This window comes from Trichomycterus rosablanca, chromosome 7 (assembly GCF_030014385.1).
Source record: "Trichomycterus rosablanca isolate fTriRos1 chromosome 7, fTriRos1.hap1, whole genome shotgun sequence".
Lineage (NCBI taxonomy): Eukaryota > Metazoa > Chordata > Actinopteri > Siluriformes > Trichomycteridae > Trichomycterus > Trichomycterus rosablanca.
The window spans coordinates 31483646-31605100 of NC_085994.1; the positions used below are offsets into that span (position 1 = coordinate 31483646).

The 121455-nt window shown below is 40.5% G+C and overlaps 2 protein-coding genes across 2 annotated transcripts; both read left to right on the forward strand.

Moving 5' to 3' along the window:
* The first annotated feature begins 2745 nt into the window (after positions 1-2745).
* otud5a (OTU deubiquitinase 5a) lies at positions 2746-105885 on the forward strand. The gene is made up of 9 exons (XM_062998585.1): positions 2746-3567; positions 16633-16726; positions 71459-71523; positions 72573-72729; positions 74950-75098; positions 89609-89794; positions 97297-97504; positions 101431-101535; positions 105345-105885. Exons 1-9 carry the CDS (start codon positions 2983-2985, stop codon positions 105464-105466), a joined length of 1671 nt encoding a protein of 556 aa, XP_062854655.1. The 5' UTR covers positions 2746-2982; the 3' UTR covers positions 105467-105885.
* A 9194-nt stretch (positions 105886-115079) lies between these two features.
* Positions 115080-119918, forward strand: pim2 (Pim-2 proto-oncogene, serine/threonine kinase). Its single transcript, XM_062998586.1, has 7 exons — positions 115080-115397; positions 115631-115731; positions 116406-116456; positions 116931-117136; positions 117233-117402; positions 117514-117690; positions 118614-119918. The coding sequence occupies exons 1-7, from the start codon at positions 115334-115336 to the stop codon at positions 118760-118762; spliced, it is 918 nt and encodes a 305-aa protein (XP_062854656.1). The 5' UTR covers positions 115080-115333; the 3' UTR covers positions 118763-119918.
* Positions 119919-121455: the final 1537 nt, after the last annotated feature.

Here is a 121455-nt window from a genome sequence, read left to right on the forward strand (position 1 = left end):
GACCATAAGCTTGTTGAATATATGATATGTGGAGTCCTCATTCAGTGTACCAGTGAGGTCAGACACTAATATTAGGATGATGTCTACCACTTCACATTTTACTTCAAATGTGTTTAATGGAGTTGTGGACAGGGCTCTGTGCCAGCTATTGGAGATTTCTAAACCATGTCTTTATGGACACTTTTAGACTAGTGGCAAAATAACACTGGAAAATGTATTTATTAATTTATTTATTTATTAGGATTTTAACATTGTGTTTTTACACACTTTGGTTACATTTATAACAGGAGAGGTAGCTACTCGTTACACAAGGTTCTTCAGTTCACAAGTTCAATGTCAAACACAGTCATGGACAATTTTGTATCTCCAGATCACCTCACGTGCATGTCTTTGGACTGTGGGAGGAAACCGTTGCTCCCGGAGGAAACCCACGCAGACACGGTGAGTACATGCAAACTCCACACAGAAAGGACCCGGACTACCCCACCTGGGAATTGAACCCAGGACCTTCTTGCTGTGAGGCAACAGTGCTAAAAGTACACTGGAAAAAGCAAGGCATTTCTCAAACTGTTGTCACATAGTTCCAGTTTTGTTATCTGTGTGCCTTGTATTAACAAGTCTAGCAATGATATATGGTGGTGTATGATGTTTTGGAATGGGGATTTGGAAATTTCAAACACTGTTTAAACTTTATATCTTTAATAGGAAACCAATGCCCAGTTAGAACTTATTAGTAGGTGTTTTCTGTTAACAATGAGTGTTAATCTAGCATTGAAAGTGCGATGGGTAAAAATCCCAACAACACTGCTGCACTTAATACACTTACACAACACCTACTACCATATCATTACCAGTATTAGTGTCATTCAAGTGCTTTGAAACGACCTTGACCGAAACAACATCTGATCAATTGGGGGACTATGAAGGTCCCTTTTGACTGATAAACAGGGTACAGAAGAGAGTACAGAGCAATAGTTGGGCTGCAGTCAGTACCTGTATACTCTGTATAATCCTTATATTGTAGTCTGCTTCCAGTACACTACAGAATGCACTATAAAATGGCTTTGGTGGTTTTTAACACATTGAATAGACATGTCTCTACATATGTTGTGGGCATTCTTAGTATATACACTGATCAGTTATAACATTAAAACCACCTCCTTGTTTCTACACTCACTGTCCATTTTATCAGCTCCAATTACCATATAGAAGCACTTTGAAGTTCTACAATTACTGACTGTAGTCCATATGTTTCTCTACATACTTTTTAGCCTGCTTTTACCCTGTTCTTCAATAGTCAGGACCCCCACAGAGCAGGTATTATTTAGGTGGTGGATCATTCTCAGCACTGCAGTGACAATGACATGGTGGTGGTGTGCTAGTGTGTGTTGTGCTAGTATTAGTGGATCAGACACAGCAGCGCTGCTGGAGTTTTTAAATACCGTGTCCACTCACTGTCCACTCTATTAGACACTCCTACCTAGTTGGTCCACCTTGTAGATGTAAAGTCAGAGACGATCGCTCATCTATTGCTGTTGTTTGAGTTGGTCATCTTCTAGACCTTCATCAGTGGTCACAGGACGCTGCCCACAGGGCTCGGTTGGCTGGATATATTTCTGGTTGGTGGACTATTCTCAGTCCAGCAGGGACAGTGTGGTGTTTAAAAACGTCATCAGCGCTGCTGTGTCTTATCCACACATACCAGCACCATGTCAGTGTCACTGCAGTGCTGAGAAGGATCCACCACCTAAATAATACCTGCTCTGTAGTGGTCCCAGGGAGAGTTCTGACCATTGAAGAACAGAATGAAAGGGGGCTAACAAAGCATGCAGAGTAACAGATGGACTACAGTCAGTATTTGTAGAACTACAAAGTGCTCCTATATGGTAAGTGAAGCTGATAAAATGGACAATGTGTGTAGAAACAAGGAGGTGGTTATGGCTGATCGGTGTATGTGCCCTCAAGATCCTTAGTGTCTGCGTCCCAGTTACTTTTGACTGTTCCACTGTCTTGTCTTTAATATAAAGCAGATTGTCTTTTTGGTGTTGCTGCACCAAGACCTTTGAATGGTCTTCCAAGTGACCTCGTGACCCAAGCTTAAAACACACTTAAATCAGTTTTCAATAGCCATTTTAACACTGATCTGTGTACTATAGCTTGAGGACTGTGTGTATGTTGATGTGTTTATGCTATAAACTGTGTTTGTGTGTTGTAGTGGTGAATGGAAGGCAAACCTTTTTGCCTTTGGTTTTAAATGTGCTATATAAGTTTACTTTACTTACTCACAAAGTTTCTCTGTATGATTAGATTGAAATGAATGAGTGTTTATGACACGTGTACGTATTAAAGTGCTCGGTGAGTGTAGACACGCCAGTTATTTTACATCGTTATGTTTTTTGTAGTCATAGAGACATATAAGAAAGCGACAAGTGGCGGCGTCCTATTTCAACATAGCTCACTATATAGTGCGCTAGTGTGCAATTTCTAACGTTACCCAGTATTGTGTCCGCATTATTGCACCCTACTTCCTAAACTCTGCTCACTATGAAGTGATTCATAAGTAGTGCATATAGCCTAGTCTAGACCGCTTGGAGAAAACTTGACGTGTATGGACTTGTTTCATGACTGCATTGTGTATTTTATATGAGGTTAAACCTCCCTATGAAGTGCACTTTGCAGGGAGTAGGGTGTAATTAGTGAGAGGAAGTGACGCGACCGCGGCGTCAGTCTTGTGTTGATGTTTAGTGGAAAGTGGAGGAGAAAAGCGGACGGGAAGAGCTGGCTTTGTTTTTTCTTCTCCCAGCGTCTTCTTTTAACTATAAATAACACCAATTTTTCATTCAAATACTTCACAACTGATATTTTGCAAAGAAGGAGGCCACAGCGAATCTTTATTTAACGCAAAACATTTCCTAAAGCTAAGGAATCGTGTCCCCTTCCCCCGACCCCTGTCTGCTTTAAATAGACAGCAGCAGCAGCAGCATGACGATTTTGCCCAAGAAGAAAGCGAGCACTTCGGTTGGAGTGTCCGATCACAGCGATGAAACGGACCGACGGAGCGGCTCTGATACGCACCCTCACCCGCATGCACATACACACGGGGTCCGGTCAGGCGCCAGGCCGCGAGCTTCTCCGCCGCCGTGGTCCTATCAGCCCGCGCCTCCTGCGTCCAGAGAGGACCGGCGGAATGAAGCGAGCTCCCGGCCACAGCAGGCCTCACCACCGCCTGTAGGTTCAGGCTCGCCTGCCGGACCAGTAGACACGACCGGGATTTCCGGCGGCCGAGCCGAGCTGGCGGGCGGCGTCGGTTGTGGAGGCGCCGGAGGTTTGTGTGGAATCGGTGGAATCGGGATCGGTAGCTGCTGTTCTGGGCCCGGACTCAGTAAAAGGCGACGACAGGCGACCTGCACCGGCGGAGTAGCAGGTGGAGGAACCGTACCTGGGGCATCGGGAGGCGGTGGAGTGGGTACGAGCTCGGATCCTGAAGAAGCAGCCGGTAATAACAGCGAGGATGAGTACGAAAACGCTGCCAGACTGCAGTCCGAGGATCCGGCAACAGTGGAACAGGTAAAGAAACATGCTAAGATGCTAACTAGCTGAGTGGCTGTAGATGTGAAATGTCAACAAACGAGTGGCATGCTGTTGTAACCGCGCAAAATATAAACAATTCTACATCCAACCTGGTCAAAAACTCACATTTTAAACTCAACATAAAGAAAATAAGTGAAGCTTTTAATACTGTTAAAATCTGTTAAAGGTTTTTAATGAGAGAAACCATTTGTACTCGAGGAGAATACTTGCTAATCAGGACTAGTTCAAGGTGTTTATTAATATACGACCAAGTTTTTAATGAATAAAACTAAGACTTCTATTGAATGAAAACCTTTATTGATTAGGATAAGGCTAAGACTTTTAATAATGACCAATATCAAGACTTAAAATTACTTTTAATGAATATGATTAAGATTTTGTTAATGAAGACCAAGACTTTAATAACTACCAAGATAAGACCAAGACGTAAATACCAAAATACCATAATGCCATAAATACCAAAACTTTTAATAATGACCAATATCAATACTTAAAAATACATTTAATGAATAAAATTAAGATTTTGTTGATGAAGACCAAGACTTTAATAACTTGTAATAAATAAATAAATAGAGTAATAAATAAACTAAGACTTTTATTAAGACCAATACATTTAAATACCAAAACTTTTAATAATGACCAATATCAAGACTTAAAATTACTTTTAATGAATAAAATTAAGATTTTGTTGATGAAGACCAAGACTTTAATAACTACCAAGATAAGACCAAGACTTGTAATAAATAAATTAATAGAGTAATAAATAAACTAAGACTTTTATTAAGACCAATACATTTAATTACCGAAGCTTTTAATAATGACAGCATTAAAAAAGATTACTAACCAAGACAAGTTAGAGATTTTTTAATGTTGACCGTAAGACCAAAACTTTAAAGAACAGCCCAGACAAAACCAAAACTTTTATGACCAAGACTTTAAATGATTAAGACCAATCTGTTTAATTCCCAAGACATCTAACGACCAAGAATAGTCTTTTAATAATCAGGACGACACAATATATTGGCCAAGTTATTAAATAATAAAACCAATATGTTTAAAAACAAATGAGGGCTTTTAGAAAGAGAACACCAAGAATTTTTTATGTTTTTCAGGTTTTATTCAGTTGTTTTTATTTAAATATCAAGGCCAGAGCCTCATAATAATAAAGGCTTTTTTTAAATCATGAGTATATTTTCAAGACAAGACAATACAATAAATAACCAAAACTAAGATTTGAATGATCAGGACCAAAACTATTCAGTTAACAAGTCAAGACCTTAAATGATTAAGACAAAAAACAAGAGTTTTATTAAACAAGACCAAAACTGGGCAAAGATTGTTAGTGGGTAATGCTAGTAGGGCTGTCGCGGTGACAGAATTTCCCCTTGCGGTATTCAGCCTGTGTCAATATCGCGGTATGCGGTTATATCGCCATTTTTTTGTTGTTTTTGAAAATTACTTAATTGATCTGGATTTTAGAGCTATATAAACAAGCTTTATTGTTAGGCTATGATTCGGTATATTATTGCTTTATAATGACAAAGATGAGACAGCTTTAAGACCAATGAAATGCGTGTTTATTGTTAAATACAGAACAGAGCAGGGATGCGCGTCTTTTCTCTATTAAAAAAAGGTTTAAATTAGCTTCTAGCCTAGGCTAGATATGCACTGTGAAACAAAAAAAAAGTGTTTAGGCTAAATATTTTAAATGCACATCTAATCAAAATATGGTAAAAAAAATAGAATAAAGAATAAAGTCTGTAAGAGTTTAAACCTGCGTTATCATGCGCGCTAGACGAACCAACATGTTCACCTGATGTGTTTTAGAGAGGATCTGAGTGGGGTAGCGATGTTCCCCTCGGTACTAAAACTCTCTCTGATGGTGCTCGTTGCATTAATACACTGTAGATGTACTGAACCTGCATGCGACTTTAGAGATCAGAGAAAGTCTAGCCTGGTTATCGCGCCACTATTAACCATCTATTTAGTAGGTATAATTAACATAACAATATAAACTACATTTCAAGTTATTATTCGTTTCAATACATTTTTATTCAACGAAAAAATACATTTAAATCATTCCAGCAAGCCAGCAAGAGAGAATCTGCAGGCTGCAATGCCATATTAACCGTCATTAAGTGTTTTAGTTCGCCAAGGCTGTTTAAATGTCGTCTAAATTACAAGTATTTATTGAGTGTGAACTCAATTTAATCATTAATAAACTTGCCTATAATTCCTGTTGCGATTGTTTACATTTTAAAACACAAAGCCTGACACTCAGCAGCAACGCATGAGAACAGGTTGCGGGAAAATGTCGCTCCTAGCTCATTTTCATTATAAATTTATTTAACATTTATTACGCACGAATGTAAGCGTATAAAACAAGATGGACCTTCAACAATAAAAAAAAGGAGAAGAAAGAAAAAAAAAACGTGAACATCGCGGTGTTGCGGTTGTCCAGCATGCCCTGCGGTTGGCTGGTCTATACCGCGATATTTCAAAATTGCGGTTAGCGCGACAGCCCTAAATGCTAGTTAACTAACTGGCCATGGTAATTAAATTGTTATTGCTAGTTATTAGTAATTCCTTAATTCTTTTCGGGACTAATAAAGTATCTATCCATCTATCTAATGGTATTAAGCCAGCTGATAAACTTAGCTTGCTAATTTTAGAGAAGTTGGAGAGTGGGTAACATTAGCAAGCTATTGTTATGCTGTGGATAATGACACTTAGCTAGTGGTTCATTTTAGGAAGCTAGTTTTAGTTATTCACTAGCCTTGGTTGATGTATTCCTCTATCACAATATATATGTGTTTTTATGTAGTCAGTAACAAGTCACTTTATTAGGAACACCTATGCATATGTATAGATCTAATCAGCAAGACAAGTGTATTTAAACATGTTTTTTTTTAAACACAACGGCTTTAGCAGAAAAGGAAATTAAAGAAAAAAAAAAACAGAAACGACTGAGGCTTCTGGAATTTGCATTAAAGCTGTTATTTGAGGTTAAACAGCACAGGGAGGTTAACAGTGTCACTGCTGTTCTGCCTTGTTTCGATGACCAAGTATTTAGGCTTCAGCCATAAATTGGCTTGTAACAGATATTACATACTTGCTCAATCTCAATTATTTTAGCTAAATTTGCAAGCACCAGCTTTGTTATTAGTAAACAAACTAAAATGTGCAATAATTTCAGTAAAGCTTTAAAAAATAATGAATGTTTTTAATCAAGTTATTTGTTTAACATGTTTATATTTGCTTAAGGTTCATTTCTTTAATGTTATTTGACCGTTATGTGTAGCATTAACATCTATATTTTAATGTAGCCGTAGCCTAGTAGCTGTAGCCAAGTGGTTAAGGTACTGGATTAGTAATCAGATGGTCACTGGTTCAAACCCCACTACTGCCAGGTTGCTGCTGTTGGGCCCTTGAGCATTAATTAACTCTAATGTAAGTCGCTTTGGATAAAGGCGTCTGCTAAATGCCGAAAATGTAAATGTAATATTTTAATGCTATAAAGAAAAAATATAAGTGGCAATGAGTCCATGGGGAAAAATGACATTTATCATTTATTCATTGTCATAAAAGCAGTTCACTATTTGTAAAACAGTTGATTAACATGTAACATGTTGTAAGCAGGACAGCCCCAGCCTGATTTGGTGATCAGCTTGTCTGTCAGTCATTTTTTTTGCTGCGTTGCTTCTAAGGGTTTGAATTACCTGGTGCTTGATTTCCTTGTTTTCTCTTAAATAAATTACCTGCCATACTATAAAACACAATCCAGGTCACTTGGGTGGCACAGTGGTAAATTACGCTATTCCACCACTGCTCAGATCCAGGGGTCCAGTCCACAGCAGTGCCATCGGTCAGTCGGCCGTCTGGATACAGGCATTAATAGCTGTGTCTTATATGAGTTATAATAGTGCAATAACCAAAAGGCCTATTGGAAGGAGGCAGTTATTCACTAAATCATTGGCTACGTTTACGTGCAAAGATTTTCTCAAATCTGACTGAATTCATTCTGATTATAAATGTAGACTGAGCTTTTTATATACGCACTATACTCAACAATCTGGTGACAGTCTTTGTTTACATGCACGCTACAAGTAATTAAGTTGAGAATCCAAACTGACGCACATGTAGAGTACCACTTGGTATACAAGTTACCAGGACAACAAGTCCCATCAGAATAAAAGGAGTTAATAAAATTGTTTAGTTTAGTAAAGTTTTGTAGTTTGTTTAGTATGGTTTACTCCCGCCATGTTAAATTTTGTAGACTTTCCGATTGAGAACGTAATCAGGTACAGGTGTTTACATGGCTATTATTCTTCTACTTTATTATTTAAAAGATTACCCACCTCGTTCAGTCAGATAGAAATTGAGCTCTTAGATTATTAATCGATTATTAGGCAGCGGGTAAACATGGCTAATCAGATGGAATATAATCATTGTGTAAACACAGAGTAAAACATTTCAATAAATAACTAAATAAATAATCAGATGGAAATTGTTTTCAGAATGGCTTTAGTCTGTATAGTCTGTTCTGACTGAGGTGTATACATGGTCATTTTTTAGTCCGATTGAGCCATCAGCTGGATTACATTTACATTTACATTAGGGGTGGGCGATATGGCCTTTAAATAATATCACGATATTTTGGGATATTTTTGCGATAACGATATTCACTAGCGATATATAAGAACACTTTTTAAAGTTTATTTTAAAAACACCTTTTGTTTTGCAGACAGTCAGGACATCTAAGGTACAAATGTTACTAAATGTACATTAAATTAAGCATCACGTCTAGTAGGGCTGGGCAATATGGCTAAAAAAAAACTCATATCAACTCAAGTCTCTATATGCTTTTGAGAAGTGGCTATATACGATACGATACGATATAATGTAAACTTAAAGTACAATGGCAGACCACTACCCATATTTTACCTTATAATGTTTATAAGTTCTCTTAAAAACACAAAACATTGTAGTTCTGATAAATTCTGGCTAATTACAGTGTTTATATTGTGTATTATTACAGGCTGTATTTGTATACATATTGACAACATTTATATTAAACAAACCAGCAGAATCTCACAAGCACATTTATACTGTCCGTTTTACTTTTAAAAAATCCCGATTAATATTTGATCATGCTTAGCTATCATTTCAAAATGAATATCTGTCAATTATACAGCAACCAATGAAAAGAGAGCTTGAAATTCCACCCAGAATTTGAATTCGAAGCTCTGATTGGTTTATACATCTGAATCTCTTGAACCGGAGTTGTTTTGCCCACAGTCAGCAAAACGAATGAATCTTTACAACTGCCTAGTGGTTATTAAAAGATTATTAATAGATTATTAATAGATTATCAGGCTGCATGTAAACGTGGCTAGTGTTTATAATAGAGATGCAAATTTAGCTGCCCCATTACGATAATTTCAAAATAACTCTTCATGCTTTATTGATCAAAGAACAGTACAACATAGTGAACAAGGCAGTAATGTAAAAAGAAACACTGTGATCAGAACCATTAAGCATCATGAATGTAGATTGTAAACAGTAGTTGGTCGTGAACAGTTCATCAAAATGTTAACCAAACACACTAATCATAATGAGTAAAGATATATATGTATATAAATTATAGCTTATATATTTCTGATAACATTAATGTTGTTATTATAAAATTATAATCTGAGTTTCACCATTTTGCTAGAGCACAATACAAACTATCCACATCATTTTTATATACAAATAGTTACAGATCCACATGTTTAACATGCAGACACTGTTAGTGATTTTAGGGAGAGTGGTAGCTCAGTGCTTAAGGTACTGGACTAGTGATCAAGTAAGGTTGTCGGTTAAAGCCCCACCACCACCAGGTTGCCAGTGTTGGACCCCTGAGAAAGGCCCTTAACCCTCAATTGCTTAAAAATTGTAATCACTCGTAATTGTAAGTCGCTTTGGATAAAAGCATCTGCTAAATGCTGCAAATGTACATTTATTTTTTATTTAATTGTTCTGTTAATGATTAAATGACTTAAATCTGATAGATTCCTCGAACAGTTGTGTTTCTCACAGTTGTCCCTAAAAATAGCGCATGAACACTGAGAATTTAAATTCAGCAATCAATCTCAGCAGTTGAAAATAAAATGAAATTACAACGAATAATGCTTTGGGACTTGAGGGCCTTGTTTAGGAGCCCAAGAACGGCAAATTGGCCATACAAGTCTTGAACCAGGAATCTTGTGTTCACCATTGCATGATTACACATTTAGTGGTTGTTTTTTATTGCCAAGTTACCCGAGTATTGTTTTAGTTGCTTTAGACTTCGACATCTTGGACATTTTGACTAACCGATTGCTAACTGAATTGTCATAGGATTGCTAGTCTAATAGACTTTTCTGTGGTGTAGTGTGCTGACAATGTTTGATGTATGTGTTTGCGTATTGAGTGTATTTTGTCCCTTTGGGGATTCCATAATCAGTGGAAAAGTGTGCTTCTCTACACATGTGATCATCTCTCTGTAGTCTGTGCTGTGTCTCAAAACAACAAGCCAGTAAAGTTTTATGCTCCCGATAATTTGTCTATATACAGTTCATTTCTTACTACATAAACTCAGCAAACTCTAAAGACACTTGATTACACTAGGACCACCTAATAGTGCTAATTAACCAGTATAAAAGAGACACTTGAATGCTATGTGAATTAAAAATGTTAAATCACTAAACACAAACCTTAAATTTTGAATTTTCTCAGCAGACTCGATTTTCACGGCCGTGAATTGGGAAGGACCTTACTTATAACGTCCTATTAAACTATATAACACATCACTGGGCTTCATATCAACACATCTTTCTACTGTATTTAATAAAAAACACTGTAACATAGTGAATTTAGCAGTAATGTAAAACAATAAGATGAACAGAAATAGCATAAACACAACCAGTTCAGCATCATGAATGTAGATTTTCTAACAGAAAACCAGGAACCAACAGTTCATTACAAGCACTGACTAAACATGCTAGTCATGATTAATACAAATGCACTCAGTATATTAAAACTCTCTCTGACATTATTATTGTCGCTTACCAGCAGAGTTGTATCTTCATATTGGAGCATGATGCAAAATATCCATGTTATTTGTATAAATAAAATAATAACATTCCACAAAGATCCTTATGTGCAGTGTTTAACATGCAGTCAGACACCATACTGACACTAAGCAGCTTCTGTTTCATTTTAATGTGTAATAGTTTAAATAATATAAATGCATTAAAATATTTGTTGTTGGGATTACAACGGCAGCACTTTCTCTGAATGTGTTTGAACATTCAACTGTAATAACTTTTAACTGACAGCATTAACCGGATGACTTTTTTGTTAGTTATCGGTTATGCCAAGTTCACACTACACGACTTTCCAAGTCGTCAGGTCGCTGTACAGTTCACACTACACGACTGGATCTCTTGTAATCGGGAGTCTTTCAAGTCGGTGTGGCTTTCACACTACACGACTGATCGGCGATAGGGGGTTTCACACTACATGATCTATCACCGACTGGAATCACAGACGAGCTTCTCTGATCTCCCAAACTACGTTTTGTCCCGAAAACAAACGCGAGAAGTGACGAAAGGTCATGATACCACGTCCAAAAATGCACGTCAACAAGTAGCGAGCAATCAAAGTTTGTGTGCTGATGTGCAGCGTAAAATCAATGAGAAAAAATAAATGAATCTGAGTGGATTTGGTTTGGATTGTTCTGTAGTCAGTCGGAGGTTAATAAATATTTTTGCAATGCAATGTTGGTGTTACATTTTGTAGAGAACGATAAACTTGTGTGTGTGCCGATGTATTCTGATATAAACTATATTATGCCCCTGTCCCAACTTTTTATAACTCCTCACCTGCGTTTCCCCTCACCCCGTATCTTGTGTTCTCATTGGCCGTTCGACATAGCACTCACTGCCAGTCGGGCAACTCGGATCCAGATAGCTGGCAAGCTAGATATCTCTCGTCGGTCTCTCATCGAGTTGATGAGCAGTTCACATCACGAGTTTCGATCGGCAGGCGAACAGCGAGTTGCTCCCGAGCCGGGAAATCTAGCGCCGACCAGTCGCCGAGCGAAAATCAGGGCAAAAATCGTATAGTGTGAAATAGGCATTAACTGACCATTTATTTACACCCCTAGTTTGTTGTTATGCTTTGTGTGTAAAACAACTCGAGATTTATGGTTATGGCTGTGAAGTCACAGAAAAGGGTAAACTGTGAGACTGCATTTGTTGAGGGGTAAGTTTAAGTCAGGGGTGTCCAAACTTTGTCCTGTCGGGGGCCAGGTGTAGAAAAATATACCACTTTTTTTTATCTTCGGAGCCGCCAAGTTCAGATACATTAATGTATAATGTTTTGAAGTATTGGGAAAGGAAATGGGAAGAGTTTGGACTGGTTTATACCGACACCCAGTGTTCAAACTAGGGATTTTTAAACCGGTCTAATAGCGGGTCAACTACTATTTAATTTCTAAAATACCTTACGGGCTGCAAGCTGGTCGTTTGGACCCCCCTGGGTTAAGTAATTATGACATTGACAGATGATTCCATAGAACGTTCTCGTAAAAGTATGCAATGTCAAAACATTAATCTCTTAAAAAATCTTAGACTAATGCATCAGTAATGTCTGGTGAAATGTTACAAGTGAAATCTTATTATTAATATGATGCTATTTATTTTAAAAGTATAGGGACACCTCCAGATTATTCTAAGACTGGAATAGCCAAACATGTTTCTAACAGGGTTATAACTAGAGATGGGAGGATCGATCGGCTATGTATCGGTATCGGCCGATTTTTTATCAAAATATGCAATCGGCGATCGGCCGATATTTCTCAAATTTAGCCGATCCTGAGAGCCGACCGCGGGCGGCTAAAGAATCAGTTTATGGTGTTCAGCTGCATATGCGGACAGGAAACGTTGTCAGTTTGGCAGTTTTTTTACCATATATGACACAGACTCATCCAGGACGTTTTGTAAAATTTTTAAAACCAGCGTGTCTCGCGGGGAACCAAAACAAAGACATTTAACACTACTAATCTGATACGGCACTTAAGAGTACACCATGCACGCAGCTGAATACAGTGAGTATCAGAAAACTGCAATCATTAAATTTAGACCATTAATAAACACAGAAAAACAGCAAATTAAACAGTCAATATTGCAATAATTAAACATAGCCCTTAATGTTTTAAACGAAAAAAACTGAATTAAACAAATACAGTGAAAATACTGCAATCATTAAATTTAGACCATTCATTATTTTAACACGGAAAAACAGTATATTACATAATTAATTAAACTCGGACCCTGGGTTATTTTAAAACGAAAAACTGCAACCATTAAATGTAGATATTGAATTGTTGTAAACGAGAAACAGCTAATTAAACAAATGTTGTCTGCATAGCGTCACTGAAATCGTGCAGTCGTCGTGGGTCTTGAATTAATTCTAGATGAAATATAACAGCAGCTATATAAAATATGGAACGTTTGAAATTAAACAAACCCCGGGCCCGTTTTCATTCTTTTCACAAATAGTAATATTTCAGCTTTCAGCTTTCAGCTTTTCCTCTTTTCAGTCAGTATATTTGAAGCGACGCTAAACAATCTTTCACTATCCACGCTTGTGCAAGGCGCGTATTGCAGTATTGACTGTTTAATTTACTGTTTAAAAACAATTCGAGTTTGTTTTAAAACAATTCAAGATCTACATTTAATGGTTGAAGTTTTTCGTTTAAAATAACCCAGAGTCTGCGCTTAATGACTGCTGTTTTGACTGCATTTATTTATTTACTTTTTTGTTTTAAATTAATTAATGGTCTAAATATAATCATTGCCGTATTGGCTGTATTTGTTTGATTTACTTTGTTTATTTACTGCTAATTTTGTTAAAGATATGCTGTTTCACATGAGTTCGTTAAAATGGTAATAAACCAGTTAGACCATGTTTCATGTCTTGCTTGCACTAAAAATTGCATGTTGCGCTGTCGTGGCATATAGCCCCGCCCTAGATCGGTATTGGCTATCGGCCGATCGCGCTGAAAGGTGCATCGCTGATCGGTCCATCTCTAGTTATAGCTAAACACACCCACAGCCAAACACCCAACAATAATCAAAATACAGAGCACTCTAGAAGAACTCGCAGACAAAAAGTTTTAAAGCAGCACTTGAGACATAATTTATATGTGACGTTTTAAACCAGCCAAGTGGTTAGATCACCCTGGCGTGATGGGCGACTCCAGAGGGGGTAGTAGGGCACAGTGCAATGGCAAATGTGACGAATGAATATCTGTGTGTAGACCAGATAGACTTGGCTTTCAAAATACAGAGCACCATAGAAGAACTCACAGACAAAAAGTCTGATATTAGACTATGCTGGATACTTGGACATTGTGGAATATTGGGAAATGAAAAAGCTGACCAGTTGGCAAGAGGTAAAACTGTACAAAAAATCATTAACCTCAAACTTACACCGACGGACATCAAACCCCTTATAATGAATACATTAAAAATAAATGGCAACTTCAATGGAACAAACAATAAACTACATGACATAAGTAATTCACCGTACAGATTAAGTTATATACACTAGGTGTAGAATAGGACGTTCCAGATTAACACACAAACATTTAACATTAGGAGAAGACCCCAGACTTGTGTAGACTGTCACATACCAATCACTATAAAACACATCCTGATTAAATGCCCAAAATACAACAGTGAAAGACAAAGAATACATATGCCCAATACATTTAAAGAAATATTCACCCAAGATAATACAGAAATAATCCTTAATTTTCTTAATAAAATAAAACATATATAATACAACAGAAATAAAACTATAATAAAACACCGATTCCTGCCACGAATGTCATAGATATGACAACATGGCATTATAAAAAACAAACAAACAGGGTTATAAAAGAAGTAATGTGCTTCCAACTTTGTGGCAATAGTTTGGGCCAGGTGCTTTTTCTTTTTCCAGCATGATTGTGCCCCTGTGCACAAATTAAGGTCCGAAATGACATGGCTTGATGAGTTTGGTCTGGAGGAACTCCAATGACCTGCACAGAATAGCACAGCACAGAGCCCTGATCTCGAACCCCTTTGAGATCAATGTAAACGGTGAATGTGAGCCAGGTCTTTTTGGTCTAACCTCACAAATATTCTTTTGACAGAATTGGCCCACAGACACACTACCTAATCATGTGGAAGGTGAATCAAGTGCAGCAACCCCAAGTATAATTTGGGGCAGTAGTGGGTGCTAGTGATTTTCATGTGTGATCACAGTTCATTCGGGGTTTATTTATTACTGCCACTGACTATAATTAAACACTGAACCGTTGATTGTTTTCTTTAATTGTATTATTGAAGGGACTTTACAGAAGAAAACATTTTGTGCTAGGGTGACGCAGCACCAACACACCACTACGCAATGTTGAAACTCATGAGTTCGAATTTCAGCAAAGCTCATGACCTGGCCGGGTGTCCCCACACACAGTTGGCTGTGTTTGAGAAGTGGAAGGTCTGGGGAGATGGGGTCTCTTCCTACTGCTGCTGTTATGCAATCTCCAGGAGTGGGGCAGATGAGGGGAGTTGCGTGGATCCTAGTGAGGCTCTCCGTATGCGAATTCTGTTTAATTCTGCATGGGAACCCAACACTGACAGATAATAAGAAGCAGCCTCAGATAGGAAATGTCTCATGATCAGACGTGGGTTGTGCAAGCGGCAGCAGATTCACTAATTAGCAATTGGAAATGACTAGATTAGGAGATAAAGGGGTAAAAAACCCACATTTAAAAAAAAATATATTCTATTCAGGAGGCTGTTCAATTGACCTCCTAAAGGTTTACACCCACTTATGCAGAACTGACTGCAACAATACTTTCAAAAAATCTATATTAGTATACACCTAAAACACTGAGTCTTCATTACATTAAAATATAAAGGTGTGTCTTGTTTGTTTGGAGGTGTCAGCAGTTCTTTAGATGTTATTCAGGAAATTACATCATTCCATATTTTAACAGACAGTCCACAGCTGAGTGTATTAAGTTTACACTGTTCAGAGGAAATGAGTCTCACAGTAGTTGGGGAAATCCCAAAGCCTTATAAATAGCTTTCTAATCAATTCCAGGCTTTTTGTGATACCAACAATATGTCATTTGCTAGTAACATTTGAGCGTTTGCTGGCAGTTGTAGCCTAGTGGTTAAGGTACTGGACTAGTAATCAGAAGGTTGCTGGTCAAGCCTCACCACTGCCAGGTTGCTGCTGTTGGGCCCCTGAGCAAGGCCCTTAACCCTCAATTGCTTAGATTGTGTACTGTCACACTACTGTAAGTCGCTTTGGATAAAGGCATCTGCTAAATGTCGAAAATGTAAATGCCGAGCAATACATTAGCAACCACCTTGCAGCCCTTTAGCAACCACCTAGAAAAATCTTGGCAGCCATGTAGCAACACATTAAGCACTTAATTTTAGTCGCTTGCTAGCTAACATCAACACACCAGTTGCATAAACCAGAGAGCTAAAGAGAGGAAATGTAATTTCATAGTTTATGTTTGGCAGTTGTAGCCTAAAGGTTAAGGTACTGGACTAGAAGGCAGAACATTGCTGGTTCAAACTCCACCACTGCCAGGTTGCCTTTGTTGGGCCCTTGAGCAAGTCCCTTAACCCTGAATTGCTTAGACTATATACTGTAAGTCGCTTTGGATAAAAGCGTCAGCTAAATGCCGTAAATGTAATTTTTTTATATTTTCTTAGATTAAGGTATATGGTTGCCATAAAAACTTGATTGTTTTCGATGGTAAGGTGTGCGAGATTTATATTCAACAGAGCTAGCTGAAATCAAGCATGACTGAAGTCATTGGTTTCTTTATATATATATATTTTTTAATATAGATTTGTGTTTAAACATGTTTTACGAAGTGTGTTTTCTTTTACACAGTGATATTTGTTTTGTTGTAAAACATCTTCTTTCTTCTCTGTGTTGCAGCAGGAGCACTGGTTCGAGAAAGCACTTGGTGAGAAGAAAGGATTTGTCATTAAAAAGATGAAGGAAGACGGCGCTTGTCTTTTCAGAGCTGTTGGTAGGTAACACCTTTACAACTTTGACACTGTGTTAGCAGTATTCATCCAGGTGTGCAACAAACCACAAACCCCACAACCTTTTTTTGCACTATGTGGTTTCATATAAGATATAATTTCACAGACTGGTGGGGGCAGGGGGTTTAAAATAATCAATTTAAATGTAACAATATTACTTGCAAATGACGGAAGATCAGTGAGCTTTTTGCGTCGCAATGAAATGCTCCCACCTAGAGGTGATAGGAGACAATAACACCCGAAGTGTGTTGGAAATGGAAGCAGTGTTTTCATTGCTTTTGTAGCGTTCTCAATTATTTATTCTTTCTGTGCGGTGTGTACCGGTCCGTGCCCTGGTGGTTTAGAACCACTGGCATAGATCACACGTCTCGGTGTGATCCATTTATACTTAATCCAGTTAGTTAAATTGGTATTTTTTTCTTCTTCTCGTGGCTGCTTGTGTATTTAGCCATCGCCACGGTGGATCATTCTGGTCCACATACCTGATTTGACTTATTTTTTACGCCGAATGCCCTTTCTGATGCGGATGCCCTTTCTGATCGGTCACAAGCCTAGATAAAATACTTGTGCTAAATTTGGTTACCATTTTTTGACCAGGAATCAAGCAAAATAAAGTGGTCTATTTGGGTGGGGCAGGAAACAAATGGGCACTTTGACTGGTTTGCAACTGTGCAGCCCCAGATACTCAAGAGCAGGGGTGCCCAATACGTTGATCGCACAGTGCACGCTGGTAGATCGCGCCTCATTCTAACATGTCAACATAATTGACATAAATACGTTCGCAGAAATACAAAAATCTTTCGCTGGTGTCTGGTTCTGAACTTTTCTCTTCCTTCCTACCAGTTGATCTTGCTGAAGTTTCACAAATCATCACTAAGTCAAAGTCTACCACATACGCCCGTCTTGACCCTATCCCTACCTTCCTTCTTCAGTCCTCTGTGCCTGCTTTTGCTGCCCCTATCTGTCACATGGTCAATTTATCACTTTCTTCTGGCTATGTTCCTCCATCATGGAAACTCGCTGCAGTCACTCCCATCATCAAGAAGCCTGATCTTGATATCACTGATCTCAGTAACTTCAGACCTATTTCAAACCTTCCGTTTCTTTCCAAGTTTACAGAAAGAGTCGTGGCATCCCAGCTGTTTGATTTCTTAAATTCTAATCACCTGCTCGAAGATTTTCAATCTGGTTTCCGTCCATATCATAGTACAGAGACTGCATTGCTTTGCGTTTTAAATGACCTCCTTTTGTTCGCTGACAAAGGGTTGGTCTCCATGCTTCTACTTCTCGACCTCACTGCTGCATTTGATACTATCAACCACACTATTCTTCTGTCCAGACTGTCCAATATTGGTCTTTCTGGCCTGCCACTTGCATGGTTTAAATCCTACCTCTCTGACAGGCAACATTTTGTGCAGCTAGGGTGCCATGTCTCAAATAATGCACACATACATCAGGGTGTGCCTCAGGGCTCGGTCCTTGGACCACTGCTATTTATTCTATACATCTCTCCCTTGGGTGAAATTTTCCGAAATCACGGGTTAAGATTCCACTGCTACGCGGACGACACACAGATTTACCTTAGCCTCAGGCCCTCTGATCCCTTTCCTCCTACTGCCCTCTCCAGGTGTCTTCAAGATCTCATCCTATGGCTGCGGGAGAATTATCTTCAATTAAATACCGATAAAACTGAGCTTCTGTATATTGGCTCGAAAGCTGCACTTTCCTCTTTCTCTTGCCCTGTTCTTCTCATTGGGAACACCTCTGTTTTTCCTGCTGCTACTGCACGGAACCTTGGTGTGACAGTCGACCCTCTCCTAACTTTTCAGCCCTACATCCGCTCCATCACAAAGTCTGCTTACTTCCACCTATGTAACATTTCTCGTCTTCGCCCCATGATTTCACCTCAGACAGCTGAGCTTTTGGTCCATGCTTTTGTTACTTCTCGGCTGGACTATTGCAACTCACTGCTCTATGGTCTTCCTAACAAGTCGATACGCCCTCTACAGCTTATTCAAAATGCTGCGGCCAGGATCCTCACATCCACTCGAAAACACGACCATATCACCCCGGTTTTGGAGCAATTGCATTGGCTCCCTGTGCATAAACGCCTCCAATTTAAAATACTACTCCTTACTTTTAAAGCCCTTCATGGACTTGCCCCGGTCTACCTCTCCCATCTGCTGACACCTTACATACCCAGTCGCTCACTCAGGTCCTCCGATGCTGGCCTGCTGGCCACACCTAGATTTAGGCTGTCAACCTTGGGTGGCAGATCATTTAGTGTGGCTGCCCCCACTCTGTGGAACGCTCTCCCTTCTTCTCTTCGCTCTGTCTCTTCACTTCCACAATTTAAATCTCTGTTAAAAACCCATCTCTTCAATTAACTATGCTTTCTTTTTGTACCTCACTGAACTGTTTATTGTTTGATGTAAAGCGACCTTGGGTATCTTGAAAGGCGCTATATAAATTGAAAGTATTATTATTATTATTATTATAAAATGTGGCAACTGTTTCTTTAATTTGCGGTTGCCTCCACCTATTGGGCATTTTGAGAAATGCAATGTATTACAGGTTAGAACGAACTGGTGCATGCACTCCCCATATCTGTGTGGCTTTTCTCCAGGCTTAAAAACGTGCCAGTAGATGATGTTGCTGCTCTAAATTGCACCTGTGTGTGTAAGTGAGTGGATAAATGAGTGTGTGATGCTTTGCGATGATTTAATGCACCCTGTCCAGGGTGTATTTTTGTCTTGCGCCTAGGGCTGTCGCGGTGAAACAATTTCCCCTTGCGATATTCAGCCTGTCTCAATATCGCGATATGCGGTAATATTGCCAATTACTTAATTAATCTGGATTTTAGAGCTATATAAACAAGCTTTATTGTTAGGCTATGATTCGGTATATTATTGCTTTATAATGACAAAGATGAGACAGCTTTAAGACCAATGAAATGCGTGTTTAATGTTAAATACAGAACAGAGCAGGGATGCGCGTCTTTTCTCTATTAAAAAAGGTTTAAATTTAGCTTCTAGGCTAGATATACACTGTGAAACGAAAAAAAAAGAGTTTAGGCTAAATATTTTAAATGCACATCTAATCAAAATATGGTAAAAAAAAAAAATAGAATAAAGAATAAAGTCTGTAAGAGTTTAAACCTGCGTTATCATGCGCGCTAGAAGAACCAACACGTTCACCTGATGTGGTTTAGAGAGGATCTGAGTGGGGTAGTGATGTTCCCCTCGGTACTAAAACTCTCTCTGATGGGGCTCGTTACACTAATACACGTGTACTGTACCTGCATGCGACTTTACAATGCGACAAACTCTATTTAGTAGGTATAATTAACATAACAATATATACTACATTTCAAGTTATTATTCGTTTCAATACATTTTTATTCAACGAAAAAATACATTTAAATCATTCCAGCAAGCCAGCAAGAGAATATTTGCAGGCTGCAATGCCATATTAACCGTCATTAAGTGTTTTAGTTCACCAAGGCTGTTTGAATATAGTCTAAATTACAAGTATTTATTGAGTGTGAACTCAATTAAATTATTAATAAACTTGCCTATAATTCCTGTTGCAGTTGTTTACATTTTAAAACACAAAGCCTGACACTCAGCAGCAACGCATGCGAACAGGTTGCGGGAAAATGTCGCTCCTAGCTCATTTTCATTATGAATTTATTTAACATGTATTACGCCCGAATGTAAGCGTATAAAACAAGATGGACCCTGCAACAATAAAAAAAAAAGAGAAGAAAGAAAGAAAAAACGGGAACACTGCGGTGTTGCGGTTGCTTGGCATGCCCTGCGGTTGGCTGGTCTAGACCGCGATATTTCAAAATTGCGGTTAGCGCGACAGCCCTACTTGCGCCCAGTGTTTGTGACGCTGCACCCATGCACACCCTGTAAATGACCTGTCGACTGAAATAGTAGATCTCAAGCCACAAAAGTATGGGCACCCCTGCTCAAGGGTAAGATGCAGTGTGTGTTGTGATGCATTCACCTCATCACCAGTATTAAAATGATCTGTAGTATAAGCCACAGTAGCTTTTCTGTTGGTCCATACCAGACTCCACTATCTTCATGTCCTCTGGCATCAATGAGTCCTGGCTGCTCACCAGCTGCTTATTGCTGTATCCTTCTCAAAACACTATTAGTGGGTACTCAACACGGCTGCCTGTAAGCACCACAGCCTAGTCATGTGGGCATAATGACTTGGCCCTTATTAAGGTCACTCATAATCAGGCTTTTATGCTGGTTATATCTGCTGCATTCAACACAAGAACTACAAGCTGTTATCATCAACCCAATATTTATTTGACCATCACATGCACAGTTGTTATGAATAGTTGTTAGTATGCACATTTCTAATATATATTATGCTCATGAATGTTTTGCTATTAGAAATTATTACATTTCAAATGTAAGTTATCTAACTCATCAACTGACTTGCAATGTGGAACTGGTTAGAATTTTGTTAAAGAAAAGCCCATGACTACAATATATACAGTGTATCACAAAAGTGAGTACACCCCTCACATTTCTGCAGATATTTAAGTATATCTTTTCATGGGACAACACTGACAAAATGACACTTTGACACAATGAAAAGTAGTCTGTGTGCAGCTTATATAACAGTGTAAATTGATTCTTCCCTCAAAATAACTCAATATACAGCCATTAATGTCTAAACCACCAGCAACAAAAGTGAGTACACCCCTAAGAGACTACACCCCTAAATGTCCAAATTGAGCACTGCTTGTCATTTTCCCTCCAAAATGTCATGTGATTTGTTAGTGTTACTAGGTCTCAGGTGTGCATAGGGAGCAGGTGTGTTCAATTTAGTAGTACAGCTCTCACACTCTCTCATACTGGTCACTGAAAGTTCCAACATGGCACCTTATGGCAAAGAATTCTCTGAGGATCTTAAAAGACGAATTGTTGCGCTACATGAAGATGGCCAAGGCTACAAGAAGATTGCCAACACCCTAAAACTGAGCTGCAGCACAGTGGCCAAGATCATCCAGCGTTTTAAAAGAGCAGGGTCCACTCAGAACAGACCTCGCGTTGGTCGTCCAAAGAAGCTGAGTGCACGTGCTCAGCGTCACATCCAACTGCTGTCTTTGAAAGATAGGTGCAGGAGTGCTGTCAGCATTGCTGCAGAGATTGATAAGGTGAGGGGTCAGCCTGTCAGTGCTCAGACCATACGCCGCACACTACATCAAATTGGTCTACATGGCTGTCACCCCAGAAGGAAGCCTCTTCTGAAGTCTCTACACAAGAAAGCCCGCAAACAGTTTGCTGAAGACATGTCAACAAAGGACATGGATTACTGGAACCATGTCCTATGGTCTGATGAGACCAAGATTAATTTGTTTGGTTCAGATGGTCTCAAGCATGTGTGGCGGCAGTCAGGTGAGGAGTACAAAGATAAGTGTGTCATGCCTACAGTCAAGCATGGTGGTGGGAATGCCATGGTCTGGGGCTGCATGAGTGCAGCAGGTGTTGGGGAGTTACATTTCATTGAGGGACACATGAACTCCAATATGTACTGTGAAATACTGAGCAGAGCATGATCCCCTCCCTCCGGAAACTGGGTCGCAGGACAGTGTTCCAGCATGATAATGACCCCAAACACACCTCTAAGACGACCACTGCTTTATTGAAGAGGCTGAGGGTAAAGGTGATGGACTGGCCAAGCATGTCTCCAGACCTAAACCCAATAGAATATCTTTGGGGCATCCTCAAGCGGAAGGTGGAGGAGCGCAAAGTCTCGAATATCCGCCAGCTCCGTGATGTCGTCATGGAGGAGTGGAAAAGCATTCCAGTGGCAACCTGTGAAGCTCTGGTAAACTCCATGCCCAGGAGAGTTAAGGCAGTTCTGGGAAATAATGGTGGCCACACAAAATATTGACACTTCAGGAACTTTCACTAAGGGGTGTACTCACTTTTGTTGCCGGTGGTTTAGACATTAATGGCTGTATATTGAGTTATTTTGAGGGAAGAATAAATTTACACTGTTATATAAGCTGCACACAGACTACTTTTCATTGTGCCAAAGTGTCATTTTGTCAGTGTTGTCCCATGAAAAGATATACTTAAATATCTGCAGAAATGTGAGGGGTGTACTCACTTTTGTGATACACTGTAAATATATACACTATGCATCAGGCAGCAGATATTTTGGTAATGAACCCATATGCATAAAAACAATCTGGACTGAGACCATAAAAGGATGTAAATATGTATGTATGTATGTATGTATGTATGTATGTATGTATGTATGTATGTATGTATGTATGTATGTATGTATGTATGTATGTATGTATGTATGTATGTATGTATGTATGTATGTATGTATGTATGTATGTATGTATGTATGTATGTATGTATGTATGTATGTATGTATGTATGTGGGACAACACTATAGACATGAAACTTGGATATAACTTAGAGTAGTCACAACTGTATCTTGCCTACAGTCAAGCATGGTGGTGGTAGCATCATGGTCTTGGGCTGCATGAGTGTTGCTGGCACTGGGGAGCTGCAGTTCATTGAGGGAAACATGAATTCCAACATGTACTGTGACATTCTGAAACAGAGCATGATCCCCTCCCTTCGAAAACTGGGCCTCATGGCAGTTTTCCAACAGGATAACGACCCCAAACACAACCTCCAAGATGGCAACTGCCTTGCTGAGGAAGCTGAAGGTAAAGGTGATGGACTAAACCCAATTGAGCACCTGTGGCGCATCCTCAAGTGGAAGGTGGAGGAGTTCAAGGTGTCTAACATCCACCAGCTCCGTGATGTCATCATGGAGGAGTGGAAGAGGATTCCAGTAGCAACCTGTGCAGCTCTGGTGAATTCCATGCCCAGGAGGGTTAAGGCAGTGCTGGATAATAATGGTGGTCACACAAAATATTGACACTTTGGGCACAATTTGGACATGTTCACTGTGGGGTGTACTCACTTATGTTGCCAGCCATTTAGACATTAATGGCTGTGTGTTGAGTTATTTTCAGAAGACAGTAAATCTACACTGCTATACAAGTTGTACACTGACTACTCTAAGTTATATCCAAGTTTCATGTCTATAGTGTTGTCCCATGAAAAGATATAATAAAATATTTGCAGAAATGTGAGGGGTGTACTCACTTTTGTGATACACTGTATGTATGTATGTATGTATGTATGTATGTATGTACAGTGTATCACAAAAGTGAGTACACCCCTCACATTTCTGCAGATATTTAAGTATATCTTTTCATGGGACAACACTGACAAAATGACACTTTGACACAATGAAAAGTAGTCTGTGTGCAGCTTATATAACAGTGTAAATTTATTCTTCCCTCAAAATAACTCAATATACAGCCATTAATGTCTAAACCACCGGCAACAAAAGTGAGTACACCCCTTAGTGAAAGTTCCTGAAGTGTCAATATTTTGTGTGGCCACCATTATTTCCCAGAACTGCCTTAACTCTCCTGGGCATGGAGTTTACCAGAGCTTCACAGGTTGCCACTGGAATGCTTTTCCACTCCTCCATGACAACATCACGGAGCTGGCGGATATTCGAGACTTTGCGCTCCTCCACCTTCCGCTTGAGGATGCCCCAAAGATGTTCTATTGGGTTTAGGTCTGGAGACATGCTTGGCCAGTCCATCACCTTTACCCTCAGCCTCTTCAATAAAGCAGTGGTCGTCTTAGAGGTGTGTTTGGGGTCATTATCATGCTGGAACACTGCCCTGCGACCCAGTTTCCGGAGGGAGGGGATCATGCTCTGCTTCAGTATTTCACAGTACATATTGGAGTTCATGTGTCCCTCAATGAAATGTAACTCCCCAACACCTGCTGCACTCATGCAGCCCCAGACCATGGCATTCCCACCACCATGCTTGACTGTAGGCATGACACACTTATCTTTGTACTCCTCACCTGATTGCCGCCACACATGCTTGAGACCATCTGAACCAAACAAATTAATCTTGGTCTCATCAGACCATAGGACATGGTTCCAGTAATCCATGTCTTTTGTTGACATGTCTTCAGCAAACTGTTTGCGGGCTTTCTTGTGTAGAGACTTCAGAAGAGGCTTCCTTCTGGGGTGACAGCCATGCAGACCAATTTGATGTAGTGTGCGGCGTATGGTCTGAGCCCTAACAGGCTGACCCCTCACCTTTTCAATCTCTGCAGCAATGCTGACAGCACTCCTGCGCCTATCTTTCAAAGACAGCAGTTGGATGTGACGCTGAGCACGTGCACTCAGCTTCTTTGGACGACCAACGCGAGGTCTGTTCTGAGTGGACCCTGCTCTTTTAAAACGCTGGATGATCTTGGCCACTGTGCTGCAGCTCAGTTTCAGGGTGTTGGCAATCTTCTTGTAGCCTTGGCCATCTTCATGTAGCGCAACAATTCGTCTTTTAAGATCCTCAGAGAGTTCTTTGCCATGAGGTGCCATATTGGAACTTTCAGTGACCAGTATGAGAGAGTGTGAGAGCTGTACTACTAAATTGAACACACCTGCTCCCTATGCACACCTGAGACCTAGTAACACTAACAAATCACATGACATTTTGGAGGGAAAATGACAAGCAGTGCTCAATTTGGACATTTAGGGGTGTAGTCTCTTAGGGGTGTACTCACTTTTGTTGCCGGTGGTTTAGACATTAATGGCTGTATATTGAGTTATTTTGAGGGAAGAATAAATTTACACTGTTATATAAGCTGCACACAGACTACTTTTCATTGTGTCAAAGTGTCATTTTGTCAGTGTTGTCCCATGAAAAGATATACTTCAATATCTGCAAAAATGTGAGGGGTGTACTCACTTTTGTGATACACTGTATGTATGTATGTATGTATGTATGTATGTATGTATGTATGTATAAATAAATAAATAAATAAATAAATAAATAAATTTCCTGGCATACAGAACCAGAAAACAAAAGAAAAAAAAAGAAATTCATATTAAACAATACTTCACATTTTGCTTAAGTTTTCTGGCTAACTCAGAAATCATGCTTTTCAAAATATTTTGATCTAATATTAGGCATCAATAAAGCATCAAAACACATATGATTAGTTCATAGATCTAATAAGAAAACCTTTTAATACTGTAATGTGCAGAAACAAGACTGGGAAATACTGTTCTACATTACCATTTAAACACCTATAAATACCTGAAACAGTCAAGTTACCAGACATTATTAGTTATTGACTGTAGCTATAAAAAAAATAGTGTTAATTAATACAGTCCATGTAAACGCTTAGTCCATTTAAATATCAGATACAAATGTGTTTTTAAAAAACTACAAACATCACAAATATAAATCATGTTTATAACCATGTGATAGAATAACCTGAATAAACTGTAGAGATGAAACATCACAGAGTTTCACTTCTCACTGGAGGGGGAGGAGGCGGAGCTAAGCAGTTTTGATGGACAGCTCTAGCAGCCAATGGAGATACTCGTTACAGAGATCGCGTGATTTCATTCATCTTTTCCTCAACACGTTAAAAAAAGTGAAAACCGCTACAAGTAGTTTTTCATCGGACATCGACGATAATTTATTACTTTTTCTGTTTGAACAATTTAAGACAAAAGATGCGGGCCGTATAAAACCCGATCGCGGACCTGCCTGCTTTATACAGTATATTGTGATCCATTTAACAGCAGTGTTTGTAAAGTTCCGTGTACAGTTCATGTGCTTTACATCCTAATTCATTTGAAATACAGTTAATTACCACAGAGACACACATGTATGTGGCACAAACAGCCAAATAAAAATAGTTAGATTAAAAAGTTTAATCTCAATTAATTTTTTTAATCGCAATTAAAATTTTAACGCGTTAAATTAACGACATCCCTAATATATATATATATAAATATTCTTACACAATTAAATAGAGTTGTAATGATGCACCACAAGACAGTTGAAAATCGGTGCACGACTGCCACGAGTCAAAACAATTTGAGATGTAAAATGAATCAATGTTTACTTTAAACAGCAGAGGGCATTGGCACTATTCACCTCGCCTGATTGACATCACTACACAGAGTTTCCAGGTTCGGGGTTTCCCAGCCAAATTTATTTATGTGAGGATGCTTTCTTTATTTGTATTATTCATTTATTTATTTAATGTGGGATTTGTTTTAAAATGTAATTTTTCTACACAAAAAGGGAAATGTGCAGCATTGTTTTGCAGTTTGTATTTACCTCAGAAAAAAGGCCATTCATTATTTAGATAAATAAAAGATAAGCACAAATACAGTATTTTTTTTAAGATAAATAATAAAAGGAAACTTTGTCATAATTTGTCTTCAATTACGTTGTTTAAAAAAATCGGGAAAATAGTTTCTTGTACTCAGTATCGTGAATCGTATCGCATCGTGGGTAGAGTGTATCGTTACATCCCTACATTTAAATGAATTATAAATGAGAAATATATCATATGCATTACCATTAGTATACACATGATGGCGCTGCTGGACCACATGTACTGTAAAGCTTTCACACAGTTTTTACCCCACAGCGACTGTCTACTAAATCCTCTCAGGTTGAAGATCATCATTATTATTTTTGAGATTATGACTGTAACACTAATCTTAATCTACACCACTCTCATATTAGTTGTTATAACAGATTTGAAACACTTCTTTACACTGATTGTAATTTCAATATGAACGTAAGGCCTAAGGTCAAGTCTGTGTCAGAAAACCAACACATTTGCTTGAGGTATATAAACAAAATAATCAAGGTCAAACTGAATATATAGAATTCTGATCCAGTCATATTTTTAAGGAAACGCACAATAAAATGTGTGAATGTTTTTTGCTTGTGTGTTTGGTGGTGTTTTGAATCAGCATGTGCTTCAAACTTTCAATCGCAGAAAAATAACAGGTGCATTAGAGTGCCATGGTTTACATTTCTTATAAGTGTATCTAAACTTTTGGTTTCAACTGTGCATAAGAAGCATCATCTGAAAGTTGGCACGTTATATTATTAGCTTGATGGTTTGAAACTTGACTATTATTGCTCAGTTGTTCAGTCATCTCTGACCTGCTCGTTTCTCAGCACTGAAAGTGGACTCTGGGAAACCAAATCTTTTCTCTCTCCTGCGGTTTCACTTTTATTTCTCATCATTTTCACTCTCTTTAACTGTACACAAAAAGTTTTTTTCCCCACTTCTCTATATAAAAGCTCATATTTGTTCCATCATGTGCAGTTTACATTGACCAGAGCTCCTCTGTGAGCGGTAATGGGCCTGACCTACATGCTAGCGCTGTGCTCGTCATCTACATGCCCACATTCCCAGCAGGAACACTGTGCCACATTCCTGGTGCTGCAGGTGTGTAACTGATAAGTCTGTAAACAATTCTCTCAGTTGGGCAGGGCTGTAGTTTCCCAACAGACCTCATTGTATCAGCATTCCATGCTTCTCTATGGGCCTTGTTTTTAAAACAAGGTAGCAAAACTTTAGCACCAGAAACATGAAACTCAGCTTTTTTTTCTCTTGTTTAAAGCCAAGCATTAAAAGTCCCAGGTGCATTCTGAGACCTCGAGTTTATCTCTAAGCTGTGTTGTCAACTGGCTGGTCACCCACCCTGACACGATTGGCTATGTGTGATGGATGGATGGATTGATGGATGGCTGAACTAGTTTCTCATTAGTTAGTGGTTGAGGTGCCTGCAAGAGAGACGGTTGGTTGATGGATAGTAGTGCTTTTCTCTGTGGGACCCAATTTCTGGCAGGTAAAAAGACATGGGTGGTGACACTGCATGTGTCAGATAAGGGTGCAGGATCGGTCACGGAGGGGTGTCTGCAGAGGTGGACAAAGTCACAATTGGACAGTGGGATATAATAGTAATATAATGATGAATATAATAATAATAATAATGAGTTTTAGTTGTATGATTTTTGGTTCTTGACCTAGTTTGAACTTAGGATTGGTGCTTACAGCGTTTTTTTTTTTTGCTGCGATTTGGTTAAGCACAGGCAAGGACCGATCCCAGGGCCCAGGGGCAGTGAAGCACCCTCACTACCAGCTGCTTCATGATGCCACCCCATGGCATTTATTTGCTTAATCTAGTGTTTGAATATTGCGTGTGAAATATGACGGGATGGGTGGAGTAGGCCAAACATTATTCAAATCAAATTCACTGGCATTTAATAAAGTAAAAAGGAGCTGTGGTGAAGAAGTGTTAAACCACTTTATTAGGTACACATCTGGTATGTTTATTCATTATTTTATAAGCTACACCTACCATACTGATAGATTTTGTCAATAAACAACTACTGACCGTTCTCGGGGGGCCTCAGCCATCTATTACGCTAGTGCTATCAGCCGGCTGGGTGTCTATCCAGACATGATAGGTCATGCCCGAGGGGTGGGCGAAGCCTCAAGATGGATCGGCCACCTGTTTGTAGCTCTGTACACTTTGTCACCTCATTGACCAGATGATGTTTGGATTTTTTTAAAAATCCACTGTAACAAGCCCACCTGCTAAGGAGATTGGCGACTGGGCATGGTTGTGGAATCACGTCTTTCTGTTTTGCTGTACATGGTCGGCAGAGGGGGCATGGAGGCACAGATGATTTTTGTGCCAGTAACTGAAGTTATCTGCACCTGGTTGAGCATTAATTTGGCTTTTCTGTTGGAAACCCACCTTTCTCTTAAAACAGTGATACCAAGCTGGATCCAGTCGGGTCTTCTGCCGGTGCAGTATCCGAGCCATTTGTCAAGGCACTTTTTGGCTGTCGTGATAGAACCCTCATGGATAAGCAAGCCGCCTGAGAGGCAACATGACGGCCCTTTTTGTAGTGTACTCCACATTTGAACCCACGCCGGGCACGGGTCGTTGGCGTGAGGTGTTGGTCATGCATTGCCTACAGTGGCTTGTCCTGGGTTTATCCGGGAACTTGTCTTTTAAAGGCGCTCTGAATAGCTTGTCATATTGTGATTAGAGATGCATGAGTACCGATACTGGTATCGGGTATTAGCCCGATACCGCGCTCATTAACTTGTACTCGTACTCGCAAACGAGGCTCCGATACTAAACATCCGATACCGTGCGCCTAGTGCACGTTGCTGCGTTATGCCTGGTTCACACTACACGATTTGTGCCCTGATTTTCGCTCGGCGACTGGTCGGCGCTAGATTTGCCGGCTCGGGAGCAACTCGGCGTTCGCTCGGTGATCAAAACTCGGCTCTCGATCGCTAAGTGTGAACTATCCAACAACTCGATCCGACCGGCTCGCCGAGCGCTCGGCAACCGGATCGAGTTTTCTAGCATGTCAGATATCTGATCTCAGATGTGCAACTGGGAATGAGTGACATGTCGAACAGCCAATGAGAACACGGGATACGGTGTGAGGGAAAACGCAGGAGAGGAGTGTAAACAGGTGGGACGGGGGGGATAATATACAGTAGTTTATATCAGAATACACCGGCACACACACACGTTTTACAGTATTTCTGACCTGATCGTTCTCTACAACACATAACAACAAAACACCAACATTGCAAAAATATTTATTAACCTCCAACTCATTAACTCCATCATTCTAAATAGGTATTGGTATTGGTATCGGTATCGGCAAGTACAAAAATACATGTACTTGTACTCAGTTGGGAAAAAATGGTGTTGATGCATCCCTAATTGTGATAACCAGTTTTTAGGTCTGCACTGTCCCTGTTCTGTCCACTTTCTCTGTTGTGGGATGTGGATGTGAAGTATCCTGCATATTGGGTTCAATTTCAGTTGCTGAGGCATGACCCACACCGTTACACCCACAACCTCATTAGAAAAAGCTTGACCGATATTGCTCAACAAAAGGACATGTAGGCATTTCAGTCGTTGTTACGTCACTGTGACCATTTAATTAATCTCTCAAGTAGACCTGAGAGCTTTATTCGCTCCTTTTTTGGCCGGTTCTTGTTTCTGGATGCGCAGCAGGGTGTAATAAATTGAATTTTGTAGACACGTTGCTGATAACAGAAGTGTAAACCAGACGCAAATTCTAAATAAGGGCTGCACTTACTGGCAGAGTTCACAAAAGACCCTGCGGTTTTATGTGTGGTCAGTTTTTTTAGGCCTCCATAGCGTCGCTCTTCTAAGAATTATAAATATGCTGCATTAGCTGTGTCACCACAGATACACTGTATTCATCAGTAGTGTCACAACAAGGTCAATTGTTTTTACGGTAAAACTGTTACAGTGAAAAAGAAAATGTATTTAAAAGTGCTTTTTTTTTTTCTTTTCTTTTTTTTACTTGTGTCGGAGCAATTTAGAATGTTGTTCAACATTGTAGCTGCACTTAAAAAGATTTGTTATTTAATTAGGAAAGCAGCCAGAATATGTTTTTAATAGTTTTTACTAGATGATTGTGATTTTGTATACATAAGTCTGTTTAATAGTTAATAGTTATTCCTTACCATCCAGTACCATCCATGTTAGAATTAATGTAACCTAAACTATTCTGCTTTTTATGTCTAACATGCAATGTAAACTGTCTTGGCTTCTCTTTCTTGAAACTAACTGGCTCAGAAATTAACATTTTAAACCATGAACAGATAACTGCTTGATTGTACAAGTGGGTGTGAAGCCTTTGTACATTAAGATAATAAAATGTGTAAAGCATAGTGGAAAGTTTGTTAGAGCTAGGTGAAGAAAATGAAGAGTTTGTTTGAAAAGAATTTAAAAAAGCTATAATTGAATAAGGGTAATAGTATTAAAATTAGCTAATTATGTTCAAGTAATAGAGGTATTTTCTTTTTTTTTTCCCCATTTAATGCTTTCACAAATGGTTAATTTCAGTTTCAGTGTTTTTTTCTTTGATGACTGTTAGCTGCACTAAAATAAGTGTATTGTTTTATAATTGTTTTTATTATTTAAAAAGAAAATATAACTGCATAAAAGCCTCTAGATGGATCGGCCCTCTGTCCGGTGGATTCTTGCCTTTTGCCCATCATGATCCAGACCAGGATAAAGTGGTTGATGGAAATAAAAAGAAATCGGCAATGACTGACTGTAGCCCATCTGTTGCTCTGTACACCTTGTCACCTCACTGACCAAATGATTGATGGATTTTTCAAACACCTACTGTGAGAGATTGGCGAGTTGGCATGGTTGTGGAATCACGTCTTTCTGTTCTGCCGATCAAGGCAGAGGGGGCATGGAGGCACAGATGATTTTTTTTGTGTCAGTGACATGTAATGCTTTCACAAATGGTTAATTTTAGTTTCAGTGTTTTTTTCTTTGATGACTGTTAGCTGCTCTAAAATAAGTGTTGTTTTTATAATTGTTTTTTTTTTACCTAACCAGAAAATATAACTGCATAAATTCAGCACTAAAATATTCAGTATATTTAAATGAATTAACATTTATGGCATTTAGCAGACGCCTTTATCCAAAGCAATCACAGTTGTGACTGAATACAATTCAAACGAGTTAAAGGCTTTGTTCAGGGACTCAACAGTGACAACTTGTTGGTGGTTGTCACTAGTTCAGTACCTTAACTTCCAAGCTACCGTTGTTCCAATTAAGTAAATAGTATTTATTTGTATTACGGCCATATCCACATGGCTGTTATATTAATTGAATATTCTTTTCTGCTAGATATTCTGATCATTTTGCTAAAATAAAATCACAATGTCTCTGATCTGATCATTCCATTTTTGATGAAGAAAAATACAACTCTTTTCCATCAATAGATGTAATTATACTAAAAAGTCAACAACAGACTTCAGACAATAACACATTTTTAAGTGCAATTTTGAGTAATTCTATAAATAAATTGAACATTTTACAGCCAACAACAAAATATTAAGGCGATCAATTTGGAACCCAGTAAAAATGAATACACAAGGAAAAGTAATTATGGGAACTAAATATCTTGAAACACACAGAGCTGGTTGGTAGAGAAGTCACTACTGTTCCTCTTGGCTGAAAAACACTATGTAGTCTTCTTTTCTTGTATTGTCTGAAATGCTTTTTGCTCACCACAATAGTGATGAATGGTTATTTAGGTTATGCTCACCTTTCCTTTCATTCAAACCAGTTTTCTCTGACCTCTCATTAACATGGTATTTTTGCCTGCAGACTTAACGCTCATCGGAGGTTTTTTTTTTTTTTTTGTACCATTATTTTAAAACTCTAGAAACCAGTTTGCTGAAAAATGCCACATCAGCAGCAGTTTCTGACATAGTGAAACTGGTTTATCCAGCAGTAACAATAATGAGATGGTCAACATTGCTCAGATCCCTTTTTTTTCTAAGGCTCTTGACCCAACTATGTCTGTATGATTTTTATGAACTGAATTTATGTCTCATGCCTGGCTGATTGCATAATTCCATCACTCCACATTGTGGATCCTGTACAGCAGGGATTTTTTGACTAGGTTATTATACTGTATACAATCTGTGTACACATGTTAGTACTTGTATAGTAATACGAATAAGGTTTCCTCTTTTTTGGACCTAAAAATGCGTCCGGGATTTCTAAATGCCAAAACCAGATGGCGAGGAGTTCAGAATCTCGGTGTTGGTGTGATAGCGGAATATCCCACTGCGCCACCTTTAACAACAATTATTATTGTTTAGAGCTAAACGCTGACTTAAAATATATGATCGTAAATGCATTTGTTAGTTGTCTTGTTAAAAAGTTGCTGTTTATTGGCGCCCAGGTTGCACAGCGGGATATTCCACTAGCGCACCTCGGTTCAAAACTTGGCGTTGCCACCAGTCAGCTGGGCGCCATCTACCGGGTGCCTGCCGCAGACACGGTTCTGCTAGGGCGGGATGACCGGACTATGTGGGTTGGGTCTTCAAATGCTGTGTAAGGACTCTGATTGGCAGATGGAGAGGCGTCTGTGCATAGGTGAAAAACCTCGCCTGCAATCAGGGATCCCCCAGCAGCGGAGACAAATTGACTACGCTACGTTGGAATGAATTGGGGGGAAATGCATAAATAAAATAGGTACAAAAGTAGCTGTTTATTTATTTAAGTTCAATAACATAGTTGCATGGTTATTAATGCATTCATAAAATATTTAAAACACAATTTTATACACATTGCCATGGTGCCACCAATTACATGAAATCCATACCAATCCAACCCATAAACCCACTTACCTCCCCTTGACAGGATGGCAGCATGGGCATGTGTCCTTTTCTTTTTAAAAAACAAAATATAATCACCCTATTTAAGGTGGTGCGGTGGTACAGCTAGTAGTACGAGTGCTAATCAGCAACTCATACTATGGACTGTGATTTAGACCAGTATTCAATTGCAGATGTGTGGTGCATTATGAAATAAAAGTATAGCAACCAAGACCCCGGCCAGTTAAACAGGTGGCTTGTTATTTCAAGCAAAATGGGGAAGAATTCCACAGCTACAAAGCTTGGTCCTGAATCATTAAAGGAATTAATTGCAAAACATCACATAAATTGCAAGACAACACAAATACTCCATATCTAACTTCTTTGGAACGTGGTGCAGCCATTAGATTTAAGTTGTTTAGGTAAAACACTACATTTCTTGACTGTGTCTTTCTTAATGGAATGCAGATCAGAAAGGATTTTTTGGAAATGTTCCTTTTTCAATTAGAAACAAATGTCGCACATGGAGTGTTGAATTTCTGCCGAGTCAGATTTAAGCACGAGTACAGCACATGACATCTCGGTAGCTCTGTTCCAAACTGAATGAACCATCAGCTGTTGGAAATAAAATGGAATGACCCTTGACGGACCTTGCTGGTTGCTGGTTATTGGTTCATAATTGCCATTTGGAATAAATACAGCTTCCAATCTCAACCCACTTTGCACAGCGCCACAAGCTGCACGTCTCCGCCGTGACCTGGCTCTGAGAAGATTGCACAGTTGCACCAAATGAACGTTCATAGAGAAAGATTCAGTTTGACATCAAATCGGATCATTCTCAGTCTGACTGCATGTTTCTCGGCAGTGTTGGAGCGCGATTCATTTTGTTTAACACTCTCTCACTGATACAGCTGGTGTGTGTGTGTGTGCGTGCGTGTGTGTGTGTGTTTTGGGGGTTTCAGTTTTGCTGTTACACGAAAACAGCCACCGAAGTGTTTGCGGTTTCGGAGCTGGGTTGCCCGGTGCAGGCTGAGGTTCAGGTGTGAAATGAATACATTCACTGGCTTTTTAAAAAGAAAAACAAGCCGTCTATAAGAAGCGATATGTGTGTCTTTTACCACATAAAAGTAATTATTATGTACCCCCATCCCACAAGTATATTTACAGCCCCCTAAGTATGACCAGCAGTTTAACGATCATAATGTTTTTGAGGTTAAGTAGCTTAATCTTACACTAACTACACCAATAATGTTTGATAAATCCATTCATTTTTACTAACTGCTTTGGCCTGGTCAGAACAGGGTGCAAGGCAGAATCACACTCAATACTGGACGCCACTCAAACCTCACCTTTAGTTAAAGCAAATTCAAATGAACACAAAATAGAGATCAATAAATAACCTGTGTTGTCGTTATCAAAGCCACAGATCTCACACCTTGAAACATCTCAACAAGTGTGAGTGAAGTTCCTATTTATAGTTCTATTTTGTATTATGTATTTCACCTCGGTGTTTAGAAACGTTTAAATGCCATCTGCGACTTAATGTTCCAATGGGCGATTAATGTGTGGTGAGACTGGTAAAGTCATTAAAAACATGGAAGATCACAGATTAGAAAAAAAAGTATGCTGACCTTTATAGATCAGTTACCAAGTTTACTAATCTGAACATAAATAAAAAAATACTTGCAAAAATAGCATTTATTACCTTTAGCAACAAGCATTCACTTCCAGAGTTTTCTAGATTCTTCTGGAACATTGGGTGTGTTCGAAAAGCTAGGGAGCTCTCTACATAGGCAGCATTTTACGTCATCCTGTGCGCGCTCCCGAGAAGGAGGCTGTTCGAAATCCTAGATGCCTTAATATCCTCACTACTGAGGCATCTTAATATTTCAATGTTATTTTGGCTCAAGAACGAGTGAGCATCCGACGCCGCCTTAGTGATCAAGGCAATCCCAGAATTCATTGCGGGTCGGGTGCTCTTCTCTCACAGAAAAATAAACATGGCTGACGGGGCGGAGAAACGAATGGAGTTATTATCAAACGTAAATAAAATATTACTCATTTTTAACTTGTATAAACTTGTACCGAGTGTTTTTATTTGCAAGTTCGGGCTTGTCAGGAAATGGCAAGATGCTAAATGCTAAACGCGAAATGCGAAACCCGATGGAATCGCTGTCTAAGTAGTGCGTTTGAATAACCTGACTTGTAAGTCATTGACTTATTAGAATCCTCTCTACTAAGGCAGCTGCCTATGTAGACAGTAAGACAGCGAGGCAGCTCCCTAGGTTTTCGAACACACCCATTGACTGGAATCAAATTCTGTGATCAGACAAGAGCTAAAACAGGGATGTTCTCAAGAAATTCGATGGTTTGGTGTAAAGGGGGTGCAACAGAAATGAGACGTTGAGAAATGAGTTTGGTGTGATAGAAATAAGACAAAAGAAATGAGACAAGTGTTACCAAGTCTATTAATTTTTTATTTATTCCTTTTTATGCATTTTTCTTCCCATTTTCCTCCCGATTTAGCGCACTCAATTTGTCTTCCGCTGCTGAGGGATACCCGATTGCATCCGAGGAGAGCACGTCGCTGTTTACGCCTCTTCCGACACGTGCACAGCCCTCCTCTTCTCGCCCCTGCATTCTGCACATGCGTCTCTTCCGCCAATCAGGGTCCTTACACAGTGTATGAAGATCCCACCCCACACATAGTCCGGCCCCCACCCTTCAGATACGGTGGCCGATTAGTATCTGCTGCAGGCACTGCCAATTGTGCCCGGCAGATGACGCCCAGTGGCAACGCTGAGTTTCAAACCGAGGAGTTCAGAATCTCAGCGTTGGTGTGCTAGCGGACTATTCCGCTGCGCCACCTGGGTGCCCAAGTCTATTAATTTGAACTTGAATGCTGTCTTTGCAAGCCACAGGGCAGCTCGGTGGGTAGCACAGTCTCCTCACACCAAGAAGGTCGCGGGTTCAGTTCCCAGGTGGAGCGGTCTGGGTCTCTTCTGTGTGGAGTTTGCATGTTTTCCTCGCGTCTGCGTGGGTTTCCTCCGTGAGCTCCAGTTTCCTCCCACAGTCCAAAGACATGCAGTGAGGTGAATTGGAGATACAAAATTGTCCATGACTTAATGTTTAACATTAAACACTTGAACTGATGAATCCTGTGTAACCAGTAACTACCTGTCCTGTCATGAATGTAACCAAAGTGTAAAACATGACGTTAAAATAAATGAATAAATTACCTTTAGCCACAAGCATACACTCTTGTAGTTCTCTAGATGCTTCTGGAACATTGACTGGAATCAAATTCTGTGATTAAACAAGACCTAAAACAGGGATGTTTATGATTCCGACCATAATCTGATCATCGGGTTTACATGCTCTTTATTAATCTGATTATGGGAAACCTTTTAGAATGCATGAGCTGCTCAGTTGTCTGTTTATCGCATAAACAAATGCTAGGCAACCTAGGCAACAAGGAAGCCGCTTACTAACCTGGCAACGCTGCTGCATTTTAGCATCACATATACAAAGTCAGTATAACTTCAAGTACTTTTAGAACTTTGTTTGCTTTTTACACATAATGCCACCATTTTTCAATTGGTGGAAGTTGCCCAAGGATGATCATGAGCTTTAGTACTTTAGATCAAATCGTCCCTTGTGGATCTGGGATTCTTCTTCCTCCACCTTTAACAAAAAAGTGCGCCTGCTGGATGTGCAGTCAGAAATACTGTCTCTATGAGCCTAGAGGGGGGGTCCAATTGCATTTAATTAAAAAAAAAAAAAAAACGTGATGGGACAGAAAAATCAATAGGGTATTGGCATATGGGAGATTATTTGTGATGTCAACTTTCATGTAGTCTGCATTGGGTCTTTGAGAATGGATTTGTCCACCACACAAGTGCAAAAGTCGATGGATGATGACTACAAAAGATTCCGATTCAGTTGGTGATGCAGATCTCGCTAAAGTAGACCAAGGTGAAGAAGCTCCCACCATCAGTTCACCAGAAGTAAACCCACTACATCAACCAAGGGGGTCCCCGATTTTATTGTATTTTTTTAACACGGGGGTCTAGAAGGAAAAGCAGCGTTTCCCAACCTTTTTTGCACCACGGACCGTCTTATCTTTCATATAAGATATAGTTTCATGGACCGGCGGGAAAGGGAGGATTTAATAATATTGCTCACAAACGGTGTAAAATGACCTTTTTTTTTGCTGCAATGCAAGGAGACGCTGCTTCCACCTAGGGGGTGACTAAGACAATAACACCCGAAATAGAAGCAGTGAAAATAGGGATGTCCCGATCACGTTTTTCTGTTCCCGATCCCGATCATTAATTTTGATCCCGATCCGATACCGAGTCTCAAACCGATACTTGTATTTTCTAGATATTGTCTAGATAAGAACTAGATAATACTGTTCACACAGTGCACACTTCAAGTACATTACAGTTATTCAAATTAATCCAATGTACATGTTTAACAACTGAATAACAACAAAGGAAAAAAATTGCCTGCATCCAAGCTATTGCTTAATGTTCTTTTATTTTTACAAAATAAAAGTAAACAAACTTAGTGCAGCATTGTAGTAGTAACACTAGAACACTTAAAATGAAGCGAAGGTTCTTTTTGAGGAAAATCAGCATCTCTGCCGTGTTAGCGGACAGCCGGTTCCTCTTCTCATCATATAATAATAAACTCGCTGTATTCGGCTGAGTGTTTATTTTGTAGGTGCCGTATCAAATTGGTAGTAATTGTAGACCATTTGGTTAAATGATATCTGGTTTGTTTCTTATGAGCCACCGTACTTGTATGCGTGTTGTAACTGTAACAAACTCTTCTGTGGTTGTATTGTGACAATGGTTTGATGGACGTTTCTACGCGAAGCGAGTGTGTTTTGACCCTTTGGGGCTTCCATAGTGCATGGAATAGCGTGCTTGGCTAACGCGATGACTCTGGCTGTCCGCTATTCGGTACCGTAACAGAAGAAGCTAATAAAGTGTTCTGCTCCCGACAATTTGTGAATATACCGTGTATTTATTTCTTTATTAAACGAGTGCATCATTACGTTGTTTTGTAAACCGGTGTGATCCTTGACTCACACACCATATAAACAGTAAAATTCTACAGTAATGAACGCAGCTCTGCTCCTACCGCCTCGTGAAACGCTCGCAGTGCAGACATTACACTTCGCTGTTGGACTTGTTTCACTTTCCAATTTAAAGTATTTCCACACAGCGGACATGCTGACGTAAAACAAAGGATCGGGCTTCGGATCGGCGTTAGTAAAGCCGATACCGATCAGTTAAAAAATGCCTTGATCTGCCCCGATTCCGATCTTCGAGATCGGATCGGGACATCCCTAAGTGAAAACTGCTTTTCTAGCGATCTCTAATTATTCATTCTTTCTGTGGGGCCCGGTAATAAATGACCCACCCGGTGGTCGGGGACCACTGATCCAAAGGAAAAGGAACTATAGTGTGTAGAAGCCAGCAAGTAAGCATTTCTGATGGAAATGACTTGGTGACATGTTATGGCAGAGACTGCTGCACGTGCCCAATTTGTCATTTTTTACATAGACAAAAAACTTGATGTCGCCAAAACCAAACCATAAAAAAGTGTTTGTTAAAATGGTTTAAACCGCGTTCACACTCATAATATGAACATAGTAGGTACAGTGTTATAAAATCGAGGTCAGTGATTGAATGTGAACCTCTTTTAAAGAAGTGAGAAACTGTTTCGCGTCCCCGTTCAAAGCACTCGTCTTTCAGCTGTGCATGGATGCTTCTGCGTTCTTTCTTTCGGCCTTTCTTTCACCCCTCACCCCCACCCTGCTCGGTTTAGCCTGGCATGGCAGGGGGCTCTGCTGTGTAAGTTAGCACTGATGTTCTGGGCCAGGATTGGGGCGACTTGACCCAAGCTTTTCTTAGGCTTCTGAAAAAAGCATCGAACATGCATGCAGCTGTTCAACAGATCCACGTGAGCCCAGATTAAAGTGGATTACATTTTAGCTCCAGGTGGGTTGTAAACTGAACTTGGAACACATTGGAATCTACAAATATTGCCAAGGGTTTTAATTCACGGATGTATTTATCTCTTTACTTAGTTTGGGATTATTTACACCTGCTGTCTAGGACTAAACACCTGTTCTCGATCAGCTGTTATCAGATAGTGATCAGTTACCTCTCTTTGCATTAGATGTATTCTGCCTGTCCACACTGTAGTCAGATTTCTCTTACCACCCCAGATACCCACTGGTGCATTTTCTAAACAAATGCTTTCTTAACTTTTAAGCCAGTCCACCTGGGCATCAGCATCTATCTGACCATGCCCGAAGTCCTACAGTTCCCGAATCGGATACAAATGACTTCCAAGTTACCCAAGAATGTAATCCATATATAAACATGGCAGAAAGGTGATATGCAGCTTTAGGAAAGAAACACCAGTTTCTTTTTATTTTCAAGTCAAATGCTTAGTCAGTAGTAACGGACTCTTCCAGCCTTGCATTTTGTTCAGATTTCCTTCTCAGCTAAATGTGTGTGTGTGAGACACTAATCCTGCCTGGTATGAACGATCACAAGCAGTTTATCACGTAAAGCGGTCAAATTATATAATTTTTGGTAAAGCAGCTTTTATAAGCAGTGGTCCAATTGAGGATGCTTTCAAATTATGAATTGGGTTTTGTTCAATCCTGTGTAATTATTGATCCAGAGCCCATTTAGAAAACACGTTCACACCTTAAACGATAAGGTAAGGTAATTCAAGGTTGCCATAGGCTTCCTCCAAAGTTCCAGTGAATAGCATTAAATGAACATCAGAAATCCTGGAGCTTTTATCGTTTAACAGAGCAGTAGGGATTCTTATTTATCCATTCATCAAAAAAGGGATAGACAGTAAAACATACCTGTTTTGGAAAATTCTAAACACTTCATGTTCTCAGCTCTGCGACCGGCAGGCTGGGTGCCTACATGGACAACGATTGGCTCGTCCATCGGGTTGGATGCTTTCTCATAACTGATGCGATTGCGGCCTCTGCCGGCTGCTTGATAGCGCCTGCATCAGAGGCGAGGGGTAACGGAGATCAGTGCGTGACTCTCTGTGTGCAAGACCAAGCCCCATATGAACTCATCTCATGCAGGTGGAAGGGTGCAGTCGGCTACTGCACACGTATCAGAGGGGGCGTGTGTTAGTCACTGCTTTCCTCAGTCAGAATGGATGTCGGCAACAGTTGAGAGGAAGCGAAATGCGAAGGGGTTATTGGATGCGACTAGATTGGGAGAAGAATTGGGGATAAATGCAAAATGAAAACATGGTTGATGGTTTAATGAGGCTTAAACAGTATTGTGTATTTATCCAAACAAGACTTCCAGTTGGAAAATAATTCACTCCAAGCAATAAAAGGTTAAGCGCCTTGAAACCAAAACTGGCAACCTGGCAGTGTGAAGTTCAGATTACTAGTTCAGTACCTTAACCGCTGTGCTACTACTGCCCGGTTTGGAGAAGACCTTTTCCTGTTTCATTCATGGCATTTAGCAGACCCTTACTCAAAGCGACTTGCAGTTGTCACTAAATACAACTTAAACAAATAAGGGACATGGGCCTTGCTCAGGGGCACCTTAACTTAGCTACAACTGCCTTAATGCACCAATATTATTATTATTAGGGCTGTCGTTAATTGTGTTAATTGTGGCATTAGGGTTTGTTATTATTATATTACAATATTTTCATTAAGTAAAATTAAAATAACTAAAACTGTGCATTAAAATGACCAGAAGCAGGAATTTGGACTTGAAGTCTAACTTCTGAGTGAGTACTTTTAATTCATTCTGATTAGCTATCAGCATATGCAATTTCTTGAGCCTCAAAATCTTTTTTGAGGAGCTAGGAGCTCCCCATTAGCTCCTAGTTACACCACTGGTGTTGCATCTAGAAATGGTTCATGTTATGAGCGCCTGTTTTCAGTGGCAGGGTTATGAACAGGTAAAGATCCTCACTTTTGCCAGATAATGTGAACAGACTCATTTTGAATAACAACCCTATATAGACACAGGCTGGCTTTCTAAAAATAATTTAGATTTAATAATTTTATAAATGTTTTTATTGGCAAACATGTTTTTGCAATAAAAAATGTGCATAACTGTTCAAATTTAGCTTAGTTATTAGTTTGCGATTAATTGCGATTAATTTGGTTTTTTAATCGTGATTAATCTCGATTAAAAAATTTAATCGCGTGGCAGCCCTAATTATTATTATTATTATTATTATTATTATAGTTGCCATCAAGTTAAATCCTTACTTTTGTGACCACAGGGTTAATGTTTCTCCAGAATATCTTCTGTTTAGGTCTTCAGGTATCTTAATGGCTCATTCATTGTTCCTCTAATTGTATCAGTCCATTTTGTTGCTGTCTGTCCTCTTCTTCTTTTATCTTCAACTCCTCCAAATATAATCACCTTTTCCAAAGAAATGGTTCTTCTCATAATGTGTTCAAAATAAGAAAGCTTCAGTTTGATTATCGCGGCTTTAAGTGATGGCTTAGGTTTGATTTGATTGAGGATCCATTAGTTTGGCTTCTTTGCTGTCCAAGGTACTCTCAAAAATCTTCACCAAAACCAAAGTTTGAAGGCATATGTATTCTTCCTGTCTTCCATTCTTGTTCCGTCAAGTTCCAGTCTGTGTCGTATTTCCTGACTGCTGTATCCTTTGCCTTTAATACAAGGAATCTTCAAAAAGTTTCCACACTTTTATATTTTTGTTGGAATTAGTGAAGGCGGTGGGAGTAGTAATTAGTCGTGTCCGAGAGCGCCATTTGATTTCCACCTTTTTGGACCGCTCAAAGAAGCTTTAAGGAGATGAAGATTTTCATGTGATGATGATGATGTGAAAGCAGTGGTGCATCAGTGGCTACACGCTAGACCAAAAACTTTTTTTGCTGATGGCAGTTGGTACGACGCTGGGAAAAATGAATCACAAAGGAAGGTGCAGATTTTAAAAAAGTGCTGTTCATTGCTTGGTTATCATCTCCATCAATGGTTAAGTTGCCATGTTGTCATGAGTTTTGACTTCTTCATATTGAGCTAAAGTCCCATCACTCTCTTACTCTGTTCAAGTTTCCTTATAAGGGCCTTCAGATCTTCCTGATTTCTGATATGCATGTTGTGTCATCTGCAGATCAAAGATATTAATGTTTCTTTCACCGGTCTTGAATCTTTAATCATCTTCTTATAGTCCTGCTTCTCTGATTATACAGTATATAAAGCCTACAAGTTAACCAATCATGGTGACAGAGTGCAGCCTTCTCTAATTCCTTTGCCAATGAGGGACCAGTTAATTTTTTCCATTTCTTGTCATTAAAAATTCATCTTTGTTGAGATTTCCTAACAGAACGATACTATGCTGTTGTGTTCCTAACTTCCTGAGAACATTCCAGCTTTCGGTGTGGTCAGAACAGTCATAATCTTTACTGTAATCAGTGAAACACAGGTTAACTTCCTGGTACTGATCTCAGGGCTTGTCTGACTTCATCTTGAAACACTGAAGGTTCTCCTTTGGCGCTATACATAGAGGAAATGTGCCAAAGCATTAGCACCATCCGGCTAATATGCTGTTAGAACATCTCTAACCTGCCACAAGCTCTCGCAGCACGTTTACATTTACATTTTCAGCATTTAGCAGACGCTTTTATCCAAAGCGACTTACACAATGAGCAGAACACGATGAGCAATTGAGGGTTAAGGGCCTTGCTTAGGGACCCAACAGTGGCATCTTGGTGGTGGCAGGGCTTGAACCGGCAACCTTCTGTTTACTAGTCCAGTACCTTAACCACTGAGATATCACTGGCCCCACATGGGATCACATGGGATCTGCCTTGCTGCCTACTGCCTACCTAGGCAGAGAGGATTCTAATGAGACACTGAACTTGGGCTGAGGTGGCACAACCCGCTAGCGTGCTGGCTAACATTTCCCTTTGTGTACCGAAAGCATTTGTCACTGACAAGACTGAATTTGTAAATTTGACACTTGTTCACCTTTATACAAATTAAAAATCAATGGGAATTTATTTACATTCGGTTTGTTGCATCCGCCACATTTTTTGTGAGCAAGTTGTTCCGCACTGAATGCTGGGATTGCCTTCACCGCTAAGGAAGCATTGGATGCTATCTCATTAGTCAGGCAGTTTATAGCTTCGAAATAAGGCACCTCAGTAGGCAGCATTTTAAGGTATTTTAAGAATGTATACATCCTTCTTCTTAAGAGCTTGCCACTGTCGCCTCACGGCAAGAAGGTCCTGGGTTCGATCCCCAGGTGGGGCGGTCCGGGTCCTTTCTGTGTGGAGTTTGCATGTTCTCCCCGTGTCTGCGCGGGTTTCCTCCAGGAGCTCCGGTTTCCTCCCACAGTCCAAAAACATGCAAGTGAGGTGAATCGGAGGTACAAAAGTGTCCACGACTGTGTTTGACATTAAACTTGTGAACTGATGAATCTTGGGTAATGAGTAATTACCGTTTCTGTCATGAATGTGTAAAACATGACGTTAAAATCCTAATAAACAAACAAACTATTAAATCAATGAAATTGTTTTATAATGTTTCTTGTTCACCTCACTTGCACGTCTTTGGACTGTGGGAGGAAACCGGAGCACCCGGAGGAAACCCACACGGACACGGGGAGAACATGCAAACTCCTCACAGAAAGGACCCGGACCGCCCCACCTGGGGATCGAACCCAGGACCTTCTTGCTGTGAGGCGACAGTGCTACCCACTTAGCCACCGTGCCGCCCTCATTGATTTAACTAAGACTGTTGAATCCAACTACCATATTAAAAGTTTGTTTATTAGGATTTTAACGTCATGTTTTACACTTTGGTTACAGTCATGACAGGACAGGTTATTACACCACAGGTAATTACATGTGTGATTCATCACAGATCATTTTATATCTCCAATTCACCTCACTTGCATGTCTCTGGACTGTGAGAGGAAACCGGAGCATCCGGAGGAAACCCACACAGACACGGGGAGAACATGCAAAGTTCACTCAGAAAGGACCCGGACCGCTCCACCTGGGAATTAAACTCGGAACCTGTGGCACAAACCTTAGCAGTGATGACTGTAACTAACTGCTTATAATTTGATGTTCTTGTTTTACATCAGTGGGAAAATTTTTGCTCTCTCTTCTTTGCTTGTTTATTGAAATTTAGATGTCAATGATTAACTGGTTAACTGATAACCGACTAAGAAGTCATTGTTTAAATCATGCTGTCATTCAAATTCATTTCCACCAGCTGCCGCTTGATTCGAATTAAAAGTGCAGGAAGAGTCTGTTCACAGTGTTCACATTTTAACATACTCTTACCCTCCACCAGTGTTGGAAGGTAACATTTTGGAGTTTTTTTAAATGAATTTCAATATCGAATGACAAAACAACCCAATAAAATCACAAATGGAAGCTGTTTAGTATCAGTATGGAGTCTGAGTGTGTGGTAAACTCTGCATGTGTGGATCTATTTGTTTATAAAATGATGTGGATCATTTGTGTCACGCTCCCATATAAAGGTTTGTCTTCTTATAATAACAGCATGTCACGAATGATGTCAGGAAAAGCTGTAATATACAGACTGCATTTGTATTCATTACTAAACATGCTAACCACTGAAAGGACCTACAATGAAGACACGGGCATTAGATCAGAATAATGCTGGCTTTTTACCAGGTAATTGAGCTTAGAATTAGGAAATTTGGTTTGGCTAAGTGTGTTTGCAATAGAGCAGGGATTTCTTCCTTTATGAAATGAAAACAAAGCAGGAGTAAAATAGGATTAGAAACAAAGGCCGCTCAGGTGGCGCAGCGGTAAAGTACGCTAGAGCACCAGAGTTGGGGTTTCGAATACTGGGCTGGGCGCCTGCATGAACAACGATTGGCTGTTGTTCATAGGGTTAGGGGTAAAAAGTCGAATCATAGGTCCTCATAACTGGTCCTCGTAGGTCCTCATACGTCCACTGGTCCTCATAGGTCCTCATAACTGCAGCCCCCGCTGGCTGACTGATGGCGCCTGCACAGGGCTGAGGAATAATGCTGATGGGGGTGTGGCCCTCCGTACACAGTGCCCGTCGGTGTATGAACTCGACTCGTGCAGGTAAAAAATGCGGTCTGTACTGACTGTACGTGCCGGAGGGGGCGCATGTCAGTTGAGAGGCGTCCTCAGTCAGCGGTGAAGGGTCGAATCAGTATGATTGGACACGACTAGATTAGGGGAGAAAATTGGGGGGGAAAAAAGTGGGAAAAATTAAAAATTAAAAACAAAAACCCAGTTAAAAACAAAACAAACTAAGGAAAAAAACGGATGTCATTAGGCCTTAGACAAATATTAAGCAGCAAAGCCAATCAGGGAGGGTGGCATTTTTTTCATACCACCTTAGCTAATATACAATACACCTTGTTTATTTGTTTGTTTATTGAATATAACCCTTACAGTTGCAGTCACTGTTGTACTTGTGAACAAATTGTCCCACCGCTGTTGTTTGCTATTGTTAGGCAGGAATTTTGGAATCCCTGCACTTCCTTGTCATTCGTTTCCTTGTAAGAAATCACATGCTTTTGCAGTCAGCTGATGTGGAGATGTGAAATGTTAGGAATGTTGATTGACAGTGGAGATCAGAGAGTGGTTTGGTTGAACTGAAGACTTCGTGTGTACGTACGAACACTCCAGACTCTGGTTTGTACCCTCGCATGCAAAACACAGTCATATGCAAACTGAATTCCGCAGAAGCCATTCCATGCCGTCTGCCGGCTTGTTTTGACGCAGGGTCATAAGCTGTGACCTGATGGAAGAGTGAGCGAGGGAGGGAGGGAGGGAGGGAGGGAGGGTGTGGGGTTAAAGACTGAGAAGAATGGTGGTGGAGATGCGGCTGTGGCTCTTCCTGACCTGTCTGGAGTAATCCGGACTCTTTCGGTTTTTAAAAGTGTGCATGAGGTTTTGTGTTTCTGGCCTGCACAACAGTGGCTAAAATAATTACTTTTTTAATGATTATGATTCCAATAAAAAAAGTTTAAAAAAAAAAAAAATTCCAGATTGCATAAACCTGTAGGGCTTGTAAATCTGACCTTTGACCCTGGCTGGGTAGCAGGTCTGATTATGACTGGTTTGTCTACTGATCTAAAAGCCACTTAACAACGCAAAAAAAATTAATGTTATATAGTTAATGTATTGTTTGGAAGGAAAAGCGGAGCAAAGATGACCATAGTTTTAGTTTCATTTTACTTTCATCAGTAACACTTACAGCATTTAGAAGAAGCTCTTATTCAAAGCGACATCCATAAGTTCCTCAGTAAACATTTCCTTACTCTAGTACAAACAGACAACGATCTAAGAACACAAATGCTGAAACCATGTTAGAACAAAAGTATAGCTAAAATATTTTTTTAAATATAGGAGATTAGTAAGTGCAGGTTAGTTTTAGGTGCTTAATAAAAAGGTGGGTTTTAGTCTTTTGAAGTTTGCAAGACAAACAGGGGAGGTTCATTCCATCACCTGGGTGCTACTACAGAGAAAACTCTTCACACGACGTTAAGGTCTTGAGTGAACTGTAATACATTTACATTGAATTACCTGCACAGGATTTTATGGTTGTGCTGGGCCATGGTTTTATTGGGAAACACTGACCAGATTTTTTGGTCAATTTGCCCGTTCAACGGACACATTTTTTATTAATAAAAAAAATTTGCGTTTTTAATGTACAGTACATATATGTAATGCCACAACTACAACTTTTATGTTAAAAAACGGATAGTTCTGGTCCTAAAATCTGATTGGCTGAGCCGCGTTCGAAGCCGTTATAAAATCCCGATATACGCACACCTATAACCACCTCACATCATTCCATATTAATACGCCACTGAAAAGAAAGAGTACAAACTTGGTTGAACACTATTTTAAGTCATGTACTATACATGGAAATATTCAGATTAATATAAACTAGAGATGTACCGATCGGGGTTTTTGACGCCGATTTCGATCACCGATTTCTTTTCAGAGCGATTGGCCGCTATCCGATTCCGATTTTGGGGGGTTCATCCTGTGGGGCGCGAGTGCCTGACCAGGGGGTGTGGAGGCATTGTGAGATTTTTTTACTTCTAAAACTAAAGCAATTCATTTTTCACCCACGGGAGTCATATCTCATTAGTCTAACTGACCACACACACACACGCAGGTTAGCTGTTATACAGTTCAGTCTGAAAAAACCTTAAAAACAGGACGAACAGTGAAGATAAACCGGTGTCAGAATCATTCACGTGTGTGCCTTTAAGAGAGACGCTCTGTTCACAGTATCGATATAAGTGATTCATGATTCATTTTATGTGAAGCGTAAGATCCTTTTCTCAGTTATCTCTCTGTGTTTACTGTTATTAATTAATGTCGTGGTTTTAAATAAACACCAGCTACTACAGAACATTTTGTGACTCTTTTACATTCAAAAGCTCAATTAAAAAGCTTAATTAAACTGCTATTACCACAGATCTGTAACCGAGTCAGACTCGTTCCATCTGTAGAGCTAAAAGTTTTCTGTCAGTCAGAGCAGATGATCCTGAAGTATGTATGATGCACAACGTTAATTATGTTATTTTAGGTCGTGAAGAGCTTTCACGATGGTTTCTGTACGATGGTTGATGAATGGTGATGTGATGGTTGGTGCTTTGTAGCTCAAAGTCTTGATCAATCCACTGAGCTGTTAAGCTTAACATGGAGGTGGTCTTTATATATCACGCGATCGGATCGGCTACATTTGGGAAATATCGCCGATCGCCGATAGCATATTTTGATAAAAAATCGGCTGATATCGATTTATAGCCGATCGATCGTTCCATCTCTAATATAAACAGTAATCTTAATCATTAAGCGCGTGTTTCGTCCAAGAAATAGTGTAATAGTGTTTGTGGAGGAATGTTTATTGCGAATGTTATGTTTGCCCTCATGTTGCCTAGCAACACTGTTAACGGACTACCTGATTTCGCGGAAGAATGCTTTTTGTAAGTGTTTTTGTAAATAAAAACATTTATAAATTGAACATTGTTGTATTTTATTATATTTTATGTTGACCGCCGTTTTATAAAAGCAATAAGCCACTCGAGACCGTGCGTTACTGCTATGATTTTATCACGGGGAAAGACGAAGCTTTCTTGTGGCTTATTACTTTATTTTACCATCGTTTTATCCCGGTCAGGGTTATGCTTAGTGTTAGTCCCAAGCCTGGATAAAAAAAAAAACTAGGAGGGTTACATCAGGACAAGCATCTGGCATGAAAAAGAAAGGAAAAAAAGTGCCAAGTGTGGTATGCAGACAAGATCCACTGTGGCAGACCGACAGCAGCAGCCACAAGAAAAAAAAATATTGGTCAAACAAAGAGGGGCCCAGAAGCTTGTTGATAAATTAAGTGTGATCAAGCACTTTACAGCTATAGAACTAAATAGTAGATGTGCAGTATGTAAATTTGCAGCATTTTGCATAATCATTTATCCAAAGCGACTTACAACTAATACTAAATACAGTTCAAGCAATTAAGGGGTTAAGGGCCTCGCTTAGGGCTTCCGAGAGTGGGTTCGCATGTCCAAAAAGTTCGCAAGTCGTAAGTCCTACAGCTATCTGTATTTAATAAATTGCTTATAGATGTTATTCCTAATTGTAGAAAAAGAATTACCTTGTAAAGCAGAACAGCTGGCATACAAGACTATGCTAGCTTTTTGTCTCGTTCCACTCTATTAATTTTATTTTACTTTTCATTGTTATCGCTCGCTGCTTCGTAGATGCAAACTAACCTATCGCATTGCTGTGCAATTTGAAATTGTGCGACAACTTTTTACATTTTGCATTTTTTTAATTAGTTGTATTTACACGTTTGCATCTTTAAAAGTTAGAAGACTTCAGATGAGAAGATGCACCGTCTGTGCTGTTGAACTTTGACCCATCTTGCCACTTACCTTTCCAAAGCGCCTTCAATGAGACGAACTGTTTGATACGACGTAGTAAAAGCGACACAGGCCGTATGAACAATGCTTAACGTGAACAAAACTTAACGTGACTTATTGTACTAAAACGAGCGAGGAATTTCATTAGTGGAGAGAACTTATGAGCAGTCATAATTAAGAGAGGTCTCGTTTTAGGTTCCTGTCGTTCCAAGAACTGAAAACACTGGAACAATCAAACAAAATTTTGAGGCCATGTTGGATACCGGGCCACAGGGGCATTAGAGGAAATGAGGAAGCAGATACCATAGCCAAAAGAGCAGCAGAAGTACCAGTCACACCAATGTACATCCCACCAACAGACTTAAGAGTTATGTACATGAGAAATGGCGAGAGAACTGGGACTTACAAGACAATATCAAACTCAGGAAAATTCAACAAAGCGTACAACCATACAAAATGAACTATACCCAGAAGAGGGGGGGACCAAGTAGCCCTCACACGATGCAAGATAGGACATTCAAGACTTACACACAGACATCTACTAAAAGGAGAACAGGCCCCAAAGTGCCTTCATTGCTCAACTACCCCATCAATGAAACATATTCTATTCTATGTGAATGCGAAGTTTTTTACAAAGGACAGAAGTGTGGTCACTAGCCCAGTAATGCCCACTGGCTTCTCCTGAGTGTAGGTACAGGGAACACCAGAGGTTTCCTTGGCCTAGTGGTTTAGAAACCCTGTGTTATGTAAAAAAACATGGAATCCTGCCAGTACATCACCATGCCGTTTATTATCTAGGGGGTTTGCTGCTGAAGCTGTTGACCTTTTGTATCTGACACATTCAGCAGAAAGGCTGCCGTCTCTGTCCTGCATGATCATCACGTAACATCAGTTAGAGAAACAGAACAAAGGTTAAAGACATGTTGGATTCGAATGTTCTTAGGGAATTTCACATGCTCCTGTGTGATGGTATTGATCTGCTCTAACATAAAGCATATTTCATATCATGCTGCACTAGTGCGATGGTGAGCTGTGCTAGCCGTCAGATAACGAGATATTAGTGGACACATGAGTGCAGTCAGGGATTCATGTTCAGTGCGTTTTTTCCAGCTTGACTCACTTGCCTGTGTTCCTAGGTCACTGTATGATCTACAACGGTGACGTGTAACCCTACGTTCAGACCAGCTGCAATTTTTCGCCTCTCGTCGCCTGAATTGCTGATCGCTCATCACCCATGTGGGCATTTGGTTGTCATGGTTTAACTGACACCAAGCCAAAAAGCTAGTCTGTACAGAGCATATTAAAAAAATATTTCATCACAAATCAGATACAAGTCAGATTTCTTCCCACACTATTTTTTACCGTCTAAAAATGAAAATCCAGGAGGAAAATAATTTCATCACTGTCTGTGCATAAACACGACAAGAAAACTGTGTTTGATCTTTGTGATTGCTGATGTCCATTTGCGGAAGTTCGACTTTGTGACAATGGCTGCGTCCGAAATCGCATACTTAAACAGTACGTACTACATTTCAGGCAGTGCGTACTGCTCGGCCGGTAAAGCAGTAGGCTCTTTTAGTACGCAAGTGTGCAGTATGCACACAACAGTGGACGTACTACGCCCGCCGTCTTACCAACGTCACGTGATGCATGATGTCACATCGCCACAGTTATAACAGTTTTAAAATCAGCCAAAATGAATTCTGTCGTTCTCCACAAAGCTACTCCTAACGTTATTCAGGGTTGTACGAAATCATAACGTTTTCAATTTTTGTCTTACTCCGTCTCTCCACTTTCCGCCATCTTTTTTCTTCCGCTTGAAACGCCTTTGCAGCTCCAGGTAAATTATGTTCAACTGGAGTGCAAGTGTGCTGTGTTTGCATACTCAAAAATGGCTGCCCAAAAAGCCGCTCAGTTCAGCGGTAAAAAAGCCGCAGAGCTTTGTTCACCAGAGCTGAGATCTCGAATACATCGTATCGAATCTCGGCTCTGCCTGCCGGCTGAGGCTGAGCGGCCACATGAACAACGATTGTCGTGTTGTTCAGACAGGGACGGGATTAAGTCGCATGGGGACTCTCTCTCAGACTAGTGCGATTACGACCTCTGCTGGCTGGTTGGTGGCGCCTGCACGGAGATGGGAAAGGAGTGCGGTAGAGGGTGTGGCTCTCCGTACACGGCTCTGTACTGCACTGCACTCGTCAAGTGTAGGTGATAAGATGTTCGATTGCTGTGCACGTGTCGGAGGGGGCGTGGAGCGGCCTCGTCCTCCACAATCAGGAGCAGGGACCAGCATTAGTGAGAGGATGATTGACGGGCAGAAATTGGATGCGCTTAAGTGGAGAAAAAGGGGAAAAAAAAGGCTGCCCAAGCAGTAGGTCATCCAGGTACTTTTTGCATACTGTTTAATGAATACTATGTATTCGGACACACTAGCCACTCTCATGTACTGCTTTCGTGTACTGTTCAGTACGGAAGTATGCAATTTCGGACACAGCCAATGTGTTTCTCTTCCATCTCCAGATCTCTAGTAGGAACTTTCATCTAGGAACCAAAAACATAGCGCACGATGGCAGAGAGGTCTGAACATAGGGTAAGAGACGTTGGGACTAAAACAGTGTTAGTGTGCCAAGCTATGAATTTTCTAGGGATGCATCAATACCATTTTTTCCCAACCGAGTACGAGTACAAGTACATGCATTTTTGTACTTGCCGATACCGATACCTATTTAGAATACCGTTTTTTTTTTTTTAACAAAAACACACGTGAGAAGTGACGAGAAGTTTAATGATACCACGTCCAAAAATGCACGCCAACAAGTAGCGAGTGATCAAAGTGTTCAGTGTGCGCTGATGTGATGAAATCAAGGAGGAAAAATAAATGAATCTGAGTGGATTTGGCAACACGAATAGCATGGATTGTTCTGTAGTGAGTTGGAGGTTAATAAATATTTTTGCAATGTTGGTGTTTTGTTGTTATGTTTTGTAGAGAACGATCAGGTCAGAAATACTGTAAAACGTGTGAGTGTGCCGGTGTATTCTGATATAAACTATATTATCCCCCCGTCCCACCTGTTTACACTCCTCTCCTGCGTTTCCCCTCACACCGTATCCTGCGTTCTCATTGGCTGTTCGACATGTCACTCATTCCCAGTCGCACATCTCGGATCAGATATCTGACGTGCTAGAAAACTCGATCCGGTTGCCGAGCGCCGAGCGAAAATCAGGGCAAAAATCGTGTAGTGTGAACTAGGCATAACGCAGCAACGTGCACTAGGCACACGGTATCGGATGTTTAGTATCGGAGCCTCGTATGCGAGTACGAGTACAAGTTAGTGAGCGCGGTATCGGGCAAATACCCGATACCAGTATCGGTACTCATGCATCTCTAGAATTTTCCTTTCTTCTTTTGGCTGCTCCCTTATAATAGGGGTTGCCAACATGGATCATTCTTGTCTGCTAACTTGATTTGGCATAGTTTTTATGCTGGATGCCCCCCCTGATTTTCTGTCAAGGTTGCATTTTAAATGACCAACTTCTTTAGAAAAAAGCAGCTCACTTTACACACTTCTTTTACAGCTGGCTGTAGATGCTGCATATAATGCGACCACAATTTTCTTTGCATGCATGAACCCCCTAAAGGGAAGGATTAAGAGCTGAAAATGGATGTGTTTAGTGTGGGTGTGTGAGGCTGTGGGGTGATTGCTTGTAATTAGTTGAGTGTCTCGATGGCAACAGTAGGAAGGAATGACAGACTATGAACTCGCTTGACGATATTATATATAAAATAAAAAAGCCTGGAAGCCTGGAAGCCTGGAAACTGCCTTGGATAAAAGTGTCTGCTAAATTGTAATTTCTTTAATGCTGAGTTCACACTACACGGCTTTCAGGTTGTTCAGATCGCCGTACAGTTCACACTACACAACTGGATCTCTTGATCTCTTAATCGGGAGTCTTTCAAGTCGTTGTGGTTTTCACACTACACGACTGATCGGTGATAGGGGGTTTCACACTACATGATCTATCACCAGGAGGGATCTCTGACCAGTCTGTCTGGTCTCCCAAACTATGTTTTGTCACGAAAACACACGCAAGAAGTGGTGAGGGATTTAATGATACCATGTCTAAAAAGGCACGTCAACAAGAAGTGTGAGAGATCAAAGTTGTTTGTGCGCTAATATGCCGCGTAGAAACAAGGAGGAAAAAGAAATGATCCTGGTTGAAGGAGTGGATTTTTGTTATGCAACATATGTGAGCTGGCACATCTAGCGGTGACCTGTGGGCGAGTGACTAGACAGTAGGGGGTGATTTTGTAGCACAATAAGATAAATCATCATTCGGACTTCCCTCCCTCAGACGTGACCAATTGGGTCTGTTGAGCAACAATATATTAAAGCAATAAGCCAACGAGAGACCGTGCGTTACTGCGATTTTATCACGGGGAAGGTCGTTTGCCGTCAACGGCGGTCAACATAAAATATAATAAAATACAACAATGTCCAATAAATAAATGTTTTTATTTACAAAAACACTTACAAAAAGCATTCTTCCGCGAAATCACGTAGTCCGTTAACAGTGTTGCTAGGCAACATGAGGGCGAACATAACATTCGCTTTTTCTTTTCAGTGGCGTATTAATATGGAATGATGTGAGGTGGTCATAGGTGTGCGTTTATCGGGGATTTTACAACGGCTTCGAACGCGGCTCAGCCAATCAGATTTTAGGACCGGAACTATCCGTTTTATAAATATTTTTTTTAATCCATTGGTTAAATTGGTTAAAAATGTTTCCAAGGCCGCTCAGGTGGCGCAGCGGTAAAAACACACGCTGGAACCAGAGCTGGGATCTCGAATACATCGTATCGAATCTCAGCTCTGCCTGCCGGCTAAGGCTGAGCGGCCACATGAACAACGATTGGCCTGTTGTTCAGACATGGGCGGGACTAAGCCGGATGGGGTCTCTCTCTCATGACTGGTGCAATTACGACCTCTGCTGGCTGATTGATGGCGCCTGCACAGAGATGAGAAAAGAGTGCTCTCAGGGTGTGTCACTCCGTACACAATGCTGATCTGCACTGCACTCGTCAAAGTGTAGGTGATGAGATGCATACAGCTGCTGGAGGAGGCGTGGGTTAGCTTTTTACTCTTCAATCAGAGCAGGGATCGGCATTGGTGGAGAGGAAGCATGACGCAATCGGGCAATTGGACGCGCTGAAAAAGGGTGGCGTACAATTGTGACAGTATACAATTTTCTGATCACTAGTCCAGTACCCTAACCATTGAGCTAACACTGCTCTATCACCTAAATTCTAATGTTTGCAATATGACTTTTTCTTTCTTAGTATGGCACCAAGCTCATACTGCCAATAAAATTTACTTAAATTCTTAACGCAGCAGTGTTACTCAGTGATGCAAAAAGAAAAAAATCAGCCAGTCATGACGTTTTAAGGGAATATTTGTCTGTGATGTGCGTCAGTTTGGATTGTCGCTAACCCTAAACGTTAGGCTTCGGTGTTATTTCCAGCTGCATATCAGACAGTGATTGTGATATGAAAGTCTGTTCCCTTTGCCTCGGTTAGGGGAATAACACTGTAGATTTACCGCTGTCTGGCCTCCTGAACTTTTACACAATGCGATTCTGAGCTCGGCGCTGCCTGTTGTTGCAAAAGCCTGGTGATCCCCTCTCTCCCTACCAAAAGACTCGAGGAAATTATGAAACAGATCTGACCTTTTACCTACTCACTGATCGACATCTGTCGGGTTCTAGAGTTTCTTACAATAAAAATAAATAAACTTAAAAAGAGCCTCACAGTGAAGATAAACCGGAGCAGTGCGTGTGTGTGTGTGTGCGTGTGTGTGCCTTTAGAAGATACGCTTTGTTCACAGTATCGCTATAAGTGATCCATTGATTCACGAGTCGATTCATTTTTCGCGAAGCGTAAGTTTCTCTTCTCAGTTATCTCTCCGTGTTTACTGTTTTATAATTAAATGTCGTGGTTTTAAATAAACACCAGCTACTACAGAACATTCTGTGTGACTCTCTTACATTAAAAAGCTTCATTAAAAAGCTTAATTAAACTGCTATTACCACAGATCTGTAACCGACCGTCAGACTCGTTCCGTCTAAGGAGCTAAAAGTTCAGCAGATGATCCTGAACTAACGAATTTGCTAATGAATAAACTTTTGCCTCTGATTGGCTCTGTAACGTCTTCTGTTCTCATCTACATCACAAGTAAGAACCGCTTACGATTTACCAAAGTGAACCAGGAGTTTATATAACGTGCTGATAGAATCGACTCAGATGTGACCGGGTTGAATTATCTTTTTAAAGTAAATATTACAATCAGCAAAATTACATCGTATGTATGATGCACAACGTTAAGGATGTTATTTTAGGTCATGAAGAGCTTTCACGATGGTTTCTGTACGATTGTTGATTAATGGTGAGGTGATGGTTGGCGCTTCGTAGCTCAAAGTCTGGATCAATCCACTGAGCTGTTAACTTAACATGGTCTTTATCGGCCGATACCGATTCATAGCCGATCGATCGTCCCATCTCTAGTTATAAGAGTGTCCATTGCCATAAATATTAACAGATGTGCAACGGCAGAGTGGAAGATCATGTTCACAAGTCTGTCCTGATAGTCCTGATGGTGGCTCAGTGTTCTATGATGTCCCAGCAGAGTAAAGAGGTGTTATACAGTGTTATTTCTTTTATTAATCCAGTATTGGCATTCACCCAGCGAAACTATGACCCTTTTTCCAAGATGCCCAGCAGAGTACAATTGGCCCTGTTCTCAGTGTTAGCTATGTTACCTATATTAGTGTAACATTAGCATATTTCAGGCATCTGTGAGCTCAGGTGTGTTTAACAAAAAACCCCTTCACTTTCCGACCCTCTTACCCTGTTCACGCTGGTGAGCAGCAATGCTACAGTTGAACATTTTCCTTTCCAGAGGTGCGAAACCGTGCCACACTTCAAGTAACGCAGAGACAGCAGCACAAGACATTAAAATGAGATTGTCTCAATTCTATGCAAATGAAGAATTATATAGGGGTGAAGTGTGCACACAGCTAAAAGGCTTACCTATCTGGTTAACTCACTTTTGATTACCTGCCCAGCCACTGCTTGCTTTCCAGTAAAGTCACGACCTGTAGACCAAACGGTGAACCATAGGGGGGTGTCAAAATTGAATTCAGTAATTATTCCGAACCTTTTTTTTCTTTGGCACTCCAAATTGTGGTCTAGTGCACCCTGTTTGCTTTAATTATCCCTGAGATGTGTCCACTTATTGCCATTGATATGATTGGGAAGGAAAACACCTGGATCTCAGGCCTGGATTGTCAGGACAAAAATCAAGCCATCAGGTCCAAGGAAGTGTCACTGGTGAGGCTTTTCCACCAAAATAACCATGGTTCTTGAACCGGTTCTGTTCAGGTTTCTTAGAACCTTGGTGTTCTGTAGAGAACCGATGCATATTTCCACCAGTTTTTGAGAACAAAGCCTGCGTTATCAATGAAAGTTAAGAGTAGTAACATGATGGCGGAGCTTGTAGATTATGTGCGAAAATTTGTGCTGCTGTTACAGATGTTCGTTATGTAAAAAGCATCGATCAGCTGTTGGTGATATAAAGATGTACACGTGTTTGTCGCAATTGTTGTTTTCTTTAGTTCGTTGACGTGAGATGCATTTTGCGCTTCGCTTTCACAGCGACTTTCATTGACTTTCATGATTTGCTCAGTGCTCGACTTGAGCGATAAAACATCACACGAACATCTAATTGTGTGAAATAACCATCAAATCTACTCTAAAATACAACACATATATCTGTGTTAGCTGGATTTACTTCACGTGTGGTGTTTATGCAGCTCGGGGTTCTAAATCTTCTCGGGAGAGTCGAAAAAGCGTAACGTAAAATATAAAGTGTAACGTGGCTAAATGTACTAAAAATTAGACATAGAAACACTAAATTTCTTTCTTTCTTTCTAAATTACTCAATATAAGTGCTCTGTACTGGTTATAAGTGCTCTGTACTGCCCAAATTCATCAGTCGTTTTAGTACAATAAGCCACGTTACACTTTATTTCTTTATTTAAGCGTCGTTCGTTCTGTCCGGGTCACTTTTAACCCTTTGATGCACAACTTTTCAATTAATTTTTCAATTAACTTGTTTTTGATCATCACAAATCCTTATTTCAGTTTTATATTTTTTGCTTTTTTAATAAAAATCATTTTTGTATCACTACCCTTCTAATGCACAACATGGGTCAAAAATGACCCTTATGTATTTACTATGGAATTTGACAGAAACTCCTGACATTTGTAAGTGTTTGTAGTCCAAAACATATTTACTGATCTTTTGAAAGACAACCAAAGATTAGGCTCTTGAATCTTGAATATGTCCAATACTATTTGCTTATTCTAGTATAGATAGCTTTTATTAGCTAAGACAGCAAATACATGAATAACTGACAAATGTGCATATGAAAATATCCTTGAATGGATGAATATGTGTCATTTTGACCCATGTTGTGCATTAGAAGGGGTTTGCTTAGCTTGTGCATCAAAGGGTTAAGAAAATGTGAAAATATCAGCGACAAACTGGATCAAAATCCAATCCGATGAACTTAAAAAGATGAAAAATGCAGCGACAAGCTCCATACGAGACACCAGCACAGTGGTTTAGCAAAGCACCCAAACCTCTTCACTCTGACACGCCCACCGATTATGTCACGGTTCGCGCTGAGAAACCAAGTATTCTGTGGTGCCAGATTGGTCCGCTGTCTGGAACCTCTTTTTTTCGGTGGAAACACGCGGAACCGGTTCAAAATCAAGTTCGCGAACCGGAACCGTGTCGGTGGAAAAGGGGTGTGGGAGTAAACTGTTGCAATGCATAGATCAGGGATCAGAAATAAAACAATATTCAAGGCGGGCGCCCAGGTGGAGCAGCGGGATAATCCGCTAGCACACCAGTGCCGAGATTCTAAGCTCCTGGGTTTGAATCTCAGCTCTACTTCCATCCGGCTGGGCGAATTCACACACTGCCCTTACTTGCCCTTACGTCTTTTACAGAATACACAAAGGAAAGACGACAAGCACACATGCCGAAAACCACAAAAGAAATGCTTACACAAGACACAAGAACAGTTTTAACCTACCTCACAGCCATAAAAATATGAATGCAAATAGAAAATAGACCCACAATATAAAGACAAGATACAGTAAACAGACTCAAACAATACTGATCATGCCATAAAATGACACGTGTTACACATGGCGTTACAATCCAAACTAACAAACCAACCGTATATGCCCAAAAGTATATGGACACCTGATCTTGAGCATATAATATATTCCATTTCATAATCATAGGCATAAATAAATACCAAACACCACTCTTTTTTGGAAGGTTTGCACATAATGTTGAAGTGTATCTATGGGAATTTGTCATCCAAAATGAGCCTTTGTTAGATCAGTCTTTAAGTCAAGGCCTTGTTTGCAGTCAACATTTCAATTAATTTTAAAGAAATTCAAAGGGTCAGAGGGAGAGAGAGTGTGTGTGTGTGTGTGTGTGTGTGTGTGTGTGTGTGTGTGTGTGTGTGTGTGTGTGTGTGTGTGATGGTGCTCTCACCAAAATATATACACTGATCAGCCATAACATTAAAACCACCTCCTTGTTTCTACACTCACTGTCCATTTTATCAGCTCCACTTACCATATAGAAGCACTTTGTAGTTCTACAATTACTGACTGTAGTCCATCTGTTTCTCTGCATGCTTTGTTAGCCCCCTTTCATGCTGTTCTTCAATGTTCAGGACTCTCCCAGGACCACTACAGAGCAGGTATTATTTGGGTGGTGGATCATTCTCAGCACTGTAGTGACACTGACATGGTAGTGGTGTGTTAGTGTGTGTTGTCCTGGTATGAGTGGACATAGCTGATGGAATTTTTAAACAACTCCCTGTCACTGCTGGACTGAGAATAGTCCACCAACCTAAAAAACATCCAGCCAACAGCGCCCCATGGGCAGCGTCCTGTGACCAACTCAAACAGCAGCAACAGATGAGCGATCATCTCTGACTTTACATCTACAAGGTGGACCAACTAGATTGGAGGGTCTTAAAGAGTGGACAGTGAGTGGACACGGTATTTCAAAACTCCAGCAGCGCTGCTGTGTCTGATCCACTCATACCAGCACAACACACACTAACACACCACCACCATGTCAGTGTCACTGCAGTGCTGAGAATGATCCACCGCCTAAATAATACCTGCTCTGTGGTGGTCCTGACCATTGAAGAACAGGGTGAAAGCAGGCTAAAAAAGTATGTAGAGAAACAGATGGACTACAGTCAGTAATTGTAGAACTACAAAGCGCTTCTATATGGTAAGTGGAGCTGATAAAATGGACAATGAGTGTAGAAATAAGTAGGTGGTTTTAATGTTATGGCTGATCCAAACACGAATGTTTAAATAATAGTGCTTCTTGTAGCAGTAAAACATGTCCTCTGTCTTTTCTGATTGCTTATCTTTTCCACAGTATCGTGACGTGACCAATTTTTCCTAGCTTTAAAACTGAATGAGCATTTTTACGTCACATGGGCACTACAGAGGAACTCAGGATCCGGTAACAGATAGACTTTTACTCTGTGGTGACGTGTTGGTGTCTGTGCGTTAGGGGGATAAAACTTATCAAAGAATTGCAGACCCGAATGGGGTCGGACTGGTTCGCTATACGCCCACGCTGCACGCAAGCACCCACCCCTTTCTTAGAATGATTCTCGCTGGTTAGCAGTGCAATGCTATCTCGGGACCTCTATCAATTGAGGCGCTTGTGGTTTGGGCTTCTGCTAAATGGCGGACCTGGCTGCTTCTCTTTTCCTACGAAGCTTATCTGCGTGTGTGAGCGTTTTTCTTAAAACACACTTCACAGGCTTTTTATTATTCATTAATAGTGTTTGTAAAAGGTCACTGGGTCTGACTTAAGATCTGGCAGCTTATGTCGTGCTATTCAGGGTCTATGAAACTTAAGGCGAATTTCTTACATTTACTTTGACTTTTATTTTATTGAAGACAGTATAAACCCAATATGTTTTATGTTTTGTCTGGTCAACTTTATTTCATTTATTAATAAACATTCAGGGCTAGTCATGTGATTTTACATTTTACAAGTTATTAAACATTTCAAAAATTTTCTTTAGCATTCGGGGCGGCACGGTGGCTTAGTGGGTAGCACTGTCGCCTCACAGCAAGAAGGTCCTGGGTTCGATCCCCAGGTGGGGCGGTCCGGGTCCTTTCTGTGTGGAGTTTGCATGTTCTCCCCGTGTCTGCGTGGGTTTCCTCCGGGAGCTCCGGTTTCCTCCCACAGTCCAAAGACGTGTAAGTGAGGTGAATTGAAGATACTAAATTATCCAAGACTGTGTTTGATATAAACTTGTGAACCGAAGAAACTTGTGTAATGAGTAACTACTGTTCCTGTCATGAATGTAACCAAAGTGTAAAAACATGACGTTAAAATCCTAATAAACAAACAAACTTTAGCATTCACTCCTCAAATACGTCCTTAAAAAAGATTGGAAATAATTTGCATATTCCTCCATCTACAAAGCTGAACACTTATTTCCAATCCCTCAGACAAAAGAAAAGCCTTATGTTAACCATGCCCAGAAGTAGCATGAAGTTCTCTGGGCTTTAAGGCAAATGGGATGGACCATCAAACAGTAGAATTTCATGCTGCATCCATTACAAAGGCTGCAGAAGGAGAGGATACACGTCCTGGACTGGCTTGCCTGCAGTCCTGACCTGTCCCCAACAAAAAATGAAACTAAAGATGCGACAATGACGACCCTGCACTGCTGTGCACCTTAGGATGTGTTTGCAGAAAAAATAGGACAAAATAACACCTGAAACACTAAATCGCTTGGTATCCTCGGTGCCAAAACGTCTTTTAAGTGTTGTGAGAAGGAATGGCAACATTTACAAAATGGTAAATGCTTTACCGTCAAGGGCTGCAAGGCGACTCGGTGGGTAGCTCTGTTGCCTCACAGCAAGAAGGTCCTGGGTTTGATTCCCAGGTGGATCTGTTCATGTCCTTTCTGTGTGGAGTTTACATGTTCTCCCCGTGTCTGCTTGGGTTTCCATTGGGAGCTCCGGTTTCCTCCCACAGTCCAAAGACATGCAAGTGAGGTGAATTGGTGATACAAAATTGTGACATTAAAAACTTGAACTGATGAATTTTGTGTAACCAGTAACTACCTGTACTGTCATGAAGTGTGTAAAGCATGACATTAAAATCCTAAAAAAATAAAATAAATAAATAAATTAGCATCCCAACACTTTTAGGAATGTGTTGCAAGTCTGAAATGCAAAAACGGAGGTATATTAACAAATTAAATTAAGTTGACCAGATAAAATGTAAAATGTCCTGTTGTTTATTTATTTTCTCCCCCTAATCTAGTCGTGTCCAGTTACCCTGATTCGACCCTTCACCGCTGACTGAGGACGCCTCTCAACTGACATACGCCCCCTCCGGCACGTGCAGTCAGTCATTTTTCACCTGCACGAGTCGAGTTCATACACCTAACGGGCACTGTGTACGGAGGGCCACACCCCCATCAGCATTATTCCTCAGCCCTGTGCAGGCGGCTGCATCAGTCAGCCAGCAGGGGCCGCAGTCGCACCGGTTATGAGGACCTATGATCCGACTTTCTTACTTTCTAACCCTGAACAACAGCCAATCATTGTTCATGCAGCCACCCAGTCGGAAAGGCAGAGCTGAGAATCGAAACGATGTATTCGAAACCCCAACTCTGGTGCGCTAGCGTACTTCACCGCTGCGCCACCTGAGCGGCTAAAATATCCTGGTTTTAAATGTGTTTTTAATAGGGCTGTCGAAGTTAACGCGATAATAACGCATTAACGCAATCTCAATTTAACGCGATTAAGATAAATAGTGCCATTAACGCAAATTCTAGTTCATGTTGAGACTTGACTGGTAGAACAAACGTTTTAATGTCGGACATGTCACCGTTTTTCATTTGCGGTTTGTTAACAAAATGTAAAAGAGCGTCGTAGCATCTGCACTTGCATAATAAAGAAATAAATACACGCTATATTCACAAGTTGTCGGGAGCAGAACACTTTATTAACTTATTCTGTTACGGTAAAGAATACCGGACAGCTGAGTCAAGCACGTTGTCCATGAACTATGGAAGCCCCAAAGGGTCAAAACACACTCACTTCGTGTAGAAACGTCCATCAAACCATTAGATAGTATTACTGCCTAGTATGTGAGTGAATAAAACTCCCTTACAGTTTTCTCTTGTCCCAGCAGTTTTTAACATAAGTACATTTAGCATAAAATGTGTTCACCATTTTAATTGTAACATTTCACTTAAAAATCCTTGTTTTCTATAACATTTACACAGATTTTTTTTAATGCGATTAATCGCGATTAACTATATGAAATTCTGAGATTAATCGCGATTAAAAATTTTAATCGTTTGACATCCCTAGTTTTTAATGATTAAATTTGCATTTTCCATACTGTCCTGACTTTTCTGAGTTGGGATTGTACATAATTATACTGATCACATGAATACATATTGATTGTTAATAGCAGTACGGCAATTAGGGATGCACCGATCCAACTTTTTCAGTTCCGATACCGATCCGATACATATACTTTGCATATCGGCCGATACCCGATACCGATCCGATACCATTGTTGAATTAATAAACCGTATATACTTTATTATGTGGGAAAGACTTAAGGCATCAGGATCGACTTAAACATTACTAAGTTTGCAAAACAAAATATAATTAACACAGATATAAATGTACTGAACTGCTATTTATTTGTCAATAAAATAATAAACAGGCATCTTAATATTTCAGTGTTATTTTCACTCAACGAGTGAGCATCCGACGCTGCCTTTGTGACCAAATCAATCCCAGCATTCAACGTAAATAAAATATTACTGATTTTTAACTTGTATAAACTTATACCGAGTGTTTTTATTTGCAAGTTTGAGCTTGTCAGGAAATGTAACCGTTATCGGTACATGAAGGGAAATGTTATATTGACGTTAGCGTTAGCGCTGTGCTACCTCAGTTCACTGTTTTTAATGGCAAGATGCTAAATGCTAAACCCGATGGAATCGCTATGTAACGCGTTCGAATAACCTGACTTATAAGTTGAAGACTTATTAGAATCCTCTCTACTGAGGCAGCCGCTTATGTAGACAGTAAGACAGCAAGGCAGCTCCTTAGGTTTTCTAACACACCCAGAATGTAGCTGCTGATAATGAGAAAAACAGTAGTAGCTTAAATAACTTTTTCAAATAAACTTATCCGTAAATATTTAGTGCAAACAGTAATTCAAAATAAGCATGAAATACCTCCATGCAGCTGACTCTTTGGCTCGCTCCATGTTGCTCTTTTTGTTTGTGTTATACGCCATACGTCAGCAGCGCGTCCTGTATGGGCTTAGCACGCGTCGCAAACGAACTAAAGTGAACGTATCGGACCCATGGATCGGCCTGATTATCCGATATCCGATCCATCTCATTTTGGTAATATCGGGACCGATATCCGATCTTAATATCGGATCGGTGCATCCCTAACGGCAATAAGACGATCTTAACGCTAGAGGGATAAACGCCTTTAATTTTAATGTAGTACATACGTGGAGCTTAACACACAATAAATAAAATACAATTTCAAATTCATACATTACAGAAATTGTTGGTGTGCTAACTAACTAGGTGGGTTTGACCTTCCTTCCTGTTCAATAAGCTTCGAGGCTGTATTAGCATTTTTCTGTTATGGTTGTAATGAGGAAAGCCCTCAGCACCACTTGGCCGCCCTCTGGCACCAACTCTGGCTTTTATATTTGCCATTCAAATCGAGGTTGAAATCGGGGAAGAACAAAGGCAGGTGTTTATGATCACAGATGAGTCAGATTCATGCAAACCAGCCACCGTGTGGGACGGGAGGGAAGAACAGAGGGGGTGCCCCCGAACTAACCCAGATAGCACCCGCTGCTCTGTTAGAAAAAGATGAGGTTGTGTGATCTCCAGTGTCATGAATGGAAAATAGATATTAACAGAGGGAAAATACCAGCTCCTTAATGAGAAGTGAGAGCAGTCAGAAATTCCACACATGCTTTACGTAGTTTGGAGGATTTGACGTGAATATCTGCCTTTTCTCACTTTCAGGTCTTTATATAGTTATACACATCACACCTCTTACCCCCTCCGCTCTAGTTCACCAAGCATTTGATCATGATGTCTTTGGGAACGTGAAACAATATTAAAATGAAGTGGTTCAAATTAATTATGTTTCGTTATCTGCCACTGTCTGTTTTTGGCGGGTGGGAGCATTTTTTGAAGGTATCTGTATTTTCAGCTTTGACCAAGCATTCCCATAATGTGATGCTACCCCACCATATTTTAAAGTTGGGTTGGTCATGTGACTTATGTGCAATGTTAAGTTTACTTCACACGCTTAGCTTATAGATAGAATAGAATGCCTTTATTAGTCATTTATACATATACATATACAGACATACAGTACAACGAAATTCTTTCTTTGCATATCCCAGCTTGTTTGGAAGCTGGGGTCAGAGCGCAGAGAGGGTTAAGGGCCTTGCTCAAGGGCCCAACAGTGGCTGCATGGCAGAGCTGGGATTCAAACTCTCAATCTTTTAGTCGATCGCCCAAAACTCTACCCACTAGGCTACCACTGTTCTAGACTATGTCTGCTTGATCCACCTCTATATCATGAAATTAATGAGGCTTCCAGTTATTGCCAAAATAAACACTTTAACACTTTGTGTATATGATAATTTCAGCGTGTTACTCTAAATTACGCCCTACTAAATTCATGGGAAAATGTGCTTTATTTTATTGACTTACACTCATATATTGAATGATGGAATCAGTGGACGCTACAATACACAGCACAGCCTTAACTTAACAGTTGAATGTAAACCTAGAACATCCAGCGATGGTCTCAAATACGAAACTTCTCATCTGTGTTTTGTCACACTCCCCCTCTGCGTCCACAGAATGGGTTGGGAGTTTTCCAAACTCAGTTACCCGAGTAGTGTTTTTAGCTGCATTAGACTTCGACATCTTGGACATTTTGACTAACCGATCGCAGCAGACCGACAGACTGTTCTGTGGTGTAGTGTGCTGACAATGTTTGATGTATATGTTTACGTATTAGTGCGTTTTTGCCCCTTTGGGGATTCCATAATCAATGGAAAAGTGTGCTTTTCTACACACGTGATCATCTCTCTGTAGTCTGTGTTGTGCATCAAAAGAACAAGCCAGTAAAGTATCTGCTCCAGATAGTTTGTCTATGTACAGTTTATTTCTTTCTTTATAAACTCAGCAAACTCTGAAGACTCTCGGATACACTAGGACGCCTTATAGTGCGTATTATCCAGTAAATGTGAGGCGCTTGAATGCTACGCGAATGAAAAACGTTAAATCGCTAAACACAAACCTTACATTTATAGTTTCAAAGCAAATTGCATATTACACTGGAAACGGCTCATTTCCAGTCCATGAAGCTCATTACACATTACTCATGATGAATAAACAATGCAAATTTTAAAAAAAACTTTAGTTCCATATAATAAACAGTGTATAATGGGACAGTGGTAGCCTAGTGGGTAGAGCTTTGGGCTATCAACCGGAAGATTGGCGGTTCAGCCACTGTTAGGTTCTTGAGCAAGGCCCTTAACCCTGTCTGCTCCAGGGGCGCCGTGCGATGGCTGACCCTGCGCTCTGGGATATGCGAAGAAAGAATTTCATTGTGCTGTACACCTGTATATGTATATATGACAAATAAAGTATATCTTAAAAAGTAAACTGTTGAACACAAAAAGAATACAGCTAATAGTTGTAATGCCAGGTCGCACCTCAGTAGCCAAGTGCACCAAAATGAAAGACTTTTCATCACTTGTCTTCAAAGAAATGTGTATGGTTAAGCTTGCGACCTTAATGTTGTCACCTTTTGTGGCTGCATAAAACAAGAATATGTCCATGTGGGGGTTTCCAAAGCCATTTTATTTCAGCCCACTACACATAGTGTCATTATTTGCATAATGTGTATGCAGGCAAGAATGATCTTCTGTGGTGACCCTTAATACAGGAGCAGCTAAAAGACAGAATGAATATATAAATAAATTCGCTCATCTATTGCTGCTGTTTGAGTTGGTCATCTTCGAGACCTTCATCAGTGGTCACAGCTTGCTGCCCATGGGGCGCTGTTGGCTGGATATTTTTGGTTGGTGGACTATTCTCAGTCCAGCAGTGACAGTGAGGTGTTTAAAAACTCCACTTGTACCAGCACAACACACACTAACACACCAACACCATGTCAGTGTCACTGCAGTGCTGAGAATCATCCACCACCCAAATAATACCTGCTCTGTGGTGGTCCTGTGAGGGTCCTGACTAGGGATGCATCGATACCATTTTTTCCCAACCGAGTACGAGTACAAGTACATGTATTTTTGTACTTGCCGATACCGATACCAATACCTATTTAGAATACCGTTTTTTTTAAACACACGTGAGAAGTGACGAGAAGTTTAATGATACCACGTCCAAAAATGCACGTCAACAAGTAGCGAGTGATCAAAGTGTTTGTGCGCTGACGTGATGAAATTAAGGAGGAAAAATAAATTATTTGGCAACACGAATAGCATGGATTGTCTGTAGTGAGTTGGAGGTTAATAAATATTTTTTGCAATGTTGGTGTTTTGTTGTTATGTTTTGTAGAGAACGATCAGGTCAGAAATACTGTAAAACGTGTGAGTGTGCCGGTGTATTCTGATATAAACTATATTATCCCCCTGTCCCACCTGTTTACACTCCTCTCCTGCGTTTCCCCTCACACCGTATCCTGCGTTCTCATTGGCTGTTCGACATGTCACTCATTCCCAGTCGCACATCTCAGATCAGATATCTGACGTGTTAGAAAACTCGAGCGCTCGGCGAGCCGGTCGGATCGAGTTGTTGGATAGTTCACACTTAGCGATCGAGAGCCGAGTTTTGATCACCGAGCGAACGCCGAGTTGCTCCCGAGCGCCGACCAGTCGCCGAGCGAAAATCAGGGCAAAAATCGTGTAGTGTGAACCAGGCATAACGCAGCAACGTGCACTAGGCACACGGTATCGGATGTTTAGTATCGGATCCTGGTTTGCGAGTACGAGTATCGGTACTCATGCATCTCTAGTCCTGACCATTGAAAAACAGCATGAAAGATGAACTACAGTCAGTAATTGTAGAACTACAAAGTGCTTCTATATGGTAAGCGGAGCTGATAAAATGGACAGTGAGTGTAGAAACAAGGAGGCGGTTTTAATGTTATGGCTGATCGGTGTATATAAGATCAAATTATTTGTGCAGCAGGTAAGACTGACGCTTAGTCAGCAGATAAAAAGATTGAGAATCACAGAGCGTTTATTGTTTTTGGTTTACAAAAAAATATGAATTTCATTCCTGATATTAAAAACAGTTGGTGCGTGTACCAAAAGGTTACTGAAGGAACTGGGTTTATTTACATGGGTTTTTTTTATGGAAGTGTAAGAAAGCAGTACTACGCAGCTTTTTATTTTACTGATGGGAAAGACTTTTCAAAACTCGCTGTTTTAATTCCTCTTTTTTTTGCTCAGTTAACATTAAACTGTATACTTCATAAAGGCTGAAGCACTTCACCCTTGAACTTCCGTGCTGCACCCAAGTCCACTTTGACCATTTTGGTCAGTGTTTTTGGGCATATGTGAAAACATGCACTTAAAACAGAGGGATCGGGATTTGATTTGAGAGCGAGCTCTGGTGTACACTGGTCTGTGTGAATGTGATGCGCTCTGAAAACCAGGAACAGAGTAATGTGGTCAAGCATGTAATGTTTAAGTTTCACACGGGCGGGACGCTTTTATGAACTCATACATTTTTCCATCAAACTAGATTATTTTATTTTACATTTACATTTAACTTTTTATTTACATTTATCAAATGCACATATTTAGAGTATTTTTTTTAATAAATTCTGCTGTTTTATAGTTGCATTAATATGTATGTAATAAAGATGCTCAGGTGGCAAAGTAAGAAATGCCAGCCACTACACCTTGTGAGGTTTTGCTTACCAGTGTTTCTTCTACAATATTTCTTCTTACCCTCAGTGAAAATTTGATCTATTAGCATTCAACAGATGCCTTTACCTAAAGTGACCTACAATTGTGATGGAATACAATGTGAGCTTTTAGGGGTTAAGAGCCTTGCTCAGGGGCCCACTACTTGGTGGTGCTGGTGGTGGGGCTTGAACAAGCAACCTACTGAATACTAGTCCAGTTCATAAGCTTTTGGGGGGTAACAATATAGGCACTTGGTGGTGGCGGGGTCAACAAGCAACCTACTGACCGCTAGTCCAGTTCATAAGCTTTTGGGGGTTACAATGGGCACTTGGTGGTGGCGGGGTGAACAAGCAACCTACTGACCGCTAGTCCAGTTCATAAGCTTTTGGGGGTTACAATGGGCACTTGGTGGTGGTACGGTGAACAAGCAACCTACTGACCGCTAGTCCAGTTCATAAGCTTTTGGGGGGTTACAATGGGCACTTGGTGGTGGTAGGGTGAACAAGCAACCTACTGACCGCTAGTCCAGTTCATAAGCTTTTGGGGGTTACAATGGGCACTTGGTGGTGGTACGGTGAACAAGCAACCTACTGACCGCTAGTCCAGTTCATAAGCTTTTGGGGGGTTACAATGGGCACTTGGTGGTGGTAGGGTCAACAAGCAACCTACTGACCGCTAGTCCAGTTCATAAGCTTTTGGGGGTGACAATGGGCACTTGGTGGTGGTACGGTGAACAAGCAACCTACTGACCGCTAGTCCAGTTCATAAGCTTTTGGGGGTTACAATGGGCACTTGGTGGTGGTAGGGTGAACAAGCAACCTACTGACCACTAGTCCAGTTCATAAGCTTTTGGGGGGTGACAATGGGCACTTGGTGGTGGTAGGGTGAACAAGCAACCTACTGACCGCTAGTCCAGTTCATAAGCTTTTGGGGGGTGACAATGGGCACTTGGTGGTGGTAGGGTGAACAAGCAACCTACTGACCGCTAGTCCAGTTCATAAGCTTTTGGGGGTGACAATGGGCACTTGGTGGTGGTACGGTGAACAAGCAACCTACTGACCGCTAGTCCAGTTCATAAGCTTTTGGGGGTGACAATGGGCACTTGGTGGTGGTGGTACGGTGAACAAGCAACCTACTGACCGCTAGTCCAGTTCATAAGCTTTTGGGGGTTACAATGGGCACTTGGTGGTGGTAGGGTGAACAAGCAACCTACTGACTACTAGTCCGGTTCTTTAACCACTGAGCTACACTGTCCAGTTGTTCTGTTTCATGCACACCTATATGCTCCAGTAATGTATCATACTATCCCTTGCTTCTGCTTTTATAGTTCTGTACTATATTTATTAAAGGTTTTACTTGCATACATGCTTTTTTTACTTACATGGTGACAAAGACCAATTTTTAAAGGCGCCTCTTTACAAGTAAATGGAAAAACCCACAAACCCGTCGAACTTTGACACGCAGGTTGAACTGTCACTATATCTTTAAAGCTTTTTTTAACGACCTGCAGCATCCTTTGGCCCGATGTGTAACAGCAGAAGTAGGCCGATACCGCGAAAGAGGAAATTGACTAAGAGATTCTGAGAATGTCTGCGGTCAGGAGTCATGTGACTTGCCGGAATGAACCCCCTGAATTTGCATATAGCCGCTCCCGGGGAGGAAGAGGCACGGCCTCAACGAGGAACCTTATCGCCTGTTTGTTTACATCGGTATTGGTGTTTTTTTTTTTTATATGGTTTTCTTTCTTTGACTCATGCGATGCCACACCATGAAGATTGGCGCTAAAAAACCCCGCCGAAACTCTCGTAATGTGCCGTGCAGCTGTGTTTAGGTGCAACAGAAGTAAACATGTTGATCAGTAATGGTTGTGGGAAAAAAAATATTAATTACTGAACTATGTAATATTTCAGTTTCATAAGATCCAGCAGATGTGAGAATTAATATTAATTTATTTCATTCCTTGTTATTTCTTTCGGAGGGTTATCAAATTCCCTTCCCTCCTTCCATTAAATAGTTCAAAGTCAGTTTTCACCTGTAATGTACACTACATAGCCAAAAGTATATGCACCTAACGAGCATCTCACTCCAAAACCATAGGTTTTGATTGGTTCCAGTTGGTTTCCCTTGGTGCTGTAACAGCCCTTCTTTCCTTACCAACCTATACAGTTAGATCTGTGTGTTTTGGTTGGTGTTCAACTAGACACCAAACCTGAATTCGCAATGCCAGACGGAAAAGTAGGATAAATCACCACACAGACTGTGTTTACACTGCTCCAGAGTCCAATGGTGGTGTATTCTTTTTTGTACGTTTTATGTCTGGCAGTTGTGTGCGCTGATGTTGATCTTTGTACCTATTATTTAATGGCTAACGTGTGAGGTGTTAAGTTAACCAGGGCAACTCTAGCGGGGCAAAGCTGTTATTATGTTGTGCTTTTATACCACAATGCACCTGCTGAAAAGTTTGGTTTCTAATTTTATTTTTCCCATTCCCCAGCTGATCAAGTTTACGGAGACCAAGATATGCACGAAGTTGTTCGCAAACACTGCATGGACTACTTGGTGAGTTGTTTGATTCGTCCTTATACACCGATCAGCCATAACATTAAAACCACCTCCTGGTTTCTACACACACTGTCCATTTTATCAGCTCCACTTACCATATAGAAGCACTTTGTAACTGTAGTACATCTATTTTTCTATTGTTCTTCAATGGTCAGGACCCCCACAGGACCCCCACAGGACCACCACAGAGCAGGTATTATTTAGGTGGTGGATCATTCTCAGCACTGCAGTGACAATGACATGGTGGTGGTGTGTTAGTGTGTGTTGTGCTGGTATGAGTGGATCAGACACAGCAGCGCTGCTGGAGTTTTTAAATACCGTGTCCACTCCATTAGACGCTCCTACCTAGTTGATTCACCTTGTAGTTGTAAAGTCAGAGACGATCGCTCATCTATTGCTGCCGTTTGAGTTGGTCATCTTCTAGACCTTCATGATCATCAGTGGTCACAGGACGCTGCCTACGGGGCGCTGTTGGCTGGATGTTTTTGTTTGGTGGAATATTGTCAGTCCAGCAGTGACAGTGAGGTGTTTAAAAACTCCATCAGCGCTGCTGTGTCTGATCCACTCATACCAGCACAACACACACTAACACACCAGCACCATGTAAGTGTCACTGCAGTGCTGAGAATGATCCACCACCTAAATAATACCTGCTCTGTGGTGGTCCACAGAGGTATGTAGAGAAACAGATGGACTACAGTCAGTAATTGTAGAACTACAAAGTGCTTCTATATGGTAAGTGGAGCTGATAAAATGGACAGTGAGTGTAGAAACACGGAAGTGGTCATAATGTTATGCCTTATTGGTGTATTTACATTTGCAGCATTTAGAAGACATTTTTATCTAAAGCATTTACAATTGGGCATTAATTTAGAGATAGTAAGGGTTTAAGGGCTTGATCATGTTGCAACTTGGTAGTGGTTAGTCTTAAACCATTGACCTTCCGGTCTAATTCAGCTACCAGTTGCCATTCTTGCATACCTTGGAACACAGAAAGTATAAGCAAGTGCAATTTACAACATCCTCATTTCACCTTTTATCTTCAGATGAAAAACGCAGACTACTTCTCAAACTACGTGACAGAAGATTTCACCACATACATCAACAGGAAAAGAAAAAATAACTGCCATGGCAATCACATTGAGATGCAGGCAATGGCGGAGATGTACAACCGGCCAGTGGAAGTGTACCAGTACGGCACAGGTAAGAAAGTCAGGAGGTTTCCTGTGAATCGCTGATGTGGAAAAAAAAAAAAAAACTGTGAAGCGTATGAGTCAGATGATGACTTGATGGATCCTGATACAAAGAGCAATTAAATTTAGCTAAGGGCATTTCCACACAAGGTCACCTTGTAGTTTAAGAAAACCCCATCATTTAGGTGAATTACAACCTGTAAGCATTCCCTTACAGTAAATGCAAACAAACAAGCACCAGACCGTTAATTGTGTCCACCAAGTTTCACAGTTGGTATAGTAGCACCCATCTGCAATGTTCTCCTTTCTTCAAGGACTCTTATTTGTCCAGTAGACTGGCAGATGGTGCAGCACGACTCTTCAGCTCAATGCATTTCCACTGCGCCATTCAAACTTTTAAATGGAATTACTAACCCTTAATGACATGAATGTAAACAGTGGGTTAACATGATGTTAGACATCTAACTAAATAAACAAACAAACAAATCCACTGCCCCATTCTCCAGTGGTGATGTGCTTTACATTAATGGTCCCAAACCACCGGGTACCGATACGCTGGTCATTTACTACCGGGACGCACAGAGAGAATAAATAATTAGAGATCGCTAAAGAGCAATTAAATTTCACAAACTCTTCGGGTGTTATTGTCTCCAATCACCACTAGTTGGGAGCAGCGTCTCGTTGCGTCGAAAAACGCTTAGGATTCACACTGATTTTCCATTCTATAGTTCTTCTATTTTAAATCCTCCTACCCCGCCGGGCCATGAAATTATATCTTATATGAAACCGGTCCATTCTGCAAAAAAGGCTTTACACAACTCGGTCAACGCTCGTCATTGCACATGTTGACCTTAGGCTTGTGTGCTGCTCCTCCACCATGAAAACTGAATCCATAAAGCTACCATTGAATAGTTATTGTGCTGATATTGCTTCCAGCCTCAGTTTGGAACTATGTAGTTCATTGTGCAACAGATGACATGTCCTTATCTGTGAAATTCTTTTCATTGGGGTTAAGCAGTCTGGGTAGCACTGTCACCTCACAGCAAGAATGTCCTGGGTTTGATTCCCAGGTGGAGCAGTTCGGGTCCTTTTGCATGTTCTCCCCGTGTCTGCTTGGGTTTCCTCCAGGAGCTCCGGTTTCCTCCGACAGTCCAAAGACGACATGCAAGTGAGGTGAATTGGAGATACAAAATTGTCCATTACTGTGTTTGGCATTAAAGATTTAAACTGATGAATCTTGTGTAACCAGTAACTACCTGTCCTGTCATAAATGTAACCAAAGTGTGTAAAATGACTTTAAAATCCTAATAAAAAGAAATAAATTAGCAGTCTCTATTGAGGTTTTCCCTTTACAATAACCACCCAACTGAATGGGTCAGTTTTAGAAGGGCAGTGCTTTGTTAAGTAATTTGGTAGCATCATATGCTAAGGAATTAGAGTGCCATGTCATTTGAATCGTCCAAGTTTAAAGAACAGCAACAGTTGCAAAAAACGATTAAAATCCCAAAATGTCAATGACGTACATGTTTCGTTACAAGTGTATGTACAGTTCGAACTGAACACGCGGCAGCACGGTGGCTCAGTGGGCAGCACTGTTGTCTTACAGCAAGAAGGTCCTGGATTCGACTCCCGGGTGGAGCGGCCTGGGTCCTTTCTGTGTGGAGTTTGAATGTTCTCCCCGTGTCTGTGTGGGTTTCCTCCGGGAGCTCCGGTTTCCTCCCACAGTCCAGAGACATGCAAGTGAGGTGAATTGAAGATACAAAATTGTCCATGACTGTGTTTGACATTAAAGATTTGAACTGATGAATCTTGTGTAACCAGTAATAACCTGTCCTGTCATTAATCAACCAAGTGTGTAAAACATGATGTCCGAATAAATAAATAAATAAATAAATAAATAAGCAGTCTTTATTGAGGTTTTCCCTTCGCAATAACTGCCCAGCTGTATGGGTCAGCTTCAGAAGGGCAGTGCTTTGTTGAGTAATTTGGTAGCATTACATGCCATGGAAATAGAAGGCCATGTCATTTAGATCATCCAGGTTTAAAGGACAGCAACAGTTGCAAAAAAGGATTCAAATCCCAAAAATGCAATGACATACATGTTCATTACAAGTGTACCTGTATATAAAGTTTTAACTTCAACTAAACATCAGGTGTTAAAGGTCTTGGAAAGATCAAGCAGTGTAGGTATTTTACTACATTAACACAGTTGTTTCTTTGTCCTTGTTAGAACCAATCAACACGTTCCATGGGATCCATCAGAATAACGACGAACCAATCAGAGTCAGTTACCATGGAAACATTCATTACAACTCAGTGGTGAACCCCAACAAAGCCACCATCGGTGTGGGACTCGGCCTCCCTGCCTTCAAACCAGGGGTAAGTGTTTATCATGCCAGTGCCCTTTTCCTGCCCATTTTAATGGCATTAAACTCCCTCCAGCAGTAGGAGTGTTCTCTGGTACTAATGAACAGAAACCGAGTACATGTGGTAGCTGTGGTACTAACAACTCAGTGGTTGACTAGTGGCTGGCAATCCTGGAATTCAAACCTACATCCTGTTATTTAGCCACTTTTGGTTGTTAAACTGATAAGGTGTACAACTGAATTGAGATCATATGGTTAATCCAATCAGGAGATAAAAAGAAGGTTAAAATTTGTTAGTTTAACCCCTGGTCTGTTGGCAGGTGGGTTTTTAGTCTATTTATTTTCATCAAGGTCATTCTGTGCCAAAAAATTTTTTTGTTAGTTTTTTTATTCTTCTTTTTTTTTTTTTTTATTAACCTCTTGTGCTGTAAAAAGCATTTTTACCTTCCAGCTTTTTTTGGATTTTTAATTTTTTTTTCCAGATGATCTGGTGTCAATTCAAATCCATTCGTCTTTTCTTAGGGCGAACACATGCTTTCTCTGAGTCTAATCAAGCCAGTGCATCATCTAATATCGCTTCTCATTCAGCGTCACAGGGGAGCTTAAACACCCCTGGAATGGGGCACTGACTGCCCCATATAGGCTCACAGATGCACACGATTGGGCAGTGTTGCTGTGTTAAGTAAAGAGAAAAACACAAGCTTGCATCTAACTATGGCAAATGTGATATCCTGAACTCCCGGCCACTGAAGGCTTTGGCATCAATTATGGTTTGAAGTGGCAAACTGCAGCATATATCAGCCACAGCGTCATTTTGACTTTCCAGTTAACTGACCAGTAAATTAAATAAATGCTTTATTGCATTAATTACTCATGTGCCTGTTTGCCAATAACAAGGAATCTTCAAAAAGCACTTTTATATTTTCATTGGAAACAGTGAGGGTGGGAGGGGTAGTAATTGGTCGTGTCTGAGAGACTGAGAGAGAGCTTATAGTCCGGATTTAGCACCATCTGATTTCCACCTTTTTAAAAGCGTAAAGAAGCTTTAAGGTGAAGAAGATTTTCATGTGATGATGTGAAAGCAGTGGTGCATCAGTGGCTACACGCTCAACCAAAAACATATTTTTGCTGACGGCATTAAAAAATTGGTACAGCGCTGGAAGGTGACTATAAAAAAGTGATGTTATTTGTTATTGAAATTCTTAATAAATAGAGTTAAAACAAAGTGCGGAAACTTTTGGAAGAACCCTCAGATCTCACGTCCTGTATATTAAATACATCAAGAATGTACATAGTTTCCTATACTTTATTTATATTTATTATTGCAGATTTCACTTCTTAAACTATGTAAAGTGATGTCAGTTGACAGGCGTGCTGTGTCCACTGGGAGTGGTAGTGCACTTGTCAGTGCTGGTCCCAAGTCTGGATAAAAATAAGAAGGGTTGCGCCAGAAAGGGTATCGGGTTAAAAACTGTGCCAAATTAATGGTAGTTTTGCAGGTCTGCTGCTGTCTTGTAAAGTATTTGCAAAGAAACGTATGTTTAAGATTAGTATATCTGCTTATATACCAGTGTATATATTTGCTTATAAACGGGACAGTGGTAGCCTAGTGCAGGGGTTTTTCAACCTTTTTGGACATGCGCTTCCCTCCGTGTGCCCACCGCGAACTTGCGCCCCTGCCCCCTACTCAAACTTGCGCCTCAACCCCCCCACCCCCGTCAACCATCGCACAGAAACCATCGCGAAAGCTCTTGACAAGCTAAAATAACATAATTATCGTTGCGCACATCATACATACGATGCAATTTTGCTGATTGAAAATATTACTTCAAAAAGATAATACAGCTCTATCCCATCTGAGCCGATTTTATGAGCACATTATATAAATTCGTGGTTCACCTTCGTAAATCGTAAGCGGTTCTTGCTTTTGATGTAGATGAGCGCAGAAAATGTTACTTCACAGAGTCAAGCCGAGACAAAAGTACATCAATTGCTAAGTTCGTTAGTTCAGGATAATCTGCTTTGACTGACAGAAAACTTTTAGCGCTACAGGCAGAACGAGTCTGACTTGGCTACCGCTCTGTGGTAATAGCTAGTTTAATTAAGCCTGAGCTTTTTAAGCTAAGCGAGTCACACAAAATGTTCCAGTAGCTGGAGTTTATTTAAAACTGCAGTATTTATTAATAACAGCAAAAATGGAGAGATGAATCGACTCAATTATATCGATACTGTGAACAGAGCATCTCCCACTATACACCTCTCTTAATGACACACACACGTCCAGACTGAACTGGATAACATTAAACGTGGGTGTGTGTGGTCAGCAAGACTAATCAGATATGTCTCCTGTATGTGAAAAATGAATTGCTTTAGTTTTAGAAGTAAAAAATCTTGTAATGCTACCCCCCCACCCCCGGGACAGGTTGAAAACCCCCGGCCTAGTGGGTAGAACTTTGGGCTATTAGTTGAAAGGTTGAGAATCCCAGCTCTGCCACACAGCCACTGTTGGGCCCTTGAGCAAGGCTCTTAACCCTCTTGGCTCCAGAGGCGCCGTACAATGGCTGACCCTGCGATCTGACCCCAGCTTCCAAACAAGCTGGGATATGCGAAAAAAGAACTTAATTATACTGTATGTATATAAGACAAATAAAGGCTTTCTATTAGTCAGTTTGCAAACAGTAATTAAATAGGATATTTTTGGAGATTTTTAATGTACTGCGTATGTACAAATGTAAGAAAACGTACAAAAATTTGTCGGGCATAGGTTGGGCACTCAGGTGGCACAGCGTTCTAAAGCGCTAGTATAACATTGCCGAATGTTCAAAGACGTGAGTTTGAGTCTCAGCCGAGCCACCAATGTGGCCAGGCATCCACACAAACGCATTGTTTTACTTTTTTTGATATTTAGCAGACGCTTTTATCTAAAGTGACTTACAGTACTTACAGACAGTATACTGTGTAAGCAATTGAGGGTTAAGAGCCTTGCTCAAGGGCCCAACAGTGGCAATCTGACAGTGGTGAGGCTTGAACCAGCGACCTTTTAATTACTAGTCCAGTACCTTAACCACTAGGCTACAACTGTTGTTTGAGGAAGGAAAGGTCAGATGAGCTGTCCTCCCGTAACTGCTGCGATAATGATCCATATTATATACCAATAACATATACCAATAACAAAACTGGCTGATTACTGGTCTCCTCTTACTGTATAAAAATCTAGCTTTGAATAGCTGTAAATTGTTTAAATACGTTCCTTACACTTCACATCTGTAAATCAATAAAACCAGGCATTTACAGTGCCTTGCAAAAGTATTCAGCCCCCTTGAACTTTTCAACCTTTTGCCACATTTCAGGCTTCAAACATAACGATATGAAATTGTAATTTTTTGTGAAGAATCAACAACAAGTGGGACACAATCGTGAAGTAGAACGAAATTTATTGGATATTTTAAACTTTTTTTAGAAATAAAAAACTAAAAAGTGGGGCGTGCAATATTATTCAGCCCCTTTACTTTCAGTGCAGCAAACTCACTCCAGAAGTTCAGTGAGGATCTCTGAATGATCCAATGTTGACCTAAATGACTGATGGTGATAAATAGAATCCACCTGTGTGTAATCAAGTCTCCGTATAAATGCACCTGCTCTGTGACAGTCTCAGAGCTCTGTTTAAAGCGCAGAGAGCATCATGAAGACCAAGGAACACACCAGGCAGGTCCGAGATACTGTTGTGGAGAAGTTTAAAGCCGGATTTGGATACAAAAAGATTTCCCAAGCTTTAAACATCTCAAGGAGCACTGTGCAAGCGATCATATTGAAATGGAAGGAGTATCAGACCACTGCAAATCTACCAAGACCCGGCCGTCCCTCTAAACTTTCAGCTCAAACAAGGAGAAGACTGATCAGAGATGCAGCCAAGAGGCCCATGATCACTCTGAATGAACTGCAGAGATCTACAGCTGAGGTGGGAGACTCTGTCCATAGGACACAATCAGTCGTACACTGCACAAATCTGGCCTTTATGGAAGAGTGGCAAGAAGAAAGCCATTTCTCAAAGATATCTATAAAAAGTCACCTGGGAGACACACCAAACATGTGGAAGAAGGTGCTCTGGTCAGATGAAACCAAAATCGAACTTTTTGGCCACAATGCAAAACGTTATGTTTGGCGTAAAAGCAACACAGCTCATCACCCTGAACACACCATCCCCACTGTCAAACATGGTGGTGGCAGCATCATGGTTTGGGCCTGCTTTTCTTCAGCAGGGACAGGGAAGATGGTTAAAATTGATGGGAAGATGGATGGAGCCAAATACAGGACCATTCTGGAAGAAAACCTGTTGCAGTCTGCAAAAGACCTGAGACTGGGACGGAGATTTATCTTCCAACAAGACAATGATCCAAAACATAAAGCAAAATCTACAATGGAATGGTTCACAAATAAACGTATCCAGGTGTTAGAATGGCCAAGTCAAAGTCCAGACCTGAATCCCATCGAGAATCTGTGGAAAGAGCTGAAAACTGCTGTTCACAAACGCTCTCCATCCAACCTCACTGAGCTCGAGCTGTTTTGCAAGGAAGAATGGGCAAAAATTTCTGTCTCTCGATGTGCAAAACTGATAGAGACATACCCCAAGCGACTTGCAGCTGTAATCGCAGCAAAAGGTGGCGCTACAAAGTATTAACGCAAGGGGGCTGAATAATATTGCACGCCCCACTTTTCAGTTTTTTATTTCTAAAAAAAGTTTAAAATATCCAATAAATTTCGTTCCACTTCACGATTGTGTCCCACTTGTTGTTGATTCTTCACAAAAAATTACAATTTCATATCGTTATGTTTGAAGCCTGAAATGTGGCAAAAGGTTGAAAAGTTCAAGGGGGCTGAATACTTTTGCAAGGCACTGTAGATTGGCTGAGGGGAGAAGTTTTCTCATTCAATTATTGCTTTATCCTGGTCCATCGTAGGACTTCGGCCATTCCTCCTCCCAGGCATAGGCAATCATGTTTGCGTAGGCAAGGCCGGTCGACAGCATCTGCAGAGATTTAAACCCGGATCTCCGCAATGCTGGGCTAGCGAGCGTTCTTTATATTGAGAACAAATATTACAGTCGTAAATGATTTCTACTGCTAATATTCAAGCATGTCGGAATGTAGCCATGACACCATGAATGATTTATTTGTAGGCGAGCTCTGTATGTCTTTATATTGGGTATCAGCTTTAATCTAGTGCCAACCCACACCAAAAAAATTATCGCCTCACAGCAAGAAGGTCCTGGGTTCGATCCCCAGGTGGGGCGGTCCGGGTCCTTTCTGTGCGACGTTTGCATGTTCTCCCCGTGTCTGCGTGGGTTTCCTCCGGGAGCTCCGATTTCCTCCCACAGTCCAAAAACGTGCAGTCAGGTTAACTGGAGACACTGAATTGCCCTATAGGAGAATGGGTATGTGTGTGTATATATGTGTGTGTCTGCCCTGCGATGGACTGGGACCCCGTCCAGGGTTTACTGTGTGCCTTGCGTCCATTGAAAAGCTGGAATAGGCTCCAGCACACACACACACACACACACACACACCCCTTCCCGCGACCCTAATTGAATAAGCGGTTAAGAAAGTGAGTGAGTAAGTGTGGTGAATTATTATAATTTGTTTTGAGAGAGCAAATCACTGGAGAATAACATTCAGATCGAATCAAAGTAATGAATTCGTCAAAAGAAACACCACTCATTCATTTTGTGCTGTACTTAAATTCCCTCCTTAATCGTCTTTTTTATTTATATTTACATTTTCGGCATTTAGCACACGCTTATATCCAAAGCGACTTACATTACAGTTACAGTATACAGTCTGAGCAACTGAATGGTTATCGGCCTTGCTCAAGGGCCCAACAGCATCAACCTGGCAGTGGTGGGGCCTGAACCAGCGACCTTTTGATTACTAGTCCAGCACCTTAACCACTAGACACACATTGTCTCTCATATTATTACAGATTATATCGTTCTACACCAAAATAAGTCTGGAAAAAAACTAAATTAAATCATTAACAGTTGGCTTACATTATAAAGCTTGTATAATTGTGAGAGAAGTGATAGTGTGAAGAATGTGTGGCCGCTGTTATTATTTTTTGGCCAAAATCACTAATCTGTACTTAGTTTCTGAGCCATTCTGTGTTATGTGGATTTATAAGCCCAGTGTTAAACCAGGTCACTTCTGTACATACACTCACACACTCGATCAGGTTTAAGCTGGAGCCCACCTACCCTCACTGGATGGAGAAGTCAGAAGGAGGTGATATTCCTGAACTTACCAAAACCAGTTTACACCGGAGTGTGTTCTTTAGTACCCCCTCTAATCACGAACACACACATCCATCAAAGAGCCTAGGTACCAAAGGTCATCTGGGTAAAGGAACATTCCACATCTTTGTGTCTTTTGTGGGGAACCTTATTAGCATAGCACTGTTTTGTTTGTGCTCCAAATGCCTAATGACAACAAAGGATCTAAAGTTTATACCACTTAAAAAGGCTGCACATTCAGTACCATTCTTTAGTTTTGGCTGTAGTCGGAAAAAAAATATCAAGGCCAAGACCTTTTAAAACAGATGCTAAGATAGAAAGAGAAGAAAATACATGGAGCCACATGGAGACATGTATTAGTACACAAATTACACCTACAGGAGCTTCTACGACATCCTAGTCTAAATTCATAATCATACATTTACATTTATGGCATTTAGCAGACTTACAGTACTGTGTCAGTATACTGTCTAAGCAATTTAAGGTTAAGGGCCTTGCTCAAGGGCCCAACAGTGGCAGTGGTGGGGCTTGATCCAGCGACGTTTTGATTACCAGTCCAGTACCTTAACCACTAGGCTACAACTGCCCTATCGTTAATTACATACAAATTAATTACAAACAATTAAACATTAATTTGGAGTTGGTTCCCCTTTGCATCTATAATGGCTTTCACTCTTCTGTGAAGGCTTTCTACAAGAGTGTGGTGTCTCTGTGTCTGTGAGAACATTTGCCCATTCATCCAGAAGAACATTTGTCGGGTCAGGGACCGATTTCTGGTCTACAGTCTCCTTCCTAGTTTATTCCTAAGGTGTTCAGTGAGGTTAAGGTCAGTGTTCTCTTCAGACCAGACAAGTTCTTCCATACCAAACTCACCCAACCATGACTTTATGGACCTTGTTTTGAGCACATGCTGGAACAGAAATAGACATTCCCCAAAAGTTCCCCACACAATTGAAAGCATACAATTATCCAAAAATGTCTTGGTATGCTGAAGCATTAGGATTTCCCTTCACTGAAACTAAGGGGCCTAGACCAACCCCTGGAAAACAACCCCATAGCATGATCCCCTTTCCACCAAACTTCACAGTCTGGCAGGTAACTCTCTCCTGGTATTCACCAAATTCAGTCTTGTCCAACAGACTGCCAAGAGTGTAATTCCACAGAGCATGTTTCCACTGCTTCAGAGTCCTGTTGCAGCTTGCTTTACAGCATTCCATCCGACGCTTTGCATTGTGCTTGGCGATGTAAGGCGTGCGTGCATTAAATTAGAAGCGTCTCTGTATTCCTTCTGCCATCCCATAATATGAGGTGGTCATGTTAATGGGAACGTTAGTTCACATTTGACACAAAAGTGCATTATACAGTGTGGTCAAAAAGTATTTAGTCAGCCACTGATTGTGCAGGTTCTCCTACTTAGAAAGATGAGAGAGGTCTGTAATTTTCATCATAGGTACACTTCAACTATGAGAGACAAAATGAGGAAAAAAAATCCAGGAAATCACATTGTAGGATTTTTAAAGACTGTATTTGTAAATTATGGTGGAAAATAAGTATTTGGTCACCCACAAACAAGCAAGATTTCTGTCTCTCACAGACCTGTAACTTCTTCTTTAAGAAGCTCTTCTGTCCTCCACTCGTTACCTGTATTAATGGCACCTGTTTGACCTCGTTATCTGTATAAAAGACACCTGTCCACAGCCTCAAACAGTCAGACTCCAAACTCAACCATGGCCAAGACCAAAGAGCTGTCGAAGGACACCAGGAAGAAAATTGTAGACCTGCACCAGGCTGGGAAGAGTGAATCTACAATAGGCAAGCAGGTTGGTGTGAATAAATCAACTGTGGGAGCAATTGTAAGAAAATGGAAGACATACAAGACCATTGATAATCTCCCTTGGGGTCAAGATCTCATCCCGTGGGGTCAAAATGATCATGAGAACGATGAGCAAAAATCCCAGAACTACACGGAGGGACCTGCTGAATGACCTGCAGAGAGCTGGGGCCAAAGTAACAAAGGCTACCATCAGTAACACACTACGCAGAGAGGGACTCAAATCCTGCAGTGCCAGGCGTGTCCACCTGCTTAAGCCAGTACATGTCCAGGCCTGTCTGAAGTTTGCCAGAGAGCATATGGATGATCCAGAAGAGGATTGGGAGAATATCATGTGGTCAGATGAAACCAAAATGGAACTTTTTGGTAAAAACTCAACTCGTCGTGTTTGGAGGAAGAAGAATGCTGAGTTGCATCCCAAGAACACCATACCTACTGTGAAGCATGGGGGTGGAAACATCATGCTTTGGGGCTGTTTTTCTGCAAAGGGGACAGGACGACTGATCCGTGTTAAGGGAAGAATGAACGGGGCCATGTATCGTGAGATTTTAAGCCAAAACCTCCTTCCATCAGTGAGAGCATTGAAGATGGAACGTGGCTGGGTCTTCCAGCATGACAATGATCCCAAACTCACCGCTCGGGCAACGAAGGAGTGGCTCCGTAAAAAGCATTTCAATGTCCTGGAGTGGCCTAGCCAGTCTCCAGACCTCAACCCCATAGAAAATTTGTGGAGTCCGTGTTGCCCAGCGACAGCCCCAAAACATCACTGCTCTAGAGGAGATCTGCATGGAGGAATGGGCCAAAATACCAGCTACAGTGTGTGCAAACCTGGTGAAGACTTACAGGAAACGTTTAACGTTTGCCAACAAAGGTTATGTTACAAAGTATTGAGTTGAACTTTTGTTATTGACCAAATACTTATTTTCCACCATAATTTACAAATAAATTCTTTAAAGATCCTACAATGTGATTTCCTGGATTTTTTTTCTTCTCATTTTGTCTCTCATAGTTGAAGTGTACCTATGATGAAAATTACAGACCTCTCTCATCTTTCTAAGTAGGAGAACTTGCACAATCAGTGGCTGACTAAATACTTTTTGGCCCCACTGTATGCATCAGATTCTCAGTAAACATGGGTAGATAGAAGCCAGTCCAACTTTTAGTATCTGATTATTAACATAATTAGATTTAATAATTCATGCAATACCAGTCAAGCAGGTTTAAATATATCTTCTTAGCTGCACTTATATGTTGTTAAATGTTATTAAACTAAAACACAATCCCATTAGTTACTGGTAACCGTAAGTGTTGTTAATAGTTCTGTTTTTGTAGTATTCAATCAGAGCAAAATATACCAGTATAACAGCAATTTATGTAATGAGGCAACATTAGCATGCTGCTTACATGCTGGCAGTGGGGAAAAAAACAAAGCTTGAAGAGGTTTTAGGACTAGGATCACCCTAGCCTTTATCCACCAAGACATGGACCCCACGAGACATCAGATGTCCTGTGGTATCTGATACCAGGGCATTACCAGCAAGTCCTTCATCTTCTATATGTTGTGAGGTGGATCGTCCTACAGTGCATCACTTCCACTGGTAAATGATGCCTAGCTGTCCACATGATCTTGTAGAAAACAGGATCCATCAGACCAGTCAGCTTTCCTTTATTGCTTTGATTTCTAGTTCTAATGCTTTTGTGCACACTGATGGGTATTTAACTATGGACAGGGGTTAGCATGGGTACCTTGACTGGCCTGTGAATATGCACCCCAATACACAGAAGGGTTTGATGCACTGTTTTTGACACAGTCACCTATTTCCAGGTTTAAAATGTCTGCAATTTTAGCAACAGTTGCTTCTCTTTTGGTTTATATCGTACACCTTAGCGTTCACGTCCTTCGGAATCAATGAGCCTTGGATGCCCAACAACATGCCAGCGGTTTGTGGTTCGTCCTTCCTCAGATCAATGTTGGTGTTTAATCACCACGGCCCTTATCGAACTCAGTCAGGTCTTTATGTCTGATCATATCTGCTGCATTTAACACCTGAACTATGAGTAACTACCATCAGTCCAACATTTAACATACCCCTGACTGTGACATGCACAAGTGTTATGAGGCATTGGCATCCACATTTTGGGAAGGGAGGTGGTCCTAATGTTTTGCAACATGGCAAAACTACTGAAACACACATTTAATCTCAATCTCGTACAAATCTGATGTATTGCGGTAGTTTTGCAACATTTAAAAATGACGTAACCTTAAGAAAACATGCGTCATTTATTTTACATAACAGTCACGGTTTCTGCAGTGAGTTGGAAATGCAAACCAGCAAGTCATTCATTACCATGCAATTCTCATTCCAAAGAGGGTACTCTTTGTGGAAAAGCCCATACAAGCCCATAATCAGAACCATTACATGAAAATGTCTTTTTTTTGTGTGTTACTTTGATATTTGTGCTGCATTTTTTGTTAAATCTGGGAGGACTTTGCTTTGCTATTCCTGTTATATCACAGGAGGTCATTTCTGGTGCAGCATGATGCAGAGTAGTGTTTAATAGACTTTTCCCCCAAGGCACCAAAAGGGCAGAGTTAGTAGCCTCTGCCTCTTTGGTGCTGCAGTGCATCTTGGTCTGTTCCTCCACTCACTGTCTGTAAGAAGTCAGGCTACTATAAAAATTCCCCTGGGTGCAAGTGATTGAGTGAATGTGAGTTTGTACGTTCTCCTCCCATTAATTGGTGCCTTGTTTTGTCTAGAATGGATTCCTGTCTCGTTCCTGTCAGTTGTTTTGAGTGATGACCCTAACTTGAGTGAAGCATTTAATAAAAACTAATGAATAATAGTAATATTAATTTTAAAAAAAACAACTAAACTATAATAAAATAAATTATAAACAAAGAAAGCCTTATATTTTAGCTTTTATCATACAGGTAAGACCACTTTTGGATGTCAGTAGTAGGTATTGGTGGTTAGACTACCAGTATACTTCACAGTTGTGTAATCGGGCGTGGCTTCAACTGACTGCTTTTTAAGTTGGTTGCCGGTAAAATTAAGTTGACTGACTGAGGACGCCACTCAACTGACTTGCCCCCTCCGGCACGCAATCAGCCTGCATTTTTCACCTGCACGAGCCGAGTTCATACACCGAGAGACACTGCGCACGGAGGGTCACACCCCTCTCAATGTTATTCCTCAGCCCTGTGCAGGCGCCGTCAGTCAACCAGCAGGGGCCGCAGTCGCACCAGTTATGAGGACCTATGCTCCGACTCTACCCCTAACCTGAACAACAGCCAAACGTTGTTCATACTGCCGCCCAACCCAGTCGGAACCTGAGCGGCCTTAAAATTAAGTTCTTTATCAATAGTGTCAAATAACCAAGTCATAAAACAAATCTTTAATAGTCATCAGTCACAGAATAATTTTATAAAATGTTCCTAGTTGGTGAATTGGTTCTTCTAACTTAAAAGTTAATGCGTAATTGAAAATGTTAAGAGTCATTTGGTGAGGGAGAATTTTTTAATGAGTCAGTGAGGAATCAAATAAGTGAATTGAGGAATCAGTTGGTCAAGTGAGTGAGCAAGCGACTGATTCAAATGGCCAAAATGTTCCAGGTTTTATTCGTCACTCCATATTCAAGTCTATTCAAGCTCTTTATGGAGTATGCCAATCGATCTTTCTTGTGCTTCTTGGTCAAGAGTGGTGTGCATCTAAAAGTCTGGCCATGAAGTCCTTAATTGTTAAGTGATCCTCCTATGCACTAACATTGGATTTGCTCTTTGTTGGTGTGATGAGATTGCAAAGGCCTCTGAACAGAACTGCTGTTCTTTAATGTTCAGGACTCTCCCAGGACCACTACAGAGTAGATATTATTTAGGTGGTGGATCATTCTCAGCACTGCAGTGACACTGACATGGTGGTGGTGTGTTAGTGTGTGTTGTGCTGGTATGAGTGGATCAGACACAGCAGCGCTGATGGAGTTTTTAAACACCTCACTGTCACTGCTGGACTGAGAATATTCCACCAACCAAAAATATCCAGCCAAGAGCGCCCCGTGGGCAGCGTCCTGTGACCACTGATGAAGGTCTAGAAGATGACCAACTCAAACAGCAGCAATAGATGAGCGAGCATCTCTGACTTTACATCTACAAGGTGGACCAGCTAGGTAGGAGTGTCTAATGGAGTGGACAGTGAGTGGACACGGTATTTAAAAACTCCAGCAGCGCTGCTGTGTTTGATCCACTCATACCAGCACAACACACACTAACACACCACCACCATGTAATTGTCACTGCAGGGCTGAGAATCATCCACCACCTAAATAATACCTGCTCTGTGGTGGTCCTGTGGGGGTCCTGACTATTGAAGAACAGGGTGAACAGGCTAAAAAAGTATGTAGAGAAAACAGATGGACTAAAGTCAGTAATTGTAGAACTACAAAGTGTAGAAACAAGGAGGTGGTTTTAATGTTATGGCTGATCGGTGTATAAAAATACACAATCAGAGGGGTAATGACTTTTTACAGCCCGGTTTGTGCTGGTTTTAATGGTGTTAAGAGTTACAGTGCTATGCTCAGGCTGTTGGCGGATCAGTGCAGAGCAGCACTCTGAGCGTCTGAGACGCTGTCGGGGTCAGCTTTTGTGTAACAGTCGAGACAGTGAGTGGCACAGTTGGCATGTAAGCAGTGCACATGGTTGTGCTTCACAGTTCATGCTGGCTAGAATTCGAGACGCTTTTCCAGGCCAGAATGATGCGCAGAGTGAACAAAAGTTTTTCAGATGCTGAAATCTGGACACTTGATCAAACCAGTGCTCTTTATATGTACTCTGATTCTACCTGAAAAAAACTTTTTTTTTTATTTACTTTAATTTATCTGAAAATTATATGCCTGGTGGTAACAACATATTTACAGATCTTACAAACTTACCTTTAGACCCATGATCAACCTGCCAAAATAGTTAAATATTCAAATATATGTGGACACCTGACATCCCATTCCAAAACCATGGACATTAGAATGTGGTCATCCCGCTTATTTGCAGTTATAACAGCTTCCACTCCTCTGGTACGGCTTTCAACACATTTTGGAGTGTGCATGTCTGCCTTTCAGTTGAAAAAGCATTTCTGAGGTCAGGCAATGATGTTGGACAAGAATGCTCGGTCTGCAGTCACTGTTCTTATATATTCTAGAGTTGTTCAGCTCTTTGAAGCTTACTGGAGTTTCTTCACATCAAAAATCATGTCTTTAAAAATGTTACTTTGTGCCCAGGACCACTGTCATGCTAGGATGTGGGAATTTTCCAAACCTGATGCCACAGAGTTGAAAGCAAGAATCGTTTATTTTATATAATGGGGCAGCATGATGGCTCAGTGGGTAACACTGTACCCTCACAGCAAGAAGGTCCTGGGTTCGATTCTCTGCTGGAGTGGTCCGGGTCCTTTCTGTGTGGAGTTTGCATGTTCTCCCCGTGTCTGTGTGGGTTTCCTCCGGGAGCTCCGGTTTCGTCCCACAGTTCAAAGACATGCAGTCAGGTTAATTGGAGACACTGAATTGCCCAATAGGTGAATGGGTGTGTGTGTGGGTGTGTGTGTGTCTGCCCTGCGATGGACTGGCACCCCGTCCAGGGTGTTACTGTGTGCCTTGCGCCCATTGAAAAGCTGGGATAGGCTCCAGCACCGCCACTGCGACCCTAATTGGATAAGCAGTTAAGAAAGTGAGTGAGTGTGTTTGACATTAAACTTGTGAACTGATGGATCTTGTGTAATGAGTAACCACCTGTCATGAATATAACCAAAGTTTAACCTGTTATATTTTATATAATGGATTATACATCTTTGTAAGTTGGTGGTATGCCTAAAACACCCCAAATTACAGTGCTTTATTTTTTACCTTCTTATTTTATGTCCCTAATGGGAAGAAGTACATTTTGTTCTTATTTGTAGTATTTACTCTTACTCTTGTATACTTGCTTTAACAAGTTTGTACCCTTAAAGTACATGGAACAGTGGTCTCTTGCTGATCTGAAAGAACACCCAAACAATCACCATATGCTTGGAGGACATTAAATTGATAGATTACCAAAGGAAAAAACATTTCTGCCACTAGCTTAAAACAAAGGTGACACTGTCCACAGTCAGACAAGCTTTACATCGCCATGGGCTTAGAAAGTGCTGTGCAGGAAGGCAACGTCCTATTCAAAACCAGCACCTTGAAGCTAGAGTAAAATTTGTTGCTGACCACACAGACAAAGAAGACAGGGCAGTGTCTATAGATGTGTGCCATTCAGGTCTTTATTGTTAATTGTTTGCTTGTATTGGGATTAAGCTTTAAAGGGAACACCAATTTGTCCGGTTGTTGCTTTTCAAATCTTAAAATGTTTTTAACTTGTCTCTGCCCCACCTCTGTGCAGTACGCAGACCAGTCCCTGATGAAAAACGCCATCAAGACGTCAGAGGAGTCATGGATCGAGCAGCAGATGCTGGAGGATAAGAAAAGAGCCACAGACTGGGAGGCCACCAACGAGGCCATCGAGGAGCAGGTGGCACGCGAGTCTTACCTGCAGTGGCTCCGGGATCAGGAGAAACAGGCCCGGCAGGTGAGAAAACAGAGACAAACATCTGGTTGCTGTGAAGATTACATTCCAGTCGGCCATGGCTATGTTCGTGCTAATAAACAAATACAGGGAGGTTAAGCTACTGGAAAAGCCTCAGGCTGACTCAGAAGACATTCCTGTCAGCCAGAACACTCTGTAGACTCACTAATAGCTAAAATATTTTAACATTTTTTTAGGCTTAGTGGAATTTACTGTAATGTGAGATTTATGGCTGATAAAAGAGAAGATTCCTTGCGATTGGTGGATGCTGAGGATTTTTACATGTATAGTAATACAAATCTCTATACTATAAATGCTGTAGTTTCAGAGAAAAGCCCCCCTCACTGTTACATGCAGATCGATGTTTGAAGCTGGTAACAAAGCTGCAGATGCTACAGAGCTCTTTCTCACATTAGCCAACAAAACCTGGTGTGATTTAAAAACAATCAACAACAACATGTCTTCAGATAAAGACCTCCAAAGTGAAAGTAAAAGCATTTCTTCAATATATGATGTGCCATGGTAATTAACATCACTGAAGTAAATATGGACCAAAAGGAGCGCACAGCAAATTTATTTTAAAATTATAAGTTATTATTATTTAAAATGAACCGTTCTACAGATAGTAATACAAACCTATTCTCAGAAATGCTGTAGTTTGAGAGAAAAGCTTGCCTAGCTGGTACGTGCAGGTCAGTTTTGTAGCTGGTAACATACAGGTACCTGTAGACTCTACAGAGCGGTTTCACACGTCGGCCACCAAAACCTGGTGTGATTTAAAATAAACGATATGTCTTCACATAAAGACCTTTAAAGTGAAAGTAAAAAATTGTACAGTATGTGACATTACATGGTAATCAAAATCGCTGAACTGTTTCACAGTTAACAAATCAGCGTAATTGGAAACAACAGAAAGATTGCACTGCATATTAATATTTATAAGTACTTTAATAGGGCGGCACGGTGGCTCGGTGGGTAGCACTGTCGCCTCACAGCAAGAAGGTCCTGGGTTCGATCCCAAGGGTCCTTTCTGTGTGGAGTTTGCATGTTCTCCCCGTGTTTGCGTGGGTTTCCTCATGAAGCTCCTGTTTCCTCCCACAGTCCAAAGACATGCAGTCAGGTTAACTGGAGACACTGAATTACCCTATAGGTAATTGGTTGTGTGTGTGTGTGTGTGTATGTGTCTGCCCTGCGATGGACTGGCGCCCCGTCCAGGGTGTGCCTTGCGCCCATTGAAAAGCTGGGATAGGCTCCAGCACTAACCCTAACCCCCTTAGTCCTTAAAAAACCCTTAGTCTCTTAAAAGAACATGTCAGCCCAACTTAGGTTAGTAAAATCGTCTCTGAACACATCATGCCAGATCTGGAACAATAACTTTAAACAATTGATATCAAATTGTTTGGTCATCATGCACAGTGCCATGTTTGTCAAAATGTAAACACAGCATATCACCACACACACCTGGTCGTAAAGGGGTGATGGCTTGGACTTTTAGTCATTGGGTCAACTTCTGTTAATAAGACATTAAACATTAGGCAGGCTACTATTGCATGTCCGTCGAATGGGGCACATAACAGTCCGCTACTAAACAGGATTGTGCAAGCGATAGAGGATTGCAATACAAAACAGGGAATTGGAAACATCTAGATTGGGAATATACACCGACCAGGCATAACATTATGATTATTCACACTGACAGGTGAAGTGAATAACACTGATTATCTCTTCATCACGGCACCTGTTAGTGGGTGGGATATATTAGGCAGCAAGTGAACATTTCATCCTCAAAGTTGATGTGTTAGAAGCAGGAAAAATGGGCAAGCGTAAGGATTCGAGCGAGTTTGACAAAAGCCAAATTGTGATGGCTAGACGAGTGGGTCAGAGCATCTCCAAAACTGCAGCTCTTGTGGGGTGTTCCTGGTCTGCAGTGGTCAGTATCTATCGAAAGTCGTCCAAGGAAGGAACAGTGGTAAACCGGCGACAGGGTCATGCGCGGCCAAGGCTCATTGATGCCCGTGGGGAGCGAAGGCTGGCCCGTGTGGTCCGATCCAACAGACGAGCTACTGTAGCTCAGATTACTGAAGAAGTTAATACTGGTTCTGATAGAAAGGTGTCAGAATACACAGCGCATCGCAGTTTGTTGTGTAGGGGCAGCAAAAGGGGAACCAACACAATATTACGGTCATATTATGGTCATAATGTTATGCCTGATCAGTCACCCACTGACTCAAAAAAGAAAAATGTGAGGCATTCTGTCCAGCAACGATGAGGTCAAACTATTTAAAAAAGCCTCAGGCTGATCCTAAGAGCACATTCCAGTCAACCAGAACTCAAATAATTTAAATCTTTATATTTTTAAATACTGTTTATGCATTATTTCGTTTTCTTCTAGTCTAGTTGTATCCAGTTACACTGGTTATGTCTCTCCTCCATCAATGCAGACCCCCACCCTGACCAAGGATGGCTATATCTAACACACACCCCCTTAGACACATGTGCAGTTGCCAACCACTTCTTTTCACCCGAACGAGGCAGGTTCACACAGGAATTAGTATCGCGTACCGAGAGTCACGCACTGATCTCCATTAGTTCCCGTCTCAGAAGCAGAAGCAGCAAATGCAGCCGTGATAAGGAATTCCTCTGGTCCTCCCATCAGCCCAGGCGTGTCTGTGTGTAGGCGCCCGACTCCAACAGCAGAGCTGAGATTTGAACACGTGAGCTAGAAATCTCAGCACTGGTGGGCTTGCATATTTTATCGCTGCACCACCTGAGCGCCCCTCAAATATTGTAATATCAGAGGCTCAGTGGAGTTCACTGTATTGCAAGATTGTTAAAAGAGACGATTCTTTAGTAGATCTGGTAACGGTACGCTCATTCTGCTGTGTAAGACATTGGTGCACAAGATTTTCACTAGTAATATTTACCTATTCACATAAATTCTAACATTTTAAAGAAAAGCCCTTCTAGCTGTTACGATTTTTGAAGCTGGTAACGTACCTACAGATGCTAGAGAGCAGTTTCTCACATTGGCCAAACAAAAACAGCATGTCTTTAGATAAAGACCTCCAAAGTGAAAGTAAAAACATTCGTTCAATATATGACGTGCCATGGTTATCAAAATCACTGAAGTAAAAAGGGAACCAAAGGAGTGCACTGCAACTTTATTTTTTAAAATATGTCATTTGAAACTCACCATTCTACAGATACTAACATATCACAAACCTATTCACAGAAATGCTGTAGTTTGAGAGAAAAGCCCCCCTAGCTGTTACGTGCAGGTCAGTATTGTAGCTGGTAACGTACCTGTAGACGCTAGCGGTTTCACACGTCGGCCACCAAAACCTGATGTGATTTAGAAGAAATGCTATGTCTTCACATAAAGACCCCCAAAGTAAAAGTAAAAAACATCTGTACAGTATGAGACATTGAATGGTAATCAGAATCGCTGAAGTAAAACAGACAACTGTTATACGATTGGCTGAGTAGCAACAGAAGCCTTGGGCTTTTTGTGACTTTCCTGGGGAGTATTCCACAAGTATTCCATTTCGAGAATTATTTGTGAATGATGATATTTAAGTAAAACTCTTACAACTATTTCTTAAAGTTGATTGGTTTGGCCTAACTGGTTAAATAGGGTGGACTGACATTTGCTGTTCCTTATTTAGTGTTCAGTGCCTTGAGTCTTGTATCCTTTTCCACGTCTGTGCTTCTCTATGAGTGGCTCCTGGGCTTCATATTGATTTCTATAGACAGTCTCTACCATACCATTTTAAATCACTCCTAAAAACATACCTTTACAGTGCCTTGCAAAAGTATTCAGCCCCCTTGAACTTTTCAACCTTTTGCCACATTTCAGGCTTCAAACATAACGATATGAAATTGTAATTTTTTGTGAAGAATCAACAACAAGTGGGACACAATCGTGAAGTGGAACGAAATTTATTGGATATTTTAAACTTTTTTTAGAAATAAAAAACTGAAAAGTGGGGCGTGCAATATTATTCAGCCCCCTTGCGTTAATACTTTGTAGCGCCACCTTTTGCTGCGATTACAGCTGCAAGTCGCTTGGGGTATGTCTCTATCAGTTTTGCACATCGAGAGACAGAAATTTTTGCCCATTCTTCCTTGCAAAACAGCTCGAGCTCAGTGAGGTTGGATGGAGAGCGTTTGTGAACAGCAGTTTTCAGCTCTTTCCACAGATTCTCGATGGGATTCAGGTCTGGACTTTGACTTGGCCATTCTAACACCTGGATACGTTTATTTGTGAACCATTCCATTGTAGATTTTGCTTTATGTTTTGGATCATTGTCTTGTTGGAAGATAAATCTCCATCCCAGTCTCAGGTCTTTTGCAGACTGCAACAGGTTTTCTTCCAGAATGGTCCTGTATTTGGCTCTATCCATCTTCCCATCAATTTTAACCATCTTCCCTGTCCCTGCTGAAGAAAAGCAGGCCCAAACCATGATGCTGCCACCACCATGTTTGACAGTGGGGATGGTGTGTTCAGGGTGATGAGCTGTGTTGCTTTTACGCCAAACATAACGTTTTGCATTGTGGCCAAAAAGTTCGATTTTGGTTTCATCTGACCAGAGCACCTTCTTCCACATGTTTGGTGTGTCTCCCAGGTGACTTTTTATAGATATCTTTGAGAAATGGCTTTCTTCTTGCCACTCTTCCATAAAGGCCAGATTTGTGCAGTGTACGACTGATTGTGTCCTATGGACAGAGTCTCCCACCTCAGCTGTAGATCTCTGCAGTTCATTCAGAGTGATCATGGGCCTCTTGGCTGCATCTCTGATCAGTCTTCTCCTTGTTTGAGCTGAAAGTTTAGAGGGACGGCCGGGTCTTGGTAGATTTGCAGTGGTCTGATACTCCTTCCATTTCAATATGATCGCTTGCACAGTGCTCCTTGAGATGTTTAAAGCTTGGGAAATCTTTTTGTATCCAAATCCGGCTTTAAACTTCTCCACAACAGTATCTCGGACCTGCCTGGTGTGTTCCTTGGTCTTCATGATGCTCTCTGCGCTTTAAACAGAACTCTGAGACTGTCACAGAGCAGGTGCATTTATACGGAGACTTGATTACACACAGGTGGATTCTATTTATCACCATCAGTCATTTAGGTCAACATTGGATCATTCAGAGATCCTCACTGAACTTCTGGAGTGAGTTTGCTGCACTGAAAGTAAAGGGGCTGAATAATATTGCACGCCCCACTTTTTAGTTTTTTATTTCTAAAAAAAGTTTAAAATATCCAATAAATTTCGTTCTACTTCACGATTGTGTCCCACTTGTTGTTGATTCTTCACAAAAAATTACAATTTCATATCGTTATGTTTGAAGCCTGAAATGTGGCAAAAGGTTGAAAAGTTCAAGGGGGCTGAATACTTTTGCAAGGCACTGTATAAGCTGGCATTTGAACAGTGAGGAGCTGTGGTAATTATAATTGTTTAGTCTATTTTTATCTGTTTTTTATTTTCTCTCTTACTCTGTATTTTTATTTGGTTCTTACTTTTTTAACATAATGTTGTGTTATGTATGCTTGTTCGATGTACAACACTTTGGTCAACATAAGTTGTTTTAAGAGTGCTTTATGAATCAAATTCACTTACTTAATTTACTTACTCATACTTCTAGACTCCATAAAGAAAGGCTATTTATTCGTGTGTAATAGTGAACAGCTGACTGTAAACAAATTAAGTAGTTTGGCTAGATAATGGTTTCTTTTGATCAGAGGTCGGGCGTGGCTCTCTGTGCGCGATGCGACCTCACGTGCAAATTCACCAAAGTGTGGGTGAATAAAAAGGGATCAGTAAGACTGCACACACATTGGAGGGAGTGTGTCAGTCAAGACACCCCCTCCTTGGACACCATCGGGGTCCCCAGCTGCAGATTGGCTACGCAAAAAATTGGGAGAAAAAAGAGGTAAAATGCAACATAGATTTAAAAAAAAGTGCAGTCTGGTAACGATAATGATATGCACTAAATATTTGCTTGACACTTCAGTAACTGAATATCATTCATTTATTACAAAACTCTGGTATGCCATAGCATTCATAAATAAATCAAATGCATCTTTGCGTTGTTGATCGTTTTGTCCTATCATAAGACAACAAACAGATTAACAGGGTAAGAGCAAGCATGTGCTTCTTCTAAGACACTTAAAGCCACTACACTACCAAGTCAGCCACCACATCTTCTTAAAGTACTCTCATCTAACACCATTGGTTCTTCGACTGATGCAAAGGACAGGAATTCCACTGCGCCCATGGATTATTGTGCAGAAATTAAGACATTAAATATCCAATATTAAACCACAATTCTGCAAAAAGTAGTTAACTGTTTCCCACTGTAGTGTGGAGGCTATAATTGCAGACTTTCTTGAAGTATATGGTGGCGAATGTGGAGAATACACTGATCAGCCACAACATTAAAACCACCTCCTTGTTTCTACACTCACTGTCCATCTTATCAGCTCCACTTACCATATAGAAGTTCTACAATTACCGTATCTGTTTCTCTGCATACTTTTTTTAGCCTGCTTTCACCCTGTTCTTCAATGGTCAGGACCCCCACAGAGCAGGTATTATTTAGGTGGTGGATCATTCTCAGCACTGCAGTGACACTGACATGGTGGTGGTGTGTTAGTGTGTGTTGTGCTGGTATGAGTGGGTCAGACACAGCAGCGCTGCTGGAGTTTTTAAATACCGTGTTCCACTCACTGTCCACTCTATTAGACACTCCCACCTAGTTGGTCCACCTTGTAGACGTAAAGTCAGAGACGATCGCTCATCTTATGCTGCTGTTGATGCTGAGTTGGTCATCTTCTAGACCTTCATCAGTGGTCAGAGGACGCTGCCCATGGGGCACTCTTGGCTGGATATTTTTGGTTGGTGGATTATTCTCAGTCCAGCAGTGACAGTGAGGTGTTTAAAAACTCCATCAGCATTAATGTGTCTTATCCACTCATACCAGCACAACACACACTAACACACCACCACCATGTCAGAGTCCTGACCATTGAAGAACAGCATGAAAGGGGGGTAACAAAGCATGCAGAGAAACAGATGGACTACAGTCAGTAATTGTAGACTTACAAAGTGCTTCTATATGGTAAGTAGAGCTGATGAAATGGACAGTGAGTGTAGAAACAACTAAGTGGTTTTAATGTTATGGCTAATCGGTGTATGTGGTTGTTCTTGTGCTAATTGGTCATTGCATTAAGGTTAAATGGTTACATTGCACTATGTTTAACAGTATAAAATCAAGTTCAGAACAATAATGGAGAACTTGAACACTGGCATTGCTTTTCCCAAAAACCAACATGGCAGCAAACGCAAAGTGGACACCAGTGAAAGTGTGGGATGTAAATAGGCATTACACTGTAGCATGTACAAACTTTCCAGGATATTCAAACCTGCCACAAAATATACAGCTAATCACGAGTCTGTTTCAGTGCCAGACATCTTCCTCACACTGCATCTCTTTGTTTCTCTTTCTTTCAGCCACGTAAAGCCAGCGCCACATGTAGCTCGGCCACGGCCGCAGCATCCAGTGGATTGGAGGAGTGGAGCGCAAGGTCCCCACGACATCGAAGCTCCGCCCCTTCCCCTGAGAGCCCTGACACTGCCCACTCGGACCTCGCACAAAAACCTCCTTCCCCGGCTGGAGCAGCATTCGCCCTGTCCAAGCCCCCCTCACCATGTGCACCTGGTACGCAACGTTACATCCACAAGCACCCAACACATACAGTTCTGCTGGTACTAGAGATGTTACTGTATGGAGTTTTTATGGGATGAAAAACACTGTGGTTTAGTTTGGACACCCCTGGTTGTTGATTGTTCATGCAAATATATGTACTGATGTTTGCTGGGTGTGATGTATTAAAAAAAAATCTGGTGATGGTTATTTTATATTAGAAAATAAATGCAAATTAAACACAACATTTAAACCGAAAAATCCATAAATAAGTGTGTCATATATAGTAAAAAACTTTACATTTGGGTGCCCAGGTGACGCAGCGGGATATTCTGCTAGCACACCAGCGCCTTGGTTCGAAACTCGGCATTGCCACTGGTCGGCTGGGTGCCATCTAACGGGCATAATTGGCAGTGCCTGCAGCAGACACATTTCTGCTAGGGAGGGATGACCGGACTATGTGGGTGGGGTCTTCAAACGCTGTGTGAGGCCCCTGATTAGCAGCTAGAGAGGCGCCTGTGCAGAATGCATGGGTGAAAAAGGGTTCCGCAAAAGGGCTGTGTGCATGTCGGAGGAGGCATGAGCAGCAACATACCCTCCTCGAATGCAATCAGGGATCCTCCAGCAGTGGAAGACAAATTGACTACACTAAATTGGGAGAAAATGCATATATGAAATGGAAAGAAAATAACTAAAACATTAAATTTGACCAGAAAATTTGAAATGATTACCCACCACCCACTCTGGCTTTGTATTGTACAAATTATGCTAGCACAGGGATGTCCAAACTACGGCCCGCAAGTCATTTATGGCCCATTACCATTTTTGAAACGGCTCCCAAGGTATTTTAGAAATATAATTAAAGTTAGCCCGCCATTAAGCAGGTTTAAAAAACAGTTTGAACCTCGGGTGTTTATAAAGCAAATGGAAAATGCTCCCCATCTTTTTCCCCCAACTCAAAACAGTGATGTTGCCCAGGTGGTGCAGCGGAATATTCCGCTAGCCCACCAGCGCTGAGATCCTGAACTCCTGGGTTCGAAACATCTAGCGGGCATAATTGGCATTGCCTGTAGGGAGGGATGACCGGACTGTGTGGGTGGGGTCTTCAAATGCTGTGTAAGGACCCTGATTAGCAGATCGAGGCACCAGTGCAGAAAGCATGGGTGAAAAGAAGGGATCCGCTAGGACTGTCCACGAGTCAGAAGAGGCGTGAGCAGCAATATACCCTCCCCGACTGCAGTCGGGAATCCCCAGCAGCGGAAGACAGATTGACTACACTAAATCTGGAGAAAAAGGGGAGAAAATTCAGAAATAAAATAGAAAAAAAAAAAAAAAAACATTAAATTTGACCAGACGGTTTGACTAAGAAATGATTACCCACCACTCACTTTGGCATTGTATTGCACAAATTATGCTAGAGCAGGGATGTCCAAACTACGGCAAGGTATTGTAGAAATAAAATTGCTTGCTAAAACCTATTAAGCAGGTTTTAAAAACCTGCTTGAACTGTTTGAACTCTGGGTGATGCTTTAGCATAAAACAAATCTAAAATGCTCCCCATCTTTTTTCCACAACTCAAAACATTAACGTTATACCCACATTAACGTCCCCAAGTTTTTGGATAAACCTGGCGGCTCCAAAGCAAAGAAAACTAGAAAGTGAATGCAAAGGATTTGAGGCATGCTGGGAAAATTAATATGTTTTAACTGAGTTCAGAGGGAAGCGTGTATGTAATTTAAATACGTATAATAATCTACCCATTAGAAAAATCAACTGGTGAGTAAAATTGGCAGGAAGTGTAATTGCTAGTAATCAGGTAGGTCTATTATATTTTTATTAGCTTTATTGCAAAAAAAAAAAAAAGTGGTTTGTGTTTGCCCCAACAAGAAAAAGTTTGGACCCCCTGTGCTATATTATCCTTGAGCCATAATGTCTAACACTTGCTTTATTTTTATAAAGTTACTTATTCTTTGTGTATAAAGGGCTTTAAACGTAATATCAGCAATAATCAGGACATTATTATAATACAGACATTATTCAGTTTTCCAGTGCTTATTCCCATTTCTGGGAATACGTGTTTAAAACAGAGGTGTGAGCAGGTGATTGATGTATACACCTGTACAGTACAAACAAATTCTTATTTTTGCATGTACCAGCCTGTTTAGAAGCTGGGCTCAGAGGGCAAGGCCAGTCATTACACAGTGCCCATGGAGCCGAAAGTGTGGAGGACCTTGCTCAGTTGCCATACATTGACTGGTGGGCTGAGCTGAGACTCAAACCCTTCTAATTTTAAATTGGTAGTCTAATGCCTTAATCTCTGAACTATTACTGCCCCTAATTTAAACATTTTTAAAGGTTTTTAGTTACTTTAATTAGGTTGATTTAATTAGTTTGGGGGAGTCATATGCTATCGTAATTTGATTCATATATTCCTAGTTATCACATTAACAGGTGAATATAGCATGACGTCTAGCAAGTGTAATTTACGTGAGCTTTCTTTTACTGATAGACTCTAACATCCACAGTCATTTCATGTTACTCAGGTGGGCGACACGGTGGCTAAATGGGTAGCACTGTCGCCTCACAGCAAGGGGCGGTCCGGGTCCTTTCTGTGTGGAGTTTGCATGTTCTCCCCGTGTCCACAGTCCAAAGACATGCAAGTGAGGTGAATTGGAGATACAAAATTGTCCATGACTGTGTTCAATATAACCTCGTGAACTGATGATCCTTGTGTAATGAGTAACTACCGTTTCTGTCATGAATGTAATCAGTGTAAAACGTGACGTTAAATCCTAAAACACAAACATGTTACTCAGGCTAAAATCGAAACGCTCCTCAATTTCTTAAAAATAATTGGTTTAAAAAAAAAAAAAAAAAAAAAAACAGCACACTAAAACAAAGTTTGACAGGAATATAGACTGATATTAAAATGTACTACGCCTCCTGCCGTGAATTTTACCATTGGATAAACACGGCGTAAAACATTTAAATAAATAAACAGAATTTCATGTTGTTCTAAGCTGGTGAAGCTGTGTTTATGAATTTAAGAGAAACATGTGAAGATGCTTGTGTTCTTTGCGTATTGTTCTATAGAACCAATTTTAGTTTCTTTCACTTATTGGTTTGCTCATTATGCACATATTCAACTGTTTCTGAGCAGGGAAACACCAGACAGTGTGAACTTTTAACCCTCTAGAGCAGGGTACACCTTGTGTGTTCCTTATTTGTTGTGCAAAAGATATGTAAATGTTACGTGAATTCAAAGCAGTGTTTTTCCAAACTTGGTGTATCCCAGTGTTTCCGGTGCTTAACCCTTTGATGCACAAGCTAAGCAAACCCCTTCTAATGCACAACATGGGTCAAAATGACCCATATTCATCCATTCAAGAATATTTTCATATGCACATTTGTCAGTTATTCATGTATTTGCTGTCTTAGCTAATAAAATCTATCTATACTAGAATATGTAAACAGCTAGCAAGCAAATAGTATTGGACATATTCAAGATTCAAGAGCCTAATCTTTGGTTGTCTTTCAAAAGATCAGTTTTTTATAAAAAAAAAAGTAAAAAATATAAAACTGAAATAAGGATTTGTGATGATCAAAAACAAGTTAATCTAGGAATTCATGGAAGCTTGAATGATGAAATTAATTTATTACAAAGATGTAGAAAATAAAAACTCAGTTGGGTCACTTTTGTGCATCAAATGGTTAAACACACCTAATTCTGCTGACCAGCTAACAATCCAGCCTTTCATGAGTTGAATGGAGCGTATAAAGCCAGGGAACGTGCTGAATTGTACAGAACGGGCACTTCAGGTGACGAATTAGGTACCATTTAAATGTACTCAGGAAATGTACAGCACACTGAGTACAGCCTCTGAAACAACATTATTGAAAGAGTGTAATCAGATTTGTGGTATTTGTGTTATGGTGTGCAGGACCCAGTAACCAGGCCTGTGTTGGAGCAGACAGACCCACCTCTTCCTCGCTGGTGTCCCTGGGCTACCGTGCCATCATGCAGGACATGTCGCCCACTGCTTTCGGTAAAACACATCAGCATGTATTTATGGTGGAATGATGTCCAGGACTTTATGTGCTAACGTAGATCAGCGTACCAGTTTCGTGTTCATGTGACTTACTGAGGGCCAAAAATCTGTCTCAAATACTACAATAATTGTGTTTAGACACAATGATTTAAGTTTGAGTTTCACAGCAAATTGCATATTACACAGGAAACGGCTCATTTCACGGTCCTTAACACGATTATCATGGCTGTGAATTAGGTAGGGCCTTAAATATACACTGATCAGTCCTAACATTAAAACTACCTGCTTGTTTCTACACTCACTGTCAATTTTATCAGCTTTTATCACTTACCATATAGAAGCAATTTGTAGTTCTACAATTACTGACTGTAGTCCATCTGTTTCTCTACATACTTTTTAAGCCTGCTTTCACCCTGTTCTTCAGTGGTCAGGACCCCCACAGGACAACTACAGAGCAGGTATTATTTGGGTGGTGGATCATTCTCAGCACTGCAGTGACACTGACATGGTGGTGGGTGGTGTGTTAGTGTGTTTTGTGCTGGTATGAGTGGATCAGACACAGCAGTGCTGCTGGAGTTTTTAAATACCGTGTCCACTCCTACCTAGTTGGTCCACCTTGTAGATGTAAAGTCAGAGACGATCGCTCATCTATTGCTGCTGTTTGAGTTGGTCATCTGCAAGACCTTCATCAGTGGTCACAGGATGCTGCCCACGGGGTGCTGTTGGCTGGATATTTTTGGTTGGTGGACTATTCTCAGTCCAGCAGTGACAGTGAGGTGTTTAAAAACTCCAGTAGCGCCGCTGTGTCTGATCCACTCATACCAGCACAACACACACTAACACACCACCACCATGTCAGTGTCACTGCAGTGCTGAGAATCCACCACCCAAATAATGACCATTGAAGAACAGCATGAAAGGGGTCTAACAAAGCATGCAGAGAAACAGATGGACTACAGTCAGTAATTGTAGATCTACAAAGTGCTTCTATATGGTAAGAGAAGCCGGTAAAATGGACAGTGTGTGTAGAAACAAGAAGATGGTTTTAATGTTATGGCTTATTGGTGTATATATACTTTTGGCCACATAGTATACAATTGATGTTAAAAAAAATCCTAAACACTGCCAAATAACTTGCCTGTGGAATTGGAACTGCAAATCCACTACAGAAGTGGGAAATAGCAATTACGTTCAACCCACTTGATGAACTGCAGTAGGCTGTGGATTATTTACATAGCCTTTTACATACGTCATAGCAGCATGCGTCAAAGTCTGACAGTCAAAACCGTTTATAAGTGTGTAAAGATGATGACTTCAGTCTTACTGCAGCTGTTCTTATTGGATCAATACATTAGAAACATTGCGGTTGCTTGCACTTTCTCTGAGGTTTTGTGCTATCCATTCATAGGTTAACTCTAACGCAAAGCTTTTCACTGACAGATCTGTTTGAGAGTGTATAAGTAAACTTCTCTAGACTTTCAGAATGAATGAATTAAAAGTAAACAGGTTTTTCAGTAAGCTGCCGGGCGTAGTTTGCGTAACATTTAACGTTGAAGAAACTTTTATTTACATAGCCATTTTACACACGTCATAGCATGTAAAATGCGCCCAAGTCTAATCGCTGAAGCTCAATTTTCAGCTCAAGTCCAATCTTGAATCGTAGATAAGAAAGTAAAAATTTAGCTTTTTCCACTAAAACAAATATTGCAAATTTTTGTTAATAAAAAAACACTTTTTTTATTTGGATTTTTTGCAGTGGTGGGCTATACACCAGGAATGCTCCTGAGTAGCATGTTAATGACCAAAAAACAATACTTTTGTAGCAATTCTTACACATTACAGCACGCAAAATGCCATTTTTGATTCCCAGAGTGTCCTAAGCTGCGTCCGGAATCGCATACTTCCATACTCAATAGTACGCGAAATGAATACGCGAGAGCGGTTAGTATGTCCGAATAAACAGTATACACAAAGAGGTACGCGAGAAGTACCCGGATGACCTACTTATTGGGCAGCCATGTTTGAGTATGCAAGCGATGCACACTTTCGGTCTGTTAATGTATCCCATAATGCAACTGGAGCTGCGTAGGCGTTCGAAGCGTAATAAGAAACAAGAAAGATAGCGGTCCTCTGTTTACAAGTGTAAGTAAGATAAATAAAATAAAACATTTTAAAGACGAATTAATAACAAAAACACGATAAATATCCAAAAGTTTGGCGAGTGGGGTTTGTAATGAGTCTGTAACCATGGTGATATTACGTCATCACGTCCCACGTCATCACTTGACGTTGGAAAGATGGCGGATGTAGTGCGTAGCGGTGTTGTGTGCATACTGCATGCTTCTGTACTGAAAGTATGTACTTTTTTACCGGCAGAGTAGTGCATACTTCCTCCAATCTAGTACGTACTCTCTAAGTATGCGATTCCGGACGCAGCTCTAGTTTTTAGTTGTGACTCAAAGTTTACTCTGAATGTAATGTGACCATAGAGCGAGCAGTAGTAGCACAGTTGCTAGGTTGCTAGAGCAGTGATCAGAATGTTGCTGTTGTTGGGTTACTTGGGCCCCTGGGCAAGACCCTTAAGCCTCAATTGCTTGCGTTGTATTTACCCACAGTTGTAAGTCACTCTGTTTGCTTAATGCCGAAAATGTAATTATGACAGTTCTGCCAATCGCCTTACTTGATTCTACTCGATTTCCAACCTTTAAAGTGGTTCATGGTTAAATTGAACACAGCATGCACATGTGATCAGGGGGTTATTTGAGGTTAATCCCAGATCCCCATTTTTTGTGAACCAAAATGTAATGCCATGAGCTGCACTCAGGCCTGAAAGCTGCTTTCACACATGCTTAAATGGACCAAAATCTAAATGAACAAAAATGCAAATAAAAAGTGTCCTAATATCATATTAGTGGCATGCCTTTGACTTTAAGATCAATTGGATTAGAGAGTCATTTCATTAAGTATTGAAATCGGGCAGCACGGTGGCTAAGTGGGTAGCACTGTGGGTAGTTCGATCCCCAGGTGGGGCGGTCCGGGTCCTTTCTGTGTGGAGTTTGCATGTTCTCCCCGTGTCTGCGTGGGTTTACTCTGGGAGCTCCGGTTTCCTCCCACAGTCCAAAGACATGCAAGTGAGGTAAATTGGAGACACTAAATTGTCCATGACTCTAAAACATGACATAAAAATCCTAATAAACAAACAAAGTATTGAAATCAGATGTTTTATTTTATATTAGGACATGTGTAGTTCCCTTTAATGCTTCTCGACACACTTTACATCTTTAAAGTATAAAAGAAAATCATATAAATAGTTTAGTAATCAACTAAAAAAAAGATAAAAAAAAAAAAAAGATAATTTGTGGTTCGTTTAAACACACTGGACCATATTTACGATTTATTACATTTTATATTTTCCAGTGTGTCTTCTGCTTCTTTTTGTTATAATTTGTTTTGAAGGGGCAATATATTCTTTTCTTAAAGAGCTCAGGCATTAAACAGCATTTTCCACTTTTAAAATGCATACAAATCTACCCATTTAATGTTCAGGTGGGTGTTTAAGACTGAGAAGTGATGCAAAAGGGAAAATGATTAATGGTATGATAACATATTTTACCCCAGATGAACTTGTTTTTGTGACTTCTCTCAGCTCGCAGTCTTAGCAGGAAGTTAAACACACAGCTAGTTAATAAAGGAAATTATGGTCGACGTGTGGGCTTGTCGTCAAAACCACACGCCTTGTTAACTTTTTGTCGCCGTTCTCAGTTCTGCACTTTTGTTAAAGCTTTTTCTGCATCTCTTTGCTGAAGGTTTGACAGATTGGGAGGACGACGAGATTTTGGCCTCTGTCCTGGCCGTGTCACAACAGGAGTACCTCGACAGCATGAAGAAGAACGCCATGCATAGGGAACCGTCTCCAGACAGCAGTTGATAAAGGGACGCAGGTGCGCTCTGAGCCCCTCACACTGCTGGAGGAGGCCAAAAACACGGGGATCAATCAAATCATCCTCTCATCATCATGCAAAACCCATTTCCCCTCTCACTGTCCCTCACATGCCATGTTCTAATCACCCATCCATAATAATGACCGTCACTGTAAAACTTTCCTCGCCACTACCTTGCTTTTTTTTTTTGCCACTGACACCAAGATTGGACTTGTTTAGATGCATGTTTAAACCAACATAATTAATCAAAGAAAAAATACATGGGAAAATTTAAAAAACAGATATAAAAATGTCATACTTTATCATCTTAATACCTGATTAATATAAGCTTGTTGTATTTTATTTTCCTGTTTGGAATGAAAGCTCTTTTTTTCTTGGAATAAAAAAGGAGAAGTTTCTGAAGAAATATGTGTTTTCTTGTGTTTTTTTTCTGATATATGGTATAATTTGAAACTGCATTTGATAAAATTCTGTTACAGAAGGCACATCCAGACTTCTTAAATCAAATAAAACTAATTTTTAAAGCAAAATCCACAAGATGTAGTTTGATGCAGGGTTTTACTGGCAACCCTTCACATGTCTTGTATTCTTTTCAAGATTAGTTCTTCTCTGTTATTTAATCCTTAACTTCTTTATATATATATATATATATATATATATATATATATATACATACACGTATATATATATATATATATATATATATAGACTGATATATTTCAAATGTTTATTTCTTTTAATGTTGATGATTATAACTGACAACTAATGAAAACCCCAAATTCAGTATCTCAGAAAATTAGAATATTACTTAAGACCAATACAAAAAAAGGATTTTTAGAAATGTTGGCCAACTGAAAAGTATGAAGATGAAAAGTATGAGCATGTACAGCACTCAATACTTAGTTGGGGCTCCTTTTGCCTGGATTACTGCAGCAATGCGGCGTGGCATGGAGTCCATCAGTCTGTGGCACTGCTCAGGTGTTATGAGAGCCCAGGCTGCTCTGATAGTGACCTTCAGCTCTTCTGAATTGTTGGGTCTGGCGTATCGCATCTTCCTCTTCACAATACCCCATAGATTTTCTATGGGGTTAAGGTCAGGCGAGTTTGCTGGTGAATTAAGAACAGGGATACCATGGTCCTTAAACCAGGTACTGGTAGCTTTGGCACTGTGTGCAGGTGCCAAGTCCTGTTGGAAAATGAAATCTGCATCTCCATAAAGTTGGTCAGCCGCAGGAAGCATGACGTGCTCTAAAACTTCCTGGTAGACGGCTGCGTTGACCTTGGACCTCAGAAAACACAGTGGACCAACACCAGCAGATGACATGACACTCCAAACCATCACTGACTGTGGAAACTTTACACTGGACCTCAAGCAACGTGGATTCTGTGCCTCTCCTCTCTTCCTCCAGACTCTGGGACCTTGATTTCCAAAGGTAATGCAAAATTTACTTTCATCAGAGAACAACTTTGGACCACTCAGCAGTCCTTTTTGTCTTTAGCCCAGGCAAGACGCTTCTGACGCTGTCTCTTGTTCAAGAGTGGCTTGACACAAGGAATGCGACAGCTGAAACCCATGTCTTGCATACGTCTGTGCGTGGTGGTTCTTGAAGCACTGACTCCAGCTGCAGTCCACGCTTTGTGAATCTCCCCCACATTTTTGAATGGGTTTTGTTTCACAATCCTCTCCAGGGTGCGGTTATCCCTATTGCTTGTACACTTTTTTCTACCACATCTTTTCCTTCCCTTCACCTCTCTATTAATGTGCTTGGACACAGAGCTCTGTGAACAGCCAGCCTCTTTAGCAATGACCTTTTGTGTCTTGCCCTCCTTGTGCAAGGTGTCAATGGTCGTCTTTTGGACAACTGTCAAGTCAGCAGTCTTCCCCATGATTGTGTAGCCTACAGAACTAGACTGAGAGACCATTTAAAGGCCTTTGCAGGTGTTTTGAGTTAATTAGCTGATTAGAGTGTGGCACCAGGTGTCTTCAATATTGTACCTTGTCACAATATTCTAATTTTCTGAGATACTGAATTTGGGGTTTTCATTAGTTGTCAGTTATAATCATCAACATTAAAAGAAAAAAACATTTGAAATATATCAGTCTGTGTGTAATGAATGAATATAATATAAAAGTTTCACTTTTTGAATGGAATTACTGAAATAAATCAACTTTTTCATGATATTCTAATTTTATGACCAGCACCAGTATATATATATACTGTCCGATATACGTATATATATAGCATGTCCGATTGCCCGATTGCGTCATGCTTCCTCTCCACTAATGACGGTTCCGATTGAGGAGAACGAAGCTAACCCATGCCCCCTCCAACATGTGGGCAGCAGCCGTATGCATTTTGTCACCTACACCAGGCGAGGTCAGCTGCGGATCAGCTCTGTGTACAGAGAGACACACCCTTTATCCGCACTCTCTCTCCATCTCTGTGCAGGCGCCATTAATCAGCCAGCAGAGATCGTAGTTGCATCAGTCATGAGAGAGTCCCTATCCAGCTCAATACCCCACCAATTGTTGTTCATGTGGCTGCTCAGCCCAGCCAGCAGGCAGAGCTGAGACTCGATGCGATGTATTCGAGATCCCAGCTCTGGTGTGCTAGCGTGTGTTTTTACCACTGCACCACCTGAGTGGCATCCTTAACTTCTTTTAAATGCATGGAATGAATTTTTATTTTTTTGTGGTTAGTCTTACATACTGATAGACCTCACAAAGAAGCTATTTATCTTTGTAAAATATTTTAAAACAATTGATCTACAAGTGTATTAACTGCTTCATCCTGTTCGGGGTCACTGTTAGTCTGGTGTGACTTACACACTCAAACATACACCTTGGACATGGTGACGATTCATCTCAGAACAACACACATTTTCACTTAATTTCACAACTGGGATTTTAGGATGTGAAAGTCTTTTGCATCTTTTTCGAGGAAACTGGAGTACCCCTGTTAAAATGCCAGGTTTTGTGATGTGAAAAATGAGCCCAAGATAAATCATTTCAGAACTTCAGGTCCACCTTTATTGTGATCTATAATCTGTACAATTTTAGGGGGGAGGGGAAACAAAAATAAAAGGCAATAATGTGGTTGCATGAATACACACACCCTTAAACAGATACTTGAAGTACCCTTTTTGACAGCATTTAGTGTTTTAGGGTAGGAGTCTCAAACTCAAACATACACCTTGGACATGGTGACACATTGGACATTCCAAAACTTTTATCTTCTTCTGGTAAATTTATTATTTTGTAGATGTGAGGGTATGCTTTGGGTCATTGTCTTCAGAGGCCCCAAAATGTTCTGCCAAAATTGACTAATAATTGAAACTGTTCATAATTCATCTTTCTTAACTAAAGGCCCAGTTCCTACTGAGGAAAAAACAGCCCCAATGCATAATACTGCCACCACCATGCTTCACTGTGGGAAGGGTGTTCTTTTAGTGATGTGCAGTGTTGTTTTGTGTCAAACATACCTTTTGGAATTATAGCTATTTAACCTTGTTTCCAAAAGATCGTAACAAATTTTTACATGCTTTTGGCAGACTTGGTGTATGTTTTTGCAAAATGTAGCTGAACTTGGACCTTTTTTCTTTGTAAGAAAAGACTTACATATTGCGACCCTACCCCACAGCCCAGACATACAGTGGTGTTCAAAAAATAGCAGTGATTTTAAAAAAGCGAATAAAGCACAAAATCATTATAATAACTTTTATTTCCATAAATGCAAATGCACTGAAAATACTACACTTTCAATTCTAAATTCTAAATCAAAACATTAACACAATTTAGCCAGTCTGCGTTCATCCTTTACAGAAAATTAAGAAAAATGAATATTAGGCTGTTCAAAATAATAGCAGTGCCAGCATTTTTCTTTAAAAACTCAAAAAATTTATCTATAACATAAAAAATGTTTGAGGTTTCACTTTACTTTAAATTACTGAACTAATATTTAGTGGCAGAACAATTGTTTCCGAGATCTGTGTTGCATGGAGTCGACCAACTTCTGGCTCCTCTGAACAGGTATTCCAGTCCAGGATGATTACTCTACATTCCACAGTTCTTCTGCAATTTTGGGTTTTGCCTTAAAAAAACGTGTTTCAGATATCAGAACACAAGTTCTCTATGGGATTGAAGTCAGGGGATTGTGCTGGCCACTCTATTACCTCAATCTTGTTTGTCTGTAACCAAGATGTTTTGGGTCATTGTCATGTTGAAACACCCATTTTAAGGAAATTTCTTCTTCAACATAGGGCAACATGATCTGCTCAATTATTCTGATATATTTAAACTGATCCATGATCCCTTGTATGCGATAAATAGGCGTAACACCATGGTATGAGAAACATCCCCATATCATAATTTTGTACCACCGTGCTTTACTGTCTTCACAGTGAACCTTTGCTTGAATTCAGTGCTCGATGGTCGTCTGACATACTGTCTACGGCCACTAGACCCAAATAGAACAATTTTGCTTTCACCAGTCCACAAAATGTTGAGCCATTTCTCTTTGGACCAGTCAATGTGTTCCTTGGCAAATGTTAACCCATTCAGGAAACGTCTTTTTCTTAACAACGGGACTTTGCAAGGAGTTCTTGCTGGTAAATTGGCTTCATTTAATCATCTGTACTCACTGGTAAATTTAGATGTTCCTTGATCTTTCTGGAGGAGATCATTGGCTGAGTATTTGCCATTCTGGCTATTCTTCGATCCAATCAAACAGTAGTTTCACGCTTCCTTCTGCGTCTTTCAGGTTTTGGTTGTCACTTCAAGGCATTTGAGATCATTTTAGCTGAGCAGTCTATAATTTGCTGCACTTCTCTGTTTTTTCCCTCTACAATCAACTTTTTAATTAAAGTACGCTGTTCATCAGAACAATGTCTGGAATAACCCATTTTCCCCAGTATTTCAGAAGGAAATGTGCTATGACCAACCTGTGCAACATTTGCCACCCTCCTAAATTAAATAAGGACCAAAACTGACACCCGTTCTTCTGCAGAATGAATGACTTCACCAATTGAACTCCTCACTGCTATTATTTTGAACAACCCCCTTTCAATCAATGCTTCGATTACTCAGAATGAGTGGGATGCATGTCCTAATTGTTGGGTTTGTTTTGTTTTCATTACTCTACTACACTTTCAAGTAATTTTTTTGCTATGTAGAAATAGCATTTCTACTAAAAACAGTGATTTATCAGGTTAATGGTGTTGGACTGCTATTTTTTTGAACACCACTGTATAAAGAATATAGGAGATTGTCACATGTAGTACACAACCAGTATTTGCCAGAAATTCCTGCAGCTCCTGTAATGTTGCTGTACGCCATTTGGGAGGTTTCTGGAACAATTTTCTTTGCATCAATTTTGGTTTCAGTTCTTGGTAATGTTACTGTTGTGTCATACTTTATCTACTTGTTAATGACCATCGTCACTATGTTCCATGGTACAGTGGGGCCAAAAAGTATTTAGTCAGCCACTGATTGTGCAAGTTCTCCTACTTAGAAAGATGAGAGAGGTCTGTAATTTTCATCATAGGTACACTTCAACTATGAGAGACAAAATGAGAAAAAAAAAATCCAGGAAATCACATTGTAGTATTTTTAAAGAATTTATTTGTAAATTATGGTGGAAAATAAGTATTTGGTCAATAACAAACAAGCAAGATTTCTGGCTCTCACAGACCTGTAACTTCTTCTTTAAGAAGCTCTTCTGTCCTCCACTCGTTACCTGTATTAATGGCACCTGTTTGACCTCATTATCTGTATAAAATCTGTCCACAGCCTCAAACAGTCAGACTCCAAACTCAACCATGGCCAAGACCAAAGAGCTGTCGAAGGACACCAGGAAGAAAATTGTAGACCTGCACCAGGCTGGGAAGAGTGAATCTACAATAGGCAAGCAGGTTGGTGTGAATAAATCAACTGTGGGAGCAATTGTAAGAAAATGGAAGACATACAAGACCATTGATAATCTCCCTCGATCTGGGGCCCCACGCAAGATCTCATCCCGTGGGGTCAAAATGATCATGAGAACAGTGAGCAAAAATCCCAGAACTACACGGAGGGACCTGATGAATGACCTGCAGAGAGCTGGGACCAAAGTAACAAAGGCTACCATCAGTAACACACTACGCTGAGAGGGACTCAAATCCTGCAGTGCCAGGCGTGTCCCCCTGCTTAAGCCAGTACATGTCCAGGCCCGTCTGAAGTTTGCCAGAGAGCATATGGATGATCCAGAAGAGGATTGGGAGAATATCATGTGGTCAGATGAAACCAAAATGGAACTTTTTGGTAAAAACTCAACTCGTCGTGTTTGGAGGAAGAAGAAGAACCCAAGAACACCATACCTACTGTGAAGCATGGGGGTGGAAACATCATGCTTTGGGGCTGTTTTTCTGCAAAGGGGACAGGACGACTGATCCGTGTTAAGGGAAGAATGAACGGGGCCATGTATCGTGAGATTTTAAGCCAATACCTCCTTCCATCGGTGAGAGCATTGAAGATGAAACGTGGCTGGGTCTTCCAGCATGACAATGATCCCAAACACACCGCTTGGGCAACGAAGGAGTGGCTCCGTAAAAAGCATTTCAAGGTTTTGAAGTGGCCTAGCCAGTCTCCAGACCTCAACCCCATAGAAAATTTGTGGAGGGAGTTGAAAGTCCGTGTTGCCCAGCGACAGCCCCAAAACATCACTGCTCTAGAGGAGATCTGCATGGAGGAATGGGCCAAAATACCAGCTACAGTGTGTGCAAACCTGGTGAAGACTTACAGGAAACGTTTGACCTCTGTCATTGCCAACAAAGGTTATGTTACAAAGTATTGAGTTGAACTTTTGTTATTGACCAAATACTTATTTTCCACCATAATATACAAATAAATTGTTTAAAAATCCTACAATGTGATTTTCTGGATTTTTTTTTTCTCATTTTGTCTCTCATAGTTGAAGTGTACCTATGATGAAAATTACAGACCTCTCTCATCTTTCTAAGTAGGAGAACTTGCACAATCAGTGGCTGACTAAATACTTTTTGGCCCCACTGTATATGTAATTCCTTGGAAATGTTTTATACTCTTCGCCTGACTGATACCTTACAACAATGAAATCCCTTTGATGTTTTTTAAGTTCTTTGTGGATCATGTTTTTTATATGAGGTTTGTATGAGGAGAAAATAAATCAGAAATGATTAATCAAAATGGCATTTTAACAGTGATGTGTTTATATACAGTGTAGGTCCTCAATGCATGTCCATTGCGTTGTGTGGCACCTCACTTTACCAACTGTGCCATTGTCCATTCTTTTTGGAATATGTCTGCTTAGAGGGTGTTAGTAATGTCAGTTTGGAATTGATTAAATGTACAGGACAGAACTTTATGGACTGCTGTTATGGTAATGTTGAGACAGAAAATATTCCCATTTAGTACAGTGGTACCTTGTAACTCAACATCCCCTAAACTCAAAATCTTTGAAACTCGACACCCTTCGTACCCTTAAACTCAACATTTCCTTTAAACTCAACATGTGTGACGTTTGCTCAGTGCTCGGCTTGAGCGGTGCGGTAAAAGGTCATGTGAATATGAGATGAATCTGCATTTGTGTGGAATGACCATCAAATCCAGTCTGAAAGCTCCACAGGTATCTGCGTTTATCTGGATTTTTCTTCAGTTTTACTTTTAAACTTGTGTTACAGTCAGGGTTCTGAGAAATTGTGAGAATCCTAAAACACTTATCGTTAAAAAAATTATGTAACTTAAAGTATTAAAAGAATAACATAGAAACACTAAACCTCTCTTAATTATTACTGCTCATTTGTTCTCTCCACTAATTAAGAAGCATAAGAAAACAATAAATAAGTAAAGGTAAAGTGCAGGTTTTATTGTATTTTTGGTTGATTTTGAACTGTTTTTTAATTGTATTTCAATGTTTTTATATTATATTTGTGTTATTTTCAGTGTATAAGTGTCAAAAACAACCCCATTATTTTTAACATTAGCCTAAAATATATGCAGTTCCACTGGACCATAGAACGCATTGACAGGCTTCCCATACATCCTTATGGGAAAAAATACCTTGAAACTCGATGCCTTTTAAACTCAACTCAACTCCACTCACAGAACCAAGTGACGTTGAGTTTCAAGGTACCGCTGTATTTTCTTCTGTTTGACATGTTATCAAACCAACCAGTGGTGCTGTAAAAGAAAAGAGATTTGGATAGCACAAATAATAGGATTGTTATATGTGCAAATCCTTTAGGTGTAGTGAATTACACAATATTATACCATATTTATGCTGAGCAGGCCAACTTAAAAAAAAAAAACACTGTAGAAACCGTCAAAATAAGTATGACATAAGAAAGTGGTACCAGTCTGAGTACTTGACATGTTTGATGAGTAGATCTGGCGTCTCTGTTATTTACATTTACATTTACATTTTCAGCATTTAGCAGACGCTCTTATCCAGAGCGACTTACAGAAGTTCTTCTATAGTGAACATTTCATTTCTCAAGTTTAGGTAAACAACAGTCGAAGAACACAAATCTGCTAAAACCTGTTAGAACCAAAGTGGCCTTTTTTTTTTTTTTTTTTAGAAATGGAAAAGATTGGAATAAAGTGTTAGTAAATAAGTACAAGTCAGCCTTAGTGTTTAGTAAAAAGGTGGGTTTTTAATCGTTTTTTAAAGACAGCAAGAGACTCAGATGTTCGGACAGACAGACGAAGTTCGTTCCACCATTTGGGCGCTAGAACAGAGAAGAGCCTTGATGCTTGTCTTCCTTTAGTCCTGGATGGAGGCTCAAGTCGAGCGAGACTAGAGGCTCGGAGGTTGCGTGGTACAGAGCGGGGTTTGATTAGACCCCGAAGGTAGCTTGGGGCTGGTCCTTTTTTGGCTTTGTAGGCGAGCGTCAGTGTTTTAAACTGAATGCGTGCAGCTATGCTGAGGGGTGAGGGGTGGGTTTGCTGGCATGATTTTGTTGAACTTGTCCCTTTAGTGTCCCTCTGACTGATCACCGGATCAATATATTGAACTGTTGTATCTACACTGATGAAAGGGTTAGAAGTCATGTTGCCATTCAACATGTGGGACATGAGTGTTTTGAGTTTGACTTATAAATAAGTCAAATAAGACAGATTTCTCTCATTTAATTATTTTATAGCATTTCATTGTTACATTTTGAGTGCTTGTACGTTATATTCACAAAAAAGAATCACTAACAGTAGTTTAAGCTGAGTAGATTTTGTATTAACACTAAACACACCTCTTTACACACATTCGGTACTTGTCTTGAGTTTTTGCGCGGGATCTGTAGATCTGTAGATCTGCAGCACACTTAAACTACTCTACTATTTAGTATGTATACAAACTGAAGGCAATGGTTTCACACTACTCAGGCGAACACTTAGTAGGCTATGGTAGCCATGGTATCGGAAACTGAAAGCGCGCGCGCGCGCAAATTCCTCAGAACGTTGGCTTTGTGCCAATGTTTTGAGAGAATTCAACAGCCTAATTAATATTCAAATATTTAAAAATATACAGAACGTGATTGGCGTTCGATTCAAAATACAGAAGGGACTGTTCGATTCTGAAGGGACGTGATTGGGCGGCGGTAGGATAGTGGGCGTGGATACGATGGTAAAAAAACGTAAACAAAGATACAGCGAGCACGCAGTAGTAAGCGAGCAGTTCAGTTGTGCTGTACGCTGGTGAATGACCGAGGCGCTCTTTGTAATAAACGCTAATAACGACCAAATTCATTCGCAAAACCATGGATTATAAGTGCTGAGGGATTTGTTACAGGTCCCACTGCTTCACTAACACGGTTTTTGTGGATTTTTACGCAGTTTTAGTTAAAAAATGCTGGATAAACGGGTGGTTGATTCGCCCCGGGAGCAAACAGACGACGTAAGAGGAAAGACTGGTGAGTGCATTTCACACTATATACTTACATTTGTTTATATATATAAAACATATTAGAAACGCCTGAATACAAATGTAAAATATGCGTTCGCCGGTTATCGGCAGCACGTAAACAATACTAGGTGTTTATCTTCAGTTAAATAATGTATTATACATTTTCATGTTGTACATTTTCTTTATGTGTATTGTATAATTTAATAGCATATTAAAACTTAGACTTTGTTTTAATTTTAGCAAAAGAACCGTTTGAGAAGCAGTATAAATTAGGTGCCCTCCTTGGAAGCGGCGGTTTCGGCTCTGTGTTTGCAGGACAAAGAATCTCTGATGGCTTACAGGTAATTAACATAAGGGTGTCAATTTATTTTTTCAAATATCACGATATTTGAACAAATTATCACAAGTACGATACATATCGCAAATTAAAAGACAATTTTATTTACAATTTACAATTTTATTTATTCACTGAATTCGTTTTTTGACTTAATACGATAATTTTGTCGTTTTTTAAATAGTTTAAAATAAAAAAATAAATAAAAAGTGCACTAATCAGTCAATATTGAATTATTCTCAGTATTGCACATACCTAGGGAACACAACCAAGCAGAATTTTCGAAACAATGTTATCATGCAAGTGAATCATAAGACCCTGTGGCAGGCTGGATTGTTTACATTCTTCCTCATGCACTCCGCCACAGTATTTACTGCTTACAAATTATGATGCAACACTAATAATATGATTGTGTGGGGAAAACACAACCTGCTGCTGTAGTTTCATCTTCTAACAACAACAAAACTACCCCATGTACCTTGATACTATTGGTTTTAGTAAAACAATATTAACTCAAACATATCTTCTTGTCGGATATCAGGCCTTTTCACAACTAATGTGTTAAATCTTCGCTTTTTAGTATAAACAGTACCCATGTTAAGGAATTAAGTATTTATTTGACATTCTATACACAGCCTGTTTGTGTTGAATCCTCTGTTAATCAATTTCATTGCATTTCAGGTCGCAATCAAGCAGGTGTGCCATGACAGAGTACAACAGTGGGCTAGACTGGTAAGTCCAACACTTATTCTTGCATTAAGTAAAATACTGAGTTTTATAAACACAGGTGCTTTGTAGCCTAATTTGTAGTAAAAAAAAAAAAAAAAAAAGGTGCATTGAGATGTTTAGGAGTCCTGCGCCCTCTGCTGGCGGTGAGACCAAAATACTGTATGTGGGTGTGTCAGAGTGGGAGGAAAGCAATAAAGGAATTTTCAAAACAGTACATGCAGAAGTGGAAACGAAAGTATTTCCCCATACTGTGGCTTGGCAAAAACAAATTACATCAGCAGGAAGGACTTGAATGAATAAAAAGTTCAACAAGTTGTTAGTCAGGTGGTTTCAGTAGAATTGTTTATGCCAGTGAATCACACCAGCAGTTGGCCACAATCCAGTAGTATTAAGGACGGGCTTTTTTAAAATTATGATTGTTTTGCCATCATTGGTACACAGATTAAAAACTAACCGTTCTTTTCGTATGTTGTTTAGCCTAATGAGCTGAGCCCTGTCCCCATGGAGATAGCTCTTCTGGTGCAGCTGGGAGGTTCAGGCCACCGTGGGATCATCCGCATGCTCGACTGGTTCGAAGTGCCCAGTCAGGGATTTCTTATGGTTTTTGAAAGGCCGCAGCCGTGCCAGGACCTCTTTGACTTTATCACAGAACGTGGTGCTGTGGATGAACCCCTGGCTAGAAGGTATGACCAGACATCAAAACAAATGAGTTTCGTTTTTAAGGGTTTGCAATGTTATTGCAGTGAAACACAAGACTAAGCATGTTAATGTTTTGGTAGGTTTTTGAAGCAAGTAGTGGAAGCTCTGCAGTTTTGCCACTCGAGAGGAATCGTTCACAGAGACATTAAGGATGAGAACATCCTGATGGACACTCGGACCGGAGATATAAAGATCATTGATTTTGGATCTGGTGCTCTTTTGAAAGACTCTGTTTACACCGACTTTGAAGGTGAGAAAAGTTCACTTCTGCACATTTGAACAATGTGGCAAAGAAAAACATCTTAGTGTGTTTGATTGCTGTCATCTGTTTCCTAATGGCCTGCCTTCACTGTCTTTTTAGGAACTAGAGTTTACAGCCCACCTGAGTGGATCCTCCATCAGCGATATGAGGCACTGCCTCTCACCATCTGGTCTCTCGGTGTTTTGCTGTTTGACATGGTGTGTGGGGACATTCCCTTTGAAAGAGACAGAGATATTGTTCAAGCGATGCCCAGTTTCACTAAGCGCATATCCAAAGGTGAGGTTTTTTTTTTTTTGCTTTTGTGTGTGTGTGTGGGTTTTAAATGTAATATTGAAAGTAATTCCCCTAGTGTAACAACAACACACCACAAATGCTAGGTCTTGACTGATGATAGTTGAGTATCATACATTGCATATGGCTATCACTGCACTGTGATAAAGATTATATCTGTGGAAAAAAATAACTGCTACTGATTTAAATGGGGAGCAGTGCAGAATTAGTTGGAAACAGAATATTTCTATTAATATGATCATTTCCGTGAGCTTGTGTGGTGTGAAGGGGAGAGCCTGAGAATACAGAATGCACATGACAGAATGCATGACCTAGCCATTGAAGGGGCGCATATCAGTGCACCACTAGTGCCAGTTTTAAGCCTGGAAAAATAGGAGGGTTGTATCAGGAAGGGCATCCGGTTTAAAAACTTTGCCAAATCAAATATCAGATCTAATCTCTAATCCCTGATATACCAAATCGTATTATTGTTATAAGGTGACTGAGCAGAGTAAGTTGGAGGGGGCAAATGTTTACATTATGCATGAGCTATATCGGCATACTATTCATTCCTCCATTGCTCCAGGGACTCGGGATGAATAATAATCTCTACTTACATACAGGTCAGGGTGCCAAGCTATTACAGGGTATCACACTTACACATTCACTCACTCACACCAAGTGGCCGTTTTAAGCCACCAAACCACGTTCTGCATTTTAGTGATAAGTGAGAGGAAACATTCACCAAAAAAACAAGGTGACCATTGACGAGTGTTGATTGAGTGTTATACTGTGTGAGGATATTAGAAAGCAGCCTAATCAGATGTGACAATTTGCAAAGTTGTCAAAGATTATATAAAGTTAATTTTTTCTTGTTTTATTCTAATAAAACATGATCACTGACTTCCTGTCTTTTCATTCTGTTCCAGAATGCCAGTCTCTGATCCGCTGGTGCCTTTCATACCGTCCAGAAGAGCGTCCAAGCTTGGAGCAGATATTACTGCATCCTTGGATGATGGAGAGCTCAGAGGACATTGGAGATCTACAAGAAGACAGCAATATTGCACCAAGCCTTTAAGACTTTTTAAGCAAGCCGTAGTGAACACGGCTGTAAAAACTTCACCCCTTGTTCTTCAACACTGGATTTTTTTTTTGTCACTGATCACCAGCTCCACACAGCCTTATTTATCTGTTTCTTGTATACTTTTATTGTATTTTGCAGGACCTTTCTGGCATTTTGTTTCTGCTGGACACTTTATTGTGTCCTGTTCATTTGTCTGCTGCAAATCCAGCCTCTCATCTAGTGTTTCTACACTCAACATCACTGGTACATGAGTTTGCTCTGGATTAACCTGCCTGCTTTTTATTTATAGTTATTTATTGACTGAAACACAATAGATTTAGGGCTCAAACAAGGGGCTGTGAAGTTGTAGACACTGTAAGACATTTCCTTGTGTTTGTATATGCTCTAAAAGTGTCGTCATTGACTGCAAGGGGTGTAAGATGAGCATTTACCTGGTTTTACAGGCTCTGTATATTTGTATTTCTGCCTCATTTTAAGAGGTGAATAGACTTTGGATCTGGTCCCAAGGTGCCCAGCTGGGATTTTGTGATAGAACAGGGACTGGCACTGATGTCAGTCTGGTTTGCACCTAGAAAAATGTTTAAGAAGAAAATTTCCTGTTTGCCTTATGACACAATACGCTAATTGCCTTTTGGGAAATTTGCCAGAGTGCCTTTTACTTTCGGTATTTTGTAAAGTTACTCAAGTCTTAACGACAATTTTAAGAATGTAAGCAAATTGTTTCAATTGCACTGTTTTCATGATCATACTTGTTTGAAAATTGCAGCATTCAGCATTGTCATTCAGCCAGAAATGCTTGTTCTTGGGACTGTTTACCCACAGCGCAAACATGTCATTGCTGTTACCTGTTAAAGCCAAAGAGATTAACAAATGGCACTAGCTTGATTTTGGAGAATCCCTGAAGAACCCAAAGAAACCATTTTTGTTGAAATGAGACCTTTGCTAGTGCAATAATGAATGTATTAGTTTTTATACTTTGGACCAAACAGGTTTTTTTTCTTATTGGATAAGGGGACAGTCGTGTTTTATTACATTAATAAATCCATGCTTTTGTTCTTGGGTTTGCACAATTTTGTAAATACTTGTGTATTTAAGTTTGTAATGTGCCAGCAGTCATGTGACTGTTTAAATTAAACAAAAGTGAGAAAAAACAAACCTTAATAATGTGTCTGTCTTGTTAATCTTCATATTTTAACAAATGATTGTTTTACAAATAGGCTTACCATTTCATATGGTGCCGTGCTGTACTTCATTTGCATCCTTTCTCATGAAGAACAATGCACCACTAAGCCCCATGGAGGTCCTGTAGTCATGCACTTTCATAGCTGCCTGTTTTCTTGGCATTTATTTATTCTGATTGCACATTGTGATCAGCAGAGCCCCACAACACTATTATTCCCTTTTAGAATACACTGATCAGCCATCACATTAAAACCACCTCCTTGTTTCTACACTCACTGTCCATAGTTATACAATTGCTGACTGTAGTCCATCTGTTTCTCTACATACTTTTTTAGCCTGCTTTCACCCTGTTCTTCAATGGTCAGGATCACTACAGAGCAGGTATTATTTAGGTGGTGGATCATTCTTAACACTGCAGTGACACTGATATGCTGGTGGTGTGTTAGTGTGTGTTGTGCTGGTATGAGTGGATCAGACACAGCAGCGCTGCTGGAGTTTTTACATACCGTGTCCACTCCCTGTCCACTCTATTAGACACTCTTACCTAGTTGGTTCACCTTGTAGATGTAAAGTCAGAGACGATCACTCATCTATTACTGCTGTTTGAGTTGGTCATCTTCTAGACCTTCATCAGTGGTCACAGGATGCTGCCCACATGGCACTGTTGGCTGAATATTTTTGGTTGGTGGACTATCAGTGCTGCTGTGTCTTAGTCACTCATACCAGCACAACACACACTAACACACCACCACCATGTCAGTGTCACTGCAGTGCTTAGAATGATCCACCACCCAAATAATACCTGCTCTGTAGTGGTCCTGGGAGAGTGCTGACCATTGAAGAACAGCATGAAAGGGGGCTAACAAAGAACGCAGAGAAACAGATGGACTACAGTCAGTAATTGTAGAACTACAAAGTGCTTCTATATGGTAAGTGGAGCTGATAAAATGGACAGTGAGTGTAGAAACAAGGAGGTGGTTTTAATGTTATGGCTGATCAGTATATACATATACATGTTTTGGAAGCTGGGGTCAGAGCACAGGGTCAGCCATCGTACAGCGCCCCTGGAGCAGAGAGGGTTAAGGGTCTTGCTCAAGAACCTAACAGTGGCTGCATGGCAGAGCTGGGATTTGAACTGTCAACCTAGTTGATAGCCCAAAGCTCTACCCACTATGTTACCACTGTCCCTAAAAATGTTGTTCTTTTACCTCCCATACAAAGATTTTATGTAATGCTACATAAAAATGAACAGTTATCTTCATCATTCATTTAATTTCCATGTTATACCACCGTTTTTCACTGGCCAGGGTCACTGTGGGTCCAGTTTCCCCAGAATTACTGGGTGCAATGCAGAAACACACCCCGAAAGGGACGCCAGTCCATTGCTGGGCCATAGCCTCCCCCACCCAACATAGCTATTTAATTCTGTATGTAGACACTTGACTGGTATATAGCATCACTTCTAATTTGAACCCTGGGTAGTACAACTGTGTTGTCACTCACAC

Bases quoted from the DNA above. Each gene is read 5' to 3' on its own strand.
- pim2 (XM_062998586.1), top strand. From the start codon at position 115,334: ATGCTGGATAAACGGGTGGTTGATTCGCCCCGGGAGCAAACAGACGAC. The intron at 115,732-116,405 runs GTAATTAACATA...ATTGCATTTCAG, and splicing joins GAATCTCTGATGGCTTACAG to GTCGCAATCAAGCAGGTGTG. The intron at 116,457-116,930 runs GTAAGTCCAACA...TATGTTGTTTAG, and splicing joins TACAACAGTGGGCTAGACTG to CCTAATGAGCTGAGCCCTGT.
- otud5a (XM_062998585.1), top strand. From the start codon at position 2,983: ATGACGATTTTGCCCAAGAAGAAAGCGAGCACTTCGGTTGGAGTGTCC. The intron at 72,730-74,949 runs GTAAGAAAGTCA...TGTCCTTGTTAG, and splicing joins AGTGTACCAGTACGGCACAG to AACCAATCAACACGTTCCAT. The intron at 89,795-97,296 runs GTGAGAAAACAG...TCTTTCTTTCAG, and splicing joins AGGAGAAACAGGCCCGGCAG to CCACGTAAAGCCAGCGCCAC.